Below are 144179 nucleotides of genomic sequence, written 5' to 3'. Positions count from 1 at the left end.
AGTTGTCCATTGACGCCTTTGGATAGTAAATTTTTACTCGAATTAGCAAATGGTAAATTAATTTCAGCAGATAATATATGTCGGAATCGAGAAATTAAACTGGTTAGCGAAACATTTAAGATTGATTTGATACCAGTAGAGTTAGGGAGTTTTGATGTGATAATCAGTATGGACTGGTTGAAAGAAGTGAAAGCGGAGATCGTTTGTTACAAAAATGCAATTCGCATTATACGAGAAAAAGGAAAACCCTTAATGGTGTACGGAGAAAAGGGCAACACGAAGCTACATCTTATTAGTAATTTGAAGGCACAAAAACTAATAAGAAAAGGTTGCTATGCTGTTCTAGCACACGTCGAGAAAGTACAAACTGAAGAAAAGAGCATCAATGATGTTCCCATTGCAAAAGAATTTCCCGATGTATTTCCGAAAGAATTACCGGGATTACCCCACATCGATCCGTTGAATTTCAAATAGATCTTGTACCAGGAGCTGCACCAATAGCTCGTGCTCCTTACAGACTCGCACCCAGCGAGATGAAAGAACTGCAAAGCCAATTACAAGAACTTTTAGAGCGTGGTTTCATTCGACCAAGCACATCACCGTGGGGAGCTCCTGTTTTGTTTGTCAAGAAGAAAGATGGTACATTCAGGTTGTGTATCGACTACCGAGAGTTGAACAAACTTACCATCAAGAACCGCTACCCACTACCGAGAATCGACGACTTATTTGATCAACTACAAGGCTCGTCTGTTTATTCAAAGATTGACTTACGTTCCGGGTATCATCAAATGCGGGTGAAAGAAGATGATATTCCAAAGACTGCTTTCAGAACACGTTACGGTCATTACGAGTTTATGGTCATGCCGTTTGGTTTAACTAATGCACCAGCTGTGTTCATGGACCTTATGAACCGAGTGTGTGGACCATACCTTGACAAGTTTGTCATTGTTTTCATTGATGACATACTTATTTACTCAAAGAATGACCAAGAACACGGTGAACATTTGAGAAAGGTGTTAGAAGTATTGAGGAAGGAAGATGTGATGACCCGGGAATTTCCGACCAAATTTAAACATAATCTTATATGATTCGACTCGATAAGCAAAGTCTATTAAACCGAGTCTCATTATGTTTGAACTATTTCATGATAACATTTGACCTTTAACTATTTCCGACGATTCACGAACCTTTAATTGTAACTAAGAATGTAAATATAAATAATTATATATAAAACTAATTATATTAGTATTAATGAACTATTAAGTAATTTTGTTATTATAAAAGATAACATTTAATAACTAAAGATTTTCATTTTGAATATATATAGTATATTGTATATAAATGATTCAAACATATTTTACCAACGTTATCAAAATATTAAATGTACAATGTTATACTTTGTAGTTAATTGTTTAATATACATAATTAATCATCTACTCAACATTTAAAACATGATTTTATATATATGGTAGTATACATATATACATAAATATAACTATATATATATGATTTTATACATAATTATTATATTATGTATATGTAGAAAATTTATAATATATCTATGATGAAATAATGTACTATTTTAATAGATATATATAATACTTACATATATAAAACATTTATATTTTTCATAATTACATACATAAGTATAATATAATTAGTATGTAAATAAATATTATAATATATTTATATTAAAATGCATAAATATATAATATTCAGTATATGTTACAATACATATTACATAATTATTAAATATTACATAATAATAGATGATATTAATAAATTAAATTTAAATACAAATATAGTTGTTGTAGTAATGTTATTTGTATCGTCAAATATCAATATTTGTATTCATAATATCACTTTATATCATATAAAGATGAAATTGGATGTATAAATTAGATTATTATTACTAATATTATTATTATCGATAAAATATTAATATTATCATAATTAGTATGGTATTATTATTATTATTATTATTATTATTATTATTATTATTATCATTTTTACAATTATTATTATCATTAATATTATATTTATCATTATTATTAATTTTATTAATATTATTAGATATTAATAGTATTGTTATTATATATTATTATTATTATTATTAATTAAAAAAAACAGTAGGGATCTATATTATACGCTTGACCTCTGTATCCTTTATCTCTATTATTATTATTTTTTTTGTTTCTTTCCTGCTCCAAACTCGTGAACCTGTGTTGACATTTTCTCCATTTTTTATCAACCGATCTCTATTATTACAAAATGATTATGTATAATTGCAAATCAAATAAAAAGGAAATCCAATGGGATTAAAGAGCACAGCGATATTTTTTTTTCTTCTTCTCTGCACGCTTCAATTTTTTTTTTCTCTTAATTCAATTTCGAATAAAGTTTCAAAATCTAAAAATGCAGAAAGGTTAGAAATCTTTCTTTGAATCTATCTGCAAAATCTCAACTCTCAAATCTTTATATCGATCTTGAATTTTGAAGTCAAAGTTTAGTTTAAAAAAAGTCAACAATTGTTCTTGAGACAAATTCGCGTTCGTGTATATGTTTCTGATCAAATTGACGATTCCAGTAGTTTTTATACATGTTTAGAAAACTATTTCGTGTTATAAACATTATCTATAATGTTATCTATTACGAAATCAATTTTTTTGTTTTGTTCCAAGAACCGACGCTGCAGTAGGCCTTTAGTGTTTTTTTTTTTTTATTTTAGAACCCAAATTATTTTTTTTTCTGTAATGTTTTGAAGCTTTAAAAGGAACCCTGATTTTTTTTTTTTTTTTTTTTTTTGGTTATTGATGTTTTGTTGAATCCATGAGACTTGTGGAGAAGAAGAGGAATAGAAGAAAAACAGTTTATATATAAAATTTAAATTCGATATTAGTACAGAGAATCAGAATTGGTGGGATGGTCGAGAGTGTTTGCGTGTGAGCATGTGGTCACGAGATCGAGTCCAGAGGACGGTAGTTTCTTTTTTTTTTTTTTGAAACTCTTTTCATGTGAGGTAGTTTTCTTTTCTAATTTTATTATTGTTATTATATATTAATTATTATTAGTATTATTATTATTATTGTGATTGTTTTGATTGTTATTGTTATTGTTATTATTAGTATCATACTTGTTATCATATTTGAAAGTATTATAGACATTACTATTATTATTATGATAGGTATTAATAATATTATTATTAGTAATAAACTTATCATTTTAGTATTTTATCATCATTAGGATTATGATTATCATTATTATTATTATGAAGGAAATAAAAATATATTATTATCATCAATATTAGAATTTGTACCGGTTTATAAATAATAGTATCATCAGTACATTTACAATTAATAATATCATATTTATCAGTATCATCATTAATATTTACTAGTATTATTATGATTATCATTTATCATTTTATAAATATTAGAACCCTTATTATTAACATAAGTATGGTATTAGTATTAATATTATTTTAGAGTTATTATTATTAGTATCATTAACAGTTATCATTTTCATTTTTTTTGCTATTAGTATTATCATTATTAATAAAATTATTATTATTATTAGTAAATCATTATTATCTAAATTATTATTTTAACAAATAAATCTTTTGTACACTATATATATACTTATGGTATATACTAGGATTGTATTAATAATTCACATAACAAACTAATAAAATTTCATAAATACAATACTAACCACAAATATATGTATATAAATATATTAATGTCACTATTTATATAAACGTAAATCATTATAGATATATATACATAAAATCGATATATATATATATATATATATATATATAAAATATAACTTAAAATATAATATAAGTATACGTTTTAAAATAAAGGTTAGAATAAATTCTACAAAACTATAATATATAAATAATACATATTAATAAATGAAATTTTGTAACTTACATTATACGTATTAATATATACACAATTGATATAGGTTCGTGAATCCGAGGCCAACCCTGCATTGTTCAATGACGTCATATGTATTTTTACTACAAAATACAGTATCGTGAGTTTCATTTGCCTTTTTACCCTTTATATTTTTGGGCTGAGAATACATGCGCAACTTTTATAACTGTTTTACGAAATTGACACAAGTACGTGAAACTACATTCTATGGTTGGATTATCGAAGTCGAATATGCCCCTTTTTATTAAGTCTGGTAATCTAAGAATTAGGGAACAGACACCCTAATTGACGCGAATCCTAAAGATAGATCTATCGGGCCCAACAAGCCCCATCCAAAGTACCGGATGTTTTAGTACTTCGAAATTTATATCATGTCCGAAGGAGGATCCCGGAATGATGGGGATATTCTTATATATGCATATTGTTAATGTCGGTTACCAGGTGTTCAATCCATATGAATGATATTTTTGTCTCTATGCATGGGACGTATGTTTATGAGAAATGGAAATCTGAAATCTTGTGGTCTATTAAAATGATGGAAACGATTGTTTAAGTTAAACTAATGAACTCACCAACCTTTTGGTTGACACTTTAAAGCATGTTTATTCTCAGGTACGAAAGAAATCTTCCGCTGTGTATTTGCTCATTTTATAGATATTACTTGGAGTCATTCATGGCATATTTCAAAAGACGTTGCATTCGAGTCGTCGAGTTCATCAAGATTATTATCAAGTCAATTATAGTTGGATATATTATGAAATGGTATGCATGCCTGTCAACTTTCGATGTAATGAAAGTTTGTCGTTTCAAAAACGAATGCAATGTTTGTAAAATGTATCATATAGAGGTCAAGTATCTCGCGATGTAATCAACTGTTGTGAATCGTTTATAATCGATATGGACTTCGTCCGGATGGATTAGGACGGGTCTTCACAGTTGGTATCAGAGCGGTGGTCTTAGCGAACCAGGTCTTGCATTAGTGAGTCTAACTGATAGTCGTTAGAATGCATTAATGAGTCTGGACTTCGACCGTGTTTGCATGTCAAAAGTTTTGCTTATCATTTAGTGTCGAAAAATTATTTACTTATCATCCTTAAAGTCTAAGACACGTCTTACTGCCTTTATTGCATAGACAGTGTATAGTTAAATTCATATCTTAGCGTATCTGTTATTGTTACCTTTGCCTGACAGCTTCCGTAGATTCCTCCGTAGCTTATGGGATTTTAGTATTATATATGCATATGTAAATTATGTATTGCAGGGTACTAATCTACATCCTATAATCTATTTCTTATCGAAAATCCTTCATCTGATCGTACGAGATGAATCCCTCAACCAGTTCGAGTCCATCTGATTTCGATAGCTATTTCGATAGTTATTCCGACAGCTATTTCGATATGGATTTCCACTCGAGCTCCGAAAGCAGAGTAACCGGAATGAATCGATCAATTAGCCATCATCTATTCTGAATGAATTGGAGATGGGTTCGTAGTCGACTTAATCAATGGAAACGCGAAGAAGGCGATCATTTCCACTAACCAAATTCACCTCTTGACAATGGACCTAAAACGTTTACCGGCGAACCTGTTCGAGACACCATTTTCTCTCTCATTTCCAAAGTATCTCATCACGATCATATACTATCTCAGATTCTAAACCTCATTCATCCGCTCGTCCGAACCGACAATCATCCCGGTGTAATAGAAGAAGTTAACGAACTTCGCGCATAAGTTGTAGTCTTGGAAAATATGGTGCAAAACGTACCAGCTTCATCCAAATCACCGGCACCAACGGTACCACCAACAACCCAAATTTCAATATCACATGCCTCAACATCTCAATCTATACCTCGAGTATAATCATCATTCTACATGACATTCTACATCAGTTATCTTCGTTCGACATGGTGATTATGTAATCTCTAATGTTTTAGAGATTATTTATTCTAGTTCCAACTGAAAACTAAATGAGTTTAATATCATGTTAACTCATTAAATTCATGATTACATCTGAAGAAAATATATATGTATATATGTTTTCATAAAGATTGTAATTAAAAATTCTTTTGTACAAACTGTTAATAATAAAAATATTTTAACGGGTAGGTAATACCCGAGGAATATTTAAATTTCACATTAATAAGTTACACTGTATATTCTTCGAATCTGATTCAACAGTTATTCACTATCCTATTTACAACCACCGGGATACTTATCCGTTCACCAAAGAATAACTATTTTCATTCAAATTCAATTTCATATTTGAATTTTGACCTATCAGAATCCAACAAGTGGCATAATGAAGAAATAATGGACACAATAAAAATTGATTAGAAACAGACTAATTAACAATATTAAATTTTATTAAGAAACCACGCTAACAAAATCCTAGCTAACTGTTAATTCCGTATTACATTTTATTTATCGCAATTTATTTATCGCAATTTATTTTATCGCAATTTATATTCTCGCAATTTTATTTATTGTCATTTAATTTCTGTTATTTACTTTACGCACTTTATTTATCGTCATTTAATTTCTGTTATTTATTTTACGCACTTTAAATATCGGGACACGTATACAAGGTTTTGACATATCATATCGATGAAAGGACCCGTCCTAATCCATCTGGACGAAGTCACCAACATCTGGTTCCATTGCGATGATCGACTCTAAATCATGTCTTTAAAATGAGAAAATTGCACAGCGGAATGTTTCTTTCATACCTGAGAATAAACATGCTTTAAAATGTCAACCAAAAGGTTGGTGAGTTCATTAGTTTAACATAAATAATCATTTCATAATATTAATAGACCACAAGATTTCATATTTCCATTTCTCGTAAACATACGTCCCATACATAGAGACAAAATATCATTCATATGGATTGAACACCTGGTAACCGACATTCACAAAATGCATATAAGAATATCCCCATCATTCCGGGATCCTCCTTCGGACATGATATAAATTTCGAAGTACTAAAGCATCCGGTACTTTGGATGGGGCTTGTTGGGCCCGATAGATCTATCTTTAGAGTTCGCGTCAATTAGGGTGTCTGTTCCCTAATTCTTAGATTACCAGACTTAATAAAAAGGGGCATATTCAGTTTCGATCATTCAACCATAGAACGTAATTTCGATTACTTGTGTCTATTTCGTAAAACAGTTATAAAAGTTGCGCATGTATTCTCAGCCCAAAAATATAAAGGGTAAAAAGGTAAATGAAACTCACGCATATAAATATTGTAAAACAGTTAATAAAGCATTTGCATGTATTCTCAGCCCAAAAATATAAAGGGTAAAAAGGCAAATGAAACTCACGCATATAAATATTGTAAAACAGTTAATAAAGCATTTGCATGTATTCTCAGCCCAAAAACATAAAGAGTAAAAAGGGCAAATGAACTCACGCATATAAATATTGTAAAACAGTTAATAAAGCATTTGCATGTATTCTCAGGCCAAAAATGTAAAGAGTAAAAAGGGCGAATGAAACTCACCATACTGTATTTTGTAGTAAAAATACATATGACGTCATTGAACAATTATAGGGTTGGCCTCGGATTCACGAACCTATGACATTAATATATATATATTAACACATATAATTAACATGTAGCAATAATTAAACCCGTTTGTATATATTAATTATACATTACTTTTTTTTTAAAAATAATAGCATAACATTTATATAGTTATTATATATGTATTTGTTATATTTTTATATAATTAACTTTTGGTTGGTTTAAATAATGACTTTAATAATACTAAAATAGTGTTGTTAATAATAGTTACTGATTTACTAATGACAATACTAATTTTTGATAATAATATTAGTCATTTTATTTTTTTAGTAATAATAATAATAATAATAATATATTAAAAATAATGGTATTTATAATAACGATAATACTACTAATAAAAATAATGATAATAATGGTAATAATATTAATAAAATCATGCTTAATGATAGTAATAAAAATAATTAAAAATAGGCTACCTTCAAGACAAACTCTAAAAAAAATAAGCAACGCCGTCCCAAGCTCAAACCTGCAACCTCTCATTTAGACCCAATACCCGTCACCATCCATCTATCCTTGTTTTTCTGAATATCATCAAATATCAATTTTATTTAAATCGAAACTTTCTGTTTCCTTTTCCTTCTTTCAAATTCAAAACCCACTAATCCTTTATATCATCCCTACCATTCTCATCTTCTATTATCACCACTCCATTCGATTTATGATCATTATTCAAACATAAAATCATAACCATTTTCATCATAAAATCCTAATCATCATCCTAATACATCATCATCATAATTTATGTATCATTTCCTCATTCGTCCCATAAAAAGAAATATATCTAGCGGTCTAATAAAAGAAGCAATATGATCACAGCCCAAATATACAAAAACTATACGACCTAGCTAGACAAAATCATATGGTCACGGCCCAATAATTTAAGAAACAAAAACGCAGCCTCTCCATTTGGAGTTATACCTTTACGCATGCAGCAAACCAAAAAAAAAAAAAAAAAAAAAAAAAAAAAAAAAAAATAAATAAATGTGTCGGCCATAAATTTGTAAGGTGTCCCACATATACAATATTTTGTCTTTTGTCTAGCTAATGTGTTTTAAACTCCAACACACCATATAACCAAATCGACAGAATAGATAAGTGATAACTTTTTCGAATAGAACTTAGAAAAAGAGGCTAAGCAACAGCACATGTTGTGATGATAATTGTTTCGATTACGATGAAGATGGATAACAGTCAAATAAGAGAGATAGAGAGACGTGGGGAGAGAGAGAGAGAGAGAGAGTTAAATGGGTTTTAATGGTGACGGATGTTGGTTGTTGTGGTGGCAATTGTATATGGTTGTGATGGAGTCTCGGTGATGAACGGTGGTGGTTTAGTGTGGTGAGGTGACGGAGGGGGTGAAAGTTGGATGGTTTACGATGGTGAGGTTGATCAAGGTTGCAGGTGGTGGTGGGTTTAGGTTGTCAAAAGCGTGTTTAGGAGTGCCGGTTTAATAATATCGTGTTGTCGATGGCAGGTGGTGGTTCACGAAATGGGTGCAAGTTTGAAGATGGTGATTGATGGTACATGGTGGTTAGTAGTGGTCGTATAAAATGGTGGAGATGGTGAGATCGTGATTGTAATGGGTGACGGTTTTGAGATGACCGAGGGTGGTGTTTCATGGTGTCGAGTGAAGGTGTTGAACATGAACAGAAATGGGTAGTGATCGATTAGATTGGCGTGGTGGTGTAAGGTGGCGGTAATTGGTGGTGTGGCAGAGGACGATTGTGATGGTGATTATGGTGTTGATGGTTGTGAATGAGTAAACAAGAAAATAAGATGAACATGGTGACAGTTATATATGGCAATGATGGTGGTAGCGTTTGTTATTGATGGTGACGGTTTAATCGAAGAAAATGGAAGATAATCGGTGGTTAGTGGAGGTGGCTCGTTGATGGTTGTAGCCGTAAGGAAGAAGAAAGAGGATAAGGTGGTTTGTGTACCGCAAGTGGTGGTCGACGGTTGTAGGATGCGATGGTGTGTTTGATGAGTGAAAATCCAATTAACTTGTGCCAAGAAAATGCAAAGGAAAGAATGATAGTGAGAGTAATGTATTGTATTCATCCATCTATCTGTGTTGTATGTTATGTATATAATATATAATAAAACTAATATAATAACTACTAATATAATAATAATTAATATATAATATAAGAACCTCATGTGATAATTGATACTTGATTTGAAAAGAAAACAGTGGGTGGACAGATTGAAACAATCAAAACACTAATAATTTAACTTTACGTGATTATTGTTTGGTTGTATACTACCGACGGTTTTCACTAACTATTATATCTTGCTCCGTTGTTCACTCAGTGGCGAATAAAAAGTGTTCAGAAAAATCTCAAATTTTTACAGTAATTATCTTTAATTATTTCAGTCATTATGATATAAAATTCGGTCATTAACTTTTAAATAAAAAATTACATCAACTGTCCCTCTCAAATCTGGGTAAAATATAAAAATTGTTGAAATTTATTAATTAGTTTCTAAATATGTTTTTAATAAGCCTAAAATTTATAGAACTCATTTCCGGAACACCGCATATTTTAAAATCATATAAGTTTGAATTAAACTTCTCTAAATAATAATCGAAACGTCCAACGAGTATTACAATCATTAAATAATTATATTTAATACACTCTATATATATATTTATATTTATTTTTATATGTAAACACATTTATTTACAAATACTAGTTCGTGAATCGTCGAGAATGGTCGAAGGGTAATTGCATATATGAAAACAGTTCAAAAATTTTGAGACTCAACATAACAGACTTTGCTTATCATGTTAGAATTATAATAAGATTAAGTTTAAATTTGGTCAGAATTCTCCGGGTCGTCACAGTACCTACCCGTTAAAGAAATTTCGTCCCGAAATTTGAGTGAGGTGGTCATGGCTAATAATAAAATGTTTTCATGACCAATATGAGTTGATAATTAGAGGTTTATCATCATTGAATAAAAATGATAAAATAATTCGATTATTCTAAGAATACGAATGAAGCTATCGCAAAAGAGTGAATTGAAGAAAATAAGATTTTCTTTAGTTTTTGACGTAAACAGGGTTGAATTTAGAAAATAAGGCGCGTCTTAACTTTCGACATTGCCTTGGTTGAATTCCGGAATTCAAGGGATTTAAAGAAAATCTTGAAGATCTATAAGATCTGATTCTTCGGGATTTATGGAAATTAAGATCTCTTTAAATAAATACGGTGATCTGCCCCGATTACTACGTCTGATATTTCCTTTATAAATTTAACTTTTCCGTTCCATTTATTTTCACTTCTATACTCAATTCCTAAATTCAAAAGATTTATGAAAATGCTTAACCCTGTTCTGATCCTTGTTCTTATTCTAACTATCGCAATGATCGTTCTTCTTTTCCAACTCCCACCTGAAGAATCTATTTATTTCTATTATGCTCTAGGGATTATTGTATTTATAATCCTCCCGTGTCTTTATATTGCTATACGTACTGATATCCACGGTTTGTAATTTCGGTGTTGTCATTGGGCTTTATATTTTCTCTTATATTTTGGATCTCTTTGCCTTTTTATTATTCTCCTGACCTCTAGTAAAGCGAGTAATGGTCCAGAATTCGTAAGTATGGAATTTCGGAAAAACATCATGTTCTAAATAAGAAAGAAGGTATTAGCACGATTTGATTTGTCAAATTATCAGAATCACTGAGTATAGAACTATCAAGAATATATATTTTTGATATGTTCAGAAGTTACGCAGAATGAAAGAGTTATGTAATATGGCACGTGATGACGTTATGATCTGTGAATCATCACGTCTCATTAGAAACTCAGCATGACTTACTGTAATATAATCACGTTGATCAAGTGTCATTATATTATACTAACTCATGCATCAGTTCCCAACATTACTTCAATAACATTCATATTTTAAGCTAGAAGGTTTACAGAATATAGAAACTAACAGTTTCTATATGATGTAACACTAATATCATGAAGAGATTAATGTTTTTAGATAAGAATAGTTATGAAAATATCTTCAGAAATATGGAGGATATTTATAATGAAAGATACGATGATATCTTGGAATTTCTAATATCGATGGATGATGAAGAATATTTATCCGTAAGGGTTTAGATTCGGAAGCAAGGTATTCGCTAAAGATTTCATCAGAAACAGAATCATTTGGATTCTTTAAAGTCAAACTTATTCTTTGTGACTTGTCCACGGCTTCCTTCATAGTTTCGCATAATCCGCTTTTCGGTACTAAATTTTATATTGAATGTTTCCAATATAATGATACACAGGAAGCACGAGGAGGTATATAATTTCGGACGAGAATATTTATGAAAATATCCTCAGAAATATCGAAGATATTGATGATGATATTTTGGAATTTCTAAGCTCGATAGTTGATGGAGAAAGATTTTCCGCAAGATTTTAACATGACTTCGGAGCAAGATATTCTCTAAAGATTTCAACGGATCCAGAATTATCTGAATCCTTTAAATATAGGGTTTGGTCCTTGTATTTGTCCTTGGCCTCCTCCATGGGTAGCTCAATCTGTTTTTCAATACCCAATTTTCTATCGAGCGTTTCTAACACTCCTTTCTTTATCATCAAACTTTTGGCCGTTTAGACCATCTAAAATTTTTCTGTTTCCTCTGCATTTAATGCTATGATATCTAAATCATCGGTTATTAATCCGAGGTGGTTTTAGGAGAATTGTGTTTTTAGATGATTAAACGCTGATGGTAATATGGTGGAATATGAAAGGTTCCCTGGTAACAATAAAAGAGCATGCATATAAATCAAGGTGATAATAAGGTTGTTTTCGAACGAAAAATCGAAGTTGACTTGTTGGAGCTGTGACAAAATTGGCTAATTTGGAAAGAGATTGCAAAGTTATTTTCGGTAATAATAACGCTAAAGAAATTAGCACAGCTACGCGTTAAACGTTTATTCAGTTTTTGAGAGTTTTCAGGTGCATAGCTATACGCATCAATCTTTTCTTTCTGTAGATGAAGTGTGGTTGATTCATCCTCTCAATTGAGGTGTTTTCAAGAATCATGAAAGGTTTGAACGCAGATTGTAATCGTCAAGATACAAATGAGGTTTAAGGTGAAATCAAGTGGCAAACTTGAAGAATTGTTTAGTTTCATATGTTATAATCAATATTTTAATTCATTTTAATTGTCCAATGTTATTAGTCCACAGTCGATAGTCCACAGTTAACAGTCCAATAATTTATAATTTATATATAGTTTAATATATAATATTCGAATTAATTAATACGTATCGTGACCCGTGTACATGTCTCAGACTCGATCACAACTCAAAGTATATATATTATTATAGAATCAACCTCAACCCTGTATAGAGAACTCGATCATTACTGCATATAGAGTGTGTATGGTGGTTCCAAATAATATATATAGATGTGTCGATATGATATGTCAAAACTTGTATACGTGTCCCGATATTTAAAGTGCGTAAAATAAATAACAGAAATTAAATGACGATAAATAAAGTGCGTAAAGTAAATAACAGAAATTAAATGACAATAAATAAAATTGCGAGAATATAAATTGCGATAAAATAAATTGCGATAATTAAATTGCGATAGATAAAATGTAATACGGAATTAACAGTTAGCTAGGAACAGTTAGCTAGGATTTTGTTAGCGTGGTTTCTTAATAAAATTTAATATTGTTAATTAGTCTGTTTCTAATCAATTTTTATTGTGTCCATTATTTCTTCATTATGCCACTTGTTGGATTCTGATAGGTCAAAATCCAAATATGAAATTGAATAAAAATGGTTATTCTGCGGTGAACGGATACGTATATCGGTGGTTGTAAGTAATATAGTAAATGACTGTTGAATCAGATTCAAAGAATGTATAGCGTAACCTATTAATGTGAAATCTAAATATTCTTCGGGTATTAACTACCCGTTAAAATATTTTCACCATTAACAGTTTGTACAAAAGAATTTTTAATTACAATCTTTATGAAAACATACTTAAATATATATTTTCTTCAGATGTAATTATAGATTTAATGAGTCGATATGATATTAAACTCATTTGATTTACCGTTTGAACAAGAATATATAATCTCTAAAACATTAGAGTTTACATAATCATCATGTCGAACGAGGATAAACGATGTAGAACGTCATGTAGAACGATGATTATACTCGAGGTACAGAATGAGACGTCGAAGCTGGTGATGCGGATGTTGTTGTTGGTGGTACTAGTGCTGTTGGTGCTAAGGTTGGTGATGTTACTGGTGTTGGTGATACTGCTGGTGATTGCAAATTGTGTACCGTGCTCTCTAAAGTTAACACTCGAGCTCGGAGTTCCTTAACTTCTTCTACTAACCCTGGTTGGTTATCAGTGTGAGGTAAAGATCGGATATCTTCTCTAGTTCCGTTAATGGTAGTCTCAAGACGAAAAATTCTGGCAAAAAGGGTATAAACGGTGTTGCGAACGGGTTCGCCGGTGAGCGGGTCAAGTACTCCAAGGTTAGGTGGTAGATTCGGTTCATGATATGGAGTACCTTCTTCCCTTCTCCATAGGGTGAGTATGTCGCGAACCCACCCCCATTTTCTCCAGTAATCACGGTAGTTGATTGGTTGGTGAGCTCCTGTCACGCTATCTTCGGAGTCAGATGAACTTAGTTGGTTCGTAGAGGCCATCTTACGCGATCTTAGAAAATAAAAAATTTTGGTATGAAAAGTTTAGTGACAGCAATTGATAGTTGGATGGTATTCTCAATGCATAATATGCATAGATATATAGTATCAGGTTCCCTTAAATTACGGAGAAATTTACGGAAGATATCAGGCAAGATCTACAGTAACAGATACGCTAAGATATGAATTTTTGTCTATGCACTATTTATGCAGTCACTGCAGTAAGATGTGTCTAGACTAAGAATGATAAGCAGGTAATTTCCTAAAGATGATAAGCAGATAATTTTTGACACAAAATGATAAGCAAAACTTATGACATGCAGACACGGTCGAAGTCCAGACTCACTAATGCATCCTAACGACTTATCAGTTAGACACACTAATGCAGACATGGTTCGCTAAGACCACCGCTCTGATACCAACTGAAAGGACCCGTCCTAATCCATCTGGACGAAGTCACCAACATCTGGTTCCATTGCGATGATCGACTCTAAATCATGTCTTTAAAATGAGAAAATTGCACAGCGGAATGTTTCTTTCATACCTGAGAATAAACATGCTTTAAAATGTCAACCAAAAGGTTGGTGAGTTCATTAGTTTAACATAAATAATCATTTCATAATATTAATAGACCACAAGATTTCATATTTCCATTTCTCGTAAACATACGTCCCATACATAGAGACAAAATATCATTCATATGGATTGAACACCTGGTAACCGACATTCACAAAATGCATATAAGAATATCCCCATCATTCCGGGATCCTCCTTCGGACATGATATAAATTTCGAAGTACTAAAGCATCCGGTACTTTGGATGGGGCTTGTTGGGCCCGATAGATCTATCTTTAGAGTTCGCGTCAATTAGGGTGTCTGTTCCCTAATTCTTAGATTACCAGACTTAATAAAAAGGGGCATATTCAGTTTCGATCATTCAACCATAGAACGTAATTTCGATTACTTGTGTCTATTTCGTAAAACAGTTATAAAAGTTGCGCATGTATTCTCAGCCCAAAAATATAAAGGGTAAAAAGGTAAATGAAACTCACGCATATAAATATTGTAAAACAGTTAATAAAGCATTTGCATGTATTCTCAGCCCAAAAATATAAAGGGTAAAAAGGCAAATGAAACTCACGCATATAAATATTGTAAAACAGTTAATAAAGCATTTGCATGTATTCTCAGCCCAAAAACATAAAGAGTAAAAAGGGCAAATGAACTCACGCATATAAATATTGTAAAACAGTTAATAAAGCATTTGCATGTATTCTCAGGCCAAAAATGTAAAGAGTAAAAAGGGCGAATGAAACTCACCATACTGTATTTTGTAGTAAAAATACATATGACGTCATTGAACAATTATAGGGTTGGCCTCGGATTCACGAACCTATGACATTAATATATATATATTAACACATATAATTAACATGTAGCAATAATTAAACCCGTTTGTATATATTAATTATACATTACTTTTTTTTTAAAAATAATAGCATAACATTTATATAGTTATTATATATGTATTTGTTATATTTTTATATAATTAACTTTTGGTTGGTTTAAATAATGACTTTAATAATACTAAAATAGTGTTGTTAATAATAGTTACTGATTTACTAATGACAATACTAATTTTTGATAATAATATTAGTCATTTTATTTTTTTAGTAATAATAATAATAATAATAATATATTAAAAATAATGGTATTTATAATAACGATAATACTACTAATAAAAATAATGATAATAATGGTAATAATATTAATAAAATCATGCTTAATGATAGTAATAAAAATAATTAAAAATAGGCTACCTTCAAGACAAACTCTAAAAAAAATAAGCAACGCCGTCCCAAGCTCAAACCTGCAACCTCTCATTTAGACCCAATACCCGTCACCATCCATCTATCCTTGTTTTTCTGAATATCATCAAATATCAATTTTATTTAAATCGAAACTTTCTGTTTCCTTTTCCTTCTTTCAAATTCAAAACCCACTAATCCTTTATATCATCCCTACCATTCTCATCTTCTATTATCACCACTCCATTCGATTTATGATCATTATTCAAACATAAAATCATAACCATTTTCATCATAAAATCCTAATCATCATCCTAATACATCATCATCATAATTTATGTATCATTTCCTCATTCGTCCCATAAAAAGAAATATATCTAGCGGTCTAATAAAAGAAGCAATATGATCACAGCCCAAATATACAAAAACTATACGACCTAGCTAGACAAAATCATATGGTCACGGCCCAATAATTTAAGAAACAAAAACGCAGCCTCTCCATTTGGAGTTATACCTTTACGCATGCAGCAAACCAAAAAAAAAAAAAAAAAAAAAAAAAAAAAAAAAAAAAAAAAATAAATGTGTCGGCCATAAATTTGTAAGGTGTCCCACATATACAATATTTTGTCTTTTGTCTAGCTAATGTGTTTTAAACTCCAACACACCATATAACCAAATCGACAGAATAGATAAGTGATAACTTTTTCGAATAGAACTTAGAAAAAGAGGCTAAGCAACAGCACATGTTGTGATGATAATTGTTTCGATTACGATGAAGATGGATAACAGTCAAATAAGAGAGATAGAGAGACGTGGGGAGAGAGAGAGAGAGAGAGAGTTAAATGGGTTTTAATGGTGACGGATGTTGGTTGTTGTGGTGGCAATTGTATATGGTTGTGATGGAGTCTCGGTGATGAACGGTGGTGGTTTAGTGTGGTGAGGTGACGGAGGGGGTGAAAGTTGGATGGTTTACGATGGTGAGGTTGATCAAGGTTGCAGGTGGTGGTGGGTTTAGGTTGTCAAAAGCGTGTTTAGGAGTGCCGGTTTAATAATATCGTGTTGTCGATGGCAGGTGGTGGTTCACGAAATGGGTGCAAGTTTGAAGATGGTGATTGATGGTACATGGTGGTTAGTAGTGGTCGTATAAAATGGTGGAGATGGTGAGATCGTGATTGTAATGGGTGACGGTTTTGAGATGACCGAGGGTGGTGTTTCATGGTGTCGAGTGAAGGTGTTGAACATGAACAGAAATGGGTAGTGATCGATTAGATTGGCGTGGTGGTGTAAGGTGGCGGTAATTGGTGGTGTGGCAGAGGACGATTGTGATGGTGATTATGGTGTTGATGGTTGTGAATGAGTAAACAAGAAAATAAGATGAACATGGTGACAGTTATATATGGCAATGATGGTGGTAGCGTTTGTTATTGATGGTGACGGTTTAATCGAAGAAAATGGAAGATAATCGGTGGTTAGTGGAGGTGGCTCGTTGATGGTTGTAGCCGTAAGGAAGAAGAAAGAGGATAAGGTGGTTTGTGTACCGCAAGTGGTGGTCGACGGTTGTAGGATGCGATGGTGTGTTTGATGAGTGAAAATCCAATTAACTTGTGCCAAGAAAATGCAAAGGAAAGAATGATAGTGAGAGTAATGTATTGTATTCATCCATCTATCTGTGTTGTATGTTATGTATATAATATATAATAAAACTAATATAATAACTACTAATATAATAATAATTAATATATAATATAAGAACCTCATGTGATAATTGATACTTGATTTGAAAAGAAAACAGTGGGTGGACAGATTGAAACAATCAAAACACTAATAATTTAACTTTACGTGATTATTGTTTGGTTGTATACTACCGACGGTTTTCACTAACTATTATATCTTGCTCCGTTGTTCACTCAGTGGCGAATAAAAAGTGTTCAGAAAAATCTCAAATTTTTACAGTAATTATCTTTAATTATTTCAGTCATTATGATATAAAATTCGGTCATTAACTTTTAAATAAAAAATTACATCAACTGTCCCTCTCAAATCTGGGTAAAATATAAAAATTGTTGAAATTTATTAATTAGTTTCTAAATATGTTTTTAATAAGCCTAAAATTTATAGAACTCATTTCCGGAACACCGCATATTTTAAAATCATATAAGTTTGAATTAAACTTCTCTAAATAATAATCGAAACGTCCAACGAGTATTACAATCATTAAATAATTATATTTAATACACTCTATATATATATTTATATTTATTTTTATATGTAAACACATTTATTTACAAATACTAGTTCGTGAATCGTCGAGAATGGTCGAAGGGTAATTGCATATATGAAAACAGTTCAAAAATTTTGAGACTCAACATAACAGACTTTGCTTATCATGTTAGAATTATAATAAGATTAAGTTTAAATTTGGTCAGAATTCTCCGGGTCGTCACAATCGACACATCTATATATATTATTTGGAATCACCATAGACACTCTATATGCAGTAATGATCGAGTTCTCTATACAGGGTTGAGGTTGATTCTATAATAATATATATACTTTGAGTTGTGATCGAGTCTGAGACATGTACACGGGTCACGATACGTATTAATTAATTCAAATATTATATATTAAACTATATATGAATGATTGCACTGTCAACTGTGGACTATCGACTGTGGACTAATAACATTGGACAATTAAAATGAATTAAAATATTGAATATAACATATGAAACTAAACAATTCTTCAAGTTTGCCACTTGATTTCGTCTTAAACCTCATTCGTATCTTCACGATTACATTCTGCGTTCAAACCTTTCATGATTCTTGAAAACACCTCAATCGATAGGATGAATCAACCGCACTTCATCTACGGAAGGAAAGATTTATGCATATAGTTATGCACCTGAGAAACTCTCGGCAATTGAGTAAAAGTTCAACACGTAGCCGCGTCAGATCCTTTGGCATTTATTAACAAAAACAACTTTGCGATCCCTTTTCAAAATTAGCCAATTTTGTCACAACTCCAACAAGTCAACTTCGACTTTTCGTACGAAACAACCTTATTATAACGTTTATATATACGCGTGCTCTTTTATTGTTACCAGGTAACCTTTCATATTCCATCATATTACCATCAGCGTTTAATCATCTAAAAACACAATTCTCCTGAAACCACCTCGGATTAATAACCGATGATTCAGATATCATAGCATTAAATGCAGAGGAAACAGAAAAATGGTAGATGGTCTAAACGGACAAAAGTTTGATGATAAAGAAAGGAGTGTTAGGAACGCTCGATAGAAAATTGGGTATTGAAAAACAGATTGAGTTACCCATGAAGGAGACCAAGGACAAATACAAGGACCAAATCCTATATTCAAAGGATTCAGGTAATTCTGGATCCGTTGAAATCTTTAGAGAATATCTTGCTCCGAAGTCATGTTAAAATCTTGCGGAAAATCTTTCTCCATCAACCGTCGAACTTAGAAATTCCAAAATATCATCATCAATATCTTTGATATTTCTGAGGATATTTTCATAAATATTCTCGTCCGAAATTATATACCTCTTCGTACTTCCTGTGTATCAATATATTGGAAACATTCAATAGAAAATATAGTACCGAAAAGCAGATTATGCGAAACTATGAAGAAAGCCGTGGATAAATCACAAAGAATAAGTTTGACTTCAAAGAATCCAAATAATTCAATGTCTGCTAAAGTCTATAGTGAATAACTTGCTCCTTACTCTAAACCCTTGCAGACAATAGTTTCTATCATCCTCTGATCTTAGATATTCTGAGATATTATCGTACCTTTCATTATAAATATCCTCCATATTTCTGGAGATATTTTTATAACTATTCTTATCTGAAATCATTAATCTTTTCGTGCTATCAGTATTACATCATATAGAAACTGTTAGTTTCTATATTCTGTAAATTTTCAAGCTTAAAATATGAATGTTATTGTAGTAATGATGGGAACTGATGCATGAGTTAGTATAATATAATGACACTTGATCAACGTGATTATATTACAGTAAGTCATGCTGAGTTTCTAAATGAAACGTGATGATTCACAGATCATAACGTCATCATGTGCCATGTTACATAACTCTTTCATCCTACTTAACTCCGTAACAAATCAAGAAAATGTATTCTTGATGGTTCTATCTTCCGTGATGTTGATAAATTTGAAAATCAAATCGTGCTATCACGTTCCTTCATGCTTAGAACATTATAATCATTCGAAACTCTATATCTATAAATTCTGGACCATTATTCGCTTGACTTGAAGTCGGGAAGAGAAAACAAAAGCATAGAGCTTTGAAATATAAGGGAGAATATAAAGTCCGATAACAACACATAAATTACAAACCGTGTATATCAATGTTTATCGCAACATAAAGACACGGGAGAATTAAAAACATTATAATCCCGAGGGCGAAGTAGAAGAAAGCAGATTCCTCTGGTGGAAGTTGGAAAAGGAGAATGATTGTTGCGATAGTAAGGATGAGGACAAGGATCAGAACTGGATTAATCATTTTCAGAATCTTTTGGATGTATGAACTAAGAAAGAAAGTATAAGAATGGTGAGAATAATGGAAAGGAAGAGCTTAATTTATACTGGAAATATCAGACGTAGTAATCGGGGCAGATCACCGTATTTAATTAAAGAGATCTTAATTTCCATAAATCCCGAAGAATCAGATTTTATAGATCTTCAAGATTTTCTTTAAATCCCTTAAATTCCGGAATTCAACCAAGGCAATGTCAAAAGTTAAGACGCGCCTTATTTTCTAAATTCAAACCTGACTACGTCAAAAGTTAAAAACAAATCTTTGTTTCTCATTTCATCCTTTTGTGAATAGCTTCATTCGCACTCTTCGAATAATTGAATTATTTTTATCCATATTACTCAATGATGATAAAACTCAAGTTATCAACTCATATTCGTCAGGAAAACATATTTATTGTTAGCTATGACGACCTCACTCAAATTTCGGGACGAAATTTCTTTAACGGGTAGGTACTGTGATGACCCGGGAATTTCCGACCAAATTTAAACATAATCTTATATGATTCGACTCGATAAGCAAAGTCTATTAAACCGAGTCTCATTATGTTTGAACTATTTCATGATAACATTTGACCTTTAACTATTTCCGACGATTCACGAACCTTTAATTGTAACTAAGAATGTAAATATAAATAATTATATATAAAACTAATTATATTAGTATTAATGAACTATTAAGTAATTTTGTTATTATAAAAGATAACATTTAATAACTAAAGATTTTCATTTTGAATATATATAGTATATTGTATATAAATGATTCAAACATATTTTACCAACGTTATCAAAATATTAAATGTACAATGTTATACTTTGTAGTTAATTGTTTAATATACATAATTAATCATCTACTCAACATTTAAAACATGATTTTATATATATGGTAGTATACATATATACATAAATATAACTATATATATATGATTTTATACATAATTATTATATTATGTATATGTAGAAATTTATAATATATCTATGATGAAATAATGTACTATTTTAATAGATATATATAATACTTACATATATAAAACATTTATATTTTTCATAATTACATACATAAGTATAATATAATTAGTATGTAAATAAATATTATAATATATTTATATTAAAATGCATAAATATATAATATTCAGTATATGTTACAATACATATTACATAATTATTAAATATTACATAATAATAGATGATATTAATAAATTAAATTTAAATACAAATATAGTTGTTGTAGTAATGTTATTTGTATCGTCAAATATCAATATTTGTATTCATAATATCACTTTATATCATATAAAGATGAAATTGGATGTATAAATTAGATTATTATTACTAATATTATTATTATCGATAAAATATTAATATTATCATAATTAGTATGGTATTATTATTATTATTATTATTATTATTATTATTATTATTATTATTATTATTATTATTATCATTTTTACAATTATTATTATCATTAATATTATATTTATCATTATTATTAATTTTATTAATATTATTAGATATTAATAGTATTGTTATTATATATTATTATTATTATTATTAATTAAAAAAAACAGTAGGGATCTATATTATACGCTTGACCTCTGTATCCTTTATCTCTATTATTATTATTTTTTTTGTTTCTTTCCTGCTCCAAACTCGTGAACCTGTGTTGACATTTTCTCCATTTTTTATCAACCGATCTCTATTATTACAAAATGATTATGTATAATTGCAAATCAAATAAAAAGGAAATCCAATGGGATTAAAGAGCACAGCGATATTTTTTTTTCTTCTTCTCTGCACACTTCAATTTTTTTTTCTCTTAATTCAATTTCGAATAAAGTTTCAAAATCTAAAAATGCAGAAAGGTTAGAAATCTTTCTTTGAATCTATCTGCAAAATCTCAACTCTCAAATCTTTATATCGATCTTGAATTTTGAAGTCAAAGTTTAGTTTAAAAAAAGTCAACAATTGTTCTTGAGACAAATTCGCGTTCGTGTATATGTTTCTGATCAAATTGACGATTCCAGTAGTTTTTATACATGTTTAGAAAACTATTTCGTGTTATAAACATTATCTATAATGTTATCTATTACGAAATCAATTTTTTTGTTTTGTTCCAAGAACCGACGCTGCAGTAGGCCTTTAGTGTTTTTTTTTTTTTTATTTTAGAACCCAAATTATTTTTTTTTCTGTAATGTTTTGAAGCTTTAAAAGGAACCTTGATTTTTTTTTTTTTTTTTTTTTGGTTATTGATGTTTTGTTGAATCCATGAGACTTGTGGAGAAGAAGAGGAATAGAAGAAAAACAGTTTATATATAAAATTTAAATTCGATATTAGTACAGAGAATCAGAATTGGTGGGATGGTCGAGAGTGTTTGCGTGTGAGCATGTGGTCACGAGATCGAGTCCAGAGGACGGTAGTTTCTTTTTTTTTTTTTTGAAACTCTTTTCATGTGAGGTAGTTTTCTTTTCTAATTTTATTATTGTTATTATATATTAATTATTATTAGTATTATTATTATTATTGTGATTGTTTTGATTGTTATTGTTATTGTTATTATTAGTATCATACTTGTTATCATATTTGAAAGTATTATAGACATTACTATTATTATTATGATAGGTATTAATAATATTATTATTAGTAATAAACTTATCATTTTAGTATTTTATCATCATTAGGATTATGATTATCATTATTATTATTATGAAGGAAATAAAAATATATTATTATCATCAATATTAGAATTTGTACCGGTTTATAAATAATAGTATCATCAGTACATTTACAATTAATAATATCATATTTATCAGTATCATCATTAATATTTACTAGTATTATTATGATTATCATTTATCATTTTATAAATATTAGAACCCTTATTATTAACATAAGTATGGTATTAGTATTAATATTATTTTAGAGTTATTATTATTAGTATCATTAACAGTTATCATTTTCATTTTTTTTGCTATTAGTATTATCATTATTAATAAAATTATTATTATTATTAGTAAATCATTATTATCTAAATTATTATTTTAACAAATAAATCTTTTGTACACTATATATATACTTATGGTATATACTAGGATTGTATTAATAATTCACATAACAAACTAATAAAATTTCATAAATACAATACTAACCACAAATATATGTATATAAATATATTAATGTCACTATTTATATAAACGTAAATCATTATAGATATATATACATAAAATCGATATATATATATATATATATATATATATATATATATATATATATATATATATATAAAATATAACTTAAAATATAATATAAGTATACGTTTTAAAATAAAGGTTAGAATAAATTCTACAAAACTATAATATATAAATAATACATATTAATAAATGAAATTTTGTAACTTACATTATACGTATTAATATATACACAATTGATATAGGTTCGTGAATCCGAGGCCAACCCTGCATTGTTCAATGACGTCATATGTATTTTTACTACAAAATACAGTATCGTGAGTTTCATTTGCCTTTTTACCCTTTATATTTTTGGGCTGAGAATACATGCGCAACTTTTATAACTGTTTTACGAAATTGACACAAGTACGTGAAACTACATTCTATGGTTGGATTATCGAAGTCGAATATGCCCCTTTTTATTAAGTCTGGTAATCTAAGAATTAGGGAACAGACACCCTAATTGACGCGAATCCTAAAGATAGATCTATCGGGCCCAACAAGCCCCATCCAAAGTACCGGATGTTTTAGTACTTCGAAATTTATATCATGTCCGAAGGAGGATCCCGGAATGATGGGGATATTCTTATATATGCATATTGTTAATGTCGGTTACCAGGTGTTCAATCCATATGAATGATATTTTTGTCTCTATGCATGGGACGTATGTTTATGAGAAATGGAAATCTGAAATCTTGTGGTCTATTAAAATGATGGAAACGATTGTTTAAGTTAAACTAATGAACTCACCAACCTTTTGGTTGACACTTTAAAGCATGTTTATTCTCAGGTACGAAAGAAATCTTCCGCTGTGTATTTGCTCATTTTATAGATATTACTTGGAGTCATTCATGGCATATTTCAAAAGACGTTGCATTCGAGTCGTCGAGTTCATCAAGATTATTATCAAGTCAATTATAGTTGGATATATTATGAAATGGTATGCATGCCTGTCAACTTTCGATGTAATGAAAGTTTGTCTTTTCAAAAACGAATGCAATGTTTGTAAAATGTATCATATAGAGGTCAAGTATCTCGCGATGTAATCAACTGTTGTGAATCGTTTATAATCGATATGGACTTCGTCCGGATGGATTAGGACGGGTCTTCACAGAAGAATTGTACGCTAAGTTTTCAAAGTGTGCATTTTGGTTGGAAGAAGTTCAATTCCTCGGTCACATAGTGAACAAAGAAGGTATTAAGGTGGATCCGGCAAAGATAGAAACTGTTGAAAAGTGGGAAACCCCGAAAACTCCGAAACACATACGCCAGTTTTTAGGACTAGCTGGTTACTACAGAAGGTTCATCCAAGACTTTTCCAGAATAGCAAAACCCTTGACTGCATTAACGCATAAAGGGAAGAAATTTGAATGGAATGATGAACAAGAGAAAGCGTTTCAGTTATTGAAGAAAAAGCTAACTACGGCACCTATATTGTCATTGCATGAAGGGAATGCTGATTTTGTGATTTATTGTGACGCATCAAAGCAAGGTCTCGGTTGTGTATTAATGCAACGAATGAAGGTGATTGCTTATGCGTCTAGACAATTGAAGATTCACGAACAAAATTATACGACGCATGATTTGGAATTAGGCGCGGTTGTTTTTGCATTAAAGACTTGGAGGCACTACTTATATGGGGTCAAAAGTATTATATATACCGACCACAAAAGTCTTCAACACATATTTAATCAGAAACAACTGAATATGAGGCAGCGTAGGTGGATTGAATTATTGAATGATTACGATTTTGAGATTCGTTACCACCCGGGGAAGGCAAATGTGGTAGCCGATGCCTTGAGCAGGAAGGATAGATAACCCATTCGAGTAAAATCTATGAATATAATGATTCATAATAACATTACTACTCAAATAAAGGAGGCGCAACAAGGAGTTTTAGAAGAGGGAAATTTAAAGGATGAAATACCCAAAGGATCGGAGAAGCATCTTAATATTCAGGAAGACGGAACCCGGTATAGGGCTGAAAGGATTTGGGTACCAAAATTTGGAGATATGAGAGAAATGGTACTTAGAGAAGCTCATAAAACCAGATACTCAATACATCCTGGAACGGGGAAGATGTACAAGGATCTCAAGAAATATTTTTGGTGGCCGGGTATGAAAGCCGATGTTGCTAAATACGTAGGAGAATGTTTGACGTGTTCTAAGGTCAAAGCTGAGCATCAGAAACCATCAGGTCTACTTCAACAACCCGAAATCCCGGAATGGAAATGGGAAAACATTACCATGGATTTCATCACTAAATTGCCAAGGACTGCAAGTGGTTTTGATACTATTTGGGTAATAGTTGATCGTCTCACCAAATCAGCACACTTCCTACCAATAAGAGAAGATGACAAGATGGAGAAGTTAGCACGACTGTATTTGAAGGAAGTCGTCTCCAGACATGGAATACCAATCTCTATTATCTCTGATAGGGATGGCAGATTTATTTCAAGATTCTGGCAGACATTACAGCAAGCATTAGGAACTTGTCTAGACATGAGTACTGCCTATCATCCACAAACTGATGGGCAGAGCGAAAGGACGATACAAACGCTTGAAGACATGCTACGAGCATGTGTTATTGATTTCGGAAACAGTTGGGATCGACATCTACCGTTAGCAGAATTTTCCTACAACAACAGCTACCATTCAAGCATTGAGATGGCGCCGTTTGAAGCACTTTATGGTAGAAAGTGCAGGTCTCCGATTTGTTGGAGTGAGGTGGGGGATAAACAGATTACGGGTCCGGAGATTATACAAGAAACTACCGAGAAGATCATCCAAATTCAACAACGGTTGAAAACCGCCCAAAGTCGACAAAAGAGCTACGCTGACATTAAAAGAAAAGATATAGAATTTGAAATTGGAGAGATGGTCATGCTTAAAGTTTCACCTTGGAAAGGCTTTGTTCGATTTGGTAAACGAGGGAAATTAAATCCAAGGTATATTGGACCATTCAAGATTATTGATCGTGTCGGACCAGTAGCTTACCGACTTGAGTTACCTCAACAACTCGCGGCTGTACATAACACTTTCCACGTCTCGAATTTGAAGAAATGTTTTGCTAAAGAAGATCTCACTATTCCGTTAGATGAAATCCAAATCAACGAAAAACTCCAATTCATCGAAGAACCCGTCGAAATAATGGATCGTGAGGTTAAAAGACTTAAGCAAAACAAGATACCAATTGTTAAGGTTCGATGGAATGCTCGTAGAGGACCCGAGTTCACCTGGGAGCGTGAAGATCAGATGAAGAAGAAATACCCGCATCTATTTCCAGAAGATTCGTCAACACCTTCAACAGCTTAAAATTTCGGGACGAAATTTATTTAACGGGTAGGTACTGTAGTGACCCGAACTTTTCCATGTTTATATATATTAATTGAGATTGATGTTTACATGATTAAATGTTTCCAACATGTTAAGCAATCAAACTTGTTAAGACTTGATTAATTGAAATAGGTTTCATATAGACAATTGACCACCCAAGTTGACCGGTGATTCACGAACGTTAAAACTTGTAAAAAAAACTATATGATGACATATATATGGTTATATATATAGTTAACATGATATTATGATAAGTAAACATATCATTAATTATATTAACACTGAACTACATATGTAAAAACAAGACTACTAACTTAATGATTTTGAAACGAGACATATATGTAACGTTTATCGTTGTAACGACATTTAATGTATATATATCATATTAAGAGATATTCGTACATCATAATATCATGATAATATAATAATTTAAAATCTCTTTTGATATTATAAACATTGGGTTAACAACATTTAACAAGATCGTTAACCTAAAGGTTTCAAAACAACACTTACATGTAACGACTAACGATGACTTAACGACTCAGTTAAAATGTATATACATGTAGTGTTTTAATATGTATTTATACACTTTTGAAAGACTTCAATACACTTATCAAAATACTTCTACTTAACAAAAATGCTTACAATTACATTCTCGTTCAGTTTCATCAACAATTCTACTCGTATGCACCCGTATTCGTACTCGTACAATACACAGCTTTTAGATGTATGTACTATTGGTATATACACTCCAATGATCAGCTCTTAGCAGCCCATTTGAGTCACCTAACACATGTGGGAACCATCATTTGGCAACTAGCATGAAATATCTCATAAGATTACAAAAATATGAGTAATCATTCATGACTTATTTACATGAAAACAAAATTACATATCCTTTATATCTAATCCATACACCAACGACCAAAAACACCTACAAACACTTTCATTCTTCAATTTTCTTCATCTAATTGAACTCTCTCAAGTTCTATCTTCAAGTTCTAAGTGTTCTTCATAAATTCCAAAAGTTCTAGTTTCATAAAATCAAGAATACTTTCAAGTTTGCTAGCTCACTTCCAATCTTGTAAGGTGATCATCCAACCTCAAGAAATCTTTGTTTCTTACAGTAGGTTATCATTCTAATACAAGGTAATAATCATATTCAAACTTTGGTTCAATTTCTATAACTATAACAATCTTATTTCAAGTGATGATCTTACTTGAACTTGTTTTCGTGTCATGATTTTGCTTCAAGAACTTTGAGCCATCCAAGGATCCATTGAAGCTAGATCCATTTTTCTCTTTTCCAGTAGGTTCATCCAAGGAACTTAAGGTAGTAATGATGTTCATAACATCATTCGATTCATACATATAAAGCTATCTTATTCGAAGGTTTAAACTTGTAATCACTAGAACATAGTTTAGTTAATTCTAAACTTGTTCGCAAACAAAAGTTAATCCTTCTAACTTGACTTTTAAAATCAACTAAACACATGTTCTATATCTATATGATATGCTAACTTAATGATTTAAAACCTGGAAACACGAAAAACACCGTAAAACCGGATTTACGCCGTCGTAGTAACACCGCGGGCTGTTTTGGGTTAGTTAATTAAAAACTATGATAAACTTTGATTTAAAAGTTGTTATTCTGAGAAAATGATTTTTATTATGAACATGAAACTATATCCAAAAATTATGGTTAAACTCAAAGTGGAAGTATGTTTTCTAAAATGGTCATCTAGACGTCGTTCTTTCGACTGAAATGACTACCTTTACAAAAACGACTTGTAACTTATTTTTCCGACTAGAAACCTATACTTTTTTGGTTTAGATTCATAAAATAGAGTTCAATATGAAACCATAGCAATTTGATTCACTTAAAACGGATTTAAAATGAAGAAGTTATGGGTAAAACAAGATTGGATAATTTTTCTCATTTTAGCTACGTGAAAATTGGTAACAAATCTATTCCAACCATAACTTAATCAACTTGTATTATATATTATGTAATCTTGAGATACCATAGACACGTATACAATGTTTCGACCTATCATGTCGACACATCTATATATATTTCGGAACAACCATAGACACTCTATATGTGAATGTTGGAGTTAGCTATACAGGGTTGAGGTTGATTCCAAAATATATATAGTTTGAGTTGTGATCAATACTGAGATACGTATACACTGGGTCGTGGATTGATTCAAGATAATATTTATCGATTTATTTCTGTACATCTAACTGTGGACAACTAGTTGTAGGTTACTAACGAGGACAGCTGACTTAATAAACTTAAAACATCAAAATATATTAAAAGTGTTATAAATATATTTTGAACATACTTTGATATATATGTATATATTGTTATAGGTTCGTGAATCAACCAGTGGCCAAGTCTTACTTCCGACGAAGTAAAAATCTGTGAAAGTGAGTTATAGTCCCACTTTTAAAATCTAATATTTTTGGGATGAGAATACATGCAGGTTTTATAAATGATTTACAAAATAGACACAAGTACGTGAAACTACATTCTATGGTTGAATTATCGAAATCGAATATGCCCCTTTTTATTAAGTCTGGTAATCTAAGAATTAGGGAACAGACACCCTAATTGGCGCGAATCCTAAAGATAGATCTATTGGGCCTAACAAACCCCATCCAAAGTACCGGATGCTTTAGTACTTCGAAATTTATATCATATCCGAAGGGTGTCCCGGAATGATGGGGATATTCTTATATATGCATCTTGTTATTGTCGGTTACCAGGTGTTCACCATATGAATGATTTTTATCTCTATGTATGGGATGTGTATTGAAATATGAAATCTTGTGGTCTATTGTTACGATTTGATATATATAGGTTAAACCTATAACTCACCAACATTTTTGTTGACGTTTTAAGCATGTTTATTCTCAGGTGATTATTAAGAGCTTCCGCTGTCGCATACTTAAATAAGGACAAGATTTGGAGTCCATGCTTGTATGATATTGTGTAAAAACTGCATTCAAGAAACTTATTTTGTTGTAACATATTTGTATTGTAAACCATTATGTAATGGTCGTGTGTAAACAGGATATTTTAGATTATCATTATTTGATAATCTACGTAAAGCTTTTTAAACCTTTATTGATGAAATAAAGGTTATGGTTTGTTTAAAAATGAATGCAGTCTTTGAAAAACGTCTCATATAGAGGTCAAAACCTCGCAACGAAATCAATTAATATGGAACGTTTTTAATCAATAAGAACGGGACATTTCAAACACCGATTCAACCTTCTCGGTCCACCGTTTCAATCCGATCGGTCCTTCGGTTCCATCAAATTCCAAAGGTTTGCAGGCAGTGAATTCTTTGTAGGTGCATCCTACACGATTTCCTGTACTGCTAGATCCAAGGTTATTGTTGGTATATAGCGCAGCCTGTACTGCGGCTATGTTTGAAGCTAGAAAAGTACGGAATTCCTCTTCATTCATATTCACGGTGTGTCGAGTAGTCGGTGCCATTTCCTTCAAAATAGTTAAATGGAACAAGTTAATCATACAGAATATTAAGAGTAGTTAATAGTATTTCGTAGCATAATATGAACTCATTTATAAAAGCTTTTTCTTCATATTAGCGTTTTATAAGTTTAAATTCGGGTAGTACCTACCCGTTAAGTTCATACTTAGTAGCTAATATACAATTCAACTACTACAATTCTATATGAAAAACTGATTATAATAATATTTCGCGTTCAAACTTTTATACAATATTTTACAAACTTACAATACCGCTTATTTTACATAAAGCATGAAATATAGCACACAATAACTTTGATACAAGATAGTTGTGAAGACAATTCTAGCTAGTACACAAGTCGTTCAGCAAAGGCAATAAAGACACGTAATTCATACGTCCAGAAACAAGTCATGCATTCTGGTTTTACTAGGACTACTTCCCATCCTTGGTCTTGTGCAACATAACCGTTATGGCCGTTGATAAGACAGCGTGTTGTAACGTCATCAAAGGGACGAGGGTTACGTAATGTCCAACAGTCCCGTAATAATCTAAAAACCTCATTTCTTACCCCAATTACCGACTCCGTCACTTGTGGAAACGTTTTGTTTAATAGTTGTAGCCCGATGTTCTTGTTCTCACTTTGGTGAGAAGCGAACATTACTAATCCGTAAGCATAACATGCTTCTTTATGTTGCATGTTAGCCGCTTTTTCTAAATCACGAAGTCCAATATTCGGATATATTGAATCAAAATAATTTCTTAACCCGTTGCGTAAAATAGCATTTGGGTTCCCCGCAATATATGCGTCAAAGTAAACACATCGTAACTTATGGGTTTCCCAATGTGATATCCCCCATCTTTCAAACGAAAGTCTCTTATAAACCAAGACATTCTTGGAACGTTCTTCGAATGTCTTACAAACTGATCTCGCCTTAAATAGTTGTGCCGAAGAATTCTGGCCGACTCTAGACAAGATTTCATCAATCATGTCTCCGGGTAGGTCTCTTAAAATATTCGGTTGTCTATCCATTTTGTGTTTTTAAACTGTAAAATAGACAAGAGTTAGATTCATAAAAAAAATACTTATTAATACAAGCAATTTTTACATATATCATAAAGCATAAGAACACTATATTACATATATTACACCACACGAATACAACTATCTTATTCCGACTCGCTCGTTTCTTCTTCTTCGGTTTTGGTTCGTTTTGCCAAGTTTCTAGGGATATATGATGTTCCCCTAATACGAGCCGTCGTTGTCCACATTGGTTTAGAAAAACCTGGTGGTTTAGAGGTTCCCGGGTCATTGTTACAACTTAAGGACTTCGGGGGTTGACGATACATATAAAGTTCATCGGGGTTGGAATTAGATTTCTCTATTTTTATGCCCTTTCCCTTATTATTTTCTTTTGCCTTTTTAAATTCAGTTGGGGTAATTTCTATAACATCATCGGAATTCTCGTCGGAATCCGATTCATCGGAGAATTGGTAATCCTCCCAATATTTTGCTTCCTTGGCGGAAACACCATTGACCATAATTAACTTTGGTCGGTTGGTTGAGGATTTTCTTTTACTTAACCGTTTTATTATTTCCCCCACCGGTTCTATTTCTTCATCCGGTTCCGATTCTTCTTCCGGTTCCGATTCTTCTTCCGGTTCCGACTCTTCTTCCGGTTCTTCTTCGGGAACTTGTGAATCAGTCCACAAATCATTCCAATTTACATTTGACTCTTCATTATTATTAGGTGAGTCAATGGAACTTGTTCTAGAGGTAGACATCTATCACATAATATCAAACACGTTAAGAGATTAATATATCACATAATATTCATATGTTAAAAATATATAGTTTCCAACAAAAATGTTAAGCAATCATTTTTAAAGAAAACACGGTCGAAGTCCAGACTCACTAATGCATCCTAACAAACTCGATAAGACACACTAATGCAAATTTTCTGGTTCTCTAAGACCAACGCTCTGATACCAACTGAAATGTCCCGTTCTTATTGATTAAAAACGTTCCATATTAATTGATTTCGTTGCGAGGTTTTGACCTCTATATGAGACGTTTTTCAAAGACTGCATTCATTTTAAAACAAACCATAACCTTTATTTCATCAATAAAGGTTTAAAAAGCTTTACGTAGATTATCAAATAATGATAATCTAAAATATCCTGTTTACACACGACCATTACATAATGGTTTACAATACAAATATGTTACAACAAAATAAGTTTCTTGAATGCAGTTTTTACACAATATCATACAAGCATGGACTCCAAATCTCGTCCTTATTTAAGTATGCGACAGCGGAAGCTCTTAATAATCACCTGAGAATAAACATGCTTAAAACGTCAACAAAAATGTTGGTGAGTTATAGGTTTAACCTATATATATCAAATCATAATAATAGACCACAAGATTTTATATTTCAATACACATCCCATACATAGAGATAAAAATCATTCATATGGTGAACACCTGGTAACCGACATTAACAAGATGCATATATAAGAATATCCCCATCATTCCGGGACACCCTTCGGATATGATATAAATTTCGAAGTACTAAAGCATCCGGTACTTTGGATGGGGTTTGTTAGGCCCAATAGATCTATCTTTAGGATTCGCGTCAATTAGGGTATCTGTTCCCTAATTCATAGATTACCAGACTTAATAAAAAGGGGCATATTCGATTTCGATAATTCAACCATAGAATGTAGTTTCACGTACTTGTGTCTATTTTGTAAATCATTTATAAAACCTGCATGTATTCTCATCCCAAAAATATTAGATTTTAAAAGTGGGACTATAACTCACTTTCACAGATTTTTACTTCGCCGGGAAGTAAGACTTGGCCACTGGTTGATTCACGAACCTATAACAATATATACATATATATCAAAGTATGTTCAAAATATATTTACAACACTTTTAATATATTTTGATGTTTTAAGTTTATTAAGTCAGCTGTCCTCGTTAGTAACCTACAACTAGTTGTCCACAGTTAGATGTACAGAAATAAATCGATAAATATTATCTTGAATCAATCCACGACCCAGTGTATACGTATCTCAGTATTGATCACAACTCAAACTATATATATTTTGGAATCAACCTCAACCCTGTATAGCTAACTCCAACATTCACATATAGAGTGTCTATGGTTGTTCCGAAATATATATAGATGTGTCGACATGATAGGTCGAAACATTGTATACGTGTCTATGGTATCTCAAGATTACATAATATACAATACAAGTTGATTAAGTTATGGTTGGAATATATTTGTTACTAATTTTCACGTAGCTAAAATGAGAAAAATTATCCAATCTTGTTTTACCCATAACTTCTTCATTTTAAATCCGTTTTGAGTGAATCAAATTGCTATGGTTTCATATTGAACTCTATTTTATGAATCTAAACAGAAAAAGTATAGGTTTATAGTCGGAAAAATAAGTTACAAGTTGTTTTTGTAAAGGTAGTCATTTCAGTCGAAAGAACGACGTCTAGATGACCATTTTAGAAAACATACTTCCACTTTGAGTTTAACCATAATTTTTGGATATAGTTTCATGTTCATAATAAAAATCATTTTCTCAGAATAACAACTTTTAAATCAAAGTTTATCATAGCTTTTAATTAACTAACCCAAAACAGCCCGCGGTGTTACTACGACGGCGTAAATCCGGTTTTACGGTGTTTTTCGTGTTTCCAGGTTTTAAATCATTAAGTTAGCATATCATATAGATATAGAACATGTGTTTAGTTGATTTTAAAAGTCAAGTTAGAAGGATTAACTTTTGTTTGCGAACAAGTTTAGAATTAACTAAACTATGTTCTAGTGATTACAAGTTTAAACCTTCGAATAAGATAGTTTTATATGTATGAATCGAATGATGTTATGAACATCATTACTACCTTAATTTCCTTGGATAAACCTACTGGAAAAGAGAAAAATGGATCTAGCTTCAATGGATCCTTGGATGGCTCGAAGTTCTTGAAGCAGAATCATGACACGAAAACAAGTTCAAGTAAGATCATCACTTGAAATAAGATTGTTATAGTTATAGAAATTGAACCAAAGTTTGAATATGATTATTACCTTGTATTAGAATGATAACCTACTGTAAGAAACAAAGATTCCTTGAGGTTGGATGATCACCTTACAAGATTGGAAGTGAGCTAGCAAACTTGAAAGTATTCTTGATTTTATGAAACTAGAACTTTTGGAATTTATGAAGAACACTTAGAACTTGAAGATAGAACTTGAGAGAGATCAATTAGATGAAGAAAATTGAAGAATGAAAGTGTTTGTAGGTGTTTTTGGTCGTTGGTGTATGGATTAGATATAAAGGATATGTAATTTTGTTTTCATGTAAATAAGTCATGAATGATTACTCATATTTTTGTAATTTTATGAGATATTTCATGCTAGTTGCCAAATGATGGTTCCCACATGTGTTAGGTGACTCACATGGGCTGCTAAGAGCTGATCATTGGAGTGTATATACCAATAGTACATACATCTAAAAGCTGTGTATTGTACGAGTACGAATACGGGTGCATACGAGTAGAATTGTTGATGAAACTGAACGAGGATGTAATTGTAAGCATTTTTGTTAAGTAGAAGTATTTTGATAAGTGTATTGAAGTCTTTCAAAAGTGTATAAATACATATTAAAACACTACATGTATATACATTTTAACTGAGTCGTTAAGTCATCGTTAGTCGTTACATGTAAGTGTTGTTTTGAAACTTTTAGGTTAACGATCTTGTTAAATGTGGTTAACCCAATGTTTATAATATCAAATGAGATTTTAAATTATTATAATATCATGATATTATCATGTATGAATATCTCTTAATATGATATATATACATTAAATGTCTTTACAACGATAATCGTTACATATATGTCTCGTTTAAAAATCATTAAGTTAGTAGTCTTGTTTTTACATATGTAGTTCATTGTTAATATACTTAATGATATGTTTACTTATCATAGTATCATGTTAACTATATATATATCCATATATATGTCATCATATAGTTTTTACAAGTTTTAACGTTCGTGAATCACCGGTCAACTTGGGTGGTCAATTGTCTATATGAAACATATTTCAATTAATCAAGTCTTAACAAGTTTGATTGCTTAACATGTTGGAAACATTTAATCATGTAAATATCAATCTCAATTAATATATATAAACATGGAAAAGTTCGGGTCACTACAAGTTGACCGGTGATTCACGAACGTTAAAACTTGTAAAAACTATATGATGACATATATATGGTTATATATATAGTTAACATTATATTGTGATAATTAAACATATCATTAAGTATATTAACAATGAACTACATATGTAAAAACAAGACTACTAACTTAATAATTTTGAAACGAGACATATATGTAACGATTATCGTTGTAACGACATTTAATGTATATATACCATATTAAGAGATATTCGTACATCATAATATCATGATAATATAATAATTTAAAATCTCTTTTGATATTATAAACATTGGGTTAACAACATTTAACAAGATCGTTAACCTAAAGGTTTCAAAACAATATTTACATGTAACGACTAACGATGAATTAACGACTCAGTTAAAATGTATATACATGTAGTGTTTTAATATGTATTTATACACTTTTGAAAGACTTCAATACACTTATCAAAATACTTCTGCTTAACAAAAATGCTTACAATTACATCCTCGTTCAGTTTCATCAACAATTCTACTCGTATGCACCCGTATTCGTACTCGTACAATACACAGCTTTTAGATGTATGTACTATTGGTATATACACTCCAATGATCAGCTCTTAGCAGCCCATGTGAGTCACCTAACACATGTGGGAACCATCATTTGGCAACTAGCATGAAATATCTCATAAAATTACAAAAATATGAGTAATCATTCATGACTTATTTACATGAAAACAAAATTACATATCCTTTATATCTAATCCATACACCAACGACCAAAAACACCTACAAACACTTTCATTCTTCAATTTTCTTCATCTAATTGATCTCTCTCAAGTTCTATCTTCAAGTTCTAAGTGTTCTTCATAAATTCCAAAAGTTCTAGTTTCATAAAATCAAGAATACTTTCAAGTTTGCTAGCTCACTTCCAATCTTGTAAGGTGATCATCCAACCTCAAGAAATCTTTGTTTCTTACAGTAGGTTATCATTCTAATACAAGGTAATAATCATATTCAAACTTTGGTTCAATTTCTATAACTATAACAATCTTATTTCAAGTGATGATCTTACTTGAACTTGTTTTCGTGTCATGATTCTGCTTCAAGAACTTCGAGCCATCCAAGGATCCATTGAAGCTAGATCCATTTTTCTCTTTTCCAGTAGGTTTATCCAAGGAAATTAAGGTAGTAATGATGTTCATAACATCATTCGATTCATACATATAAAGCTATCTTATTCGAAGGTTTAAACTTGTAATCACTAGAACATAGTTTAGTTAATTCTAAACTTGTTCGCAAACAAAAGTTAATCCTTCTAACTTGACTTTTAAAATCAACTAAACACATGTTCTATATCTATATGATATGCTAACTTAATGATTTAAAACCTGGAAACACGAAAAACACCGTAAAACCGGATTTACGCCGTCGTAGTAACACCGCGTGCTGTTTTGGGTTAGTTAATTAAAAACTATCATAAACTTTGATTTAAAAGTTGTTATTCTGAGAAAATGATTTTTATTAAGAACATGAAACTATATCCAAAAATTATGGTTAAACTCAAAGTGGAAGTATGTTTTCTAAAATGGTCATCTAGACGTCGTTCTTTCGACTGAAATGACTACCTTTACAAAAACGACTTGTAACTTATTTTTCCGACTATAAACCTATACTTTTTCTGTTTAGATTCATAAAATAGAGTTCTATTTGAAACCATAGCAATTTGATTCACTCAAAACGGATTTAAAATGAAGAAGTTATGGGTAAAACAAGATTGGATAATTTTTCTCATTTTAGCTACGTGAAAATTGGTAACAAAACTATTCCAACCATAACTTAACCAACTTGTATTGTATATTATGTAATCTTGAGATACCATAGACACGTATACAACATTTCGACCTATCATGTCGACACATCTATATATATTTCGGAACAACCATAGACACTCTATATGTGAATGTTGGAGTTAGCTATACAGGGTTGAGGTTGATTCCAAAATATATATAGTTTGAGTTGTGATCAATACTGAGATACGTATAGACTGGGTCGTGGATTGATTCAAGATAATATTTATCTATTTATTTCTGTACATCTAACTGTGGACAACTAGTTGTAGGTTACTAACAAGGACAGCTGACTTAATAAACTTAAAACATCAAAATATATTAAAAGTGTTGTAAATATATTTTGAACATACTTTGATATATATGTATATATTGTTATAGGTTCGTGAATCAACCAGTGGCCAAGTCTTACTTCCCGACGAAGTAAAAATCTGTGAAAGTGAGTTATAGTCCCACTTTTAAAATCTAATATTTTTGGGATGAGAATACATGCAGGTTTTATAAATGATTTACAAAATAGACACAAGTACGTGAAACTACATTCTATGGTTGAATTATCGAAATTGAATATGCCCCTTTTTATTAAGTCTGATAATCTAAGAATTAGGGAACAGACACCCTAATTGACACGAATCTTAAAGATAGATCTATTGGGCCTAACAAACCCCATCCAAAGTACCGGATGCTTTAGTACTTCTAAATTTATATCATATCCGAAGGGTGTCCCGGAATGATGGGGATATTCTTATATATGCATCTTGTTAATGTCGGTTACCAGGTGTTCACCATATGAATGATTTTTATCTCTATGTATGGGATGTGTATTGAAATATGAAATGTCCCGTTCTTATTAATTAAAAACGTTCCATATTAATTGATTTCGTTGCGAGGTTTTGACCTCTATATGAGACGTTTTTTCAAAGACTGCATTCATTTTAAAACAAACCATAACCTTTATTTCATCAATAAAGGTTTAAAAAACTTTACGTAGATTATCAAATAATGATAATCTAAAATATCCTGTTTACACACGACCATTACATAATGGTTTACAATACAAATATGTTACAACAAAATAAGTTTCTTGAATGCAGTTTTTACACAATATCATACAAGCATGGACTCCAAATCTCGTCCTTTTTTAAGTATGCGACAGCGGAAGCTCTTAATAATCACCTGAGAATAAACATGCTTAAAACGTCAACAAAAATGTTGGTGAGTTATAGGTTTAACCTATATATATCAAATCATAATAATAGACCACAAGATTTCATATTTCAATACACATCCCATACATAGAGATAAAAATCATTCATATGGTGAACACCTGGTAACCGACAATGACAAGATGCATATATAAGAATATCCCCATCATTCCGGGACACCCTTCGGATATGATATAAATTTCGAAGTACTAAAGCATCCGGTACTTTGGATGGGGTTTGTTAGGCCCAATAGATCTATCTTTAGGATTCGTGTCAATTAGGGTGTCTGTTCCCTAATTCTTAGATTACCAGACTTAATAAAAAGGGACATATTCGATTTCGATAATTCAACCATAGAATGTAGTTTCACGTACTTGTGTCTATTTTGTAAATCATTTATAAAACCTGCATGTATTCTCATCCCAAAAATATTAGATTTTAAAAGTGGGACTATAACTCACTTTCACAGATTTTTACTTCGTCGGGAAGTAAGACTTGGCCACTGGTTGATTCACGAACCTATAACAATATATACATATATATCAAAGTATGTTCAAAATATATTTACAACACTTTTAATATATTTTGATGTTTTAAGTTTATTAAGTCAGCTGTCCTCGTTAGTAACCTACAACTAGTTGTCCACAGTTAGATGTACAGAAATAAATCGATAAATATTATCTTGAATCAATCCACGACCCAGTGTATACGTATCTCAGTATTGATCACAACTCAAACTATATATATTTTGGAATCAACCTCAACCCTGTATAGCTAACTCCAACATTCACATATAGAGTGTCTATGGTTGTTCCGAAATATATATAGATGTGTCGACATGATAGGTCGAAATATTGTATACGTGTCTATGGTATCTCAAGATTACATAATATACAATACAAGTTGATTAAGTTATGGTTGGAATAGATTTGTTACCAATTTTCACGTAGCTAAAATGAGAAAAAATTATCCAATCTTGTTTTACCCATAACTTCTTCATTTTAAATCCGTTTTGAGTGAATCAAATTGCTATGGTTTCATATTGAACTCTATTTTATGAATCTAAACAGAAAAAGTATAGGTTTATAGTCGGAAAAATAAGTTACAAGTCATTTTTGTAAAGGTAGTCATTTCAGTCGAAAGAACGACGTCTAGATGACCATTTTAGAAAACATACTTCCACTTTGAGTTTAACCATAATTTTTGGATATAGTTTCATGTTCATAATAACAATCATTTTCTCAGAATAACAACTTTTAAATCAAAGTTTATCATAGTTTTTAATTAACTAACCCAAAACAGCCCGCGGTGTTACTACGACGGCGTAAATCCGGTTTTACGGTGTTTTTCGTTTTTCCAGGTTTTAAATCATTAAGTTAGCATATCATATAGATATAGAACATGTGTTTAGTTGATTTTAAAAGTCAAGTTAGAAGGATTAACTTTTGTTTGCGAACAAGTTTAGAATTAACTAAACTATGTTCTAGTGATTACAAGTTTAAACCTTCGAATAAGATAGCTTTATATGTATGAATCGAATGATGTTATGAACATCATTACTACCTTAAGTTCCTTGGATAAACCTACTGGAAAAGAGAAAAATGGATCTAGCTTCAATGGATCCTTGGATGGCTCGAAGTTCTTGAAGCAGAATCATGACACGAAAACAAGTTCAAGTAAGATCATCACTTGAAATAAGATTGTTATAGTTATAGAAATTGAACCAAAGTTTGAATATGATTATTACCTTGTATTAGAATGATAACCTACTGTAAGAAACAAAGATTTCTTGAGGTTGTATGATCACCTTACAAGATTGGAAGTGAGCTAGCAAACTTGAAAGTATTCTTGATTTTATGTAACTAGAACTTGTAGAATATATGAAGAACACTTAGAACTTGAAGATAGAACTTGAGAGAGATCAATTAGATGAAGAAAATTGAAGAATGAAAGTGTTTGTAGGTGTTTTTGGTCGTTGGTGTATGGATTAGATATAAAGGATATGTAATTTTGTTTTCATGTAAATAAGTCATGAATGATTACTCGTATTTTTGTAATTTTATGAGATATTTCATGCTAGTTGCCAAATGATGGTTCCCACATGTGTTAGGTGACTCACATGGGCTGCTAAGAGCTGATCATTGGAGTGTATATACCAATAGTACATACATCTAAAAGCTGTGTATTGTACGAGTACGAATACGGGTGCATACGAGTAGAATTGTTGATGAAACTGAACGAGGATGTAATTGTAAGCATTTTTGTTAAGTAGAAGTATTTTGATAAGTGTATTGAAGTCTTTCAAAAGTGTATAAATACATATTAAAACACTACATGTATATACATTTTAACTGATTCGTTAAGTCATCGTTAGTCGTTACATGTAAGTGTTGTTTTGAAACCTTTAGGTTAACGATCTTGTTAAATGTTGTTAACCCAATGTTTATAATATCAAATGAGATTTTAAATTATTATATTATCATGATATTATCATGTATTAATATCTCTTAATATGATATATATACATTAAACGTCTTTACAACGATAATCGTTACATATATGTCTCGTTTAAAAATCATTAAGTTAGTAGTCTTGTTTTTACATATGTAGTTCATTGTTAATATACTTAATGATATGTTTACTTATCATATTATCATGTTAACTATATATATATATATATATATCCATATATATGTCATCATATAGTTTTTACAAGTTTTAACGTTCGTGAATCACCGGTCAACTTGGGTGGTCAATTGTCTATATGAAACATATTTCAATTAATCAAGTCTTAACAAGTTTGATTGCTTAACATGTTGGAAACATTTAATCATGTAAATATCAATCTCAATTAATATATATAAACATGGAAAAGTTCGGGTCACTACAGTACCTACCCGTTAAATAAATTTCGTCCCGAAATTTTAAGCTGTTGAAGGTGTTGACGAATCTTCTGGAAATAGATGCGGGTATTTCTTCTTCATCTGATCTTCACGCTCCCAGGTGAACTCGGGTCCTCTATGAGCATTCCATCGAACCTTAACAATTGGTATCTTGTTTTGCTTAAGTCTTTTAACCTCACGATCCATTATTTCGACGGGTTCTTCGATGAATTGAAGTTTTTCGTTGATTTAGATTTCATCTAACGGAATAGTGAGATCTTCTTTAGCAAAACATTTCTTCAAATTCGAGACGTGGAAAGTGTTATGTACAGCCACGAGTTGTTGAGGTAACTCTAGTCGGTAAGCTACTGGTCCGACACGATCAATAATCTTGAATGGTCCAATATACCTTGGATTTAATTTTCCTCGTTGACCAAATCGAACAACGCTTTTCCAAGGTGCAACTTTAAGCATGACCATCTCTCCAATTTCAAATTCTATATCTTTTCTTTTAATGTCAGCGTAGCTCTTTTTTCGACTTTGGGCGGTTTTCAACCGTTGTTGAATTTGGATGATCTTCTCGGTAGTTTCTTGTATAATCTCTGGACCCGTAATCTGTCTATCCCCCACTTCACTCCAACAAATCGGAGACCTGCACTTTCTACCATAAAGTGCTTCAAACGGCGCCATCTCAATGCTTGAATGGTAGCTGTTGTTGTAGGAAAATTCTGCTAATGGTAGATGTCGATCCCAACTGTTTCCGAAATCAATAACACATGCTCGTAGCATGTCTTCAAGCGTTTGTATCGTCCTTTCGCTCTGCCCATCAGTTTGTGGATGATAGGCAGTACTCATGTCTAGACGAGTTCCTAATGCTTGCTGTAATGTCTGCCAGAATCTTGAAATAAATCTGCCATCCCTATCAGAGATAATAGAGATTGGTATTCCATGTCTGGAGACGACTTCCTTCATATACAGTCGTGCTAACTTCTCCATCTTGTCATCTTCTCTTATTGGCAGGAAGTGTGCTGATTTGGTGAGACGATCAACTATTACCCAAATAGTATCAAAACCACTTGCAGTCCTTGGCAATTTAGTGATGAAATCCATGGTAATGTTTTCCCATTTCCATTCTGGGATTTCGGGTTGTTGAAGTAGACCTGATGGTTTCTGATGCTCAGCTTTGACCTTAGAACACGTCAAACATTCTCCTACGTATTTAGCAACATCGGCTTTCATACCCGGCCACCAAAAATGTTTCTTGAGATCCTTGTACATCTTCCCCGTTCCAGGATGTATTGAGTATCTGGTTTTATGAGCTTCTCTAAGTACCATTTCTCTCATATCTCCAAATTTTGGTACCCAAATCCTTTCAGCCCTATACCGGGTTCTGTCTTCCTGAATATTAAGATGCTTCTCCGATCCTTTGGGTATTTCATCCTTTAAATTTCCCTCTTTTAAAACTCCTTGTTGCGCCTCCTTTATTTGAGTAGTAAGGTTATTATGAATCATTATATTCATAGATTTTACTCGAATGGGTTCTCTGTCCTTCCTGCTCAAGGCATCGGCTACCACATTTGCCTTCCCCGGGTGGTAACGAATCTCAAAGTCGTAATCATTCAATAATTCAATCCACCTACGCTGCCTCATATTCAGTTGTTTCTGATTAAATATGTGTTGAAGACTTTTGTGGTCGGTATATATAATACTTTTGACCCCATATAAGTAGTGCCTCCAAGTCTTTAATGCAAAAACAACCGCGCCTAATTCCAAATCATGCGTCGTATAATTTTGTTCGTGAATCTTCAATTGTCTAGACGCATAAGCAATCACCTTCGTTCGTTGCATTAATACACAACCGAGACCTTGCTTTGATGCGTCACAATAAATCACAAAATCATCATTCCCTTCAGGCAATGACAATATAGGTGCCGTAGTTAGCTTTTTCTTTAATAACTGAAACGCTTTCTCTTGTTCATCATTCCATTCAAATTTCTTCCCTTTATGCGTTAATGCAGTCAAGGGTTTTGCTATTCTGGAAAAGTCTTGGATGAACCTTCTATAGTAACCAGCTAGTCCTAAAAACTGGCGTATGTGTTTCGGAGTTTTCAGGGTTTCCCACTTTTCAACAGTTTCTATCTTTGCCGGATCCACCTTAATACCTTCTTTGTTCACTATGTGACAGAGGAATTGAACTTCTTCCAACCAAAATGCACACTTTGAAAACTTAGCGTACAATTCTTCCTTCCTCAATACTTCTAACACCTTTCTCAAATGTTCACCGTGTTCTTGGTCATTCTTTGAGTAAATAAGTATGTCATCAATGAAAACAATGACAAACTTGTCAAGGTATGGTCCACACACTCGGTTCATAAGGTCCATGAACACAGCTGGTGCATTAGTTAAACCAAACGGCATGACCATAAACTCGTAATGACCGTAACGTGTTCTGAAAGCAGTCTTTGGAATATCATCTTCTTTCACCCGCATTTGATGATACCCGGAACGTAAGTCAATCTTTGAATAAACAGACGAGCCTTGTAGTTGATCAAATAAGTCGTCGATTCTCGGTAGTGGGTAGCGGTTCTTGATGGTAAGTTTGTTCAACTCTCGGTAGTCGATACACAACCTGAATGTACCATCTTTCTTCTTGACAAACAAAACAGGAGCTCCCCACGGTGATGTGCTTGGTCGAATGAAACCACGCTCTAAAAGTTCTTGTAATTGGCTTTGCAGTTCTTTCATCTCGCTGGGTGCGAGTCTGTAAGGAGCACGAGCTATTGGTGCAGCTCCTGGTACAAGATCTATTTGAAATTCAACGGATCGCTGTGGGGGTAATCCCGGTAATTCTTTCGGAAATACATCGGGAAATTCTTTTGCAATGGGAACATCATTGATGCTCTTTTCTTCAGTTTGTACTTTCTCGACGTGTGCTAGAACAGCATAGCAACCTTTTCTTATTAGTTTTTGTGCCTTCAAATTACTAATAAGATGTAGCTTCGTGTTGCCCTTTTCTCCGTACACCATTAAGGGTTTTCCTTTTTCTCGTATAATGCGAATTGCATTTTTGTAACAGACGATCTCTGCTTTCACTTCTTTCAACCAGTCCATACCGATTATCACATCAAAACTCCCTAACTCTACTGGTATCAAATCAATCTTAAATGTTTCGCTAACCAGTTTAATTTCTCGATTCCGACATATATTATCTGCTGAAATTAATTTACCATTTGCTAATTCGAGTAAAAATTTACTATCCAAAGGCGTCAATGGACAACTTAATTTAGCACAAAAATCTCTACTCATATAGCTTCTATCCGTACCCGAATCAAATAAAACGTAAGCAGATTTATTGTCAATAAGAAACGTACCCGTAACAAGCTCCGGGTCTTCCTGTGCCTCTGCCACATTAATATTGAAAACTCTTCCGCGGCCTTGTCCATTCGTGTTCTCCTGGTTCGGGCAATTTCTAATAATGTGGCCCGGTTTTCCACATTTATAACAAACTACATTGGCATAACTTGCTCCGACACTACTTGCTCCGCCATTACTCGTTCCGACACCATTTGTTCCTTTCGTTCTGTTAACCCCTGGTCCGTAGACATCACACTTCGCCGCGCTATGACCATTTCTTTTACACTTGTTGCAAAATTTGGTGCAGAACCCCGAGTGATTCTTTTCACACCTTTGGCATAGCTGCTTCTGATTGTTGTTGTTGTTGCGGTTATTATTGTTGTTGGGATGATTGTTGTAGTTGCTGTTGTTGTTGTTGTTGTTGTTGTTGTTGTTGTTGTTGTTGTTGGGCCGTTTGTTGTAGTTGCGATTGTTGTTGCGATTGTTAGGATAGTTGTTGCGATTATTGTTATAATTGCTGTTGTTGTTGTATTGGTGATTCTTATCACCGTTTTCCTCCCACTTTCTTTTGACTTGCTTCACATTGGCCTCTTCAGCAGTCTGTTCTTTAATTCTTTCTTCAATCTGGTTCACTAGTTTGTGAGCCATTCTACATGCCTGTTGTATGGAGGCGGGCTCGTGTGAACTTATATCTTCTTGGATTCTTTCCGGTAATCCTTTCACAAACGCGTCGATCTTCTCTTCCTCATCTTCGAATGCTCCCGGACACAATAGGCACAATTCTGTGAATCGTCTTTCGTACGTGGTAATATCAAATCCTTGGGTTCGTAACCCTCTAAGTTCTGTCTTGAGCTTATTGACCTCGGTTCTGGGACGGTACTTCTCGTTCATCAAGTGCTTGAATGCTGACCACGGTAGTGCGTACGCATCGTCTTGTCCCACTTGCTCTAGATAGGTATTCCACCATGTTAATGCAGAACCTGTGAAGGTATGCGTAGCGTACTTCACTTTGTCCTCTTCAGTACACTTACTTATGGCAAACACCGATTCGACCTTCTCGGTCCACCGTTTCAATCCGATCGGTCCTTCGGTTCCATCAAATTCCAAAGGTTTGCAGGCAGTGAATTCTTTGTAGGTGCATCCTACACGATTTCCTGTACTGCCAGATCCAAGGTTATTGTTGGTATGTAGCGCAGCCTGTACTGCGGCTATGTTTGAAGCTAGAAAAGTACGGAATTCCTCTTCATTCATATTCACGGTGTGTCGAGTAGTCGGTGCCATTTCCTTCAAAATAGTCAAATGGAACAAGTTAATCATACAGAATATTAAGAGTAGTTAATAGTATTTCGTAGCATAGTATGGAACTCATTTATAAAAGCTTTTTCTTCATATTAGCGTTTTATAAGTTTAAATTCGGGTAGTACCTACCCGTTAAGTGTAGTGACCCGAACTTTTCCATGTTTATATATATTAATTGAGATTGATATTTACATGATTAAATGTTTCCAACATGTTAAGCAATCAAACTTGTTAAGACTTGATTAATTGAAATATGTTTCATATAGACAATTGACCACCCAAGTTGATCGGTGATTCACGAACGTTAAAACTTGTAAAAACTATATGATGACATATATATGGATATATATATATATAGTTAACATGATACTATGATAAGAAAACATATCATAAAGTGTATTAACAATGAACTACATATGTAAAAACAAGACTACTAACTTAATGATTTTTAAACGAGACATATATGTAACGATTATCGTTGTAAAGACATTTAATGTATATATATCATATTAAGAGATATTCATACATGATAATATCATGATAATATAATAATTTAAAATCTCATTTGATATTATAAACAATGGGTTAACAACATTTAACAAGATCGTTAACCTAAAGGTTTCAAAACAACACTTACATGTAACGACTAACGATGACTTAACGACTCAGTTAAAATGTATATACATGTAGTGTTTTAATATGTATTTATACACTTTTGAAAGACTTCAATACACTTATCAAAATACTTCTACTTAACAAAAATGCTTACAATTACATCCTCGTTCAGTTTCATCAACAATTCTACTCGTATGCACCCGTATTCGTACTCGTACAATACACCGCTTTTAGATGTATGTACTATTGGTATATACACTCCAATGATCAGCTCTTAGCAGCCCATGTGAGTCACCTAACACATGTGGGAACCATCATTTGGCAACTAGCATGAAATATCTCATAAAATTACAAAAATATGAGTAATCATTCATGACTTATTTACATGAAAACAAAATTACATATCCTTTATATCTAATCCATACACCAATGACCAAAAACACCTACAAACACTTTCATTCTTCAATTTTCTTCATCTAATTGATCTCTCTCAAGTTCTATCTTCAAGTTCTAAGTGTTCTTCATAAATTCCAAAAGTTCTAGTTTCATAAAATCAAGAATACTTTCAAGTTTGCTAGCTCACTTCCAATCTTGTAAGGTGATCATCCAACCTCAAGAAATCTTTGTTTCTTACATTAGGTTATCATTCTAATACAAGGTAATAATCATATTCAAACTTTGGTTCAATTTCTATAACTATAACAATCTTATTTCAAGTGATGATCTTACTTGAACTTGTTTTCGTGTCATGATTCTGCATCAAGAACTTCGAGCCATCCAAGGATCCATTGAAGCTAGATCCATTTTTCTCTTTTCCAGTAGGTTTATCCAAGGAAATTAAGGTAGTAATGATGTTCATAACATCATTCGATTCATAGATATAAAGCTATCTTATTCGAAGGTTTAAACTTGTAATCACTAGAACATAGTTTAGTTAATTCTAAACTTGTTCGCAAACAAAAGTTATTCCTTCTAACTTGACTTTTAAAATCAACTAAACACATGTTCTATATCTATATTATATGCTAACTTAATGATTTAAAACCTGGAAACACGAAAAACACCGTAAAACCGGATTTACGCCGTCGTAGTAACACCGCGGGCTGTTTTGGGTTAGTTAAACTTTGATTTAAAAGTTGTTATTCTGAGAAAATGATTTTTATTATGAACATGAAACTATATCCAAAAATTATGGTTAAACTCAAAGTGGAAGTATGTTTTCTAAAATGGTCATCTAGACGTCGTTCTTTCGACTAAAATGACTACCTTTACAAAAATGACTTGTAACTTATTTTTCCGACTATAAACCTATACTTTTTCTGTTTAGATTCATAAAATAGAGTTCAATATGAAACCATAGCAATTTGATTCACTCAAAACGGATTTAAAATGAAGAAGTTATGGGTAAAACAAGATTGGATAATTTTTCTCATTTTAGCTACGTAAAAATTGGTAACAAATCTATTCCAACCATAACTTAATCAACTTGTATTGTATATTATGTAATCTTGAGATACCATAGACACGTATACAATGTTTCGACCTATCATATCGACACATCTATATATATTTCGGAACAACCATAGACACTCTATATGTGAATGTTGGAGTTAGCTATACAGGGTTGAGGTTGATTCCAAAATATATATAGTTTGAGTTGTGATCAATACTGAGATACGTATACACTGGATCGTGGATTGATTCAAGATAATATTTATCGATTTATTTCTGTACATCTAACTGTGGACAACTAGTTATAGGTTACTAATGAGGACAGCTGACTTAATAAACTTAAAACATCAAAATATATTAAAAGTGTTGTAAATATATTTTGAACATACTTTAATATATATGTATATATTGTTATAGGTTCGTGAATCAACAGTGGCCAAGTCTTACTTCCCGACGAAGTAAAAATCTGTGAAAGTGAGTTATAGTCCCACTTTTAAAATCTAATATTTTTGGGATGAGAATACATGCAGGTTTTATAAATGATTTACAAAATAGACACAAGTACGTGAAACTACATTCTATGGTTGAATTATCGAAATCGAATATGCCCCTTTTTATTAAGTCTGGTAATCTAAGAATTAGGGAACAGACACCCTAATTGACGCGAATCCTAAAGATAGATCTATTGGGCCTAACAAACCCCATCCAAAGTACCGGATGCTTTAGTACTTCGAAATTTATATCATATCCGAAGGGTGTCCCGGAATGATGGGGATATTCTTATATATGCATCTTGTTATTGTCGGTTACCAGGTGTTCACCATATGAATGATTTTTATCTCTATGTATGGGATGTGTATTGAAATATGAAATCTTGTGGTCTATTGTTACGATTTGATATATATAGGTTAAACCTATAACTCACCAACATTTTTGTTGACGTTTAAAGCATGTTTATTCTCAGGTGAATATTAAGAGCTTCCGCTGTTGCATACTAAAATAAGGACAAGATTTGGAGTCCATGTTTATATGATATTGTGTAAAAACTGCATTCAAGAAACTGATTTCGATGTAACATATTTGTATTGTAAACCATTATGTAATGGTCGTGAGTAAACAGGATATTTTAGATTATCATTATTTGATAATCTACGTAAAGCTTTTTAAACCTTTATTTATGAAATAAAGGTTATGGTTTGTTTTAAAAATGAATGCAGTCTTTGAAAAACGTCTCATATAGAGGTCAAAACCTCGCAACGAAATCAATTAATATGGAACGTTTTTAATCAATAAGAACGGGACATTTCAGTTGGTATCCGAGCATTGGTCTTAGAGAACCAGAAAATTTGCATTAGTGTGTCTTATCGAGTTTGTTAGGATGCATTAGTGAGTCTGGACTTCGACCGTGTTTTCTTTAAAAATGATTGCTTAACATTTTTGTTGGAAACTATATATTTTTAACATATGAATATTATGTGATATATTAATCTCTTAACGTGTTTGATATTATGTGATAGATGTCTACCTCTAGAACAAGTCCCATTGACTCACCTAATAATAATGAAGAGTCAAATGTAAATTGGAATGATTTGTGGACTGATTCACAAGTTCCCGAAGAGGAACCGGAAGAAGAGTCGGAACAGGAAGAAGAATCGGAACCGGAAGAAGAATCGGAACCGGATGAAGAAATAAAACCGGTGGGGGAAATAATAAAACGGTTAAGTAAAAGAAAATCCTCAACCAACCGACCAAAGTTAATTATGGTCAATGGTGTTTCCGCCAAGGAAGCAAAATATTGGGAGGATTACCAATTCTCCGATGAATCGGATTCCGACGAGAATTCCGATGATGTTATAGAAATTACCCCAACTGAATTTAAAAAGGCAAAAGAAAATAATAAGGGAAAGGGCATAAAAATAGAGAAATCTAATTCCAACCCCGATGAACTTTATATGTATCGTCAACCCCCGAAGTCCTTAAGTTGTAACAATGACCCGGGAACCTCTAAACCACCAGGTTTTTCTAAACCAATGTGGACAACGATGGCTCGTATTAGGGGAACATCATATATCCCTAGAAACTTGGCAAAACGAACCAAAACCGAAGAAGAAGAAACGAGCGAGTCGGAATAAGATAGTTGTATTCGTGTGGTGTAATATATGTAATATAGTGTTCTTATGCTTTATGATATATGTAAAAATTGCTTGTATTAATAAGTATTTTTTTATGAATCTAACTCTTGTCTATTTTACAGTTTAAAAACACAAAATGTATAGACAACCCAATATTTTAAGAGACCTACCCGGAGACATGATTGATGAAATCTTGTCTAGGGTCGGCCAGAATTCTTCGGCACAACTATTTAAGGCGAGATCAGTTTGTAAGACATTCGAAGAACATTCCAAGAATGTCTTGGTTTATAAGAGACTTTCGTTTGAAAGATGGGGGATATCACATTGGGAAACCCATAAGTTATGATGTGTTTACTTTGACGCATATATTGCGGGGAACCCAAATGCTATTTTACGCAACGGGTTAAGAAATTATTTTGACTCAATATATCCGAATATTGGACTTCGTGATTTAGAAAAAGCGGCTAACATGCAACATAAAGAAGCATGTTATGCTTACGGATTAGTAATGTTCGCTTCTCACCAAAGTGAGAACAAGAACATTGGGCTACAACTATTAAACAAAACGTTTCCACAAGTGACGGAGTCGGTAATTGGGGTAAGAAATGAGGTTTTTAGATTATTACGGGACTGTTGGACATTACGTAACCCTCGTCCCTTTGATGACGTTACAACACGCTGTCTTATCAACGGCCATAACGGTTATGTTGCACAAGACCAAGGATGGGAAGTAGTCCTAGTAAAACCAGAATGCATGACTTGTTTCTGGACGTATGAATTACGTGTCTTTATTGCCTTTGCTGAACGACTTGTGTACTAGCTAGAATTGTCTTCACAACTATCTTGTATCAAAGTTATTGTGTGCTATATTTCATGCTTTATGTAAAATAAGCGGTATTGTAAGTTTGTAAAATATTGTATAAAAGTTTGAACGCGAAATATTATTATAATCAGTTTTTCATATAGAATTGTAGTAGTTGAATTGTATATTAGCTACTAAATATGAACTTAACGGGTAGGTACTACCCGAATTTAAACTTATAAAACGCTAATATGAAGAAAAAGCTTTTATAAATGAGTTCATATTATGCTACGAAATACTATTAACTACTCTTAATATTCTGTATGATTAACTTGTTCCATTTAACTATTTTGAAGGAAATGGCACCGACTACTCGACACACCGTAAATATGAATGAAGAGGAATTCCGTACTTTTCTAGCTTCAAATATAGCCGCAGTACAGGCTGCGCTACATACCAACAAGAACCTTGGATCTAGCAGTACAGGAAATCGTGTAGGATGCACCTACAAAGAATTCACTGCCTGCAAACCTTTGGAATTTGATGGAACCGAAGGACCGATCGGATTGAAACGGTGGACCGAGAAGGTTGAATCGGTGTTTGCCATAAGTAAGTGTACTGAAGAGGACAAAGTGAAGTACGCTACGCATACCTTCACAGGTTCTGCGTTAACATGGTGGAATACCTATCTAGAGCAAGTGGGACAAGATGATGCGTACGCACTACCGTGGTCAGCATTCAAGCACTTGATGAACGAGAAGTACCGTCCCAGAACCGAGGTCAATAAGCTCAAGACAGAACTTAGAGGGTTACGAACCCAAGGATTTGATATTACCACGTACGAAAGATGATTCACAGAATTGTGCCTATTGTGTCCGGGAGCATTCGAAGATGAGGAAGAGAAGATCGACGCGTTTGTGAAAGGATTACCGGAAAGAATCCAAGAAGATATAAGTTCACACGAGCCCGCCTCCATACAACAGGCATGTAGAATGGCTCACAAACTAGTGAACCAGATTGAAGAAAGAATTAAAGAACAGACTGCTGAAGAGGCCAATGTGAAGCAAGTCAAAAGAAAGTGGGAGGAAAACGGTGATAAGAATCACCAATACAACAACAACAGCAATTACAACAATAATCGCAACAATTATCCCAACAATCGCAACTACAACAAACGGCCCAACAACAACAACAACAACAGCAACTACAACAATCATCCCAACAACAATAATAACCGCAACAACAACAACAATCAGAAGCAGCTATGCCAAAGGTGTGAAAAGAATCACTCGGGGTTCTGCACCAAATTTTGCAACAAGTGTAAAAGAAATGGTCATAGCGCGGCGAAGTGTGAGGTCTACGGACCAGGGGTTAATAGAACGAAAGGAACAAATGGTGTCGGAACGAGTGATGGCGGAGCAAGTAGTGTCAGAGCAAGTTATGCCAATGTAGTTTGTTATAAATGTGGAAAACCAGGCCACATTATTAGAAATTGCCCGAACCAGGAGAACACGAATGGACAAGGCCGTGGAAGAGTTTTCAATATTAATGCGGTAGAGGCACAGGAAGACCCGGAGCTTGTTACGGGTACGTTTCTTATTGACAATAAATCTGCTTACGTTTTATTTGATTCGGGTGCGGATAGAAGCTATATGAGTAGAGATTTTTGTGCTAAATTAAGTTGTCCATTGACGCCTTTGGATAGTAAATTTTTACTCGAATTAGCAAATGGTAAATTAATTTCAGCAGATAATATATGTCGGAATCGAGAAATTAAACTGGTTAGCGAAACATTTAAGATTGATTTGATACCAGTAGAGTTAGGGAGTTTTGATGTGATAATCGGTATGGACTGGTTGAAAGAAGTGAAAGCGGAGATCGTTTGTTACAAAAATGCAATTCGCATTATATGAGAAAAAGGAAAACCCTTAATGGTGTACGGAGAAAAGGGCAACACGAAGCTACATCTTATTAGTAATTTGAAGGCACAAAAACTAATAAGAAAAGGTTGCTATGCTGTTCTAGCACACGTCGAGAAAGTACAAACTGAAGAAAAGAGCATCAATGATGTTCCCATTGCAAAAGAATTTCCCGATGTATTTCCGAAAGAATTACCGGGATTACCCCCACATCGATCCGTTGAATTTCAAATAGATCTTGTACCAGGAGCTGCACCAATAGCTCGTGCTCCTTACAGACTCGCACCCAGCGAGATGAAAGAACTGCAAAGCCAATTACAAGAACTTTTAGAGCGTGGTTTCATTCGACCAAGCACATCACCGTGGGGAGCTCCTGTTTTGTTTGTCAAGAAGAAAGATGGTACATTCAGGTTGTGTATCGACTACCGAGAGTTGAACAAACTTACCATCAAGAACCGCTACCCACTACCGAGAATCGACGACTTATTTGATCAACTACAAGGCTCGTCTGTTTATTCAAAGATTGACTTACGTTCCGGGTATCATCAAATGCGGGTGAAAGAAGATGATATTCCAAAGACTGCTTTCAGAACACGTTACGGTCATTACGAGTTTATGGTCATGCCGTTTGGTTTAACTAATGCACCAGCTGTATTCATGGACCTTATGAACCGAGTGTGTGGACCATACCTTGACAAGTTTGTCATTGTTTTCATTGATGACATACTTATTTACTCAAAGAATGACCAAGAACACGGTGAACATTTGAGAAAGGTGTTAGAAGTATTGAGGAAGGAAGAATTGTACGCTAAGTTTTCAAAGTGTGCATTTTGGTTGGAAGAAGTTCAATTCCTCGGTCACATAGTGAACAAAGAAGGTATTAAGGTGGATCCGGCAAAGATAGAAACTGTTGAAAAGTGGGAAACCCCGAAAACTCCGAAACACATACGCCAGTTTTTAGGACTAGCTGGTTACTACAGAAGGTTCATCCAAGACTTTTCCAGAATAGCAAAACCCTTGACTGCATTAACGCATAAAGGGAAGAAATTTGAATGGAATGATGAACAAGAGAAAGCGTTTCACTTATTGAAGAAAAAGCTAACTACGGCACCTATATTGTCATTGCCTGAAGGGAATGATGATTTTGTGATTTATTGTGATGCATCAAAGCAAGGTCTCGGTTGTGTATTAATGTAACGAACGAAGGTGATTGCTTATGCGTCTAGACAATTGAAGATTCACGAACAAAATTATACGACGCATGATTTGGAATTAGGCGCGGTTGTTTTTGCATTAAAGACTTGGAGGCACTACTTATATGGGGTCAAAAGTATTATATATACCGACCACAAAAGTCTTCAACACATATTTAATCAGAAACAACTGAATATGAGGCAGCGTAGGTGGATTGAATTATTGAATGATTACGACTTTGAGATTCGTTACCACCCGGGGAAGGCAAATGTGGTAGCTGATGCCTTGAGCAGGAAGGACAGAGAACCCATTCGAGTAAAATCTATGAATATAATGATTCATAATAACATTACTACTCAAATAAAGGAGGCGCAACAAGGAGTTTTAAAAGATGGAAATTTAAAGGATGAAATACCCAAAGGATCGGAGAAGCATCTTAATATTCGGGAAGACGGAACCCGGTATAGGGCTGAAAGGATTTGGGTACCAAAATTTGGAGATATGAGAGAAATGGTACTTAGAGAAGCTCATAAAACCAGATACTCCATACATCCTGGAACGGGGAAGATGTACAAGGATCTCAAGAAACATTTTTGGTTGCCGGATATGAAAGCCGATGTTGCTAAATACGTAGGAGAATGTTTGACGTGTTCTAAGGTCAAAGCTGAGCATCAGAAACCATCAGGTCTACTTCAACAACCCGAAATCCCGGAATGGAAATGGGAAAACATTACCATGGATTTCATCACTAAATTGCCAAGGACTGCAAGTGGTTTTGATACTATTTGGGTAATAGTTGATCGTCTCACCAAATCAGCACACTTCCTACAAATAAGAGAAGATGACAAGATGGAGAAGTTAGCACGACTGTATTTGAAGGAAGTCATCTCCAGACATGGAATACCAATCTCTATTATCTCTGATAGGGATGGCAGATTTATTTCAAGATTCTGGCAGACATTACAGCAAGCATTAGGAACTTGTCTAGACATGAGTACTGCCTATCATCCACAAACTGATGGGCAGAGCGAAAGGACGATACAAACGCTTGAAGACATGCTACGAGAATGTGTTATTGATTTCGGAAACAGTTGGGATCGACATCTACCGTTAGCAGAATTTTCCTACAACAACAGCTACCATTCAAGCATTGAGATGGCGCCGTTTGAAGCACTTTATGGTAGAAAGTGCAGGTCTCCGATTTGTTGGAGTGAAGTGGGGGATAGACAGATTACGGGTCCGGAGATTATACAAGAAACTACCGAGAAGATCATCCAAATTCAACAACGGTTGAAAACCGCCCAAAGTCGACAAAAGAGCTACGCTGACATTAAAAGAAAAGATATAGAATTTGAAATTGGAGAGATGGTCATGCTTAAAGTTGCACCTTGGAAAGGCGTTGTTCGATTTGGTAAACGAGGGAAATTAAATCCAAGGTATATTGGACCATTCAAGATTATTGATCGTGTCGGACCAGTAGCTTACCGACTAGAGTTACCTCAACAACTCGTGGCTGTACATAACACTTTCCACGTCTCGAATTTAAAGAAATGTTTTGCTAAAGAAGATCTCACTATTCCGTTAGATGAAATCCAAATCAACGAAAAACTTCAATTCATCGAAGAACCCGTCGAAATAATGGATCGTGAGGTTAAAAGACTTAAGCAAAACAAGATACCAATTGTTAAGGTTCGATGGAATGCTCGTAGAGGACCCGAGTTCACCTGGGAGCGTGAAGATCAGATGAAGAAGAAATACCCGCATCTATTTCCAGAAGATTCTTCAACACCTTCAACAGCTTAAAATTTCGGGACGAAATTTATATAACGGGTAGGAACTGTAGTGACCCGAACTTTTCCATGTTTATATATATTAATTGAGATTGATATTTACATGATTAAATGTTTCCAACATGTTAAGCAATCAAACTTGTTAAGACTTGATTAATTGAAATATGTTTCATATAGACAATTGACCACCCAAGTTGATCGGTGATTCACGAACGTTAAAACTTGTAAAAACTATATGATGACATATATATGGATATATATATATAGTTAACATGATACTATGATAAGAAAACATATCATAAAGTGTATTAACAATGAACTACATATGTAAAAACAAGACTACCAACTTAATGATTTTTAAACGAGACATATATGTAACGATTATCGTTGTAAAGACATTTAATGTATATATATCATATTAAGAGATATTCATACATGATAATATCATGATAATATAATAATTTAAAATCTCATTTGATATTATAAACATTGGGTTAACAACATTTAACAAGATCGTTAACCTAAAGGTTTCAAAACAACACTTACATGTAACGACTAACGATGACTTAATGACTCAGTTAAAATGTATATACATGTAGTGTTTTAATATGTATTTATACACTTTTGAAAGACTTCAATACACTTATCAAAATACTTCTACTTAACAAAAATGCTTACAATTACATCCTCGTTCAGTTTCATCAACAATTCTACTCGTATGCACCCGTATTCGTACTCGTACAATACACAGCTTTTAGATGTATGTACTATTGGTATATACACTCCAATGATCAGCTCTTAGCAGCCCATGTGAGTCACCTAACACATGTGGGAACCATCATTTGGCAACTAGCATGAAATATCTCATAAAATTACAAAAATATGAGTAATCATTCATGACTTATTTACATGAAAACAAAATTACATATCCTTTATATCTAATCCATACACCAACGACCAAAAACACCTACAAACACTTTCATTCTTCAATTTTCTTCATCTAATTGATCTCTCTCAAGTTCTATCTTCAAGTTCTAAGTGTTCTTCATAAATTCCAAAAGTTCTAGTTTCATAAAATCAAGAATACTTTCAAGTTTGCTAGCTCACTTTCAATCTTGTAAGGTGATCATCCAACCTCAAGAAATCTTTGTTTCTTACAGTAGGTTATCATTCTAATACAAGGTAATAATCATATTCAAACTTTGGTTCAATTTCTATAACTATAACAATCTTATTTCAAGTGATGATCTTACTTGAACTTGTTTTCGTGTCATGATTCTGCTTCAAGAACTTCGAGCCATCCAAGGATCCATTGAAGCTAGATCCATTTTTCTCTTTTCCAGTAGGTTTATCCAAGGAAATTAAGGTAGTAATGATGTTCATAACATCATTCGATTCATAGATATAAAGCTATCTTATTCGAAGGTTTAAACTTGTAATCACTAGAACATAGTTTAGTTAATTCTAAACTTGTTCGCAAACAAAAGTTAATCCTTCTAACTTGACTTTTAAAATCAACTAAACACATGTTCTATATCTATATGATATGCTAACTTAATGATTTAAAACCTGGAAACACGAAAAACACCGTAAAACCGGATTTACGCCGTCGTAGTAACACCGCGGGCTGTTTTGGGTTAGTTAATTAAAAACTATGATAAACTTTGATTTAAAAGTTGTTATTCTGAGAAAATGATTTTTATTATGAACATGAAACTATATCCAAAAATTATGGTTAAACTCAAAGTGGAAGTATGTTTTCTAAAATGGTCATCTAGACGTCGTTCTTTCGACTAAAATGACTACCTTTACAAAAACGACTTGTAACTTATTTTTCCGACTATAAACCTATACTTTTTCTGTTTAGATTCATAAAATAGAGTTCAATATGAAACCATAGCAATTTGATTCACTCAAAACGGATTTAAAATGAAGAAGTTATGGGTAAAACAAGATTGGATAATTTTTCTCATTTTAGCTACGTGAAAATTGGTAACAAATCTATTCCAACCATAACTTAATCAACTTGTATTGTATATTATGTAATCTTGAGATACCATAGACACGTATACAATGTTTCGACCTATCATATCGACACATCTATATATATTTCGGAACAACCATAGACACTCTATATGTGAATGTTGGAGTTAGCTATACAGGGTTGAGGTTGATTCCAAAATATATATAGTTTGAGTTGTGATCAATACTGAGATACGTATACACTGGGTCGTGGATTGATTCAAGATAATATTTATCGATTTATTTCTGTACATCTAACTGTGGACAACTAGTTATAGGTTACTAATGAGGACAGCTGACTTAATAAACTTAAAACATCAAAATATATTAAAAGTGTTGTAAATATATTTTGAACATACTTTAATATATATGTATATATTGTTATAGGTTCGTGAATCAACAGTGGCCAAGTCTTACTTCCCGACGAAGTAAAAATCTGTGAAAGTGAGTTATAGTCCCACTTTTAAAATCTAATATTTTTGGGATGAGAATACATGCAGGTTTTATAAATGATTTACAAAATAGACACAAGTACGTGAAACTACATTCTATGGTTGAATTATCGAAATCGAATATGCCCCTTTTTATTAAGTCTGGTAATCTAAGAATTAGGGAACAGACACCCTAATTGACGCGAATCCTAAAGATAGATCTATTGGGCCTAACAAACCCCATCCAAAGTACCGGATGCTTTAGTACTTCGAAATTTATATCATATCCGAAGGGTGTCCCGGAATGATGGGGATATTCTTATATATGTATCTTGTTATTGTCGGTTACCAGGTGTTCACCATATGAATGATTTTTATCTCTATGTATGGGATGTGTATTGAAATATGAAATCTTGTGGTCTATTGTTACGATTTGATATATATAGGTTAATCCTATAACTCACCAACATTTTTGTTGACGTTTAAAGCATGTTTATTCTCAGGTGAATATTAAGAGCTTCCGCTGTTGCATACTAAAATAAGGACAAGATTTGTGAAATGTCCCGTTCTTATTGATTAAAAACGTTCCATATTAATTGATTTCGTTGCGAGGTTTTGACCTCTATATGAGACATTTTTCAAAGACTGCATTCATTTTTAAAACAAACCATAACCTTTATTTCATAGATAAAGGTTTTAAAAAGCTTTACGTAGATTATCAAATAATGATAATCTAAAACATCCTGTTTACACACGACCATTACATAATAGTTTACAATACAAATATGTTACAACAAAATAAGTTTCTTGAATGCAGTTTTTACACAATATCATACAAGCATGGACTCCAAATCTCGTCCTTATTTAAGTATGCGACAGCGGAAGCTCTTAATAATCACCTGAGAATAAACATGCTTAAAACGTCAACAAAAATGTTGGTGAGTTATAGGTTTAACCTATATATATCAAATCATAATAATAGACCACAAGATTTCATATTTCAATACACATCCCATACATAGAGATAAAAATCATTCATATGGTGAACACCTGGTAACCAACATTAACAAGATGCATATATAAGAATATCCCTATGATATAAATTTCGAAGTACTAAAGCATCCGGTACTTTGGATGGGGTTTGTTAGGCCCAATAGATCTATCTTTAGGATTCGCGTCAATTAGGGTGTCTGTTCCCTAATTCTTAGATTACCAGACTTAATAAAAAGGGGCATATTCGATTTCGATAATTCAACCATAGAATGTAGTTTCACGTACTTGTGTCTATTTTGTAAATCATTTATAAAACCTGCATGTATTCTCATCCCAAAAATATTAGATTTTAAAAGTGGGACTATAACTCACTTTCACAGATTTTTACTTCGTCGAGAAGTAAGACTTGGCCACTGGTTGATTCACGAACCTATAACAATATATACATATATATCAAAGTATGTTCAAAATATATTTACAACACTTTTAATATATTTTGATGTTTTAAGTTTCTTAAGTCAGCTGTCCTCGTTAGTAACCTACAACTAGTTGTCCACAGTTAGATGTACAGAAATAAATCGATAAATATTATCTTGAATCAATCCACGACCCAGTGTATACGTATCTCAGTATTGATCACAACTCAAACTATATATATTTTGGAATCAACCTCAACCCTGTATATGAAATGTCCCGTTCTTATTGATTAAAAACGTTCCATATTAATTGATTTCGTTGCGAGGTTTTGACCTCTATATGAGACGTTTTTCAAAGACTGCATTCATTTTTAAAACAAACCATAACCTTTATTTCATAAATAAAGGTTTAAAAAGCTTTACGTAGATTATCAAATAATGATAATCTAAAATATCATGTTTACACACGACCATTACATAATGGTTTACAATACAAATATGTTACATCGAAATCAGTTTCTTGAACGCAGTTTTTACACAATATCATACAAACATGGACTCCAAATCTTGTCCTTATTTTAGTATGCAACAGCGGAAGCTCTTAATATTCACCTGAGAATAAACATGCTTTAAACGTCAACAAAAATGTTGGTGAGTTATAGGTTTAACCTATATATATCAAACCGTAACAATAGACCACAAGATTTCATATTTCAATACACATCCCATACATAGAGATAAAAATCATTCATATGGTGAACACCTGGTAACCGACATTAACAAGATGCATATATAAGAATATCCCCATCATTCCGGGACACCCTTCGGATATGATATAAATTTCGAAGTACTAAAGCATTCGGTACTTTGGATGGGGTTTGTTAGGCCCAATAGATCTATCTTTAGAATTCGCGTCAATTAGGGTGTCTGTTCCCTAATTCTTAGATTACCAGACTTAATAAAAAGGGGCATATTCGATTTCGATAATTCAACCATAGAATGTAGTTTCACGTACTTGTGTCTATTTTGTAAATCATTTATAAAACCTGCATGTATTCTCATCCCAAAAATATTAGATTTTAAAAGTGGGACTATAACTCACTTTCACAGATTTTTACTTCGTCGGGAAGTAAGACTTGGCCACTGGTTGATTCACGAACCTATAACAATATATACATATATATCAAAGTATGTTCAAAATATATTTACAACACTTTTAATATATTTTGATGTTTTAAGTTTATTAAGTCAGCTGTCCTCGTTAGTAACCTACAACTAGTTGTCCACAGTTAGATGTACAGAAATAAATCGATAAATATTATCTTGAATCAATCCATGACCCAGTGTATACGTATCTCAGTATTGATCACAACTCAAACTATATATATTTTGGAATCAACCTCAACCCTGTATAGCTAACTCCAACATTCACATATAGAGTGTCTATGGTTGTTCCGAAATATATATAGATGTGTCGACATGATAGGTCGAAACATTGTATACGTGTCTATGGTATCTCAAGATTACATAATATACAATACAAGTTGATTAAGTTATGGTTGGAATAGATTTGTTACCAATTTTCACGTAGCTAAAATGAGAAAAATTATCCAATCTTGTTTTACCCATAACTTCTTCATTTTAAATCCGTTTTGAGTGAATCAAATTGCTATGGTTTCATATTGAACTCTATTTTATGAATATAAACAGAAAAGTATAGGTTTATAGTCCGAAAAATAAGTTACAAGTCGTTTTTGTAAAGGTAGTCATTTCAGTCGAAAGAACGACGTCTAGATGACCATTTTAGAAAACATACTTCCACTTTGAGTTTAATCATAATTTTTGGATATAGTTTCATGTTCATAATAAAAATCATTTTCTCAGAATAACAACTTTAAAATCAAAGTTTATCATAGTTTTTAATTAACTAACCCAAAACAGCCCGCGGTGTTACTACGACGGCGTAAATCCGGTTTTACGGTGTTTTTCGTGTTTCCAGGTTTTAAATCATTAAGTTAGCATATCATATAGATATAGAACATGTGTTTAGTTGATTTTAAAAGTCAAGTTAGAAGGATTAACTTTTGTTTGCGAACAAGTTTAGAATTAACTAAACTATGTTCTAGTGATTACAAGTTTAAACCTTCGAATAAGATAGCTTTATATGTATGAATCGAATGATGTTATGAACATCATTACTACCTTAAGTTCCTTGGATAAACCTACTGGAAAAGAGAAAAATGGATCTAGCTTCAATGGATCCTTGGATGGCTCGAAGTTCTTGAAGCAGAATCATGACACGAAAACAAGTTCAAGTAAGATCATCACTTGAAATAAGATTGTTATAGTTATAGAAATTGAACCAAAGTTTGAATATGATTATTACCTTGTATTAGAATGATATCCTACTGTAAGAAACAAAGATTTCTTGAGGTTGGATGATCACCTTACAAGATTGGAAGTGAGCTAGCAAACTTGAAAGTATTCTTGATTTTATGAAACTAGAACTTTTGGAATTTATGAAGAACACTTAGAACTTGAAGATAGAACTTGAGAGAGATCAATTAGATGAAGAAAATTGAAGAATTAAAGTGTTTGTAGGTGTTTTTGGTCGTTGGTGTATGGATTAGATATAAAGGATATGTAATTTTGTTTTCATGTAAATAAGTCATGAATGATTACTCATATTTTTGTAATTTTATGAGATATTTCATGCTAGTTGCCAAATGATGGTTCCCACATGTGTTAGGTGACTCACATGGGCTGCTAAGAGCTGATCATTGGAGTGTATATACCAATAGTACATACATCTAAAAGCTGTGTATTGTACGAGTACGAATACGGGTGCATACGAGTAGAATTGTTGATGAAACTGAACGAGGATGTAATTGTAAGCATTTTTGTTAAGTAGAAGTATTTTGATAAGTGTATTAAAGTCTTTCAAAAGTGTATAAATACATATTAAAACACTACATGTATATACATTTTAACTGAGTCGTTAAGTCATCGTTAGTCGTTACATGTAAGTGTTGTTTTGAAACCTTTAGGTTAACGATCTTGTTAAATGTTGTTAACCCAATGTTTATAATATCAAATGAGATTTTAAATTATTATATTATCATGATATTATCATGTATGAATATCTCTTAATATGATATATATACATTAAATGTCTTTACAACGATAATCGTTACATATATGTCTCGTTTAAAAATCATTAAGTTAGTAGTCTTGTTTTTACATATGTAGTTCATTGTTAATATACTTAATGATATGTTTACTTATCATAGTATCATGTTAACTATATATATATCCATATATATGTCATCATATAGTTTTTACAAGTTTTAACGTTCGTGAATCACCGGTCAACTTGGGTGGTCAATTGTCTATATGAAACATATTTCAATTAATCAAGTCTTAACAAGTTTGATTGCTTAACATGTTGGAAACATTTAATCATGTAAATATCAATCTCAATTAATATATATAAACATGGAAAAGTTCGGGTCACTACAGTACCTACCCGTTAAATAAATTTCGTCCCGAAATTTTAAGCTGTTGAAGGTGTTGACGAATCTTCTGGAAATAGATGCGGGTATTTCTTCTTCATCTGATCTTCACGCTCCCAGGTGAACTCGGGTCCTCTACGAGCATTCCATCGAACCTTAACAATTGGTATCTTGTTTTGCTTAAGTCTTTTAACCTCACGATCCATTATTTCGACGGGTTCTTCGATGAATTGAAGTTTTTCGTTGATTTGGATTTCATCTAACGGAATAGTGAGATCTTCTTTAGCAAAACATTTCTTTAAATTCGAGACGTGGAAAGTGTTATGTACAGCCGCGAGTTGTTGAGGTAACTCTAGTCGGTAAGCTACTGGTCCGATACGATCAATAATCTTGAATGGTCCAATATACCTTGGATTTAATTTCCCTCGTTTACCAAATCGAACAACGCCTTTCCAAGGTGCAACTTTAAGCATGACCATCTCTCCAATTTCAAATTCTATATCTTTTCTTTTAATGTCAGCGTAGCTCTTTTGTCGACTTTGGGCGGTTTTCAACCGTTGTTGAATTTGGATGATCTTCTCGGTAGTTTCTTGTATAATCTCCGGACCCGTAATCTGTCTATCCCCCACTTCACTCCAACAAATCGGAGACCTGCACTTTCTACCATAAAGTGCTTCAAACGGCGCCATCTCAATGCTTGAATGGTAGCTGTTGTTGTAGGAAAATTCTGCTAACGGTAGATGTCGATCCCAACTGTTTCCGAAATCAATAACACATGATCGTAGCATGTCTTCAAGCGTTTGTATCGTCCTTTCGCTCTGCCCATCAGTTTGTAGATGATAGGCAGTACTCATGTCTAGACGAGTTCCTAATGCTTGCTGTAATGTCTGCCAGAATCTTGAAATAAATCTGCCATCCCTATCAGAGATAATAGAGATTGGTATTCCATGTCTGGAGATGACTTCCTTCAAATACAGTCGTGCTAACTTCTCCATCTTGTCATCTTCTCTTATTGGCAAGAAGTGTGCTGATTTGGTGAGACGGTCAACTATTACCCAAATAGTATCAAAACCACTTGCAGTCCTTGGCAATTTAGTGATGAAATCCATGGTAATGTTTTCCCATTTCCATTCCGGGATTTCGGGTTGTTGAAGTAGACCTGATGGTTTCTGATGCTCAGCTTTGACCTTAGAACACGTCAAACATTCTCCTACGTATTTAGCAACATCGGCTTTCATACCCGGCCACCAAAAATGTTTCTTGAGATCCTTGTACATCTTCCCCGTTCCAGGATGTATTGAGTATCTGGTTTTATGAGCTTCTCTAAGTACCATTTCTCTCATATCTCCAAATTTTGGTACCCAAATCCTTTCAGCCCTATACCGGGTTCCGTCTTCCCGAATATTAAGATGCTTCTCTGATCCTTTGGGTATTTCATCCTTTAAATTTCCCTCTTTTAAAACTCCTTGTTGCGCCTCCTTTATTTGAGTAGTAAGGTTATTATGAATCATTATATTCATAGATTTTACTCGAATGGGTTCTCTGTCCTTCCTGCTCAAGGCATCGGCTACCACATTTACCTTCCCCGGGTGGTAACGAATCTCAAAGTCGTAATCATTCAATAATTCAATCCACCTACGCTGCCTCATATTCAGTTGTTTCTGATTAAATATGTGTTGAAGACTTTTGTGGTCGGTATATATAATACTTTTGACCCCATATAAGTAGTGCCTCCAAGTCTTTAAGGCAAAAACAACCGCGCCTAATTCCAAATCATGCGTCGTATAATTTTGTTCGTGAATCTTCAATTGTCTAGACGCATAAGCAATCACCTTCGTTCGTTGCATTAATACACAACCGAGACCTTGCTTTGATGCATCACAATAAATCACAAAATCATTATTCCCTTCAGGCAATGACAATATAGGTGCCGTAGTTAGCTTTTTCTTCAATAACTGAAACGCTTTCTCTTGTTCATCATTCCATTCAAATTTCTTCCCTTTATGCGTTAATGCAGTCAAGGGTTTTGCTATTCTGGAAAAGTCTTGGATGAACCTTCTGTAGTAACCAGCTAGTCCTAAAAACTGGCGTATGTGTTTCGGAGTTTTCGGGGTTTCCCACTTTTCAACAGTTTCTATCTTTGCCGGATCCACCTTAATACCTTCTTTGTTCACTATGTGACCGAGGAATTGAACTTCTTCCAACCAAAATGCACACTTTGAAAACTTAGCGTACAATTCTTCCTTCCTCAATACTTCTAACACCTTTCTCAAATGTTCACCGTGTTCTTGGTCATTCTTTGAGTAAATAAGTATGTCATCAATGAAAACAATGACAAACTTGTCAAGGTATGGTCCACACACTCGGTTCATAAGGTCCATGAACACAGCTGGTGCATTAGTTAAACCAAACGGCATGACCATAAACTCGTATTGACCGTAACGTGTTCTGAAAGCAGTCTTTGGAATATCATCTTCTTTCACCCGCATTTGATGATACCCGGAACGTAAGTCAATCTTTGAATAAACAGACGAGCCTTGTAGTTGATCAAATAAGTCGTCGATTCTCGGTAGTGGGTAGCGGTTCTTGATGGTAAGTTTGTTCAACTCTCGGTAGTCGATACACAACCTGAATGTACCATCTTTCTTCTTGACAAACAAAACAGGAGCTCCCCACGGTGATGTGCTTGGTCGAATGAAACCACGCTCTAAAAGTTCTTGTAATTGGCTTTGTAGTTCTTTCATCTCGCTGGGTGCGAGTCTGTAAGGAGCACGAGCTATTGGTGCAGCTCCTGGTACAAGATCTATTTGAAATTCAACGGATCGATGTGGGGGTAATCCCGGTAATTCTTTCGAAAATACATCGGGAAATTCTTTTGCAATGGGAACATCATTGATGCTCTTTTCTTCAGTTTGTACTTTCTCGACGTGTGCTAGAACAGCATAGCAACCTTTTCTTATTAGTTTTTGTGCCTTCAAATTACTAATAAGATGTAGCTTCGTGTTGCCCTTTTCTCCGTACACCATTAAGGGTTTTCCTTTTTCTCGTATAATGCGAATTGCATTTTTGTAACAAACGATCTCCGCTTTCACTTCTTTCAACCAGTCCATACCGATTATCACATCAAAACTCCCTAACTCTACTGGTATCAAATCAATCTTAAATGTTTCGCTAACCAGTTTAATTTCTCGATTCCGACATATATTATCTGCTGAAATTAATTTACCATTTGCTAATTCGAGTAAAAATTTACTATCCAAAGGCGTCAATGGACAACTTAATTTAGCACAAAAATCTCTACTCATATAGCTTCTATCCGCACCCGAATCAAATAAAACGTAAGCAGATTTATTGTCAATAAGAAACGTACCCGCAACAAGCTCCGGGTCTTCCTGTGCCTCTGCCGCATTAATATTGAAAACTCTTCCACGGCCTTGTCCATTCGTGTTCTCCTGGTTCGGGCAATTTCTAATAATGTGTCCCGGTTTTCCACATTTATAACAAACTACATTGGCATAACTTGCTCCGACACTACTTGCTCCGCCATTACTCATTCCGACACCATTTGTTCCTTTCGTTCTATTAACCCCTGGTCCGTTGACCTCACACTTCGCCGCGCTATGACCATTTCTTTTACACTTGTTGCAAAATTTGGTGCAGAACCCCGAGTGATTCTTTTCACACCTTTGGCATAGCTGCTTCTGATTGTTGTTGTTGTTGCGGTTATTATTGTTGTTGGGATGATTGTTGTAGTTGCTGTTGTTGTTGTTGTTGTTGTTGTTGTTGTTGGGCCGTTTGTTGTAGTTGCGATTGATGTTGCGATTGTTGGGATAATTGTTGCGATTATTGTTGTAATTGCTGTTGTTGTTGTATTGGTGATTCTTATCACCGTTTTCCTCCCACTTTCTTTTGACTTGCTTCACATTGGCCTCTTCAGCAGTCTGTTCTTTAATTCTTTCTTCAATTTGGTTCACGAGTTTGTGAGCCATTCTACATGCCTGTTGTATGGAGGCGGGCTCGTGTGAACTTATATCTTCTTGGATTCTTTCCGGTAATCCTTTCACAAACGCGTCGATCTTCTCTTCCTCATCTTCGAATGCTCCCGGACACAATAGGCACAATTCTGTGAATCGTCTTTCGTACGTGGTAATATCAAATCCTTGGGTTCGTAACCCTCTAAGTTCTGTCTTGAGCTTATTGACCTCGATTCTGGGACGGTACTTCTCGTTCATCAAGTGCTTGAATGCTGACCACGGTAGTGCGTACGCATCGTCTTGTCCCACTTGCTCTAGATAGGTATTCCACCATGTTAACGCAGAACCTGTGAAGGTATGCGTAGCGTACTTTACTTTGTCCTCTTCAGTACACTTACTTATGGCAAACACCGATTCGACCTTCTCGGTCCACCGTTTCAATCCGATCGGTCCTTCGGTTCCATCAAATTCCAAAGGTTTGCAGGCAGTGAATTCTTTGTAGGTGCATCCTACACGATTTCCTGTACTGCTAGATCCAAGGTTATTGTTGGTATGTAGCGCAGCCTGTACTGCGGCTATGTTTGAAGCTAGAAAAGTACGGAATTCCTCTTCATTCATATTCACGGTGTGTCGAGAAGTCGGTGCCATTTCCTTCAAAATAGTTAAATGGAACAAGTTAATCATACAGAATATTAAGAGTAGTTAATAGTATTTCGTAGCATAATATGAACTCATTTATAAAAGCTTTTTCTTCATATTAGCGTTTTATAAGTTTAAATTCGGGTAGTACCTACCCGTTAAGTTCATACTTAGTAGCTAATATACAATTCAACTACTACAATTCTATATGAAAAACTGATTATAATAATATTTCGCGTTCAAACTTTTATACAATATTTTACAAACTTACAATACCGCTTATTTTACATAAAGCATGAAATATAGCACACAATAACTTTGATACAAGATAGTTGTGAAGACAATTCTAGCTAGTACACAAGTCGTTCAGCAAAGGCAATAAAGACACGTAATTCATACGTCCAGAAACAAGTCATGCATTCTGGTTTTACTAGGACTACTTCCCATCCTTGGTCTTGTGCAACATAACCGTTATGGCCATTGATAAGACAGCGTGTTGTAACGTCATCAAAGGGACGAGGGTTACGTAATGTCCAACAGTCCCGTAATAATCTAAAAACCTCATTTCTTACCCCAATTACCGACTCCGTCACTTGTGGAAACGTTTTGTTTAATAGTTGTAGCCCGATGTTCTTGTTCTCACTTTGGTGAGAAGCGAACATTACTAATCCGTAAGCATAACATGCTTCTTTATGTTGCATGTTAGCCGCTTTTTCTAAATCACGAAGTCCAATATTCGGATATATTGAGTCAAAATAATTTCTTAACCCGTTGCGTAAAATAGCATTTGGGTTCCCCGCAATATATGCGTCAAAGTAAACACATCGTAACTTATGGGTTTCCCAATGTGATATCCCCCATCTTTCAAACGAAAGTCTCTTATAAACCAAGACATTCTTGGAACGTTCTTCGAATGTCTTACAAACTGATCTCGCCTTAAATAGTTGTGCCGAGGAATTCTGACCGACTCTAGACAAGATTTCATCAATCATGTCTCCGGGTAGGTCTCTTAAAATATTAGGTTGCCTATCCATTTTGTGTTTTTAAACTGTAAAATAGACAAGAGTTAGATTCATAAAAAAAAATACTTATTAATACAAGCAATTTTTACATATATCATAAAGCATAAGAATACTATATTACATATATTACACCACACGAATACAACTATCTTATTCCGACTCGCTCGTTTCTTCTTCTTCGGTTTTGGTTCGTTTTGCCAAGTTTCTAGGGATATATGATGTTCCCCTAATACGAGCCGTCGTTGTCCACATTGGTTTAGAAAAACCTGGTGGTTTAGAGGTTCCCGGGTCATTGTTACAACTTAAGGACTTCGGGCGTTGACGATACATATAAAGTTCATCGGGGTTGGAATTAGATTTCTCTATTTTTATGCCCTTTCCCTTATTATTTTCTTTTGCCTTTTTAAATTCAGTTGGGGTAATTTCTATAACATCATCGGAATTCTCGTCGGAATCCGATTCATCGGAGAATTGGTAATCCTCCCAATATTTTGCTTCCTTGGCGGAAACACCATTGACCATAATTAACCTTGGTCGGTTGGTTGAGGATTTTCTTTTACTTAACCGTTTTATTATTTCCCCCACCGGTTCTATTTCTTCATCCGGTTCCGATTCTTCTTCCGGTTCCGATTCTTCTTCCGGTTCCGACTCTTCTTCCGGTTCCTCTTCGGGAACATGTGAATCAGTCCACGAATCATTCCAATTTACATTTGACTCTTCATTATTATTAGGTGAGTCAATGAGACTTGTTCTAGAGGTAGACATCTATTACATAATATCAAACGCGTTAAGAGATTAATATATCACATAATATTCACATGTTAAAAATATATAGTTTCCAACAAAATTTGTTAAGTAATCATTTTTCAAGTAAACACGGTCGAAGTCCAGACTCACTAATGCATCCTAACAAACTCGATAAGACACACTAATGAAAAATTCTGGTTCTCTAAGACCAACGCTCGGATACCAACTGAAATGTCCCGTTCTTATTGATTAAAAACGTTCCATATTAATTGATTTCGTTGCGAGGTTTTGACCTCTATATGAGACGTTTTTCAAAGACTGCATTCATTTTTAAAACAAACCATAACCTTTATTTCATAAATAAAGGTTTAAAAAGCTTTACGTAGATTATCAAATAATGATAATCTAAAATATCCTGTTTACACACGACCATTACATAATGGTTTACAATACAAATATGTTACATCGAAATCAGTTTCTTGAACGCAGTTTTTACACAATATCATACAAACATGGACTCCAAATCTTGTCCTTATTTTAGTATGCAACAGCGGAAGCTCTTAATATTCACCTGAGAATAAACATGCTTTAAACGTCAACAAAAATGTTGGTGAGTTATAGGTTTAACCTATATATATCAAATCGTAACAATAGACCACAAGATTTCATATTTCAATACACATCCCATACATAGAGATAAAAATCATTCATATGGTGAACACCTGGTAACCGACATTAACAAGATGCATATATAAGAATATCCCCATCATTCCGGGACACCCTTCGGATATGATATAAATTTCGAAGTACTAAAGTATAGGTTTATAGTCCGAAAAATAAGTTACAAGTCGTTTTTGTAAAGGTAGTCATTTCAGTCGAAAGAACGACGTCTAGATGACCATTTTAGAAAACATACTTCCACTTTGAGTTTAATCATAATTTTTGGATATAGTTTCATGTTCATAATAAAAATCATTTTCTCAGAATAACAACTTTAAAATCAAAGTTTATCATAGTTTTTAATTAACTAACCCAAAACAGCCCGCGGTGTTACTACGACGGCGTAAATCCGGTTTTACGGTGTTTTTCGTGTTTCCAGGTTTTAAATCATTAAGTTAGCATATCATATAGATATAGAACATGTGTTTAGTTGATTTTAAAAGTCAAGTTAGAAGGATTAACTTTTGTTTGCGAACAAGTTTAGAATTAACTAAACTATGTTCTAGTGATTACAAGTTTAAACCTTCGAATAAGATAGCTTTATATGTATGAATCGAATGATGTTATGAACATCATTACTACCTTAAGTTCCTTGGATAAACCTACTGGAAAAGAGAAAAATGGATCTAGCTTCAATGGATCCTTGGATGGCTCGAAGTTCTTGAAGCAGAATCATGACACGAAAACAAGTTCAAGTAAGATCATCACTTGAAATAAGATTGTTATAGTTATAGAAATTGAACCAAAGTTTGAATATGATTATTACCTTGTATTAGAATGATATCCTACTGTAAGAAACAAAGATTTCTTGAGGTTGGATGATCACCTTACAAGATTGGAAGTGAGCTAGCAAACTTGAAAGTATTCTTGATTTTATGAAACTAGAACTTTTGGAATTTATGAAGAACACTTAGAACTTGAAGATAGAACTTGAGAGAGATCAATTAGATGAAGAAAATTGAAGAATTAAAGTGTTTGTAGGTGTTTTTGGTCGTTGGTGTATGGATTAGATATAAAGGATATGTAATTTTGTTTTCATGTAAATAAGTCATGAATGATTACTCATATTTTTGTAATTTTATGAGATATTTCATGCTAGTTGCCAAATGATGGTTCCCACATGTGTTAGGTGACTCACATGGGCTGCTAAGAGCTGATCATTGGAGTGTATATACCAATAGTATATACATCTAAAAGCTGTGTATTGTACGAGTACGAATACGGGTGCATACGAGTAGAATTGTTGATGAAACTGAACGAGGATGTAATTGTAAGCATTTTTGTTAAGTAGAAGTATTTTGATAAGTGTATTGAAGTCTTTCAAAAGTGTATAAATACATATTAAAACACTACATGTATATACATTTTAACTGAGTCGTTAAGTCATCGTTAGTCGTTACATGTAAGTGTTGTTTTGAAACCTTTAGGTTAACGATCTTGTTAAATGTTGTTAACCCAATGTTTATAATATCAAATGAGATTTTAAATTATTATATTATCATGATATTATCATGTATGAATATCTCTTAATATGATATATATACATTAAATGTCTTTACAACGAGAATCGTTACATATATGTCTCGTTTAAAAATCATTAAGTTAGTAGTCTTGTTTTTACATATGTAGTTCATTGTTAATATACTTAATGATATGTTTACTTATCATAGTATCATGTTAACTATATATATATCCATATATATGTCATCATATAGTTTTTACAAGTTTTAACGTTCGTGAATCACCGGTCAACTTGGGTGGTCAATTGTCTATATGAAACATATTTCAATTAATCAAGTCTTAACAAGTTTGATTGCTTAACATGTTGGAAACATTTAATCATGTAAATATCAATCTCAATTAATATATATAAACATGGAAAAGTTCGGGTCACTACAGTATAGCTAACTCCAACATTCACATATAGAGTGTCTATGGTTGTTCCGAAATATATATAGATGTGTCGACATGATAGGTTGAAACATTGTATACGTGTCTATGGTATCTCAAGATTACATAATATACAATACAAGTTGATTAAGTTATGGTTGGAATAGATTTGTTACCAATTTTCACGTAGCTAAAATGAGAAAAATTATCCAATCTTGTTTTACCCATAACTTCTTCATTTTAAATCCGTTTTGAGTGAATCAAATTGCTATGGTTTCATATTGAACTCTATTTTATGAATCTAAACAGAAAAAGTATAGGTTAATAGTCGGAAAAATAAGTTACAAGTCGTTTTTGTAAAGGTAGTCATTTCAGTCGAAAGAACGACGTCTAGATGACCATTTTAGAAAACATACTTCCACTTTGAGTTTAACCATAATTTTTGGATATAGTTTCATGTTCATAATAAAAATCATTTTCTCAGAATAACAACTTTTAAATCAAAGTTTATCATAGTTTTTAATTAACTAACCCAAAACAGCCCGCGGTGTTACTACGACGGCGTAAATCCGGTTTTACGGTGTTTTTCGTGTTTTCAGGTTTTAAATCATTAAGTTAGCATATCATATAGATATAGAACATGTTTTTAGTTGATTTTAAAAGTCAAGTTATAAGGATTAACTTTTGTTTGCGAACAAGTTTAGAATTAACTAAACTATGTTCTAGTGATTACAAGTTTAAACCTTCGAATAAGATAGCTTTATACGTATGAATCGAATGATGTTATGAACATCATTACTACCTTAATTTCCTTGGATAAACCTACTGGAAAAGAGAAAAATGGATCTAGCTTCAATGGATCCTTGGATGGCTCGAAGTTCTTGAAGCAGAATCATGACACGAAAACAAGTTCAAGTAAGATCATCACTTGAAATAAGATTGTTATAGTTATAGAAATTGAACCAAAGTTTGAATATGATTATTACCTTGTATTAGAATGATAACCTACTGTAAGAAACAAAGATTTCTTGAGGTTGGATGATCACCTTACAAGATTGGAAGTGAGCTAGCAAACTTGAAAGTATTCTTGATTTTATGTAACTAGAACTTGTAGAATATATGAAGAACACTTAGAACTTGAAGATAGAACTTGAGAGAGATCAATTAGATGAAGAAAATTGAAGAATGAAAGTGTTTGTAGGTGTTTTTGGTCGTTGGTGTATGGATTAGATATAAAGGATATGTAATTTTGTTTTCATGTAAATAAGTCATGAATGATTACTCATATTTTTGTAATTTTATGAGATATTTCATGCTAGTTGCCAAATGATGGTTCCCACATGTGTTAGGTGACTCACATGGGCTGCTAAGAGCTGATCATTGGAGTGTATATACCAATAGTACATACATCTAAAAGCTGTGTATTGTACGAGTACGAATACGGGTGCATACGAGTAGAATTGTTGATGAAACTGAACGAGGATGTAATTGTAAGCATTTTTGTTAAGTAGAAGTATTTTGATAAGTGTATTGAAGTCTTTCAAAAGTGTATAAATACATATTAAAACACTACATGTATATACATTTTAACTGAGTCGTTAAGTCATCGTTAGTCGTTACATGTAAGTGTTGTTTTTAAACCTTTAGGTTAACGGTCTTGTTAAATGTTGTTAACCCAATGTTTATAATATCAAATGAGATTTTAAATTATTATATTATCATGATATTATCATGTATGAATATCTCTTAATATGATATATATACATTAAATGTCTTTACAACGATAATCGTTACATATATGTCTCGTTTAAAAATCATTAAGTTAGTAGTCTTGTTTTTACATATGTAGTTCATTGTTAATATACTTAATGATATGTTTACTTATCATAGTATCATGTTAACTATATATATATCCATATATATGTCATCATATAGTTTTTACAAGTTTTAACGTTCGTGAATCACCGGTCAACTTGGGTGGTCAATTGTCTATATGAAACATATTTCAATTAATCAAGTCTTAACAAGTTTGATTGCTTAACATGTTGGAAACATTTATGTTAAGGATCGCATAGCCCAAACATAATGTCCTGCAATATAAGCCCAAGAGTCCATCCTTTTCTAAAACCAATTGGTGATAGAGGGACTTCCCCTTAGACTTATATACATACATTTATTTTATCCCATGACCGATGTGGGACTTTGGTTAGCACCCTTACAAACCTCCCCTCAAACCTAAGTCCATCTAGGCCTCCCCTCCAACGATAGTCTGGATCCAACCTTTATCGCCGCCAACTCGGAACTCTCAACCTGGTGGGAGGGCAGGGAGATTTCGATACAAGGCTTCCAGGATCAACTCATCATGCCAGGGTCCCCCTCGAACGAGAGCTGGGTCCACTCATCGCTGCTCAAGACCGAGGGGTGCGCCACGTCGCTGCGTGCGCTCAGGGGTACGCCCTACTGCGCCGTCCACCACATCGGGGCTATAGCCTAGCTCTGATACCACTTGTTAAGGATCGCATAGCCCAAACACAATGTCCTGCAATATAAGCCCAAGAGTCCATCCTTTTCTAAAACCAATTGGTGATAGAGGGACTTCCCCTTAGACTTATATACATACATTTATTTTATCCCATGACCGATGTGGGACTTTGGTTTGCACCCTTACAAACATTGTTCACAGGTTCTTCCATTGATTTTGCTTGTGTTTTAGGTGTCTTGCAAATCCTAACCAAAGGTGGTGTTGATTACATAGCTTGTGGGTATCATTCTCTTGAGGTTTCAAGTTAGAGACTAGCCTTTCTTCATCATCATCTTCATTTTGTTCTACACCTCCATTTGGAGAAGGTATAAACTCCTACTAGCTTATACTTACATTTTAGCATATATTTCAAGACTAGATCTTTAATGGATTTCATGCTTTAAAAGGTTAAACTTTACATGCATGAACTTGAAATTGCTTCCGCTTTATATATACATATACACACGAATTTATATGTAACAAAATGGGTTTTGTAACTTTGTTTATGTATTGAAATCCATCAATGGTATCTAGAGCCAAAGTCTTGTTAATATGCTTCTTGTTTTTGGCTAGAAAACTCATTTGTTTTACAATCTACTAACATGCATGAATGTAGAATGTAAAAATCTTGAGTTTTGGTGGGGTTTATGGTCTTGGCCGAATTATTGGACCCAAAAGTGGGTTTTGGGACTTCAAGTTTGGCCAAGTTTGTTGTTATGTTATTGTTCACAATCAAGCCTAGACCATATGTTTGAATGTTTGGTTGAATTGGTTGTAATATTCATTCATATGATTTGTAATAATTTTGTTATTTTGGTTTGTAATAAGTTGTATGTAATCTTGTAATATTCATGTAATTTGTTCTATTTGGTTTGTAAAATAGAATAGGTTGTTATTTCATTTTCTAGAAAGATTGTATTAGGATATAATTTTGTAAAGAGAAAATGAAGATCATGAAGAAAGTTACAAGATGAAGCATTTGAGGATTACAAGATTAAGTGGGAGATTTTGGTAAAAATCTCTTATTTTGGTTTAACCCCTTAGGTGACATTTGTTTATTGGCTAAACAAATGTCTACCAAAATGGCTCTTGATTGTGAACACTTTGTTATGCATGTTTGTGAATGTTTGTATGTTTGGTTGCCACAAGATCATCACTAGATAACACTTGCATAATACATTATAAAATGGTTATAATAAAACATAACAAAATGACACTAATAATTGGTTATTAGACTTAGATAAAATGGTTTATTTAAAAGCAATGGAATGGTTAAAACTAGTAATTGGTTACTAAAAGGTACATGAAAATGGGTTTTTCATAAACATACTACACACCAAATGCATGTTGGTGTATAGCTCTTTGTTTTCTAAACTAGAATGTAGAAAACCTAAAATCCCTTTAATAAAACAAGGTAAACAAGTTTAACGCCATCCTTTTGTGGAAACACTTAGACATATTAGGAATCTCTTGATGGGATAAAGGTCACCTAACCGTCATGAGTGAACTAATATGAATAAGGTACACTTCACATACATGTGGGATAAAGGTCACCTAACCACTTGTATGTTAAGTCTACATGTCTACACAAGTAGGACAACTTGATTTGGGAATCATGAACTTAGGGTCACCGAAGCATGAGGAACAAATAGGCGTTGATGGGATTAATATGCCATGCAAAAGGATTGCATGATCCCATAAATTAGAAGTTGCAAAAGGATTGCAATTGTCATTATGACTACCTAGCAAAATCAAATAACGGGATAAAGGTCACCTAACCGAAATTTGATTTACCGTTGGATTCTAATATTTAATAAAACAAATTAAAAGGGTATTGTTTATTAAATTTGAAATCAATACTTAAATGAACTTTGTTGAATTTTGTAGATGGCCGCTAATAACAACAACAACATGAACAACGCACCACTTAACTTTAACAACCTATCGTTACGGTCTCTCCTCGAGAAAGACAAACTCAACCATACAAATTTCATGGATTGGTTCCGCAATCTTCGGATTGTCCTCAAACAAGAGGATAAAATGTATGTGCTTGAGGACCCCATTCCCGATCAACCGGATGAGAATGATGTGGAGGCAATGGCCGCTTACGATAAGTATTGCCACGACTCCCTTCAAGTCTCATGCTTAATGCTTGGGACTATGATACCCGAACTCCAAAAGGATTTCGAGCATCATAGCGCATACGACATGATAACACAATTGAAGGAGATGTTTCTCCAACAAGCACGTGTTGAGCGTTTCGAAACGGTTCGGGCGCTTCATGCTTGTCGTATGGACGATACCCAATCGGTTTCATCTTATGTACTTAAGATGAAAAGCCTTATCGATCGTGCTAACCGTCTTAACCTTAACATATCTAATGAGTTAGCCACCGATCTTATCCTTAACTCCCTATCAAAGAGGTTTGATCAATTTGTAATTAATTACAACATGAATGGGATGGATAAGAGTATAGGTGAGCTTCATGGTATGCTTAGGACGGCGGAAACTAGCATGGGTAAAAGGACTTTACCCGTGTTAGCAATCGATCAAGGTGGGTCTAAAGGTAACACCTCTAAGCCAAAGGTGGCTAAGAGAAAAGGACCCGCCCATCAAGGCAAAGGGAAGGGGAAGATGGTTACCCCAACCATCAACAAGGCAAAGAAGCAAAAGGTAGCCGAGAAGGCAAACCCCAAGGAAGACCCATGTTTCGGTTGCGGTGAGATGGGTCATTGGAAACGAAACTGTCCGGTCTATCTTAAAGAGTTGAAGGACAAGAGGGATGCAGGGCAAACCTCAGGTAATATATACATGGTATATGTAGAGCTTAGTATTACTTCTTCTAATACATGGGTATTAGACACGGGATGTGGAACTCATATTTGCAATACTTTGCAGGGGTTCAAAAGAAGTGATCATAAAGCGGGAACATCAAGTCTCTATATGGGCAATGGTGCAAAGGTGCATGTTAAAGCTCAAGGAGAATTTGTTTTGAAGCTTCCAAGTGGATTGGAGCTTATTTTAGAAAATGTTTTGTATGCACCGGATTTATGTCGAAACATTATTTCTATTTCTCGCTTAAGACAATGTGGTTTCAATGTTAATTTTATTGATGATGATATCCATTTTTCTAAAGATAATGTATTCTATTTCAAGGCTTCGCCTTCAAATGGAATTTATGAATTGGTTCATGATGACGCATCATCGAGCTCTATATACCATACTAGCACCAAGAAACTCAAAAGGGATTTGAGTGATTCCTATTTATGGCATTGTCGCCTTGGTCATATAAACAAGAACCGAATGCATACACTTCAAAAGAATGGACTTTTGAAATCAAATGAAATGGATTCGTTTGATGTATGTGAATCTTGTTTACAAGGCAAGATGACTAAAGCACCTTTCAAAGGGACTTATGAAAGGGCTAAAGATTTATTGGGATTAATACATTCGGATGTATGTGGACCCTTTAAACCCATGACTAGGAATGGTGAAAGATACTTTGTTACTTTCATTGATGACTTTAGTCGTTTCGGATATGTCTACTTACTAAGACACAAGGACGAAACGTTTGAAGCATTCAAAGAATATCAAAACGAAGTACAAAATCAACTCAATAGGACAATCAAGGTACTTCGTACCGATAGAGGAGGTGAATACCTAAGCGATGCCTTCCAAGATCATCTTAGGAGTTGTGGGATCATCTCACAACTTACTCCACCCGGAACACCCCAACTTAATGGAGTTTCCGAAAGGAGGAACCGAACCCTAATGGATATGGTTCGATCTATGATGGCTAGAAGCTCGTTACCTCTATCATTTTGGGGTTATTGTCTAAGCTCCGCGGCTCGTATTTTAAATATGGCCCCAACCAAGAAAGTGGAACGAACTCCTCATGAGATGTGGTTTGGAAAACCTCCTTCTCTTTCATACTTGAAAGTATGGGGATGTGAAGCTTATCCTAAGCGTTATGTAGCAAATAAGCTACATGCTCGATCCACAAAGTGTATCTTCATAGGATATCCCAAAGATGACATGGGATATTACTTCTATGATCCATCCGAGCAAACGGTATTTGTTGCTCGGAAAGCGGAATTCCTTGAAACCAAGTTCCTTATGGAAGGTGATGGTGAAAGGAAAATAGATCTTGTAGAGGTACAAGATCAAGCCAATGATACACAATTGGTTGACACTAGCACTCAACATGAGGATGTTGAAAATGATCAAGTGGATGATCAAGGTACACAAGACGTTCGAAGATCTAGTAGGATTAGTAATCCTCCTGAGAGATATGGTTTTCTCGTGGATGGTTGCTATACGGTTGATTTGGATGAACCGGTAAACTACGAAGATGCTTTATCAAGGATTGATAAAGATAAATGGCAAGAAGCCATGAACGTCGAGATGCAATCCATGTATGATAACCAAGTTTGGGAACTTGTTGAGCAACCTCCTAGCTCTAAGCTAGTTGATTGCAAGTGGCTTTTCAAGAAGAAAACCGACATACATGGAAACTTGGATACATACAAAGCTAGACTTGTAGCAAAAGGTTTCACTCAAACTCAAGGGGTTGACTATGATGAAACCTTCTCGCCTGTGGCAATGCTAAAGTCTATTAGGATATTGTTTGCCATCGCTGCTCATTATGATTACGAAATTTGGCAAATGGATGTCAAAACCACTTTCCTAAATGGATATCTTGAGGAAGATGTCTATATGGTACAGCCCGAAGGTTTTGTCGATCCGAAAAATCCTAAAAAGGTATGCAAGTTAAAGAAATCAATCTACGGATTGAAGCAAGCATCGAGAATGTGGAATCATCGTTTTAATGAAGAGGCAAAGAAATTTGGCTTCATTAAAAATGGTGATGAAGCTTGTGTATACAAGAAGGCTAGTGGGAGCTCCATGATGTTCCTTGTGCTATATGTGGATGATATATTATTATTTGGGAATGATATAACCACAATGCAAGAGGTCAAAACTTGGTTAAAAGGTTGCTTCTCCATTAAGGATCTTGGAGAAGCACAATACATATTGGGGATTGGAATCTATAGAAATAGATCCAAGAGATTGATAGGTTTAAGTCAAAGTACATACATTGATAAAGTCTTGAAAAGGTTCAAGATGGAAAACTCTAAGAAAGGTTTGGTACCTATTCAAAAGGGAACTGTTCTCAGTTCATCTCAGTGTCCTACCACGAAAGATGAACAAGAGAAAATGAAGAAAGTCCCATACGCATCTGCTATTGGGTCTATCATGTATGCAATGATATGTACTAGACCGGATGTGTCATGCGCTCTTAGCTTGACAAGTAGATACCAGAATAACCCAGGAAATAGTCATTGGACTGCGGTTAAATGTATATTGAAATACCTTAGAAGGACTAAGGATATGTTTCTAATATATGGGTCTGGCGAGGAGGAACTCGTTGTAAAAGGTTACGTGGACGCGAGTTTCCAAACTGATCGAGATGACTCCCGATCACAATCCGGTTATGTATTCATGTTAAATGGTGGTGCGGTCTCTTGGAAGAGTGCGAAACAGGAAGTTGTTGCGTTATCCACTACAGAGTCGGAGTACATTGCCGCCTCATTGGCAGCTCAGGAGGCTGCATGGATGAAGAAATTCATCGACGACTTAGGAGTGGTCCCTTCCATTCAGGACCCTCTTGAGATCTTTTGTGACAACGAGGGTGCGATTGCTCAAATCAAGGAACCTCGTGCTCATCAAAAGACTCGTCACATTGAGCGGAGATTCAACTACATTAGGGATGAGGTTGAAAAAGGAAAGATATGTATTCACAAAGTTCACACAGATCAAAATGTTGCGGATCCACTCACGAAGCTCTTACATGGGCCAAAACATGAGGGACATGTTTGTGCATTAGGGCTTCGATATTCTAGTGATTGGAATTGATCTACTTTATGTATTGTAACGGAACGAATTAATTCAAACTCATTAATATAATTATGGTATTAATTCAATTATGAGTCATGTTCCAATTTAGCATATTTTATCCATGAATAAATTATTATTCTAAATTCCGTAGTTGATCACATTTGTGGGAACAAGTGTGAGGTCTAGACTATTATGAACTTGGATTGGTTAACATTCAAATGATGAATGTGGGGCAAGGTTGCAACCAAGGTTCATAGATATTTGTGGGATACAAATATTGGAAGACCCGCTCTCAAGATTACTATATGGAACCTTTGTGGTTGATCACATGTAATCTTGAGTAAAGGAGAATATCATTATATCCTCTGACCTGAGACACATATTGGGTTCAGATATTCACCGAATATTGTACCTTGATTCTTTCCTTCGCTATTCTGAAACATGGTAGTACTTAAGGGAGGCTTCAGGCATGGTATGAAGTGTAATGTCTAGGACGTATGTAGTCAAGATGGAATTTGTCCCTCTTATTCGTTGAGAGTCAGATGTCTAAGGCCTGACAAAGTTAAATCTATAAGGGAGTGATCATTCTATGTCTCTTGGATTTAACATGACATCTAGGACAAAAGGATATATTGAAAAATTCACCTAAATCATATTCGAGATGGGAACTCGAAAGGGATGATGTTATTGAATGGCACCAAGTCATAACATGTTGGGGGTGATGGACGGTCGTTAGGTGGTATCTATCACTTACATTAATTCCTTATGTTTCTCGTGCAAGTGGGAGATTGAAGGATTTTCTTATGCCCGAGAGACATAATAAATTAATGTGGCTTACATGTTATGATCCAAGTCGGGTCATACCCAATAACAAGCTTATCAATACTTTTAGTATTTATTTTATTAAATGGAACTTTAATAAATAAATACTTGGCACCTATACTTTAGAAATTGGTTTTCTAAAGTTAAAATGCAAGATATAATTATTTGGATGATTATAAGTACAAGTTTAATCATTAAACTTATATGTGTGTGTTATAATTTTATAAAGTGGCTTATAAAATTATGTATATATATATATATATAATATACATGTACAAATCATATTTATTTATCTTTATAAATGGTTTGTAAAGATAAAAATGTGTACATGTTTTAACATATATATATATTTGCAAGTATCATGAGATTTTATTTAACAAGTTTAAAAAAAATAAAAGATATAAAATGGGGGAGGCATGGGGGCGGTTTTGTGGTCTCCTAGGCACCTCCCCATTTTGTTTTAATAACTAGCAATTACTTCTATACTTGCATGCTTGAATTCTCCAAGACACACACTTACTCTTGCATTTTCAAATTAGCAAAAAGCTCTCCTTTTCTTCCCCATTTTGGCCGAAAATTTTGAGCAAGGAAGAGGGTTCTTCCATTGATTTTGCTTGTGTTTTAGGTGTCTTGCAAATCCTAACCAAAGGTGGTGTTGATTACATAGCTTGTGGGTATCATTCTCTTGAGGTTTCAAGTTAGAGACTAGCCTTTCTTCATCATCATCTTCATTTTGTTCTACACCTCCATTTGGAGAAGGTATAAACTCCTACTAGCTTATACTTACATTTTAGCATATATTTCAAGACTAGATCTTTAATGGATTTCATGCTTTAAAAGGTTAAACTTTACATGCATGAACTTGAAATTGCTTCCGCTTTATATATACATATACACACGAATTTATATGTAACAAAATGGGTTTTGTAACTTTGTTTATGTATTGAAATCCATCAATTTAATCATGTAAATATCAATCTCAATTAATATATATAAACATGGAAAAGTTCGGGTCACTACAGTACCTACCCGTTAAATAAATTTCGTCCCGAAATTTTAAGCTGTTGAAGGTGTTGACGAATCTTCTGGAAATAGATGTGGGTATTTCTTCTTCATCTGATCTTCACGCTCCCAGGTGAACTCGGGTCCTCTACGAGCATTCCATCGAACCTTAACAATTGGTATCTTGTTTTGCTTAAGTCTTTTAACCTCACGATCCATTATTTCGACGGGTTCTTCGATGAATTGAAGTTTTTCGTTGATTTGGATTTCATCTAACGGAATAGTGAGATCTTCTTTAGCAAAACATTTCTTCAAATTCGAGACGTGGAAAGTGTTATGTACAGCCGCGAGTTGTTGAGGTAACTCTAGTCGGTAAGCTACTGGTCCGACACGATCAATAATCTTGAATGGTCCAATATACCTTGGATTTAATTTCCCTCGTTTACCAAATCGAACAACGCCTTTCCAAGGTGCAACTTTAAGCATGACCATCTCTCCAATTTCAAATTCTATATCTTTTCTTTTAATGTCAGCGTAGCTCTTTTGTCGACTTTGGGCGGTTTTCAACCGTTGTTGAATTTGGATGATCTTCTCGGTAGTTTCTTGTATAATCTCTGGACCCGTAATCTGAAATGTCCCGTTCTTATTGATTAAAAACGTTCCATATTAATTGATTTCGTTGCGAGGTTTTAACCTCTATATGAGACGTTTTTCAAAGACTGCATTCATTTTTAAAACAAACCATAACCTTTATTTCATAAATAAAGGTTTAAAAAGCTTTACGTAGATTATCAAATAATGATAATCTAAAATATCCTGTTTACACACGACCATTACATAATGGTTTACAATACAAATATGTTACATCGAAATCAGTTTCTTGAATGCAGTTTTTACACAATATCATACAAACATGGACTCCAAATCTTGTCCTTATTTTAGTATGCAACAGCGGAAGCTCTTAATATTCACCTGAGAATAAACATGCTTTAAACGTCAACAAAAATGTTGGTGAGTTATAGGTTTAACCTATATATATCAAATCGTAACAATAGACCACAAGATTTCATATTTCAATACACATCCCATACATAGAGATAAAAATCATTCATATGGTGAACACCTGGTAACCGACAATAACAAGATGCATATATAAGAATATCCCCATCATTCCGGGACACCCTTCGGATATGATATAAATTTCGAAGTACTAAAGCATCCGGTACTTTGGATGGGGTTTGTTAGGCCCAATAGATCTATCTTTAGGATTCGCGTCAATTAGGGTGTCTGTTCCCTAATTCTTAGATTACCAGACTTAATAAAAAGGGGCATATTCGATTTCGATAATTCAACCATAGAATGTAGTTTCACGTACTTGTGTCTATTTTGTAAATCATTTATAAAACCTGCATGTATTCTCATCCCAAAAATATTAGATTTTAAAAGTGGGACTATAACTCACTTTCACAGATTTTTACTTCGTCGGGAAGTAAGACTTGGCCACTGTTGATTCACGAACCTATAACAATATATACATATATATTAAAGTATGTTCAAAATATATTTACAACACTTTTAATATATTTTGATGTTTTAAGTTTATTAAGTCAGCTGTCCTCGTTAGTAACCTATAACTAGTTGTCCACAGTTAGATGTACAGAAATAAATTGATAAATATTATCTTGAATCAATCCACGACCCAGCGTTTACGTATCTCAGTATTGATCACAACTCAAACTATATATATTTTGGAATCAACCTCAACCCTGTATAGCTAACTCCAACATTCACATATAGAGTGTCTATGGTTGTTCCGAAATATATATAGATGTGTCGACATGATAGGTCGAAACATTGTATACGTGTCTATGGTATCTCAAGATTACATAATATACAATACAAGTTGATTAAGTTATGGTTGGAATAGATTTGTTACCAATTTTCACGTAGCTAAAATGAGAAAAATTATCCAATCTTGTTTTACCCATAACTTCTTCATTTTAAATCCGTTTTGAGTGAATCAAATTGCTATGGTTTCATATTGAACTCTATTTTATGAATCTAAACAGAAAAAGTATAGGTTTATAGTCGGAAAAATAAGTTACAAGTCGTTTTTGTAAAGGTAGTCATTTTAGTCGAAAGAACGACGTCTAGATGACCATTTTAGAAAACATACTTCCACTTTGAGTTTAACCATAATTTTTGGATATAGTTTCATGTTCATAATAAAAATCATTTTCTCAGAATAACAACTTTTAAATCAAAGTTTAACTAACCCAAAATAGCCCGCGGTGTTACTACGACGGCGTAAATCCGGTTTTACGGTGTTTTTCGTGTTTCCAGGTTTTAAATCATTAAGTTAGCATATAATATAGATATAGAACATGTGTTTAGTTGATTTTAAAAGTCAAGTTAGAAGGAATAACTTTTGTTTGCGAACAAGTTTAGAATTAACTAAACTATGTTCTAGTGATTACAAGTTTAAACCTTCGAATAAGATAGCTTTATATCTATGAATCGAATGATGTTATGAACATCATTACTACCTTAATTTCTTTCGTATGCAATAACTTTCTTAAATTGTCGAGATGCGTATGCAATAACTTTCTTTCGTTGCATAAGAACACAACCAAAACCTTGTCGCGAAGCGTCACAATATATTTCAAAATCATCGTTCCCTTCAGGTAACGATAAAATAGGCGCCGTAGTTAACTTCTTCTTCAGTAATTGAAATGCGTTCTCCTACTCCGAGGTCCATTCGTATTTCTTCCCTTTTTGCGTTAATGCTGTCAACGGCTTAGCTATTCGGGAAAAATCTTGAATAAACCTTCTATAATAACCGGCTAAACCCAAAAATTGGCGTATCTGCGTTGGTGTCTTAGGAGTCCCCCATTTTTCAATGGCTTCAATTTTTGCTGGATCAACCTGAATTCCTTTGCTACTAACAACGTGGCCAAGAAATTGCACTTCTTTCAACCAGAAAGCACATTTAGAAAATTTAGCATATAGCTGTTCTTTTCTTAACAACTCTAATATCAACCTTACATGCTGCTCATGCTCTTGCTCACTCTTGGAATAGATAAGAATATCATCAATGAAAACGATAACAAACTTATCTAAATATGGACTACAAACTCGATTCATGAGGTCCATGAATACAGCTGGCGCATTCGTCAATCCAAACGGCATAACCAAAAATTCGTAATGACCGTAGCGTGTCCGAAAAGCAGTTTTCGGTATATCTTCTTCTTTGACACGTAATTGATGATAGCCCGATCTTAGGTCAATTTTCGAGTACACACATGATCCTTGGAGTTGATCAAATAAGTCGTCAATTCTCGGTAGTGGATACCGATTCTTGATAGTTAACTTATTTAATTCACGATAATCTATACACATTCGGAAAGATCCGTCTTTCTTCTTGACGAATAAAATTGGAGCTCCCCACGGTGAAGTACTTGTAGTGACCCGAACTTTTCCATGTTTATATATTAATTGAGATTGATGTTTACATGATTAAATGTTTCCAACATGTTAAGCAATCAAACTTGTTAAGACTTGATTAATTGAAATAGGTTTCATATAGACAATTGACCACCCAAGTTGACCGGTGATTCACGAACGTTAAAACTTGTAAAAAAACTATATGATGACATATATATGGTTATATATATAGTTAACATGATATTATGATAAGTAAACATATCATTAATTATATTAACAATGAACTACATATGTAAAAACAAGACTACTAACTTAATGATTTTGAAACGAGACATATATGTAACGTTTATCGTTGTAACGACATTTAATGTATATATATCATATTAAGAGATATTCGTACATCATAATATCATGATAATATAATAATTTAAAATCTCTTTTGTTATTATAAACATTGGGTTAACAACATTTAACAAGATCGTTAACCTAAAGGTTTCAAAACAACACTTACATGTAACGACTAACGATGACTTAACGACTCAGTTAAAATGTATATACATGTAGTGTTTTAATATGTATTTATACACTTTTGAAAGACTTCAATACACTTATCAAAATACTTCTACTTAACAAAAATGCTTACAATTACATTCTCGTTCAGTTTCATCAACAATTCTACTCGTATGCACCCGTATTCGTACTCGTACAATACACAGCTTTTAGATGTATGTACTATTGGTATATACACTCCAATGATCAGCTCTTAGCAGCCCATGTGAGTCACCTAACACATGTGGGAACCATCATTTGGCAACTAGCATGAAATATCTCATAAGATTACAAAAATATGAGTAATCATTCATGACTTATTTACATGAAAACAAAATTACATATCCTTTATATCTAATCCATACACCAACGACCAAAAACACCTACAAACACTTTCATTCTTCAATTTTCTTCATCTAATTGAACTCTCTCAAGTTCTATCTTCAAGTTCTAAGTGTTCTTCATAAATTCCAAAAGTTCTAGTTTCATAAAATCAAGAATACTTTCAAGTTTGCTAGCTCACTTCCAATCTTGTAAGGTGATCATCCAACCTCAAGAAATCTTTATTTCTTACAGTAGGTTATCATTCTAATACAAGGTAATAATCATATTCAAACTTTGGTTCAATTTCTATAACTATAACAATCTTATTTCAAGTGATGATCTTACTTGAACTTGTTTTCGTGTCATGATTTTGCTTCAAGAACTTTGAGCCATCCAAGGATCCATTGAAGCTAGATCCATTTTTCTCTTTTCCAGTAGGTTCATCCAAGGAACTTAAGGTAGTAATGATGTTCATAACATCATTCGATTCATACATATAAAGCTATCTTATTCGAAGGTTTAAACTTGTAATCACTAGAACATAGTTTAGTTAATTCTAAACTTGTTCGCAAACAAAAGTTAATCCTTCTAACTTGACTTTTAAAATCAACTAAACACATGTTCTATATCTATATGATATGCTAACTTAATGATTTAAAACCTGGAAACACGAAAAACACCATAAAACCGGATTTACGCCGTCGTAGTAACACCGCGGGCTGTTTTGGGTTAGTTAATTAAAAACTATGATAAACTTTGATTTAAAAGTTGTTATTCTGAGAAAATGATTTTTATTATGAACATGAAACTATATCCAAAAATTATGGTTAAACTCAAAGTGGAAGTATGTTTTCTAAAATGGTCATCTAGACGTCGTTCTTTCGACTGAAATGACTACCTTTACAAAAACGACTTGTAACTTATTTTTCCGACTAGAAACCTATACTTTTTTTGTTTAGATTCATAAAATAGAGTTCAATATGAAACCATAGCAATTTGATTCACTCAAAACGGATTTAAAATGAAGAAGTTATGGGTAAAACAAGATTGGATAATTTTTCTCATTTTAGCTACGTGAAAATTGGTAACAAATCTATTCCAACCATAACTTAATCAACTTGTATTATATATTATGTAATCTTGAGATACCATAGACACGTATACAATGTTTCGACCTATCATGTCGACACATCTATATATATTTCGGAACAACCATAGACACTCTATATGTGAATGTTGGAGTTAGCTATACAGGGTTGAGGTTGATTCCAAAATATATATAGTTTGAGTTGTGATCAATACTGAGATACGTATACACTGGGTCGTGGATTGATTCAAGATAATATTTATCGATTTATTTCTGTACATCTAACTGTGGACAACTAGTTGTAGGTTACTAACGAGGACAGCTGACTTAATAAACTTAAAACATCAAAATATATTAAAAGTGTTGTAAATATATTTTGAACATACTTTGATATATATGTATATATTGTTATAGGTTCGTGAATCAACCAGTGGCCAAGTCTTACTTCCCGACGAAGTAAAAATCTGTGAAAGTGAGTTATAGTCCCACTTTTAAAATCTAATATTTTTGGGATGAGAATACATGCAGGTTTTATAAATGATTTACAAAATAGACACAAGTACGTGAAACTACATTCTATGGTTGAATTATCAAAATCGAATATGCCCCTTTTTATTAAGTCTGGTAATCTAAGAATTAGGGAACAGACACCCTAATTGACGCGAATCCTAAAGATAGATCTATTGGGCCTAACAAACCCCATCCAAAGTACCGGATGCTTTAGTACTTCGAAATTTATATCATATCCGAAGGGTGTCCCGGAATGATGGGGATATTCTTATATATGCATCTTGTTATTGTCGGTTACCAGGTGTTCACCATATGAATGATTTTTATCTCTATGTATGGGATGTGTATTGAAATATGAAATCTTGTGGTCTATTGTTACGATTTGATATATATAGGTTAAACCTATAACTCACCAACATTTTTGTTGACGTTTAAAGCATGTTTATTCTCAGGTGAATATTAAGAGCTTCCGCTGTTGCATACTAAAATAAGGACAAGATTTGGAGTCCATGTTTGTATGATATTGTGTAAAAACTGCATTCAAGAAACTGATTTCGATGTAACATATTTGTATTGTAAACCATTATGTAATGGTCGTGTGTAAACAGGATATTTTAGATTATCATTATTTGATAATCTACGTAAAGCTTTTTAAACCTTTATTTATGAAATAAAGGTTATGGTTTGTTTTAAAAATGAATGCAGTCTTTGAAAAACGTCTCATATAGAGGTCAAAACCTCGCAACGAAATCAATTAATATGGAACGTTTTTAATCAATAAGAACGGGACATTTCAGTTGGTATCCGAGCGTTGGTCTTAGAGAACCAGAAAATTTGCATTAGTGTGTCTTATCGAGTTTGTTAGGATGCATTAGTGAGTCTGGACTTCGACCGTGTTTTCTTTAAAAATGATTGCTTAACATTTTTGTTGGAAACTATATATTTTTAACATATGAATATTATGTGATATATTAATCTCTTAACGTGTTTGATATTATGTGATAGATGTCTACCTCTAGAACAAGTCCCATTGACTCACCTAATAATAATGAAGAGTCAAATGTAAATTGGAATGATTCGTGGACTGATTCACAAGTGGAACCGGAAGAAGAGTCGGAACCGGAAGAAGAATCGGAACCGGAAGAAGAATCGGAACCGGATGAAGAAATAGAACCGGTGGGGGAAATAATAAAACGGTTAAGTAAAAGAAAATCCTCAACCAACCGACCAAAGTTAATTATGGTCAATGGTGTTTCCGCCAAGGAAGCAAAATATTGGGAGGATTACCAATTCTCCGATGAATCGGATTCCGACGAGAATTCCGATGATGTTATAGAAATTACCCCAACTGAATTTAAAAAGGTAAAAGAAAATAATAAGGGAAAGGGCATAAAAATAGAGAAATCTAATTCCAACCCCGATGAACTTTATATGTATCGTCAACCCCCGAAGTCCTTAAGTTGTAACAATGACCCGGGAACCTCTAAACCACCAGGTTTTTCTAAACCAATGTGGACAACGACGGCTCGTATTAGGGGAACATCATATATCCCTAGAAACTTGGCAAAACGAACCAAAACCGAAGAAGAAGAAACGAGCGAGTTGGAATAAGATAGTTGTATTTGTGTGGTATAATATATGTAATATAGTGTTCTTATGCTTTATGATATATGTAAAAATTGCTTGTATTAATAAGTATTTTTTTTTTTTGAATCTAACTCTTCTCTATTTTACAGTTTAAAAACACAAAATGGATAGACAACCCAATATTTTAAGAGACCTACCCGGAGACATGATTGATGAAATCTTGTCTAGAGTCGGCCAGAATTCTTCGGCACAACTATTTAAGGCGAGATCAGTTTGTAAGATATTCGAAGAACGTTCCAAGAATGTCTTGGTTTATAAGAGACTTTCGTTTGAAAGATGGGGGATATCACATTGGGAAACCCATAAGTTACGATGTGTTTACTTTGACGCATATATTGCGGGGAACCCAAATGCTATTTTACGCAACGGGTTAAGAAATTATTTTGACTCAATATATCCGAATATTGGACTTCGTGATTTAGAAAAAGCGGCTAACATGCAACATAAAGAAGCATGTTATGCTTACGGATTAGTAATGTTCGCTTCTCACCAAAGTGAGAACAAGAACATCGGGCTACAACTATTAAACAAAACGTTTCCACAAGTGACGGAGTCGGTAATTGGGGTAAGAAATGAGGTTTTTAGATTATTACGGGACTGTTGGACATTACGTAACCCTCGTCCCTTTGATGACGTTACAACACGCTGTCTTATCAACGGCCATAACGGTTATGTTGCACAAGACCAAGGATGGGAAGTAGTCCTAGTAAAACCAGAATGCATGACTTGTTTCTGGACGTATGAATTACGTGTATTTATTGCCTTTGCTGAACGACTTGTGTACTAGCTAGAATTGTCTTCACAACTATCTTGTATCAAAGTTATTGTGTGCTATATTTCATGCTTTATGTAAAATAAGCGGTATTGTAAGTTTGTAAAATATTGTATAAAAGTTTGAACGCGAAATATTATTATAATCAGTTTTTCATATAGAATTGTAGTAGTTGAATTGTATATTAGCTACTAAGTATGAACTTAACGGGTAGGTACTACCCGAATTTAAACTTATAAAACGCTAATATGAAGAAAAAGCTTTTATAAATGAGTTCATATTATGCTACGAAATACTATTAACTACTCTTAATATTCTGTATGATTAACTTGTTCCATTTAACTATTTTGAAGGAAATGGCACCGACTACTCGACACACCGTGAATATGAATGAAGAGGAATTCCGTACTTTTCTAGCTTCAAACATAGCCGCAGTACAGGCTGCGCTACATACCAACAATAACCTTGGATCTAGCAGTACAGGAAATCGTGTAGGATGCACCTACAAAGAATTCACTGCCTGCAAACCTTTGGAATTTGATGGAACCGAAGGACCGATCGGATTGAAACGGTGGACCGAGAAGGTTGAATCGGTGTTTGCCATAAGTAAGTGTACTGAAGAGGACAAAGTGAAGTACGCTACGCATACCTTCACAGGTTCTGCGTTAACATGGTGGAATACCTATCTAGAGCAAGTGGGACAAGATGATGCGTACGCACTACCGTGGTCAGCATTCAAGCACTTGATGAACGAGAAGTACCGTCCCAGAACCGAGGTCAATAAGCTCAAGACAGAACTTAGAGGGTTACGAACCCAAGGATTTGATATTACCACGTACGAAAGACGATTCACAGAATTGTGCCTATTGTGTCCGGGAGCATTCGAAGATGAGGAAGAGAAGATCGACGCGTTTGTGAAAGGATTACCGGAAAGAATCCAAGAAGATATAAGTTCACACGAGCCCGCCTCCATACAACAGGCATGTAGAATGGCTCACAAACTAGTGAACCAGATTGAAGAAAGAATTAAAGAACAGACTGCTGAAGAGGCCAATGTGAAGCAAGTCAAAAGAAAGTGGGAGGAAAATGGTGATAAGAATCACCAATACAACAACAACAGCAATCGCAACAATTATCCCAACAATCGCAACATCAATCGCAACTACAACAAACGGCCCAACAACAACAACAACAACAACAACAGCAACTACAACAATCATCCCAACAACAATAATAACCGCAACAACAACAACAATCAGAAGCAACTATGCCAAAGGTGTGAAAAGAATCACTCGGGGTTCTGCACCAAATTTTGCAACAAGTGTAAAAGAAATGGTCATAGCGCGGCGAAGTGTGAGGTCTACGGACCAGGGGTTAATAGAACGAAAGGAACAAATGGTGTCGGAACGAGTAATGGCGGAGCAAGTAGTGTCGGAGCAAGTTATGCCAATGTAGTTTGTTATAAATGTGGAAAATCAGGCCACATTATTAGAAATTGCCCGAACCAGGAGAACACGAATGGACAAGGCCGCGGAAGAGTTTTCAATATTAATGCGGCAGAGGCACAGGAAGACCCGGAGCTTGTTACGGGTACGTTTCTTATTGACAATAAATCTGCTTACGTTTTATTTGATTCGGGTGCGGATAGAAGCTATATGAGTAGAGATTTTTGTGCTAAATTAAGTTGTCCATTGACGCCTTTGGATAGTAAATTTTTACTCGAATTAGCAAATGGTAAATTAATTTCAGCAGATAATATATGTCGGAATCGAGAAATTAAACTGGTTAGCGAAACATTTAAGATTGATTTGATACCAGTAGAGTTAGGGAGTTTTGATGTGATAATCGGTATGGACTGGTTGAAAGAAGTGAAAGCGGAGATCGTTTGTTACAAAAATGCAATTCGCATTATACGAGAAAAAGGAAAACCCTTAATGGTGTACGGAGAAAAGGGCAACACGAAGCTACATCTTATTAGTAATTTGAAGGCACAAAAACTAATAAGAAAAGGTTGCTATGCTGTTCTAGCACACGTCGAGAAAGTACAAACTGAAGAAAAGAGCATCAATGATGTTCCCATTGCAAAAGAATTTCCCGATGTATTTCCGAAAGAATTACCGGGATTACCCCCACATCGATCCGTTGAATTTCAAATAGATCTTGTACCAGGAGCTGCACCAATAGCTCGTGCTCCTTACAGACTCGCACCCAGCGAGATGAAAGAACTGCAAAGCCAATTACAAGAACTTTTAGAGCGTGGTTTCATTCGACCAAGCACATCACCGTGGGGAGCTCCTGTTTTGTTTGTCAAGAAGAAAGATGGTACATTCAGGTTGTGTATCGACTACCGAGAGTTGAACAAACTTACCATCAAGAACCGCTACCCACTACCGAGAATCGACGACTTATTTGATCAACTACAAGGCTCGTCTGTTTATTCAAAGATTGACTTACGTTCCGGGTATCATCAAATGCGGGTGAAAGAAGATGATATTCCAAAGACTGCTTTCAGAACACGTTACGGTCATTACGAGTTTATGGTCATGCCGTTTGGTTTAACTAATGCACCAGCTGTGTTCATGGACCTTATGAACCGAGTGTGTGGACCATACCTTGACAAGTTTGTCATTGTTTTCATTGATGACATACTTATTTACTCAAAGAATAACCAAGAACACGGTGAACATTTGAGAAAAGTGTTAGAAGTATTGAGGAAGGAAGAATTGTACGCTAAGTTTTCAAAGTGTGCATTTTGGTTGGAAGAAGTTCAATTCCTCGGTCACATAGTGAACAAAGAAGGTATTAAGGTGGATCCGGCAAAGATAGAAACTGTTGAAAAGTGGGAAACCCCGAAAACTCCGAAACACATACGCCAGTTTTTAGGACTAGCTGGTTACTACAGAAGGTTCATCCAAGACTTTTCCAGAATAGCAAAACCCTTGACTGCATTAACGCATAAAGGGAAGAAATTTGAATGGAATGATGAACAAGAGAAAGCGTTTCAGTTATTGAAGAAAAAGCTAACTACGGCACCTATATTGTCATTGCCTGAAGGGAATGATGATTTTGTGATTTATTGTGACGCATCAAAGCAAGGTCTCGGTTGTGTATTAATGCAACGAACGAAGGTGATTGCTTATGCGTCTAGACAATTGAAGATTCACGAACAAAATTATACGACGCATGATTTGGAATTAGGCGCGGTTGTTTTTGCATTAAAGACTTGGAGGCACTACTTATATGGGGTCAAAAGTATTATATATACCGACCACAAAAGTCTTCAACACATATTTAATCAGAAACAACTGAATATGAGGCAGCGTAGGTGGATTGAATTATTGAATGATTACGATTTTGAGATTCGTTACCACCCGGGGAAGGCAAATGTGGTAGCCGATGCCTTGAGCAGGAAGGATAGAGAACCCATTCGAGTAAAATCTATGAATATAATGATTCATAATAACATTACTACTCAAATAAAGGAGGCGCAACAAGGAGTTTTAAAAGAGGGAAATTTAAAGGATGAAATACCCAAAGGATCGGAGAAACATCTTAATATTCGGGAAGACGGAACCCGGTATAGGGCTGAAAGGATTTGGGTACCAAAATTTGGAGATATGAGAGAAATGGTACTTAGAGAAGCTCATAAAACCAGATACTCAATACATCCTGGAACGGGGAAGATGTACAAGGATCTCAAGAAACATTTTTGGTGGCCGGGTATGAAAGCCGATGTTGCTAAATACGTAGGAGAATGTTTGACGTGTTCTAAGGTCAAAGCTGAGCATCAGAAACCATCAGGTCTACTTCAACAACCCGAAATCCCGGAATGGAAATGGGAAAACATTACCATGGATTTCATCACTAAATTGCCAAGGACTGCAAGTGGTTTTGATACTATTTGGGTAATAGTTGATCGTCTCACCAAATCAGCACACTTCCTACCAATAAGAGAAGATGACAAGATGGAGAAGTTAGCACGACTGTATTTGAAGGAAGTCGTCTCCAGACATGGAATACCAATCTCTATTATCTCTGATAGGGATGGCAGATTTATTTCAAGATTCTGGCAGACATTACAGCAAGCATTAGGAACTCGTCTAGACATGAGTACTGCCTATCATCCACAAACTGATGGGCAGAGCGAAAGGACGATACAAACGCTTGAAGACATGCTACGAGCATGTGTTATTGATTTCGGAAACAGTTGGGATCGACATCTACCGTTAGCAGAATTTTCCTACAACAACAGCTACCATTCAAGCATTGAGATGGCGCCGTTTGAAGCACTTTATGGTAGAAAGTGCAGGTCTCCGATTTGTTGGAGTGAGGTGGGGGATAGACAGATTACGGGTCCGGAGATTATACAAGAAACTACCGAGAAGATCATCCAAATTCAACAACGGTTGAAAACCGCCCAAAGTCGACAAAAGAGCTACGCTGACATTAAAAGAAAAGATATAGAATTTGAAATTGGAGAGATGGTCATGCTTAAAGTTTCACCTTGGAAAGGCGTTGTTCGATTTGGTAAACGAGGGAAATTAAATCCAAGGTATATTGGACCATTCAAGATTATTGATCGTGTCGGACCAGTAGCTTACCGACTAGAGTTACCTCAACAACTCGCGGCTGTACATAACACTTTCCACGTCTCGAATTTAAAGAAATGTTTTGCTAAAGAAGATCTCACTATTCCGTTAGATGAAATCCAAATCAACGAAAAACTTCAATTCATCGAAGAACCCGTCGAAATAATGGATCGTGAGGTTAAAAGACTTAAGCAAAACAAGATACCAATTGTTAAGGTTCGATGGAATGCTCGTAGAGGACCCGAGTTCACCTGGGAGCGTGAAGATCAGATGAAGAAGAAATACCCGCATCTATTTCCAGAAGATTCGTCAACACCTTCAACAGCTTAAAATTTCGGGACGAAATTTATTTAACGGGTAGGTACTGTAGTGACCCGAACTTTTCCATGTTTATATATTAATTGAGATTGATGTTTACATGATTAAATGTTTCCAACATGTTAAGCAATCAAACTTGTTAAGACTTGATTAATTGAAATAGGTTTCATATAGACAATTGACCACCCAAGTTGACCGGTGATTCACGAACGTTAAAACTTGTAAAAAAACTATATGATGACATATATATGGTTATATATATAGTTAACATGATATTATGATAAGTAAACATATCATTAATTATATTAACAATGAACTACATATGTAAAAACAAGACTACTAACTTAATGATTTTGAAACGAGACATATATGTAACGTTTATCGTTGTAACGACATTTAATGTATATATATCATATTAAGAGATATTCGTACATCATAATATCATGATAATATAATAATTTAAAATCTCTTTTGTTATTATAAACATTGGGTTAACAACATTTAACAAGATCGTTAACCTAAAGGTTTCAAAACAACACTTACATGTAACGACTAACGATGACTTAACGACTCAGTTAAAATGTATATACATGTAGTGTTTTAATATGTATTTATACACTTTTGAAAGACTTCAATACACTTATCAAAATACTTCTACTTAACAAAAATGCTTACAATTACATTCTCGTTCAGTTTCATCAACAATTCTACTCGTATGCACCCGTATTCGTACTCGTACAATACACAGCTTTTAGATGTATGTACTATTGGTATATACACTCCAATGATCAGCTCTTAGCAGCCCATGTGAGTCACCTAACACATGTGGGAACCATCATTTGGCAACTAGCATGAAATATCTCATAAGATTACAAAAATATGAGTAATCATTCATGACTTATTTACATGAAAACAAAATTACATATCCTTTATATCTAATCCATACACCAACGACCAAAAACACCTACAAACACTTTCATTCTTCAATTTTCTTCATCTAATTGAACTCTCTCAAGTTCTATCTTCAAGTTCTAAGTGTTCTTCATAAATTCCAAAAGTTCTAGTTTCATAAAATCAAGAATACTTTCAAGTTTGCTAGCTCACTTCCAATCTTGTAAGGTGATCATCCAACCTCAAGAAATCTTTATTTCTTACAGTAGGTTATCATTCTAATACAAGGTAATAATCATATTCAAACTTTGGTTCAATTTCTATAACTATAACAATCTTATTTCAAGTGATGATCTTACTTGAACTTGTTTTCGTGTCATGATTTTGCTTCAAGAACTTTGAGCCATCCAAGGATCCATTGAAGCTAGATCCATTTTTCTCTTTTCCAGTAGGTTCATCCAAGGAACTTAAGGTAGTAATGATGTTCATAACATCATTCGATTCATACATATAAAGCTATCTTATTCGAAGGTTTAAACTTGTAATCACTAGAACATAGTTTAGTTAATTCTAAACTTGTTCGCAAACAAAAGTTAATCCTTCTAACTTGACTTTTAAAATCAACTAAACACATGTTCTATATCTATATGATATGCTAACTTAATGATTTAAAACCTGGAAACACGAAAAACACCATAAAACCGGATTTACGCCGTCGTAGTAACACCGCGGGCTGTTTTGGGTTAGTTAATTAAAAACTATGATAAACTTTGATTTAAAAGTTGTTATTCTGAGAAAATGATTTTTATTATGAACATGAAACTATATCCAAAAATTATGGTTAAACTCAAAGTGGAAGTATGTTTTCTAAAATGGTCATCTAGACGTCGTTCTTTCGACTGAAATGACTACCTTTACAAAAACGACTTGTAACTTATTTTTCCGACTAGAAACCTATACTTTTTTTGTTTAGATTCATAAAATAGAGTTCAATATGAAACCATAGCAATTTGATTCACTCAAAACGGATTTAAAATGAAGAAGTTATGGGTAAAACAAGATTGGATAATTTTTCTCATTTTAGCTACGTGAAAATTGGTAACAAATCTATTCCAACCATAACTTAATCAACTTGTATTATATATTATGTAATCTTGAGATACCATAGACACGTATACAATGTTTCGACCTATCATGTCGACACATCTATATATATTTCGGAACAACCATAGACACTCTATATGTGAATGTTGGAGTTAGCTATACAGGGTTGAGGTTGATTCCAAAATATATATAGTTTGAGTTGTGATCAATACTGAGATACGTATACACTGGGTCGTGGATTGATTCAAGATAATATTTATCGATTTATTTCTGTACATCTAACTGTGGACAACTAGTTGTAGGTTACTAACGAGGACAGCTGACTTAATAAACTTAAAACATCAAAATATATTAAAAGTGTTGTAAATATATTTTGAACATACTTTGATATATATGTATATATTGTTATAGGTTCGTGAATCAACCAGTGGCCAAGTCTTACTTCCCGACGAAGTAAAAATCTGTGAAAGTGAGTTATAGTCCCACTTTTAAAATCTAATATTTTTGGGATGAGAATACATGCAGGTTTTATAAATGATTTACAAAATAGACACAAGTACGTGAAACTACATTCTATGGTTGAATTATCAAAATCGAATATGCCCCTTTTTATTAAGTCTGGTAATCTAAGAATTAGGGAACAGACACCCTAATTGACGCGAATCCTAAAGATAGATCTATTGGGCCTAACAAACCCCATCCAAAGTACCGGATGCTTTAGTACTTCGAAATTTATATCATATCCGAAGGGTGTCCCGGAATGATGGGGATATTCTTATATATGCATCTTGTTATTGTCGGTTACCAGGTGTTCACCATATGAATGATTTTTATCTCTATGTATGGGATGTGTATTGAAATATGAAATCTTGTGGTCTATTGTTACGATTTGATATATATAGGTTAAACCTATAACTCACCAACATTTTTGTTGACGTTTAAAGCATGTTTATTCTCAGGTGAATATTAAGAGCTTCCGCTGTTGCATACTAAAATAAGGACAAGATTTGGAGTCCATGTTTGTATGATATTGTGTAAAAACTGCATTCAAGAAACTGATTTCGATGTAACATATTTGTATTGTAAACCATTATGTAATGGTCGTGTGTAAACAGGATATTTTAGATTATCATTATTTGATAATCTACGTAAAGCTTTTTAAACCTTTATTTATGAAATAAAGGTTATGGTTTGTTTTAAAAATGAATGCAGTCTTTGAAAAACATCTCATATAGAGGTCAAAACCTCGCAACGAAATCAATTAATATGGAACGTTTTTAATCAATAAGAACGGGACATTTCAGTACTTGGTCGTATGAATCCACGATCCAGTAATTCTTTTAACTGACTCTGAAGTTCTTTTAACTCGGACGGTGCAAGTCTATATGGAGCACGGGCAACCGGTGCAGCTCCTGGTACAAGATCTATTTGAAATTCTACAGATCTAAATGGAGGTAATCCTGGCAACTCTTCCGGAAATACTTCAGGAAAATCTCTTGCCACAGGCACGTCATTGATGCACTTCTCTTTTTCTTTCTTTTCGACTTTATTAACATGTGCTAAGATAGCATAGAACCCTTTCTTCAAGCACTTTTGAGCTTTCAAATAACTAATGAGTTTTAGCTTTGAGTTACCCTTCTCTCCATAAATCATTACTGGCGTTTTATTCTTACGAGGAATGCGAATTGCCTTCTTGGCGCACACAACTTCAGCTCCTATTTTGGACATCCAGTCCATGCCGATTATTACATCAAAACTTCCTAATTCTACGGGTATCAAATCAATCTTAAATGTTTCTCCGGCTAAATTTATTTTACAATCACGGCAAATTTTATCGGCTTTAATTAGTTTACCATTAGCTAACTCAATCATGTACTTAGCATCTAGAGGTAATGATGAACAATTCAATTTAGCGTGAAAGTCTCTACACACGTAACTTCTATCAGCACCAGTATTAAATATAATAGATGCAGATAAGTTATTAATGGTAAACGTACCCGTAACAAGCTCCGGGTCTTCACATGCCTCTCTAGCATTAATAACAAATGCTCTCCCACGTGCAGGTCCGATATTCTTCTCTGGATTCGGGCACTGGCTCTTATAGTGACCTTGTTTTCCACACCCAAAACAAGTAATGGTAGCCAAAGCAGTTCTATTTGCATTGGTGGCAGGAGTCTTGGTACCATTTGTATTTGTAACGAGAGCCCTACAATCTTCAGCAAGATGACCCTTTCGATTACATTTGTTGCATACCACATTACAGTAACCAGAGTGATGTTTGTGGCATCGGTTGCATAAAGGATTTTGTCCTTTATAACCAAAGCTTAAACCACTACCCGCACCTTGCGTGTTTTCTTGTTTCTTAAAAGATTGTTGTTGGTTACCTCGATCATAATTTCCATTCCACTTTCTTTTGTTACCTGATACCTTCACATCAGTATTGGATACTTTCTTATCCATGATGACCTGATCCATTAGCTCGTTTGCCATGGTTATAGCTTCATGAATTGTCTTAGGTTTCGATGCTGTAACATTTGCCTTGACCTTTTTGGGCAAACCATCTTTGTACATTTCAATCTTCCGTTCTTCGGTTGGAACCAATTCAGGACATAGCAAAACTAATTCCATGAATCGCTGATTGTAGTTGGTGATTTCAGTACCAATAACCTTCAGACTTCGTAACTCATCTTCCAACTTCCTAACCTCGTTCCTTGGACAATATTCGTTGATTAACATTGTTTTGAATTCTTCCCACGGAGTATCATAAGCTACATCTCCTCCTACAGCCTTCACATAATTTTTCCACCACGTGAGTGCACTATCTTGTAAAGTGCACGATGCATACTTGGTCATGTCCTTTTCAACACAACCACTGATTTTAAACACAGTCTCCATCTTTTCTATCCACCGGGTTAAACTGATCGGTCCTTCTGTTCCACTGAATGATGAGGGCTTGCAAGCTTGAAAAGTTTTGTAAGTGCACCCCACACGAGGATTTGGGTTAACTGCAGCACCTCTTGCAGCCTCGACCCATAACATTCTGTCGTTCACTCGTTGATTGATGAGTTCCTGGATTTCTTGTTCCGTCATTCGGTTCAATCGCGCCATATTCTTCTATAAGAATGAAAAGAAAATAATTATTCACATGGAATATTATAGATGTAGTGTATATTTACAGTACATTATAGCTTATTAATAATATGAACCAGGTATTATTATAAAAGCCTTTCCTTCTTATTAGCGTTTTATAATTATATCTAGGGTAGTACCTACCCGTTAATGTCCATACTTAATAGCTTAGTACAGAATCAATTACTACCATCTAAATAATACTTAACCATGGAAAATTATTGCATTTCACACTTCACTATTTTACATATGCTTATCTTACATCGAACATTAAACAAACCACACTAATAATATTATACAAAACATTATATGATCCCATGGTTTAATACGGCAGCGCATCGTTTGGTCTATTTTCTAGGACGTTTAGGTTCAAAGAATCGCTTAACGCTTATCCTGGCTGTCTGCCTATATTTTGGCTGTGGGACTAAAGAACGGGATGTCGGGATAGAACGAATAGGAATAGCGGGAATAGGGGTGGTAGTGTCTAGTGGAGTTGGTGCCACATCATCCTTACTAAACTCGGGATTTGAATTTTCTAATTCATTAGCCTTTCGTTTCTTTCCTAGTTCGAACTCGTCTTTTGTAATTTCCTGTATTTCTTCCTCGGGTTCACTTTCCTCCTCGGGTTCACTTTCCTCCTCGGGTTCACTTTCCTCCTCGGGTTCACTTTCCGGGTTCTCTATAGTTGGTTCATCCGGAATTTGTGAGTCTTCCCCAAAGATATCATTTTCGTCATCGGATAGGTTAATGACTGGAACACCATCTGAAGATTCTGGTTCGGAGTCGCTGAATGTGATAACAAGTTTTGAGCCCGACATCTATCATACAACAACTAACCCATTAGTACTACATAATATTTACATATAAATTTTAACCAACAATGATAAGCAATGGTTTTTAAATCAGACCCGGTCAAAGTCCAGACTTACTAATGTATCCTAACGACTTATCGGTTAGACACACTAATGCAAACCTGGTTCGCTAAGACCACCGTCTGATACCACATGTCATAACCCGTCCTTAACCATAAGAACGTGTTAAATAACGTATGATTTCATTGCGAGGTATTGACCTCTATATGCGACATTTTTAAAAGAAAAACTGCATATATTATACATTACAAACCATGATTCTTATTTTTGTTACAAGCTTTGGACAACATAAAAATGATTATCGTTTAGCGATAATCTTCGACTTACAAACTTTACATATAATGATAACAACACGGTTTCTAGCATATTTTACAACACAGATCCTCGGGTATGCAGTTTTATTTTTGACACAAATATGTGTACGCAAGATCCTGCTCAAATTCAACATTATGCAGCGGAAGCTTTAGTAATCTCCTGAGAATAGACATGTTTTAAAAGGTCAACATAAAGTTGGTGAGATATAGGTTTAGTGCCGACAGCAATATATATATATATAGACCACAAGATTTCGTATATAAACAGTTTAATAAAAATATTCTAAGTGGTTGAGCACTTGGTAACCATACTTAACATTTAATCACGTCGCATATTCCCTTTAATATGAAATCTTACTACACCGTACCAAGTGTAGTCACAAAACGAAGTACTGTGCAACCGTTGAATACTGGTCGTCCAGTCCGGTTGGGGTTGTCAGGCCCGATAGATCTATCAACAGGATTCGCGTTTACCATACCGCTGTAAATATTAGTTACCAAGCTACAGGGAAGTATGCCAGTGGTACAACTCAACGTAGAATATATTTTTCAGTTACTTGTGTCCATAACGTAAAACATAAAATACATGTATTCTCATCCCGAAATATTTAGAGTTTAAAAGTGGGACTATATACTCACGTTCGTCTTGAAGATATATATATTTTTGACTTGGTCTTCCGGTTGATATCACGAACCTATCCATATATAATATATCAATACCTTTTCTTTTTAAACAAACGTCTCATATATATACTTGTTATACTTTTAATACTTTGAATAATTCCTTAGTCCGTAGTTAGCATTTCGTTGTTAGTAATTCAATTTTAATGGTTCATTTGTAGATGTTTAATATACCCGCAATGAAATAAATAAAACCCCCAACGAAATAAATAAAACCCCATCGTATATGTATTGGTCGAGATTAATCTTGACCCACGGTACCGGTGTTGTCAAATGACGTGTTGCGTACATAAAGTACCGGTGTTGTCAAATGACGTGTTGCGTACAAACATGGGATCTTATGATTAATCTTCTCGTATTGTTTATGGGTGATTCTGAACCATATAAAATTGAATTATAAGTACATATATATAAAATATCATGTTATCTTAGAAGATGTGATTTTATTTAATTTTTCCCAATTAATCCCGAAGTTAAACAAGTCTTGGATAACCAATTTTGTTTCGGTCATAGTTTCTTCGTTACAAATCCGTTTTCGTTGATTCAACTTGCCATCTCCTTGGATCGAGTTCCTCTTTAAGACTATGAACTGAAAATTCCTTGGTTTGTATTCAAAATCACACGGCATAGGTGAAACTTTAGTGAAACTTATGAAGTTAAACATTTTCCTTTATGTAAACAACCTTAAATGATTATTTTTCTAAAAATACTTATACTTTGAATTAAATCATGAAATTTTTATGTGTTATCATATTCATATTAAAAATCATTTTTCCAGAAGATAAACTTCCAATTCAAAGTTTAAGATGGTTTTTAATTATCCAACCCAAAACAGTCCCCGGTTGCACTCCGACATCGTAAAAACAGTTTTTAAGGTGTTCTTTGAAAAACCAAGTTATACCTTGTTAAATTAGCATGTAATTAAGTTATATTACAGGTCTTGAAGTATTTTAAAATTTAAGTTAGAAGGATCTATTTAGTTTGCAAACAAGTTTGAAAACTTTCAAACTATGTTCTTGTTGTTAAAATTTTATACCACAAAATAATATAGCTATATATATATGAATCGAATAAGGTTATGAACATAGTTACTACCTCAAGTTCCTTGGACAAGGTTGCTGTAAAAGAGGAGTAAGAACCTAGAACTAAAAGGGTGATGGAATTGGATGAAAGATTGGAAGTAAGTTTGTGTTCTTGGAAGGATTCTTGAAGTGTTTTTGTAAGGGTTTTCTTATGGTGATTAAGTGATGTTTTTGAAGCTAAATGATGGGGAAAATGCTTGGAGATGATCAAGTATGAAGTTAAGAGTATTTTGAGAGAGAAATGGGAGTGTAAGTATGAGAAAATGGGGTGAAGAAATGGTGTGCATGCATAAAAACGTTTTTAGGTTATAAAGGAAAAAAAAGATACCTAACTTTGTTTTCTTGCTAAATAATTCATGCTACAAATGGTTGGTTCCACATGTTTCTTAATCATTTAAGACTGCTAAGGAGCAGATTTTTATTGGTATATACCAATAGTAAATACATCTAGAAGCTGCGTATGATACGGGTACATATACCCTAGATATACGTGTAGAAATCTTTGAGAAAACGGAACGAGGATTCAAATATAACTATCTTTTGTAAATATACTTATATTGTTTTATGTATGTAAGCCCTTTAAAAGTGATAAAATACATATCTATACGATGCATGTATAAGTATTATAGGTTATAAGTATTTATGTCGAAGAACGTTACGTATAGTTATCGTTTTGAAAACTTAAGTTAGTAGTTTCAAAATATACTTATAACTCATTGTTATTAGTACCCAATGAGATGTTAAACATCCTTAGATCGTGTTAAATATATATAAATACATATATATACATAAACGTATAATTATCGTATGTTATATAGTTCGTGATATCATCGGTCAAATTGGACGGTCAAACGTTGTGTAAAACTCTTTTCAAAAACATAAATCTCAACAATTTAGATTGCTTATCATGTTGGTAAGGTTTAATTTATGTAAATATTAATCTTATAAGTATAAATTGATCGAAAAAGTCCGGGTCATTACAGTACCTACCCGTTAAATAAATTTCGTCCCGAAATTTTAAAATCGTACCTATTTTGCGTCATCGGGAAACAAATGCAGGTATTTTTGTTTCATTTGATCCTCTCGCTCCCAAGTAAACTCGGGACCACTTCGTGCATTCCAACGAACTTTAACGATCGGTATGTTGCTCTGCTTGAGCCGTTTAACTTCACGATCCATGATCTCGATTGGTTTTTCTATGAATTGTAGTTTCTCGTCAACTTGAATTTCTTCAAGAGGAATGGTGAGGTCTTCCTTTGCAAGACACTTCTTAAGGTTCGAGACGTGAAATGTATTATTTACTCCGGCGAGTTGTTGCGGTAACTCGAGTCGATAAGCTACCGGTCCAATGCGTTCGATGATCTTGAACGGGCCTACATATCTTGGGTTCAGTTTACCTCTTTTACCGAAACGTATTACACCTTTCCAAGGTGACACCTTTAGCATAACCATGTCACCGATCTGAAACTCTAATGGTTTCCTTCGGACATCGGCGTAGCTCTTTTGGCGACTACGGGCTGTTTTCAATCTCTCTTTGATTTGTACTATCTTTTCAGTAGTTTCATGTATGATCTCGGGACCAGTTAATTGTCGATCTCCTACTTCATTCCAACAGATAGGAGATCTACACTTCCTTCCGTACAATGCTTCGAATGGTGCAGCTTTAATGCTCGCATGATAACTATTATTATACGAGAATTCTGCTAATGGTAGATACTTATCCCATCCGTTTCCAAAATCGATCACACATGCCCTGAGCATGTCTTCAAGAGTTTGAATTGTTCTTTCACTCTGCCCGTCCGTTTGCGGATGATATGCGGTACTCATATCCAAACGAGTTCCTAGTGCCTCCTGTAGTGATTGCCAGAACTTTGAGGTAAATCTACTATCACGATCAGATATAATGGGAATAGGTATTCCATGCCTTGAAACTATTTCCTTTATATATAATCGTAATAATTTCTCCATTCTATCTGTTTCCTTTATAGGTAAAAAATGTGCAGATTTGGTAAGACGATCAACAATTACCCAAATGGTGTCGTATCCCCAGGCAGTCTTTGGTAACTTCGTGATGAAATCCATGGTAATACCGTCCCATTTCCATTCTGGAATTTCTGGTTGTTGAAGTAACCCTGACGGCTTCTGGTGTTCTGCTTTGACTTTGGAACAAGTTAAACATTCCCCAACATATGTTGCAACGTCTGTCTTCAAATTAGGCCACCAATAATGCGTCTTAAGATCTTGGTACATCTTTCCAACTCCAGGATGTATCGAATATCTTGTCTTATGTGCCTCGTTCAATATCAACTTCCTTAATCCACCCAACTTCGGTACCCAAATACGATTTGCAAAATATCGAATTCCATCTTCCCGCATAACGAGTTGCTTCTCATACTTCTTCATTATTTCATTTCCTATATTTTCTTTAGTAAGTGCTTCTCGTTGAACTTCTTTGATTTGTGAGTTGAGATTCATGCGAATTTTTATGTTCATCGCTCGTACTCGAATTGGTTCTCGTTCCTTTCTGCTTAATGCGTCAGCCACTACATTCGCTTTCCCGGGATGATAGCGAATCTCACAATCGTAGTCATTTATCAGCTCGACCCACCTACGTTGCCTCATGTTCAGCTGTTTCAGATCGAAAATATGTTGAAGACTTTTATGATCAGTAAACACAGTGCATCTAACCCCATATAAGTAGTGTCTCCATATCTTTAACGCAAACACGACTGCTCCCAGTTCTAGATCATGCGTCGTATAATTCCGCTCGTGAATCTTCAATTGTCGAGATGCGTATGCAATAACTTTCTTTCGTTGCATAAGAACACAACCAAAACCTTGTCGCGAAGCGTCACAATATATTTCAAAATCATCGTTCCCTTCAGGTAACGATAAAATAGGCGCCGTAGTTAACTTCTTCTTCAGTAATTGAAATGCGTTCTCCTGCTCCGAGGTCCATTCGTATTTCTTCCCTTTTTGCGTTAATGCTGTCAACGGCTTAGCTATTCGGGAAAAATCTTGAATAAACCTTCTATAATAACCGGCTAAACCCAAAAATTGGCGTATCTGCGTTGGTGTCTTAGGAGTCCCCCATTTTTCAATGGCTTCAATTTTTGCTGGATCAACCTGAATTCCTTTGCTACTAACAACGTGGCCAAGAAATTGCACTTCTTTCAACCAGAAAGCACATTTAGAAAATTTAGCATATAGCTGTTCTTTTCTTAACAACTCTAATATCAACCTTACATGCTGCTCATGCTCTTGCTCACTCTTGGAATAGATAAGAATATCATCAATGAAAACGATAACAAACTTATCTAAATATGGACTACAAACTCGATTCATGAGGTCCATGAATACAGCTGGCGCATTCGTCAATCCAAACGGCATAACCAAAAATTCGTAATGACCGTAGCGTGTCCGAAAAGCAGTTTTCGGTATATCTTCTTCTTTGACACGTAATTGATGATAGCCCGATCTTAGGTCAATTTTCGAGTACACACATGATCCTTGGAGTTGATCAAATAAGTCGTCAATTCTCGGTAGTGGATACCGATTCTTGATAGTTAACTTATTTAATTCACGATAATCTATACACATTCGGAAAGATCCGTCTTTCTTCTTGACGAATAAAATTGGAGCTCCCCACGGTGAAGTACTTGGTCGTATGAATCCACGATCCAGTAATTCTTTTAACTGACTCTGAAGTTCTTTTAACTCGGACGGTGCAAGTCTATATGGAGCACGGGCAACCGGTGCAGCTCCTGGTACAAGATCTATTTGAAATTCTACAGATCTAAATGGAGGTAATCCTGGCAACTCTTCCGGAAATACTTCAGGAAAATCTCTTGCCACAGGCACGTCATTGATGCACTTCTCTTTTTCTTTCTTTTAGACTTTATTAACATGTGCTAAGATAGCATAGAACCCTTTCTTCAAGCACTTTCGAGCTTTCAAATAACTAATGAGTTTTAGCTTTGAGTTACCCTTCTCTCCATAAATCATTACTGGCGTTTTATTCTTACGAGGAATGCGAATTGCCTTCTTGGCGCACACAACTTCAGCTCCTATTTTGGACATCCAGTCCATGCCGATTATTACATCAAAACTTCCTAATTCTACGGGTATCAAATCAATCTTAAATGTTTCTCCGGCTAAATTTATTTTACAATCACGGCAAATTTTATCGGCTTTAATTAGTTTACCATTAGCTAACTCAATCATGTACTTAGCATCTAGAGGTAATGATGAACAATTCAATTTAGCGTGAAAGTCTCTACACACGTAACTTCTATCAGCACCAGTATCAAATATAATAGATGCAGATAAGTTATTAATGGTAAACGTACCCGTAACAAGCTCCGGGTCTTCACATGCCTCTCTAGCATTAATAACAAATGCTCTCCCACGTGCAGGTCCGATATTCTTCTCTGGATTCGGGCACTGGATCTTATAGTGACCTTGTTTTCCACACCCAAAACAAGTAATGGTAGCCAAAGCAGTTCTATTTGCATTGGTGGCAGGAGTCTTGGTACCATTTGTATTTGTAACGAGAGCCCTACAATCTTCAGCAAGATGACCCTTTCGATTACATTTGTTGCATACCACATTACAGTAACCAGAGTGATGTTTGTGGCATCGGTTGCATAAAGGATTTTGTCCTTTATAACCAAAGCTTAAACCACTACCCGCACCTTGCGTGTTTTCTTGTTTCTTAAAAGATTGTTGTTGGTTACCTCGATCATAATTTCCATTCCACTTTCTTTTGTTACCTGATACCTTCACATCAGTATTGGATACTTTCTTATCCATGATGACCTGATCCATTAGCTCGTTTGCCATGGTTATAGCTTCATGAATTGTCTTAGGTTTCGATGCTGTAACATTTGCCTTGACCTTTTTGGGCAAACCATCTTTGTACATTTCAATCTTCCGTTCTTCGGTTGGAACCAATTCAGGACATAGCAAAACTAATTCCATGAATCGCTGATTGTAGTTGGTGATTTCAGTACCAATAACCTTCAGACTTCGTAACTCATCTTCCAACTTCCTAACCTCGTTCCTTGGACAATATTCGTTGATTAACATTGTTTTGAATTCTTCCCACGGAGTATCATAAGCTACATCTCCTCCTACAGCCTTCACATAATTTTTCCACCACGTGAGTGCACTATCTTGTAAAGTGCACGATGCATACTTGGTCATGTCCTTTTCAACACAACCACTGATTTTAAACACAGTCTCCATCTTTTCTATCCACCGGGTTAAACTGATCGGTCCTTCTGTTCCACTGAATGATGAGGGCTTGCAAGCTTGAAAAGTTTTGTAAGTGCACCCCACACGAGGATTTGGGTTAACTGCAGCACCTCTTGCAGCCTCGACCCATAACATTCTGTCGTTCACTCGTTGATTGATGAGTTCCTGGATTTCTTGTTCCGTCATTCGGTTCAATCGCGCCATATTCTTCTATAAGAATGAAAAGAAAATAATTATTCACATGGAATATTATAGATGTAGTGTATATTTACAGTACATTATAGCTTATTAATAATATGAACCAGGTATTATTATAAAAGCCTTTCCTTCTTATTAGCGTTTTATAATTATATCTAGGGTAGTACCTACCCGTTAATGTCCATACTTAATAGCTTAGTACAGAATCAATTACTACCATCTAAATAATACTTAACCATGGAAAATTATTGTATTTCACACTTCACTATTTTACATATGCTTATCTTACATCGAACATTAAACAAACCACACTAATAATATTATACAAAACATTATATGATCCCATGGTTTAATACGGCAGCGCATCGTTTGGTCTATTTTCTAGGACGTTTAGGTTCAAAGAATCGCTTAACGCTTATCCTGGCTGTCTGCCTATATTTTGGCTGTGGGACTAAAGAACGGGATGTCGGGATAGAACGAATAGGAATAGCGGGAATAGGGGTGGTAGTGTCTAGTGGAGTTGGTGCCACATCATCCTTACTAAACTCGGGATTTGAATTTTCTAATTCATTAGCCTTTCGTTTCTTTCCTAGTTCGAACTCGTCTTTTGTAATTTCCTGTATTTCTTCCTCGGGTTCACTTTCCTCCTCGGGTTCACTTTCCTCCTCGGGTTCACTTTCCTCCTCGGGTTCACTTTCCGGGTTCTCTATAGTTGGTTCATCCGGAATTTGTGAGTCTTCCCCAAAGATATCATTTTCGTCATCGGATAGGTTAATGACTGGAACACCATCTGAAGATTCTGGTTCGGAGTCGCTGAATGTGATAACAAGTTTTGAGCCCGACATCTATCATACAACAACTAACCCATTAGTACTACATAATATTTACATATAAATTTTAACCAACAATGATAAGCAATGGTTTTTAAATCAGACCCGGTCAAAGTCCAGACTTACTAATGTATCCTAACGACTTATCGGTTAGACACACTAATGCAAACCTGGTTCGCTAAGACCACCGTCTGATACCACATGTCATAACCCGTCCTTAACCATAAGAACGTGTTAAATAACGTATGATTTCATTGCGAGGTATTGACCTCTATATGCGACATTTTTAAAAGAAAAACTGCATATATTATACATTACAAACCATGATTCTTATTTTTGTTACAAGCTTTGGACAACATAAAAATGATTATCGTTTAGCGATAATCTTCGACTTACAAACTTTACATATAATGATAACAACACGGTTTCTAGCATATTTTACAACACAGATCCTCGGGTATGCAGTTTTATTTTTGACACAAATATGCGTACGCAAGATCCTGCTCAAATTCAACATTATGCAGCGGAAGCTTTAGTAATCTCCTGAGAATAGACATGTTTTAAAAGGTCAACATAAAGTTGGTGAGATATAGGTTTAGTGCCGGCAGCAATATATATATATAGACCACAAGATTTCGTATATAAACAGTTTAATAAAAATATTCTAAGTGGTTGAGCACTTGGTAACCATACTTAACATTTAATCACGTCGCATATTCCCTTTAATATGAAATCTTACTACACCGTACCAAGTGTAGTCACAAAATGAAGTACTGTGCAACCGTTGAATACTGGTCGTCCAGTCCGGTTGGGGTTGTCAGGCCCGATAGATCTATCAACAGGATTCGCGTTTACCATACCGCTGTAAATATTAGTTACCAAGCTACAGGGAAGTATGCCAGTGGTACAACTCAACGTAGAATATATTTTTCAGTTACTTGTGTCCATAACGTAAAACATAAAATACATGTATTCTCATCCCGAAATATTTAGAGTTTAAAAGTGGGACTATATACTCACGTTCGTCTTGAAGATATATATATTTTTGACTTGGTCTTCCGGTTGATATCACGAACCTATCCATATATAATATATCAATACATTTTCTTTTTAAACAAACGTCTCATATATATACTTGTTATACTTTTAATACTTTGAATAATTCCTTAGTCCGTAGTTAGCATTTCGTTGTTAGTAATTCAATTTTAATGGTTCATTTGTAGATGTTTAATATACCCGCAATGAAATAAATAAAACCCCCAACGAAATAAATAAAACCCCATCGTATATGTATTGGTCGAGATTAATCTTGACCCACGGTACCGGTGTTGTCAAATGACATGTTGCGTACATAAAGTACCGGTGTTGTCAAATGACGTGTTGCGTACAAACATGGGATCTTATGATTAATCTTCTCGTATTGTTTATGGGTGATCCTGAACCATATAAAATTGAATTATAAGTACATATATATAAAATATCATGTTATCTTAGAAGATGTGATTTTATTTAATTTTTCCCAATTAATCCCGAAGTTAAACAAGTCTTGGATAACCAATTTTGTTTCGGTCATAGTTTCTTCGTTACAAATCCGTTTTCGTTGATTCAACTTGCCATCTCCTTGGATCGAGTTCCTCTTTAAGACTATGAACTGAAAATACCTTGGTTTGTATTCAAAATCACACGGCATAGGTGAAACTTTAGTGAAACTTATGAAGTTAAACATTTTCCTTTATGTAAACAACCTTAAATGATTATTTTTCTAAAAATACTTATACTTTGAATTAAATCATGAAATTTTTATGTGTTATCATATTCATATTAAAAATCATTTTTCCAGAAGATAAACTTCCAATTCAAAGTTTAAGATGGTTTTTAATTATCCAACCCAAAACAGTCCCCGGTTGCACTCCGACGTCGTAAAAACAGTTTTTAAGGTGTTCTTTGAAAAACCAAGTTATACCTTGTTAAATTAACATGTAATTAAGTTATATTACAGGTCTTGAAGTATTTTAAAATTTAAGTTAGAAGGATCTATTTAGTTTGCAAACAAGTTTGAAAACTTTCAAACTATGTTCTTGTTGTTAAAATTTTATACCACAAAATAAGATAGCTATATATATATATGAATCGAATAAGGTTATGAACATAGTTACTACCTCAAGTTCCTTGGACAAGGTTGCTGTAAAAGAGGAGTAAGAACCTAGAACTAAAAGGGTGATGGAATTGGATGAAAGATTGGAAGTAAGTTTGTGTTCTTGGAAGGATTCTTGAAGTGTTTTTGTAAGGGTTTTCTTATGGTGATTAAGTGATGTTTTTGAAGCTAAATGATGGGGAAAATGCTTGGAGATGATCAAGTATGAAGTTAAGAGTATTTTGAGAGAGAAATGGGAGTGTAAGTATGAGAAAATGGGGTGAAGAAATGGTGTGCATGCATAAAAACGTTTTTAGGTTATAAAGGAAAAAAAAGATACCTAACTTTGTTTTCTTGCTAAATAATTCATGCTACTTGACAAATGGTTGGTTCCACATGTTTCTTAATCATTTAAGACTGCTAAGGAGCAGATTTTTATTGGTATATACCAATAGTAAATACATCTAGAAGCTGCGTATGATACGGGTACATATACCCTAGATATACGTGTAGAAATCTTTGAGAAAACGGAACGAGGATTCAAATATAACTATCTTTTGTAAATATACTTATATTGTTTTATGTATGTAAGCCCTTTAAAAGTGATAAAATACATATCTATACGATGCATGTATAAGTATTATAGGTTATAAGTATTTATGTCGAAGAACGTTACGTATAGTTATCGTTTTGAAAACTTAAGTTAGTAGTTTCAAAATATACTTATAACTCATTGTTATTAGTACCCAATGAGATGTTAAACATCCTTAGATCATGTTAAATATATATAAATACATATATATACATAAACGTATAATTATCGTATGTTATATAGTTCGTGATATCATCGGTCAAATTGGAAGGTCAAACGTTGTGTAAAACTCTTTTCAAAAACATAAATCTCAACAATTTAGATTGCTTATCATGTTGGTAAGGTTTAATTTATGTAAATATTAATCTTATAAGTATAAATTGATCGAAAAAGTCCGGGTCATTACAGTCATCACTTGAAATAAGATTGTTATAGTTATAGAAATTGAACCAAAGTTTGAATATGATTATTACCTTGTATTAGAATGATAACCTACAGTAAGAAACAAAGATTTCTTGAGGTTGGATGATCACCTTACAAGATTGGAAGTGAGCTAGCAAACTTGAAAGTATTCTTGATTTTATGAAACTAGAACTTTTGGAATTTATGAAGAACACTTAGAACTTGAAGATAGAACTTGAGAGAGATCAATTAGATGAAGAAAATTGAAGAATGAAAGTGTTTGTAGGTGTTTTTGGTCGTTGGTGTATGGATTAGATATTAAGGATATGTAATTTTGTTTTCATGTAAATAAGTCATGAATGATTACTCATATATTTGTAATTTTATGAGATATTTCATGCTAGTTGCCAAATGATGGTTCCCACATGTGTTAGGTGACTCACATGGGCTGCTAAGAGCTGATCATTGGAGTGTATATACCAATAGTACATACATCTAAAAGCTGTGTATTGTACGAGTACGAATACGGGTGCATACGAGTAGAATTGTTGATGAAACTGAACGAGGATGTAATTGTAAGCATTTTTGTTAAGTAGAAGTATTTTGATAAGTGTATTGAAGTCTTTCAAAAGTGTATAAATACATATTAAAACACTACATGTATATACATTTTAACTGAGTCGTTAAGTCATCGTTAGTCGTTACATGTAAGTGTTGTTTTGAAACCTTTAGGTTAACGATCTTGTTAAATGTTGTTAACCCAATGTTTATAATATCAAATGAGATTTTAAATTATTATATTATCATGATATTATCATGTATGAATATCTCTTAATATGATATATATACATTAAATGTCTTTACAACGATAATCGTTACATATATGTCTCGTTTAAAAATCATTAAGTTAGTAGTCTTGTTTTTACATATGTAGTTCATTGTTAATATACTTTATGATATGTTTTCTTATCATAGTATCATGTTAACTATATATATATATCCATATATATGTCATCATATAGTTTTTACAAGTTTTAACGTTCGTGAATCACCGATCAACTTGGGTGGTCAATTGTCTATATGAAACATATTTCAATTAATCAAGTCTTAACAAGTTTGATTGCTTAACATGTTGGAAACATTTAATCATGTAAATATCAATCTCAATTAATATATATAAACGTGGAAAAGTTCGGGTCACTACAGTACCTACTCGTTAAATAAATTTCGTCCCGAAATTTTAAGCTGTTGAAGGTGTTGACGAATCTTCTGGAAATAGATGCGGGTATTTCTTCTTCATCTGATCTTCACGCTCCCAGGTGAACTCGGGTCCTCTACGAGCATTCCATCGAACCTTAACAATTGGTATCTTGTTTTGCTTAAGTCTTTTAACCTCACGATCCATTATTTCGACGGGTTCTTCGATGAATTGAAGTTTTTCGTTGATTTGGATTTCATCTAACGGAATAGTGAGATCTTCTTTAGCAAAACATTTCTTTAAATTCGAGACGTGGAAAGTGTTATGTACAGCCGCGAGTTGTTGAGGTAACTCTAGTCGGTAAGCTACTGGTCCGACACGATCAATAATCTTGAATGGTCCAATATACCTTGGATTTAATTTCCCTCGTTTACCAAATCGAACAACGCCTTTCCAAGGTGCAACTTTAAGCATGACCATCTCTCCAATTTCAAATTCTATATCTTTTCTTTTAATGTCAGCGTAGCTCTTTTGTCGACTTTGGGCGGTTTTCAACCGTTGTTGAATTTGGATGATCTTCTCGGTAGTTTCTTGTATAATTTCCGGACCCGTAATCTGTCTATCCCCCACTTCACTCCAACAAATCGGAGACCTGCACTTTCTACCATAAAGTGCTTCAAACGGCGCCATCTCAATGCTTGAATGGTAGCTGTTGTTGTAGGAAAATTCTGCTAACGGTAGATGTCGATCCCAACTGTTTCCGAAATCAATAACACATGCTCGTAGCATGTCTTCAAGCGTTTGTATCGTCCTTTCGCTCTGCCCATCAGTTTGTGGATGATAGGCAGTACTCATGTCTAGACGAGTTCCTAATGCTTGCTGTAATGTCTGCCAGAATCTTGAAATAAATCTGCCATCCCTATCAGAGATAATAGAGATTGGTATTCCATGTCTGGAGACGACTTCCTTCAAATACAGTCGTGCTAACTTCTCCATCTTGTCATCTTCTCTTATTGGTAGGAAGTGTGCTGATTTGGTGAGACGATCAACTATTACCCAAATAGTATCAAAACCACTTGCAGTCCTTGGCAATTTAGTGATGAAATCCATGGTAATGTTTTCCCATTTCCATTCCGGAATTTCGGGTTGTTGAAGTAGACCTGATGGTTTCTGATGCTCAGCTTTGACCTTAGAACACGTCAAACATTCTCCTACGTATTTAGCAACATCGGCTTTCATACCCGGCCACCAAAAATGTTTCTTGAGATCCTTGTACATCTTCCCCGTTCCAGGATGTATTGAGTATCTGGTTTTATGAGCTTCTCTAAGTACCATTTCTCTCATATCTCCAAATTTTGGTACCCAAATCCTTTCAGCCCTATACCGGGTTCCGTCTTCTCGAATATTAAGATGCTTCTCCTATCCTTTGGGTATTTCATCCTTTAAATTTCCCTCTTTTAAAACTCCTTGTTGCGCCTCCTTTATTTGAGTAGTAATGTTATTATGAATCATTATATTCATAGATTAGATTTTACTCGAATGGGTTCTCTGTCCTTCCTGCTCAAGGCATCGGCTACCACATTTGCCTTCCCCGGGTGGTAACGAATCTCAAAGTCGTAATCATTCAATAATTCAATCCACCTACGCTGCCTCATATTCAGTTGTTTCTGATTAAATATGTGTTGAAGACTTTTGTGGTCGGTATATATAATACTTTTGACCCCATATAAGTAGTGCCTCCAAGTCTTTAATGCAAAAATAACCGCGCCTAATTCCAAATCATGCGTCGTATAATTTTGTTCGTGAATCTTCAATTGTCTAGACGCATAAGCAATCACCTTCGTTCATTGCATTAATACACAACCAAGACCTTGCTTTGATGCATCACAATAAATCACAAAATCATCATTCCCTTCAGGCAATGACAATATAGGTGCCGTAGTTAGCTTTTTCTTCAATAACTGAAACGCTTTCTCTTGTTCATCATTCCATTCAAATTTCTTCCCTTTATGCGTTAATGCAGTCAAGGGTTTTGCTATTCTGGAAAAGTCTTGGATGAACCTTCTGTAGTAACCAGCTAGTCCTAAAAACTGGCGTATGTGTTTCGGAGTTTTCGGGGTTTCCCACTTTTCAACAGTTTCTATCTTTGTCGGATCCACCTTAATACCTTCTTTGTTCACTATGTGACCGAGGAATTGAACTTCTTCCAACCAAAATGCACACTTTGAAAACTTAGCGTACAATTCTTCCTTCCTCAATACTTCTAACACCTTTCTCAAATGTTCACCGTGTTCTTGGTCATTCTTTAAGTAAATAAGTATGTCATCAATGAAAACAATGACAAACTTGTCAAGGTATGGTCCACACACTCGGTTCATAAGGTCCATGAACACAGCTGGTGCATTAGTTAAACCAAACGGCATGACCGTAACGTGTTCTGAAAGCAGTCTTTGGAATATCATCTTCTTTCACCCGCATTTGATGATACCCGGAACGTAAGTCAATCTTTGAATAAACAGACGAGCCTTGTAGTTGATCAAATAAGTCGTCGATTCTCGGTAGTGGGTAGCGGTTCTTGATGGTAAGTTTGTTCAACTCTCGGTAGTCGATACACAACCTGAATGTACCATCTTTCTTCTTGCCAAACAAAACAGGAGCTCCCCACGGTGATGTGCTTGGTCGAATGAAACCACGCTCTAAAAGTTCTTGTAATTGGCTTTGCAGTTCTTTCATCTCGCTGGGTGCGAGTCTGTAAGGAGCACGAGCTATTGGTGCAGCTCCTGGTACAAGATCTATTTGAAATTCAACGGATCGATGTGGGGGTAATCCCGGTAATTCTTTCAGAAATACATCGGGAAATTCTTTTGCAATGGGAACATCATTGATGCTCTTTTCTTCAGTTTGTACTTTCTCGACGTGTGCTAGAACAGCATAGCAACCTTTTCTTATTAGTTTTTGTGCCTTCAAATTACTAATAAGATGTAGCTTCGTGTTGCCCTTTTCTCCGTACACCATTAAGGGTTTTCCTTTTTCTCGTATAATGCGAATTGCATTTTTGTAACAAACGATCTCCGCTTTCACTTCTTTCAACCAGTCCATACCGATTATCACATCAAAACTCCCTAACTCTACTGGTATCAAATCAATCTTAAATGTTTCGCTAACCAGTTTAATTTCTCGATTCCGACATATATTATCTGCTGAAATTAATTTACCATTTGCTAATTCGAGTAAAAATTTACTATCCAAAGGCGTCAATGGACAACTTAATTTAGCACAAAAATCTCTACTCATATAGCTTCTATCCGCACCCGAATCAAATAAAACGTAAGCAGATTTATTGTCAATAAGAAACGTACCCGTAACAAGCTCCGGGTCTTCCTGTGCCTCTACCGCATTAATATTGAAAACTCTTCCACGGCCTTGTCCATTCATGTTCTCCTGGTTCGGGCAATTTCTAATAATGTGGCCTGGTTTTCCACATTTATAACAAACTACATTGGCATAACTTGCTCCGACACTACTTGCTCCGCCATTACTCGTTCCGACACCATTTGTTCCTTTCGTTCTATTAACCCCTGGTCCATAGACCTCACACTTCGCCGCGCTATGACCATTTCTTTTACACTTGTTGCAAAATTTGGTGCAGAACCCCGAGTGATTCTTTTCACACCTTTGGCATAGCTGCTTCTGATTGTTGTTGTTGTTGCGGTTATTATTGTTGTTGGGATGATTGTTGTAGTTGCTGTTGTTGTTGTTGTTGTTGTTGTTGTTGGGCCGTTTGTTGTAGTTGCGATTGATGTTGCGATTGTTGGGATAATTGTTGCGATTATTGTTGTAATTGCTGTTGTTGTTGTATTGGTGATTCTTATCACCGTTTTCCTCCCACTTTCTTTTGACTTGCTTCACATTGGCCTCTTCAGCAGTCTGTTCTTTAATTCTTTCTTCAATCTGGTTCACTAGTTTGTGAGCCATTCTACATGCATGTTGTATGGAGGCGGGCTCGTGTGAACTTATATCTTCTTGGATTCTTTCCGGTAATCCTTTCACAAACGCGTCGATCTTCTCTTCCTCATCTTCGAATGCTCCCGGACACAATAGGCACAATTCTGTGAATCGTCTTTCGTACGTGGTAATATCAAATCCTTGGGTTCGTAACCCTCTAAGTTCTGTCTTGAGCTTATTGACCTCGGTTCTGGGACGGTACTTCTCGTTCATCAAGTGCTTGAATGCTGACCACGGTAGTGCGTACGCATCATCTTGTCCCACTTGCTCTAGATAGGTATTCCACCATGTTAACGCAGAACCTGTGAAGGTATGCGTAGCGTACTTCACTTTGTCCTCTTCAGTACACTTACTTATGGCAAACACCGATTCAACCTTCTCTGTCCACCGTTTCAATCCGATCGGTCCTTCGGTTCCATCAAATTCTAAAGGTTTGCAGGCAGTGAATTCTTTGTAGGTGCATCCTACACGATTTCATGTACTGCTAGATCCAAGGTTATTGTTGGTATGTAGCGCAGCCTGTACTGCGGCTATGTTTGAAGCTAGAAAAGTACGGAATTCCTCTTCATTCATATTCACGGTGTGTCGAGTAGTCGGTGCCATTTCCTTCAAAATAGTTAAATGGAACAAGTTAATCATACAGAATATTAAGAGTAGTTAATAGTATTTCGTAGCATAATATGAACTCATTTATAAAAGCTTTTTCTTCATATTAGCGTTTTATAAGTTTAAATTCGGGTAGTACCTACCCGTTAAGTTCATACTTAGTAGCTAATATACAATTCAACTACTACAATTCTATATGAAAAACTGATTATAATAATATTTCGCGTTCAAACTTTTATACAATATTTTACAAACTTACAATACCGCTTATTTTACATAAAGCATGAAATATAGCACACAATAACTTTGATACAAGATAGTTGTGAAGACAATTCTAGCTAGTACACAAGTCGTTCAGCAAAGGCAATAAAGACACGTAATTCATACGTCCAGAAACAAGTCATGCATTCTGGTTTTACTAGGACTACTTCCCATCCTTGGTCTTGTGCATCATAACCGTTATGGCCGTTGATAAGACAGCGTGTTGTAATGTCATCAAAGGGACGAGGGTTACGTAATGTCCAACAGTCCCGTAATAATCTAAAAACCTCATTTCTTACCCCAATTACCGACTCCGTCACTTGTGGAAACGTTTTGTTTAATAGTTGTAGCCCGATGTTCTTGTTCTCACTTTGGTGAGAAGCGAACATTACTAATCCGTAAGCATAACATGCTTCTTTATGTTGCATGTTAGCCGCTTTTTCTAAATCACGAAGTCCAATATTCGGATATATTGAGTCAAAATAATTTCTTAACCCATTGCGTAAAATAGCATTTGGGTTCCCCGCAATATATGCGTCAAAGTAAACACATCGTAACTTATGGGTTTCCCAATGTGATATCCCCCATCTTTCAAACGAAAGTCTCTTATAAACCAAGACATTCTTGGAACGTTCTTCGAATGTCTTACAAACTGATCTCGCCTTAAATAGTTGTGCCGAAGAATTCTGGCAGACTCTAGACAAGATTTCATCAATCATGTCTCCGGGTAGGTCTCTTAAAATATTGGGTTGTCTATCCATTTTGTGTTTTTAAACTGTAAAATAGACAAGAGTTAGATTCATAAAAAAATACTTATTAATACAAGCAATTTTTACATATATCATAAAGCATAAGAACACTATATTACATATATTACACCACACGAATACAACTATCTTATTCCGACTCGCTCGTTTCTTCTTCTTCGGTTTTGGTTCGTTTTGCCAAGTTTCTAGGGATATATGATGTTCCCCTAATACGAGCCGTCGTTGTCCACATTGGTTTAGAAAAACCTGGTGGTTTAGAGGTTCCTGGGTCATTGTTACAACTTAAGGACTTCGGGGGTTGACGATACATATAAAGTTCATCGGGGTTGGAATTAGATTTCTCTATTTTTATGCCCTTTCCCTTATTATTTTCTTTTGCCTTTTTAAATTCAGTTGGGGTAATTTCTATAACATCATCGGAATTCTCGTCGGAATCCGATTCATCGGAGAATTGGTAATCCTCCCAATATTTTGCTTCCTTGGCGGAAACACCACTGACCATAATTAACTTTGGTCGGTTGGTTGAGGATTTTCTTTTACTTAACCGTTTTATTATTTCCCCCACCGGTTCTATTTCTTCATCCGGTTCCGATTCTTCTTCCGGTTCCGATTCTTCTTCCGGTTCCGACTCTTCTTCCGGTTCCTCTTCGGGAACTTGTGAATCAGTCCACAAATCATTCCAATTTACATTTGACTCTTCATTATTATTAGGTGAGTCAATGGGACTTGTTCTAGAGGTAGACATCTATCACATAATATCAAACACGTTAAGAGATTAATATATCACATAATATTCATATGTGAAATGTCCCGTTCTTATTGATTAAAAACGTTCCATATTAATTGATTTCGTTGCGAGGTTTTGACCTCTATATGAGACGTTTTTCAAAGACTGCATTCATTTTTAAACAAACCATAACCTTTATTTCATCAATAAAGGTTTAAAAAGCTTTACGTAGATTATCAAATAATGATAATCTAAAATATCCTGTTTACACACGACCATTACATAATGGTTTACAATACAAATATGTTACAACAAAATAAGTTTCTTGAATGCAGTTTTTACACAATATCATACAAGCATGGACTCCAAATCTTGTCCTTATTTAAGTATGCGACAGCGGAAGCTCTTAATAATCACCTGAGAATAAACATGCTTAAAACGTCAACAAAAATGTTGGTGAGTTATAGGTTTAACCTATATATATCAAATCGTAACAATAGACCACAAGATTTCATATTTCAATACACATCCCATACATAGAGATAAAAATCATTCATATGGTGAACACCTGGTAACCGACAATAACAAGATGCATATATAAGAATATCCCCATCATTCCGGGACACCCTTCGGATATGATATAAATTTCGAAGTACTAAAGCATCCGGTGTAGTGACCCGAACTTTTCCATGTTTATATATATTAATTGAGATTGATGTTTACATGATTAAATGTTTCCAACATGTTAAGTAATCAAACTTGTTAAGACTTGATTAATTGAAATAGGTTTCATATAGACAATTGACCACCCAAGTTGACCGGTGATTCACGAACGTTAAAACTTGTAAAAAAACTATATGATGACATATATATGGTTATATATATAGTTAACATGATATTATGATAAGTAAACATATCATTAATTATATTAACAATGAACTACATATGTAAAAACAAGACTACTAACTTAATGATTTTGAAACGAGACATATATGTAACGTTTATCGTTGTAACGACATTTAATGTATATATATCATATTAAGAGATATTCGTACATCATAATATCATGATAATATAATAATTTAAAATCTCTTTTGTTATTATAAACATTGGGTTAACAACATTTAACAAGATCGTTAACCTAAAGGTTTCAAAACAACACTTACATGTAACGACTAACGATGACTTAACGACTCAGTTAAAATGTATATACATGTAGTGTTTTAATATGTATTTATACACTTTTGAAAGACTTCAATACACTTATCAAAATACTTCTACTTAACAAAAATGCTTACAATTACATTCTCGTTCAGTTTCATCAACAATTCTACTCGTATGCACCCGTATTCGTACTCGTACAATACACAGCTTTTAGATGTATGTACTATTGGTATATACACTCCAATGATCAGCTCTTAGCAGCCCATGTGAGTCACCTAACACATGTGGGAACCATCATTTGGCAACTAGCATGAAATATCTCATAAGATTACAAAAATATGAGTAATCATTCATGACTTATTTACATGAAAACAAAATTACATATCCTTTATATCTAATCCATACACCAACGACCAAAAACACCTACAAACACTTTCATTCTTCAATTTTATTCATCTAATTGAACTCTCTCAAGTTCTATCTTCAAGTTCTAAGTGTTCTTCATAAATTCCAAAAGTTCTAGTTTCATAAAATCAAGAATACTTTCAAGTTTGCTAGCTCACTTCCAATCTTGTAAGGTGATCATCCAACCTCAAGAAATCTTTGTTTCTTACAGTAGGTTATCATTCTAATACAAGGTAATAATCATATTCAAACTTTGGTTCAATTTCTATAACTATAACAATCTTATTTCAAGTGATGATCTTACTTGAACTTATTTTCGTGTCATGATTTTGCTTCAAGAACTTTGAGCCATCCAAGGATCCATTGAAGCTAGATCCATTTTTCACTTTTCCAGTAGGTTCATCCAAGGAACTTAAGGTAGTAATGATGTTCATAACATCATTCAATTCATACATATAAAGCTATCTTATTCGAAGGTTTAAACTTGTAATCACTAGAACATAGTTTAGTTAATTCTAAACTTGTTCGCAAACAAAAGTTAATCCTTCTAACTTGACTTTTAAAATCAACTAAACACATGTTCTATATCTATATGATATGCTAACTTAATGATTTAAAACCTGGAAACACGAAAAACACCGTAAAACCGGATTTACGCCGTCGTAGTAACACCGCGGGCTGTTTTGGGTAAGTTAATTAAAAACTATGATAAACTTTGATTTAAAAGTTGTTATTTTGAGAAAATGATTTTTATTATGAACATGAAACTATATCCAAAAATTATGGTTAAACTCAAAGTGGAAGTATGTTTTCTAAAATGGTCATCTAGACGTCGTTCTTTCGACTGAAATGACTACCTTTACAAAAACGACTTGTAACTTATTTTTCCGACTAGAAACCTATACTTTTTTGTTTAGATTCATAAAATAGAGTTCAATATGAAACCATAGCAATTTGATTCACTCAAAACGGATTTAAAATGAAGAAGTTATGGGTAAAACAAGATTGGATAATTTTTCTCATTTTAGCTACGTGAAAATTGGTAACAAATCTATTCCAACCATAACTTAATCAACTTGTATTATATATTATGTAATCTTGAGATACCATAGACACGTATATAATGTTTCGACCTATCATGTCGACACATCTATATATATTTCGGAACAACCATAGACACTCTATATGTGAATGTTGGAGTTAGCTATACAGGGTTGAGGTTGATTCCAAAATATATATAGTTTGAGTTGTGATCAATACTGAGATACGTATACACTGGGTCGTGGATTGATTCAAGATAATATTTATTGATTTATTTTTGTACATCTAACTGTGGACAACTAGTTGTAGGTTACTAACGAGGACAGCTGACTTAATAAACTTAAAACATCAAAATATATTAAAAGTGTTGTAAATATATTTTGAACATACTTTGATATATATGTATATATTGTTATAGGTTCGTGAATCAACCAGTGGCCAAGTCTTACTTCCCGACGAAGTAAAAATCTGTGAAAGTGAGTTATAGTCCCACTTTTAAAATCTAATATTTTTGGGATGAGAATACATGCAGGTTTTATAAATGATTTACAAAATAGACACAAGTACGTGAAACTACATTCTATGGTTGAATTATCGAAATCGAATATGCCCCTTTTTATTAAGTCTGGTAATCTAAGAATTAGGGAACAGACACCCTAATTGACGCGAATCCTAAAGATAGATCTATTGGGCCTAACAAACCCCATCCAAAGTACCGGATGCTTTAGTACTTCGAAATTTATATCATATCCGAAGGGTGTCCCGGAATGATGGGGATATTCTTATATATGCATCTTGTTATTGTCGGTTACCAGGTGTTCACCATATGAATGATTTTTATCTCTATGTATGGGATGTGTATTGAAATATGAAATCTTGTGGTCTATTGTTACGATTTGATATATATAGGTTAAACCTATAACTCACCAACATTTTTGTTGACGTTTTAAGCATGTTTATTCTCAGGTGATTATTAAGAGCTTCCGCTGTCGCATACTTAAATAAGGACAAGATTTGGAGTCCATGCTTGTATGATATTGTGTAAAAACTGCATTCAAGAAACTTATTTTGTTGTAACATATTTGTATTGTAAACCATTATGTAATGGTCGTGTGTAAACAGGATATTTTAGATTATCATTATTTGATAATCTACGTAAAGCTTTTTAAACCTTTATTGATGAAATAAAGGTTATGGTTTGTTTAAAAATGAATGCAGTCTTTGAAAAACGTCTCATATAGAGGTCAAAACCTCGCAACGAAATCAATTAATATGGAACGTTTTTAATCAATAAGAACGGGACATTTCAGTTGGTATCCGAGCGTTGGTCTTAGAGAACCAGAAAATTTGCATTAGTGTGTCTTATCGAGTTTGTTAGGATGCATTAGTGAGTCTGGACTTCGACCGTGTTTTCTTTAAAAATGATTGCTTAACATTTTTGTTGGAAACTATATATTTTTAACATATGAATATTATGTGATATATTAATCTCTTAACGTGTTTGATATTATGTGATAGATGTCTACCTCTAGAACAAGTCCCATTGACTCACCTAATAATAATGAAGAGTCAAATGTAAATTGGAATGATTTGTGGACTGATTCACAAGTTCCCGAAGAGGAACCGGAAGAAGAGTCGGAACCGGAAGAAGAATCGGAACTGGAAGAAGAATCGGAACCGGATGAAGAAATAGAACCGGTGGGGGAAATAATAAAACGGTTAAGTAAAAGAAAATCCTCAACCAACCGACCAAAGTTAATTATGGTCAATGGTGTTTCCGCCAAGGAAGCAAAATATTGGGAGGATTACCAATTCTCCGATGAATCGGATTCCGACGAGAATTCCGATGATGTTATAGAAATTACCCCAACTGAATTTAAAAAGGCAAAAGAAAATAATAAGGGAAAGGGCATAAAAATAGAGAAATCTAATTCCAACCCCGATGAACTTTATATGTATCGTCAACCCCCGAAGTCCTTAAGTTGTAACAATGACCCGGGAACCTCTAAACCACCAGGTTTTTCTAAACCAATGTGGACAACGACGGCTCGTATTAGGGGAACATCATATATCCCTAGAAACTTGGCAAAACGAACCAAAACCGAAGAAGAAGAAACGAGCGAGTCGGAATAAGATAGTTGTATTCGTGTGGTGTAATATATGGAATATAGTGTTCTTATGCTTTATGATATATGTAAAAATTGCTTGTATTAATAAGTATTTTTTTTATGAATCTAACTCTTGTCTATTTTACAGTTTAAAAACACAAAATGGATAGACAACCCAATATTTTAAGAGACCTACCCGGAGACATGATTGATGAAATCTTGTCTAGAGTCGGCCAGAATTCTTCGGCACAACTATTTAAGGCGAGATCAGTTTGTAAGACATTCGAAGAACGTTCCAAGAATGTCTTGGTTTATAAGAGACTTTCGTTTGAAAGATGGGGGATATCACATTGGGAAACCCATAAGTTACGATGTGTTTACTTTGACGCATATATTGCGGGGAACCCAAATGCTATTTTACGCAACGGGTTAAGAAATTATTTTGACTCAATATATCCGAATATTGGACTTCGTGATTTAGAAAAAGCGGCTAACATGCAACATAAAGAAGCATGTTATGCTTACGGATTAGTAATGTTCGCTTCTCACCAAAGTGAGAACAAGAACATCGGGCTACAACTATTAAACAAAACGTTTCCACAAGTGACGGAGTCGGTAATTGGGGTAAGAAATGAGGTTTTTAGATTATTACGGGACTGTTGGACATTACGTAACCCTCGTCCCTTTGATGACGTTACAACACGCTGTCTTATCAACGGCCATAACGGTTATGTTGCACAAGACCAAGGATGGGAAGTAGTCCTAGTAAAACCAGAATGCATGACTTGTTTCTGGACGTATGAATTACGTGTCTTTATTGCCTTTGCTGAACGACTTGTGTACTAGCTAGAATTGTCTTCACAACTATCTTGTATCAAAGTTATTGTGTGCTATATTTCATGCTTTATGTAAAATAAGCGGTATTGTAAGTTTGTAAAATATTGTATAAAAGTTTGAACGCGAAATATTATTATAATCAGTTTTTCATATAGAATTGTAGTAGTTGAATTGTATATTAGCTACTAAGTATGAACTTAACGGGTAGGTACTACCCGAATTTAAACTTATAAAACGCTAATATGAAGAAAAAGCTTTTATAAATGAGTTCATATTATGCTACAAAATACTATTAACTACTCTTAATATTCTGTATGATTAACTTGTTCCATTTAACTATTTTGAAGGAAATGGCACCGACTACTCGACACACCGTGAATATGAATGAAGAGGAATTCCGTACTTTTCTAGCTTCAAACATAGCCGCAGTACAGGCTGCGCTACATACCAACAATAACCTTGGATCTAGCAGTACAGGAAATCGTGTAGGATGCACCTACAAAGAATTCACTGCCTGCAAACCTTTGGAATTTGATGGAACCGAAGGACCGATCGGATTGAAACGGTGGACCGAGAAGGTTGAATCGGTGTTTGCCATAAGTAAGTGTACTGAAGAGGACAAAGTGAAGTACGCTACGCATACCTTCACAGGTTCTGCGTTAACATGGTGGAATACCTATCTAGAGCAAGTGGGACAAGATGATGCGTACGCACTACCGTGGTCAGCATTCAAGCACTTGATGAACGAGAAGTACCGTCCCAGAACCGAGGTCAATAAGCTCAAGACAGAACTTAGAGGGTTACGAACCCAAGGATTTGATATTACCACGTACGAAAGACGATTCACAGAATTGTGCCTATTGTGTCCGGGAGCATTCGAAGATGAGGAAGAGAAGATCGACGCGTTTGTGAAAGGATTACCGGAAAGAATCCAAGAAGATATAAGTTCACACGAGCCCGCCTCCATACAACAGGCATGTAGAATGGCTCACAAACTAGTGAACCAGATTGAAGAAAGAATTAAAGAACAGACTGCTGAAGAGGCCAATGTGAAGCAAGTCAAAAGAAAGTGGGAGGAAAACGGTGATAAGAATCACCAATACAACAACAACAGCAATTACAACAATAATCGCAACAATTATCCCAACAATCGCAACATCAATCGCAACTACAACAAACGGCCCAACAACAACAACAACAACAACAACAACAGCAACTACAACAATCATCCCAACAACAATAATAACCGCAACAACAACAACAATCAGAAGCAACTATGCCAAAGGTGTGAAAAGAATCACTCGGGGTTCTGCACCAAATTTTGCAACAAGTGTAAAAGAAATGGTCATAGCGCGGTGAAGTGTGAGGTCTACGGACCAGGGGTTAATAGAACGAAAGGAACAAATGGTGTCGGAACGAGTAATGGCGGAGCAAGTAGTGTCGGAGCAAGTTATGCCAATGTAGTTTGTTATAAATGTGGAAAACCAGGCCACATTATTAGAAATTGCCCGAACCAGGAGAACACGAATGGACAAGGCCGTGGAAGAGTTTTCAATATTAATGCGGTAGAGGCACAGGAAGACCCGGAGCTTGTTACGGGTACGTTTCTTATTGACAATAAATCTGCTTACGTTTTATTTGATTCGGGTGCGGATAGAAGCTATATGAGTAGAGATTTTTGTGCTAAATTAAGTTGTCCATTGACGCCTTTGGATAGTAAATTTTTACTCGAATTAGCAAATGGTAAATTAATTTCAGCAGATAATATATGTCGGAATCGAGAAATTAAACTGGTTAGTGAAACATTTAAGATTGATTTGATACCAGTAGAGTTAGGGAGTTTTGATGTGATAATCGGTATGGACTGGTTGAAAGAAGTGAAAGCGGAGATCGTTTGTTACAAAAATGCAATTCGCATTATACGAGAAAAAGGAAAACCCTTAATGGTGTACGGAGAAAAGGGCAACACGAAGCTACATCTTATTAGTAATTTGAAGGCACAAAAACTAATAAGAAAAGGTTGCTATGCTGTTCTAGCACACGTCGAGAAAGTACAAACTGAAGAAAAGAGCATCAATGATGTTCCCATTGCAAAAGAATTTCCCGATGTATTTCCGAAAGAATTACCGGGATTACCCCCACATCGATCCGTTGAATTTCAAATAGATCTTGTACCAGGAGCTGCACCAATAGCTCGTGCTCCTTACAGACTCGCACCCAGCGAGATGAAAGAACTGCAAAGCCAATTACAAGAACTTTTAGAGCGTGGTTTCATTCGACCAAGCACATCACCGTGGGGAGCTCCTGTTTTGTTTGTCAAGAAGAAAGATGGTACATTCAGGTTGTGTATCGACTACCGAGAGTTGAACAAACTTACCATCAAGAACCGCTACCCACTACCGAGAATCGACGACTTATTTGATCAACTACAAGGCTCGTCTGTTTATTCAAAGATTGACTTACGTTCCGGGTATCATCAAATGCGGGTGAAAGAAGATGATATTCCAAAGACTGCTTTCAGAACACGTTACGGTCATTACGAGTTTATGGTCATGCCGTTTGGTTTAACTAATGCACCAGCTGTGTTCATGGACCTTATGAACCGAGTGTGTGGACCATACCTTGACAAGTTTGTCATTGTTTTCATTGATGACATACTTATTTACTCAAAGAATGACCAAGAACACGGTGAACATTTGAGAAAGGTGTTAGAAGTATTGAGGAAGGAAGAATTGTACGCTAAGTTTTCAAAGTGTGCATTTTGGTTGGAAGAAGTTCAATTCCTCGGTCACATAGTGAACAAAGAAGGTATTAAGGTGGATCCGGCAAAGATAGAAACTGTTGAAAAGTGGGAAACCCCGAAAACTCCGAAACACATACGCCAGTTTTTAGGACTAGCTGGTTACTACAGAAGGTTCATCCAAGACTTTTCCAGAATAGCAAAACCCTTGACTGCATTAACGCATAAAGGGAAGAAATTTGAATGGAATGATGAACAAGAGAAAGCGTTTCAGTTATTGAAGAAAAAGCTAACTACGGCACCTATATTGTCATTGCCTGAAGGGAATGATGATTTTGTGATTTATTGTGACGCATCAAAGCAAGGTCTCGGTTGTGTATTAATGCAACGAACGAAGGTGATTGCTTATGCATCTAGACAATTGAAGATTCACGAACAAAATTATACGACGCATGATTTGGAATTAGGCGCGGTTGTTTTTGCATTAAAGACTTGGAGGCACTACTTATATGGGGTCAAAAGTATTATATATACCGACCACAAAAGTCTTCAACACATATTTAATCAGAAACAACTGAATATGAGGCAGCGTAGGTGGATTGAATTATTGAATGATTACGATTTTGAGATTCGTTACCACCCGGGGAAGGCAAATGTGGTAGCCGATGCCTTGAGCAGGAAGGATAGAGAACCCATTCGAGTAAAATCTATGAATATAATGATTCATAATAACATTACTACTCAAATAAAGGAGGCGCAACAAGGAGTTTTAAAACAGGGAAATTTAAAGGATGAAATACCCAAAGGATCGGAGAAGCATCTTAATATTCGGGAAGACGGAACCCGGTATAGGGCTGAAAGGATTTGGGTACCAAAATTTGGAGATATGAGAGAAATGGTACTTAGAGAAGCTCATAAAACCAGATACTCAATACATCCTGGAACGGGGAAGATGTACAAGGATCTCAAGAAACATTTTTGGTGGCCGGGTATGAAAGCCGATGTTGCTAAATACGTAGGAGAATGTTTGACGTGTTCTAAGGTCAAAGCTGAGCATCAGAAACCATCAGGTCTACTTCAACAACCCGAAATCCCGGAATGGAAATGGGAAAACATTACCATGGATTTCATCACTAAATTGCCAAGGACTGCAAGTGGTTTTGATACTATTTGGGTAATAGTTGATCGTCTCACCAAATCAGCACACTTCCTACCAATAAGAGAAGATGACAAGATGGAGAAGTTAGCACGACTGTATTTGAAGGAAGTCGTCTCTAGAGATGGAATACCAATCTCTATTATCTCTGATAGGGATGGCAGATTTATTTCAAGATTCTGGCAGACATTACAGCAAGCATTAGGAACTCGTCTAGACATGAGTACTGCCTATCATCCACAAACTGATGGGCAGAGCGAAAGGACGATACAAACGCTTGAAGACATGCTACAAGCATGTGTTATTGATTTCGGAAACAGTTGGGATCGACATCTACCGTTAGCAGAATTTTCCTACAACAACAGCTACCATTCAAGCATTGAGATGGCGCCGTTTGAAGCACTTTATGGTAGAAAGTGCAGGTCTCCGATTTGTTGGAGTGAGGTGGGGGATAGACAGATTACGGGTCCGGAGATTATACAAGAAACTACCGAGAAGATCATCCAAATTCAACAACGGTTGAAAACCGCCCAAAGTCGACAAAAGAGCTACGCTGACATTAAAAGAAAAGATATAGAATTTGAAATTGGAGAGATGGTCATGCTTAAAGTTTCACCTTGGAAAGGCGTTGTTCGATTTGGTAAACGAGGGAAATTAAATCCAAGGTATATTGGACCATTCAAGATTATTGATCGTGTCGGACCAGTAGCTTACCGACTTGAGTTACCTCAACAACTCGCAGCTGTACATAACACTTTCCACGTCTCGAATTTGAAGAAATGTTTTGCTAAAGAAGATCTCACTATTCCGTTAGATGAAATCCAAATCAACGAAAAACTCCAATTCATCGAAGAACCCGTCGAAATAATGGATCGTGAGGTTAAAAGACTTAAGCAAAACAAGATACCAATTGTTAAGGTTCGATGGAATGCTCGTAGAGGACCCGAGTTCACCTGGGAGCGTGAAGATCAGATGAAGAAGAAATACCCGCATCTATTTCCAGAAGATTCGTCAACACCTTCAACAGCTTAAAATTTCGGGACGAAATTTATTTAACGGGTAGGTACTGTAGTGACCCGAACTTTTCCATGTTTATATATATTAATTGAGATTGATGTTTACATGATTAAATGTTTCCAACATGTTAAGCAATCAAACTTGTTAAGACTTGATTAATTGAAATAGGTTTCATATAGACAATTGACCACCCAAGTTGACCGGTGATTCACGAACGTTAAAACTTGTAAAAAAACTATATGATGACATATATATGGTTATATATATAGTTAACATGATATTATGATAAGTAAACATATCATTAATTATATTAACAATGAACTACATATGTAAAAACAAGACTACTAACTTAATGATTTTGAAATGAGACATATATGTAACGTTTATCGTTGTAACGACATTTAATGTATATATATCATATTAAGAGATATTCGTACATCATAATATCATGATAATATAATAATTTAAAATCTCTTTTGTTATTATAAACATTGGGTTAACAACATTTAACAAGATCGTTAACCTAAAGGTTTCAAAACAACACTTACATGTAACGACTAACGATGACTTAACGACTCAGTTAAAATGTATATACATGTAGTGTTTTAATATGTATTTATACACTTTTGAAAGACTTCAATACACTTATCAAAATACTTCTACTTAACAAAAATGCTTACAATTACATTCTCGTTCAGTTTCATCAACAATTCTACTCGTATGCACCCGTATTCGTACTCGTACAATACACAGCTTTTAGATGTATGTACTATTGGTATATACACTCCAATGATCAGCTCTTAGCAGCCCATGTGAGTCACCTAACACATGTGGGAACCATCATTTGGCAACTAGCATGAAATATCTCATAAGATTACAAAAATATGAGTAATCATTCATGACTTATTTACATGAAAACAAAATTACATATCCTTTATATCTAATCCATACACCAACGACCAAAAACACCTACAAACACTTTCATTCTTCAATTTTATTCATCTAATTGAACTCTCTCAAGTTCTATCTTCAAGTTCTAAGTGTTCTTCATAAATTCCAAAAGTTCTAGTTTCATAAAATCAAGAATACTTTCAAGTTTGCTAGCTCACTTCCAATCTTGTAAGGTGATCATCCAACCTCAAGAAATCTTTGTTTCTTACAGTAGGTTATCATTCTAATACAAGGTAATAATCATATTCAAACTTTGGTTCAATTTCTATAACTATAACAATCTTATTTCAAGTGATGATCTTACTTGAACTTGTTTTCGTGTCATGATTTTGCTTCAAGAACTTTGAGCCATCCAAGGATCCATTGAAGCTAGATCCATTTTTCACTTTTCCAGTAGGTTCATCCAAGGAACTTAAGGTAGTAATGATGTTCATAACATCATTCAATTCATACATATAAAGCTATCTTATTCGAAGGTTTAAACTTGTAATCACTAGAACATAGTTTAGTTAATTCTAAACTTGTTCGCAAACAAAAGTTAATCCTTCTAACTTGACTTTTAAAATCAACTAAACACATGTTCTATATCTATATGATATGCTAACTTAATGATTTAAAACCTGGAAACACGAAAAACACCGTAAAACCGGATTTACGCCGTCGTAGTAACACCGCGGGCTGTTTTGGGTTAGTTAATTAAAAACTATGATAAACTTTGATTTAAAAGTTGTTATTTTGAGAAAATGATTTTTATTATGAACATGAAACTATATCCAAAAATTATGGTTAAACTCAAAGTGGAAGTATGTTTTCTAAAATGGTCATCTAGACGTCGTTCTTTCGACTGAAATGACTACCTTTACAAAAACGACTTGTAACTTATTTTTCCGACTAGAAACCTATACTTTTTTGTTTAGATTCATAAAATAGAGTTCAATATGAAACCATAGCAATTTGATTCACTCAAAACGGATTTAAAATGAAGAAGTTATGGGTAAAACAAGATTGGATAATTTTTCTCATTTTAGCTACGTGAAAATTGGTAACAAATCTATTCCAACCATAACTTAATCAACTTGTATTATATATTATGTAATCTTGAGATACCATAGACACGTATACAATGTTTCGACCTATCATGTCGACACATCTATATATATTTCGGAACAACCATAGACACTCTATATGTGAATGTTGGAGTTAGCTATACAGGGTTGAGGTTGATTCCAAAATATATATAGTTTGAGTTGTGATCAATACTGAGATACGTATACACTGGGTCGTGGATTGATTCAAGATAATATTTATTGATTTATTTTTGTACATCTAACTGTGGACAACTAGTTGTAGGTTACTAACGAGGACAGCTGACTTAATAAACTTAAAACATCAAAATATATTAAAAGTGTTGTAAATATATTTTGAACATACTTTGATATATATGTATATATTGTTATAGGTTCGTGAATCAACCAGTGGCCAAGTCTTACTTCCCGACGAAGTAAAAATCTGTGAAAGTGAGTTATAGTCCCACTTTTAAAATCTAATATTTTTGGGATGAGAATACATGCAGGTTTTATAAATGATTTACAAAATAGACACAAGTACGTGAAACTACATTCTATGGTTGAATTATCGAAATCGAATATGCCCCTTTTTATTAAGTCTGGTAATCTAAGAATTAGGGAACAGACACCCTAATTGACGCGAATCCTAAAGATAGATCTATTGGGCCTAACAAACCCCATCCAAAGTACCGGATGCTTTAGTACTTCGAAATTTATATCATATCCGAAGGGTGTCCCGGAATGATGGGGATATTCTTATATATGCATCTTGTTATTGTCGGTTACCAGGTGTTCACCATATGAATGATTTTTATCTCTATGTATGGGATGTGTATTGAAATATGAAATCTTGTGGTCTATTGTTACGATTTGATATATATAGGTTAAACCTATAACTCACCAACATTTTTGTTGACGTTTTAAGCATGTTTATTCTCAGGTGATTATTAAGAGCTTCCGCTGTCGCATACTTAAATAAGGACAAGATTTGGAGTCCATGCTTGTATGATATTGTGTAAAAACTGCATTCAAGAAACTTATTTTGTTGTAACATATTTGTATTGTAAACCATTATGTAATGGTCGTGTGTAAACAGGATATTTTAGATTATCATTATTTGATAATCTACGTAAAGCTTTTTAAACCTTTATTGATGAAATAAAGGTTATGGTTTGTTTAAAAATGAATGCAGTCTTTGAAAAACGTCTCATATAGAGGTCAAAACCTCGCAACGAAATCAATTAATATGGAACGTTTTTAATCAATAAGAACGGGACATTTCATCCGGTACTTTGGATGGGGTTTGTTAGGCCCAATAGATCTATCTTTAGGATTCGCGTCAATTAGGGTGTCTGTTCCCTAATTCTTAGATTACCAGACTTAATAAAAAGGGGCATATTCAATTTCGATAATTCAACCATAGAATGTAGTTTCACGTACTTGTGTCTATTTTGTAAATCATTTATAAAACCTGCATGTATTCTCATCCCAAAAATATTAGATTTTAAAAGTGGGACTATAACTCACTTTCACAGATTTTTACTTCGTCGGAAAGTAAGACTTGGCCACTGGTTGATTCACGAACCTATAACAATATATACATATATATCAAAGTATGTTCAAAATATATTTACAACACTTTTAATATATTTTGATGTTTTAAGTTTATTAAGTCAGCTGTCCTTGTTAGTAACCTACAACTAGTTGTCCACAGTTAGATGTACAGAAATAAATCGATAAATATTATCTTGAATCAATCCACGACCCAGTGTATACGTATTTCAGTATTGATCACAACTCAAACTATATATATTTTGGAATCAACCTCAACCCTGTATAGCTAACTCCAACATTCACATATAGAGTGTCTATGGTTGTTCCGAAATATATATAGATGTGTCGACATGATAGGTCGAAACATTGTATACGTGTCTATGGTATCTCAAGATTACATAATATACAATACAAGTTGATTAAGTTATGGTTGGAATAGATTTGTTACTAATTTTCACGTAGCTAAAATGAGAAAAATTATCCAATCTTGTTTTACCCATAACTTCTTCATTTTAAATCCGTTTTGAGTGAATCAAATTGCTATGGTTTCATGATGAACTCTATTTTATGAATCTAAACAGAAAAAGTATAGGTTTATAGTCGGAAAAATAAGTTACAAGTCATTTTTGTAAAGGTAGTCATTTCAGTCGAAAGAACGACGTCTAGATGACCATTTTAGAAAACATACTTCCACTTTGAGTTTAACCATAATTTTTGGATATAGTTTCATGTTCATAATAAAAATTATTTTCTCAGAATAACAACTTTTAAATCAAAGTTTATCATAGTTTTTAATTAACTAACCCAAAACAGCCCGCGGTGTTACTACGACGGCGTAAATCCGGTTTTACGGTGTTTTTCGTGTTTCCAGGTTTTAAATCATTAAGTTAGCATATCATATAGATATAGAACATGTGTTTAGTTGATTTTAAAAGTCAAGTTAGAAGGATTAACTTTTGTTTGCGAACAAGTTTAGAATTAACTAAACTATGTTCTAGTGATTACAAGTTTAAACCTTCGAATAAGATAGCTTTATATGTATGAATCGAATGATGTTATGAACATAATTACTACCTTAAGTTCCTTGGATGAACCTACTGGAAAAGAGAAAAATGGATCTAGCTTCAATGGATCCTTGGATGGCTCAAAGTTCTTGAAGCAAAATCATGACACGAAAACAAGTTCAAGTAAGATCATCACTTGAAATAAGATTGTTATAGTTATAGAAATTGAACCAAAGTTTGAATATGATTATTACCTTGTATTAGAATGATAACCTACTGTAAGAAACAAAGATTTCTTGAGGTTGGATGATCACCTTACAAGATTGGAAGTGAGCTAGCAAACTTGAAAGTATTCTTGATTTTATGAAACTAGAACTTTTGGAATTTATGAAGAACACTTAGAACTTGAAGATAGAACTTGAGAGAGTTCAATTAGATGAAGAAAATTGAAAAATGAAAGTGTTTGTAGGTGTTTTTGGTCGTTGGTGTATAGATTAGATATAAAGGATATGTAATTTTGTTTTCATGTAAATAAGTCATGAATGATTACTCATATTTTTGTAATCTTATGAGATATTTCATGCTAGTTGCCAAATGATGGTTCCCACATGTGTTAGGTGACTCACATGGGCTGCTAAGAGCTGATCATTGGAGTGTATATACCAATAGTACATACATCTAAAAGCTGTGTATTGTACGAGTACGAATACGGGTGTATACGAGTAGAATTGTTGATGAAACTGAACGAGAATGTAATTGTAAGCATTTTTGTTAAGTAGAAGTATTTTGATAAGTGTATTGAAGTCTTTCAAAAGTGTATAAATACATATTAAAACACTACATGTATATACATTTTAACTGAGTCGTTAAGTCATCGTTAGTCGTTACATGTAAGTGTTGTTTTGAAACCTTTAGGTTAACGATCTTATTAAATGTTGTTAACCCAATGTTTATAATAACAAAAGAGATTTTAAATTATTATATTATCATGATATTATGATGTACGAATATCTCTTAATATGATATATATACATTAAATGTCGTTACAACGATAAACGTTACATATATGTCTCGTTTCAAAATCATTAAGTTAGTAGTCTTGTTTTTACATATGTAGTTCATTGTTAATATAATTAATGATATGTTTACTTATCATAATATCATGTTAACTATATATATAACCATATATATGTCATCATATAGTTTTTTACAAGTTTTAACGTTCGTGAATCACCGGTCAACTTGGGTGGTCAATTGTCTATATGAAACCTATTTCAATTAATCAAGTCTTAACAAGTTTGATTGCTTAACATGTTGGAAACATTTAATCATGTAAACATCAATCTCAATTAATATATATAAACATGGAAAAGTTCGGGTCACTACAATATGTTAAAAATATATAGTTTCCAACAAAAATGTTAAGCAATCATTTTTAAAGAAAACACGGTCGAAGTCCAGACTCACTAATGCATCCTAACAAACTCGATAAGACACACTAATGCAAATTTTCTGGTTCTCTAAGACCAACGCTCGGATACCAACTGAAATGTCCCGTTCTTATTGATTAAAAACGTTCCATATTAATTGATTTCGTTGCGAGGTTTTAACCTCTATATGAGACGTTTTTCAAAGACTGCATTCATTTTTAAAACAAACCATAACCTTTATTTCATAAATAAAGGTTTAAAAAGCTTTACGTAGATTATCAAATAATGATAATCTAAAATATCCTGTTTACACACGACCATTACATAATGGTTTACAATACAAATATGTTACATCGAAATCAGTTTCTTGAATGCAGTTTTTACACAATTACATACAAACATGGACTCCAAATCTTGTCCTTATTTTAGTATGCAACAGCGGAAGCTCTTAATATTCACCTGAGAATAAACATGCTTTAAACGTCAACAAAAATGTTGGTGAGTTATAGGTTTAACCTATATATATCAAATCGTAACAATAGACCACAAGATTTCATATTTCAATACACATCCCATACATAGAGATAAAAATCATTCATATGGTGAACACCTGGTAACCGACAATAACAAGATGCATATATAAGAATATCCCCATCATTCCGGGACACCCTTCGGATATGATATAAATTTCAAAGTACTAAAGCATCCGGTACTTTGGATGGGGTTTGTTAGGCCCAATAGATCTATCTTTAGGATTCGCGTCAATTAGGGTGTCTGTTCCCTAATTCTTAGATTACCAGACTTAATAAAAAGGGGCATATTCGATTTCGATAATTCAACCATAGAATGTAGTTTCACGTACTTGTGTCTATTTTGTAAATCATTTATAAAACCTGCATGTATTCTCATCCCAAAAATATTAGATTTTAAAAGTGGGACTATAACTCACTTTCACAGATTTTTACTTCGTCGGGAAGTAAGACTTGGCCACTGTTGATTCACGAACCTATAACAATATATACATATATATTAAAGTATGTTCAAAATATATTTACAACACTTTTAATATATTTTGATGTTTTAAGTTTATTAAGTCAGCTGTCCTCGTTAGTAACCTATAACTAGTTGTCCACAGTTAGATGTACAGAAATAAATCGATAAATATTATCTTGAATCAATCCACGACCCAGTGTATACGTATCTCAGTATTGATCACAACTCAAACTATATATATTTTGGAATCAACCTCAACCCTGTATAGCTAACTCCAACATTCACATATAGAGTGTCTATGGTTGTTCCGAAATATATATAGATGTGTCGACATGATAGGTCGAAACATTGTATACGTGTCTATGGTATCTCAAGATTACATAATATACAATACAAGTTGATTAAGTTATGGTTGGAATAGATTTGTTACCAATTTTCACGTAGCTAAAATGAGAAAAATTATCCAATCTTGTTTTACCCATAACTTCTTCATTTTAAATCCGTTTTGAGTGAATCAAATTGCTATGGTTTCATATTGAACTCTATTTTATGAATCTAAACAGAAAAAGTATAGGTTTATAGTCGGAAAAATAAGTTACAAGTCGTTTTTGTAAAGGTAGTCATTTCAGTCGAAAGAACGACGTCTAGATGACCATTTTAGAAAACATACTTCCACTTTGAGTTTAACCATAATTTTTGGATATAGTTTCATGTTCATAATAAAAATTATTTTCTCATAATAACAACTTTTAAATCAAAGTTTATCATAGTTTTTAATTAACTAACCCAAAACAGCCCGCGGTGTTACTACGACGGCGTAAATCCGTTTTTACGGTGTTTTTCGTGTTTCCAGGTTTTAAATCATTAAGTTAGCATATCATATAGATATAGAACATGTGTTTAGTTGATTTTAAAAGTCAAGTTAGAAGGATTAACTTTTGTTTGCGAACAAGTTTAGAATTAACTAAACTATGTTCTAGTGATTACAAGTTTAAACCTTCGAATAAGATAGCTTTATATGTATGAATCGAATGATGTTATGAACATCATTACTACCTTAATTTCCTTGGATAAACCTACTGGAAAATAGAAAAATGGATCTAGCTTCAATGGATCCTTGGATGGCTCGAAGTTCTTGAAGCAGAATCATGACACGAAAACAAGTTCAAGTAAGATCATCACTTGAAATAAGATTGTTATAGTTATAGAAATTGAACCAAAGTTTGAATATGATTATTATCTTGTATTAGAATGATAACCTACTGTAAGAAACAAAGATTTCTTGAGGTTGGATGATCACCTTACAAGATTGGAAGTGAGCTAGCAAACTTGAAAGTATTCTTGATTTTATGAAACTAGAACTTTTGGAATTTATGAAGAACACTTAGAACTTGAAGATAGAACTTGAGAGAGATCAATTAGATGAAGAAAATTGAAGAATGAAAGTGTTTGTAGGTGTTTTTGGTCGTTGGTGTATGGATTAGATATAAAGGATATGTAATTTTGTTTTCATGTAAATAAGTCATGAATGATTACTCATATTTTTGTAATTTTATGAGATATTTCATGCTAGTTGCCAAATGATGGTTCCCACATGTGTTAGGTGACTCACATGGGCTGCTAAGAGCTGATCATTGGAGTGTATATACCAATAGTACATACATCTAAAAGCTGTGTATTGTACGAGTACGAATACGGGTGCATACGAGTAGAATTGTTGATGAAACTGAACGAGGATGTAATTGTAAGAATTTTTGTTAAGTAGAAGTATTTTGATAAGTGTATTGAAGTCTTTCAAAAGTGTATAAATACATATTAAAACACTACATGTATATACATTTTAACTGAGTCGTTAAGTCATCGTTAGTCGTTACATGTAAGTGTTGTTTTGAAACCTTTAGGTTAACGATCTTGTTAAATGTTGTTAACCCAATGTTTATAATATCAAATGAGATTTTAAATTATTATATTATCATGATATTATCATGTATGAATATCTCTTAATATGATATATATACATTAAATGTCTTTACAACGATAATCGTTACATATATGTCTCGTTTAAAAATCATTAAGTTAGTAGTCTTGTTTTTACATATGTAGTTCATTGTTAATATACTTTATGATATGTTTTCTTATCATAGTATCATGTTAACTATATATATATATCCATATATATGTCATCATATAGTTTTTATAAGTTTTAACGTTCGTGAATCACCGATCAACTTGGGTGGTCAATTGTCTATATGAAACATATTTCAATTAATCAAGTCTTAACAAGTTTGATTGCTTAACATGTTGGAAACATTTAATCATGTAAATATCAATCTCAATTAATATATATAAACATGGAAAAGTTCGGGTCACTACATAATCTGTCTATCCCCCACTTCACTCCAACAAATCGGAGACCTGCACTTTCTACCATAAAGTGCTTCAGACGGCGCCATCTCAATGCTTGAATGGTAGCTGTTGTTGTAGGAAAATTCTGCTAACGGTAGATATCGATCCCAACTGTTTCCGAAATCAATAACACATGCTCGTAGCATGTCTTCAAGCGTTTGTATCGTCCTTTCACTTTGCCCATCAGTTTGTGGATGATAGGCAGTACTCATGTCTAGACGAGTTCCTAATGCTTGCTGTAATGTCTGCCAGAATCTTGAAATAAATCTGCCATCCCTATCAGAGATAATAGAGATTGGTATTCCATGTCTGGAGACGACTTCCTTCAAATACAGTCGTGCTAACTTCTCCATCTTGTCATCTTCTCTTATTGGTAGGAAGTGTGCTGATTTGGTGAGACGATCAACTATTACCCAAATAGTATCAAAACCACTTGCAGTCCTTGGCAATTTAATGATGAAATCCATGGTAATGTTTTCCCATTTCCATTCCGGGATTTCGGGTTGTTGAAGTAGACCTGATGGTTTCTGATGCTCAGCTTTGACCTTAGAACACGTCAAACATTCTCCTACGTATTTAGCAACATCGGCTTTCATACCCGGCCACCAAAAATGTTTCTTGAGATCCTTGTACATCTTCCCCGTTCCAGGATGTATTGAGTATCTGGTTTTATGAGCTTCTCTAAGTACCATTTCTCTCATATCTCCAAATTTTGGTACCCAAATCCTTTCAGCCCTATACCGGGTTCTGTCTTCCTGAATATTAAGATGCTTCTCCGATCCTTTGGGTATTTCATCCTTTAAATTTCCCTCTTTTAAAACTCCTTGTTGCGCCTCCTTTATTTGAGTAGTAAGGTTATTATGAATCATTATATTCATAGATTTTACTCGAATGGGTTCTCTGTCCTTCCTGCTCAAGGCATCGGCTACCACATTTGCCTTCCCCGGGTGGTAACGAATCTCAAAGTCGTAATCATTCAATAATTCAATCCACCTACGCTGCCTCATATTCAGTTGTTTCTGATTAAATATGTGTTGAAGACTTTTGTGGTCGGTATATATAATACTTTTGACCCCATATAAGTAGTGCCTCCAAGTCTTTAATGCAAAAACAACCGCGCCTAATTCCAAATCATGCGTCGTATAATTTTGTTCGTGAATCTTCAATTGTCTAGACGCATAAGCAATCACCTTCGTTCGTTGCATTAATACACAACCGAGACCTTGCTTTGATGCGTCACAATAAATCACAAAATCATCATTCCCTTCAGGCAATGACAATATAGGTGCCGTAGTTAGCTTTTTCTTCAATAATTGAAACGCTTTCTCTTGTTCATCATTCCATTCAAATTTCTTCCCTTTATGCGTTAATGCAGTCAAGGGTTTTGCTATTCTGGAAAAGTCTTGGATGAACCTTCTGTAGTAACCAGCTAGTCCTAAAAACTGGCGTATGTGTTTCGGAGTTTTCAGGGTTTCCCACTTTTCAACAGTGTCTATCTTTGCCGAATCCACCATAATACCTTCTTTGTTCACTATGTGACCGAGGAATTGAACTTCTTCCAACCAAAATGCACACTTTGAAAACTTAGCGTACAATTCTTCCTTCCTCAATACTTCTAACACTTTTCTCAAATGTTCACCATGTTCTTGGTCATTCTTTGAGTAAATAAGTATGTCATCAATGAAAACAATGACAAACTTGTCAAGGTATGGTCCACACACTCGGTTCATAAGGTCCATGAACACAGCTGGTGCATTAGTTAAACCAAACGGCATGACCATAAACTCGTAATGACCGTAACGTGTTCTGAAAGCAGTCTTTGGAATATCATCTTCTTTCACCCGCATTTGATGATACCCGGAACGTAAGTCAATCTTTGAATAAACAGACGAGCCTTGTAGTTGATCAAATAAGTCGTCGATTCTCGGTAGTGGGTAGCGGTTCTTGATGGTAAGTTTGTTCAACTCTCGGTAGTCGATACACAACCTGAATGTACCATCTTTCTTCTTGACAAACAAAACAGGAGCTCCCCACGGTGATGTGCTTGGTCGAATGAAACCACGCTCTAAAAGTTCTTGTAATTGGCTTTGCAGTTCTTTCATCTCGCTGGGTGCTAGTCTGTAAGGAGCACGAGCTATTGGTGCAGCTCCTGGTACAAGATCTATTTGAAATTCAACGGATCGATGTGGGGGTAATCCCGGTAATTCTATCGGAAATACATCGGGAAATTCTTTTGCGATGGGAACATCATTGATGCTCTTTTCTTCAGTTTGTACTTTCTCGACGTGTGCTAGAACAGCATAGCAACCTTTTCTTATTAGTTTTTGTGCCTTCAAATTACTAATAAGATGTAGCTTCGTGTTGCCCTTTTCTCCGTACACCATTAAGGGTTTTCCTTTTTCTCGTATAATGCGAATTGCATTTTTGTAACAAACGATCTCTGCTTTCACTTCTTTCAACCAGTCCATACCGATTATCACATCAAAACTCCCTAACTCTACTGGTATCAAATCCATCTTAAATGTTTCGCTAACCAGTTTAATTTCTCGATTCCGACATATATTATCTGCTGAAATTAATTTACCATTTGCTAATTCGAGTAAAAATTTACTATCCAAAGGCGTCAACGGACAACTTAATTTAGCACAAAAATCTCTACTCATATAGCTTCTATCCGCACCCGAATCAAATAAAACGTAAGCAGATTTATTGTCAATAAGAAACGTACCCGTAACAAGCTCCGGGTCTTCCTGTGCCTCTGCCACATTAATATTGAAAACTCTTCCGTGGCCTTGTCCATTCGTGTTCTCCTGGTTCGGGCAATTTCTAATAATGTGGCCCGGTTTTCCACATTTATAACAAACTACATTGGCATAACTTGCTCCGACACTACTTGTTCCGCCATTACTCGTTCCGACACCATTTGTTCCTTTCGTTCTGTTAACCCCTGGTCCGTAGACATCACACTTCGCCGCGCTATGACCATTTCTTTTACACTTGTTGCAAAATTTGGTGCAGAACCCCGAGTGATACTT

The sequence above is a fragment of the Rutidosis leptorrhynchoides genome, chromosome 8, assembly GCF_046630445.1.
Source record: "Rutidosis leptorrhynchoides isolate AG116_Rl617_1_P2 chromosome 8, CSIRO_AGI_Rlap_v1, whole genome shotgun sequence".
NCBI lineage: Eukaryota > Viridiplantae > Streptophyta > Magnoliopsida > Asterales > Asteraceae > Rutidosis > Rutidosis leptorrhynchoides.
This window is presented reverse-complemented; position numbering follows the sequence as displayed.